The sequence below is a fragment of the Bubalus kerabau genome, chromosome 13 (genome assembly GCF_029407905.1).
Source record: "Bubalus kerabau isolate K-KA32 ecotype Philippines breed swamp buffalo chromosome 13, PCC_UOA_SB_1v2, whole genome shotgun sequence".
Taxonomy (NCBI): domain Eukaryota; kingdom Metazoa; phylum Chordata; class Mammalia; order Artiodactyla; family Bovidae; genus Bubalus; species Bubalus kerabau.
The window spans coordinates 41,693,450-41,837,628 of NC_073636.1; the positions used below are offsets into that span (position 1 = coordinate 41,693,450).

Here is a 144,179-nt window from a genome sequence, read left to right on the forward strand (position 1 = left end):
CCATCGTTGAAAAATTATAATTCAGGACTAAAATCCTATAGCAACAATGTCCAATAGAAATCTAGTGGAAAAATAAAATGGGCCACATCTGTAATTTTGAGTTTTCTAGTAGTCACATTCAGAAAGGGCAAAATGTGGAATGGATTTGACAATATATTTATGTATCTAAAGCCGTATATCTAAAATATTGCCATTTCAAGATGTAATTAATATTAAGATATTGTTGATGAATTCTTTTGGCCTACATCTTTGAAATGTGCTGTGTATCTGACACCTACAACACTTGTCCATCCAGGTGAGGCTTGTTTCCAGGGCTCAGTAGCCCCCAGTGGCCCGTGGTGACTGCCCCGGTCAGAAATTCTAGATGACTTCGACATGGTGAGAGGAATAAGGGAGGAAAATAAAGTCTTATTTATTTTAGTGAAACTAATCCTAGATGTTGATAAAGATCAAATTGTAGTACATTTAATCACAGGGTAAGTGATCATACAAAGAATCTCTAAAGAACAGAAATAAAAGTATAATTTCTAAAACATTGCAAAAAAATAAAACGTTGATAAATCCAGTCAAAGCCTGTATGCACAAGTGAATAAGCGTTAAAAAGGAAATTTAAAAGTTGAAAATTTGACATAAACATGTCCAAACAAATCAGTGATCACAACTAATATGAAGGGTGGGATTCACATGTTTAGAGACAAGAGATACTCAGATTGAATTTGAAAAAAGAAAAAGGATCTGGTTAAGTCCTAAGACACATACACGTGAAACAAAAAGAAAGGATGTTGGAAATAAAGAGAGAAAATATGTAAAACAGATACTGACCAAAATATAGGTAGAGCTAAATCCCAGACAAGCAGAATGCAAGCAAAAGCCTTATAAAGCAACTAATATTTCATACGGATGAAAAGAACAATAAATCAAGAAGGTGTATTTACTACTCATGAAAACTTATAGGTTCAAATAATATAAAATGAAAACTATGAAGAATAAAAAGAAATTTATACTTCTAAAAATATAGGTAAGAAATGTTAACACAATTTTCTTGGAATTCAGCATATCAAATATGCAGAAATAAGTAAAAATAAAGGAAATTTGAATAATGCAGTTAATACATTCTAAAAATTGTATATTAATCTTTCTTGCACCAAAGCAGAAAATGCACACCTCTTTCTTAATCAAATGATTAATTATAAAAGTCTCCGAACGTACACAAAAGAGCGATTTACCAGGTCTACTAGGTCCCCCTCCCCCAGATGTCTGTTCTTTTAGAATGAATCTCCACTCTCTGAGGGGGGCCTTCAGGGCTCCCCACCTTCTGGATTGACCTGCTTATGAAAGAGATATGGAGGGACAGGAGAGAGAGAGACCCAACTCCAAACCAAAGGCTGGGGTCTTATGTTCATCCCTGGGTGGTTGGGCTGCCTCTTCACAGAGCTCTCCACCTCTTCTCTCCCCTTCAAGTCATCTCTCTTGAGCAAATATCATCAGCATGCTTCTCTTCTTAATTTATCTGTTCCCAACCCCAACACGTATGTTCTTTTATTTGGGGAGAAGGGCTATTTTAAAGAAAATCTCAGACATTTTCACTCCTAAATACCTAATACACATCTCAAAAAAAAGATTCTTCCAACATAATTGCCTTGGCATATGACCTTAGCAAAATAAGAAAGAGAACTATTTAAATTATTAAAATGAAATATTTCCTTGATAACATATCTAGACCACTTTCAAGTTTCCTTAGTTATCCAAATACTCCATCTTACAGTCTACTGAATCATGATTTTTTAAAAGCTTATTAATTATATGTATTTGCTATGTATCTCAAGTTTCTTTTTATCTGAAACAATCCCCTTTTCTCCCACAAGGCTGTTGTTGAAGTCACTGTGGCTGTGGAATGCTGTGTGCTATATTTACCTGGCTGTCCCCTCCTGATGTTCTGTAACCTGCAACTCCACCCTCCATAGGGACCTAGATTGGAGATTGAATGCAAAGACCTCAATAAACATGTGTTACTTTTCTTCTGTAAGAATACTTCACAGACTGTGCTGTGTGCTTCACATTGCATCATGCCAGAACTTATATAATATCCACTTTCTATGAAATAGAAATGAATGAACTATCTATGAAACTTTCATAGATCCTAATATTGACCAGTGTGGTCCAGTGAGAGTTCATATTTGGAGCTGCCTTTGTTGTTTTTTAATTATGTATTGTTAAGAAAAAAAATTCTTAAATTTTAAGAAAGATGTATTTTACTACATCAACATTTAACTATGTAACGACATGTATCTCCCTAAATAAAATGAAGACAAATGACGTAATAGGAGAAAATATTTTTAAAATATAGAGCAAACTAATTATCTAAGACATTCAGTTCAGTTCAGTTGCTCAGTTGTGTTCAACTCTTTGCGACCCCGTGAACTGCAACACGCTGGTCTTCCTTGTCCTTCACCAACTCCAAGAACTCAGCCAAACTCATGTGCATAGAGTCAGTGAAGCCATCTGACCATCTCATCCTCTATTGTCCCATATATTAGACGTAAATAACTGCAAACAAATAAAGAACCACAACAATGAGTGACAATGAAAAAGAAGAAAAAACCAATAGAAAAATAAGGAAAGGATGCCAACAAGATATTCATAGAAAAATAAAAAATGATTTTCAGTAGAAATATGAAAAGGACTCAATTTCAGTAATAATCAGGGTCAAATTAAAATATTAGGATACTATTTTTACCCTACTGTATTGGTAAATGTTAATAGTTTGATAATAATCATTCATTCATTTATTCAATAGTTATTCCCACTTTCTGAACCTATGGCAGGCCTAACTGTTGTCATTACTGGGAACAAAATAGGTGTCCTATCCTTCAGAAGCTTGCATTGCAGAGCAGGTACATAGTTAATAAAACAGATGAAAAAGTATAAGAACTTAATTTTAGATGATGATGTCTCTGCCAATAAATAATAGCATGATTTAGGCAAGGGAGTTAGATGAACTACAAGGAAGACCTCAGAGGACAAAAGAAGGACAACCAAGATGTTGCTGGTTGGCTGAGTATCTGGAGTTGGAGTTGATGCTGGGGTGGGGTGGACAGAGCTTTCCTGACTGAAGAGCCAGACAAAGATCCAAGGGCTGGATGAGTCTGCCATTTTGGAGGAGTAAGAGGCCAGTGTGTCCAGTGCATAGTGGATGGTGGGGTGTGTGCCCCATGATGAATGGAGTAGGATTTAAACAACACACCCATTCATCAGCAGCAGGGAATAAGGGACATTCTGAAGGTAGGGCAGTACAAGATCAGGTCAAGATCAAGAGGACCACTTTGAGAAGATTGGATTCAATTAAAAACACTATGAGAATCCTGAGATCTTTGAGAAAAGAGTGATGCAATTTGGTTTTTTGAAGTGTATTCTGGAATTGTTTGCTGAAGGTACTGAAGAAGAAGAAAGAAAGCAATGAGACCAGTCAGGATCTGGAGAGGAGCCCCATGGCACAGGTAGAGCTTCAGGACTGGACAAATAAGAGGAAAAAGGAGGAGATGGAAATAATGCCCAGTTTTGGCTAGTCTCCAGGTGGATCTTTGGTGCCATTGACTATGATAAGGGAAAGACGGGCAGGGAGAGAAGGCAGAGTTCCTGGGAGGAATCAGACAAGGGATGCAGGCTGATAGGAGCCTGTGAGGATGTGAGAGGGGAAGAAGCAATCCGCCTGGCCTTTTCAAAGAATGATGTGGAGAAGGGTAATCCAAAGGTGGGCTTGGTGTGAATGTAGGGGTTTCTGCAACATTTAAGAGACTCAAAAGTGAGACTCAAAACCAAGGTAAAGTGCAAGATGAAGGATAGAAATTTCCAGAGAAAAGACTAAGGTAGAACACAGATGGTTGGGAGGCTTGAGAAGAGGAGAAGGAGCAGATAGTGTTCATGAGGACTCCCAGATTTTAGAACTGAGAGAAGGTGTGAAAAGAAAGCCCTCTCATGAGTAGAAGCATTAAAGACAACAGAGAACAGATGTCTTTCTCTCATTGAATCTGTTTCTCACCCAGGTCTCCACAACATCCAGGATGTGACCCAGGGCTAGTCCCATGGATGGTGAGTTGAAATAACAGATTATATCAGTGGTGGTGATCATGATGAGAATATTACAACCACCAGACAACTTCCTGATAATAAACTTTATGAACTTGGGACAATATTCCTCCTTCTCCTTGAGAAACCTGAAAAAAGAAATACAGTTTATTGAGGGTGAAGTGCAGACTGAGAGGATGAGCAAGGTAGACAAGTTGTCTTATTTCTGTTTTAAGCAAAGGATATTAAAAAAAAGAACAGATTTGCATAGAACTGTTTGGGGGTGTGCAGGCTGCTGAATATGGAGTTAGGCAAGCTGCTGGGTGGGAAAGTAGCAGAAGGTCTCTCCAAAACAGTCCACCCTTGGTGCTGGCTAAACCACACAGGTGTCTCAGCAAATCAGTCCTGTCACTTGTTGTTGCTGAGTCGCTAAGTCGTGTCCGGCTGATTGCAACCCTATGGACTGCAGAGTGACAGACTCCTCTGTCCTCCACTGTTTCCTGGAGTTTGTCAAATTCATGTCTATTGAGTTGATGATTCTATCCAACTATCTCATCCTCTGCAACTCCCTTTTTTTGCCTTCAATCTTTCCCAGCATCAAGGTCTTATCCAATGGGTTGGCTCTTCACGTCAGGTGTCCAAAGTATTGGAGCTTCAGCTTCAGCATCAGTCCTTCCAATGAATATTCAGGGTTGATTTCCTTTAGGATTGACTGGTTTGATCTCCTTGCAGTCCAAAGGACTCTCAAGAGTCTTCTCCAACACCACAATTCAAAAGCATCAATTCTTAGGCCCCCAGACTTCTTTCTGGTCCAACTCTCACATCCATACATGACTACAGGAAAAACCATAATTTTGACTATGTGGACCTTTGCCAGCAAAGTGATGTCTCTGCTTTTTAATATGCTATCTAGGTTTGTCATAGCTTTCCTTGCAAGGAGTAAGCATCATTTAATTTCATAGCTGCAGTCACTGTCTGCAGTGAGCCCAAGAATATCTGTCACTACTTCCACCTTTCCCCCTTCTATTTGCTATTAAATTCCACCCTTTACAAAGAATACACATTGGGGATGTTCCTGCATAGAGGTATTCAGTTCATTATTTAATATAAGTTTATATTAATTTCCATTCTTCTATTAGCATTACTAAAATAATATTTTTAATGGACAGCTGTATTCTGTTTTTACAATTCTCATCCAAAACTTCTATCTGGAGAACTTACTTAATTTTCTTTTACTCTAATACGTGGATGAATGAAACTCAGATCAACTGTCATTTCCCTCTAGTAATTACTCATTACAGATGGCTGAGAACTACTTTTAAAAGTCATGCTTACACAATGTTGAATACCAACTTTAGAAATTATTAATTCAACAAATCCAAACAAGCTTCCAATCAAGAAAAACTGAAGTGATTTCATAATGTGTCTAAATATTGACCTTTGTTCTTCAACTTTTGGGTGTTTCAACAGCAAGATAAGGAAATACCAACCAGGGATTAAAATCCCAACCTTTCGAACATTATACATGCTGACTTGTGTAATGGTACAGACAGACATGGAAATAATGGGCACTAGGTAATCTGTCCTGTAATTTCCTCTTCTCTCTTGCATCTGAGCTGGAGGAATTTATTGTACTATGCATCATTAATGAGCATTCTTACCTTCTTTGTACACAAGAAACATTAATTGCAAGATACTCTGTTTTCACTCTCATTTGTACTCTCAGTACACTGAAAATCAGATATTACAATTTTTAGTAACAGACTGCATAACTCAGAGGGTCATCTGGTCCCAGAAAGGAAGTCAACCAGATGCCCAAACCCTGCTAGCATTGCTTTTTTTTCTGTCCAGGGATGCTTAAAGATGCTATATTCCAAGGGCAGGTATATCATTTATGCAGACTTACAAATAGGTTCCTCATTTATTTTTTTTTAATTTTTATTAATTTTTTTGATCTCACCACACAGTATATGGGAACTTAGTTTCCCAACCAAGGATCAAACCCATGCCCCTTGCATGGGAAGCATAGGGTCTTAGCCACTGGCTCGCCAGGGAAGTCATGTTCCTCATTTACTGATGTGGGAAGAGTTGGGAAATGCACATTCCTGGCTATACACAACTTTAGTTGTAGCTTTAGATCTGCTTCAGTGCCAGGGGAGGGAATCAAAAGGATTTGAGGATGAATATGATGGTTAAGTCAAAGAAAGTTCTTTGATGGCATGTAATGAGGAGTATGATAGCAGGTACCTCCAGGTAACATGTATGAACCATGTAAAAGCTGAAAAGAGAAGTCACAGAAGAACCAGAGATCTAACAGAGCTTGATTTGGACCAGATTAAGACAGCATGCTGCCCATCTGCCTAGATCCTTATCCCCCCAGTGAAGGCCTGTCCACTCCCACCTGGCCATCCCTGCATCCCTCTGCTTAAGCACTTCGGTTGCTGGAGTCTTTTCTCCTAAAGGTGCTTCTGGCTAGAATTTCTGGGGGCACTAATAGCCCTGAAGAAGCCCTTGACTAGTCACTGGGAGAGTTAGTGGGCCCCAGCCCTCCAGCCCTTGGTTGGGATGACCCCGAGGTGGGCTTTCTACACTGGTGCCTAGTGCAGTCCCAGCAGGAGTAAGTGAATTGTTCCCACCAGGGACTGTCTTGATGACAAGCCCTTCACTCCCTGCCTTCCTGCTCATTTCCCCCACTCCTTGATCTGTGTTTCCTGGGACCACCTCCTAAGTAAACTACTTGCACCTTGATTTTGGTCTGCTTCTAGGGGAGCACAAATCAGAAAGCGTGACTTGACCCCCAGGTCTCCGGGGATTAGTTCTGAGTGGGGTTGGTAGCCAGGGCTGTGGTGCACCCTGAGGGTCTGAGTTCTCGCCCGGGGCTCTCTCACTAATGAGTTTTCTGAGCTGCAGTTGGGTGAAGGCGACCCACTTCTGCATGCCTTCCAACTCGGTGTAGCCGCTGCCAGGAGCCGGGAGCATTGGGGTAAACATGACATTTCCCTCATGCTCAGCAAGACAGGAAGTTCATTAAATTTGGTATAAATCTTTGCCTTTAAAGTGCCAGTTGGTGATTTATTTTCTCCTTCTGTTTAGATTTTTTAGAGCGTAGGTGCCAACCTCTGGAATCCAATCCAAAACCCCAAGCGAAGTCCTGTTGATAAATCAACAAAAGCCATGTTTGCACAACGCAAGCCAAATGCAAATCCCTCATCCTTGTGAAGAAGCCTAATGATCACTTTTCAGTGTTGTAAAAGGTGCCGTGTCGAAGCATCTTGCTAGTTCTCACCTTGGCCTCTAAAGAACATCCTCTGACTGCCTTTCTTCAGAGAAAATCCACAGATAAATAAAACTTCTCAGGGAACACCAGGGCCACAAACACATCTGAGGGGAAAGAAAATTGCATCAGGATGTAGTTGGCTGGCCCAGTCCCGCTTATCTCTCCATCATGTTGGGTAGCACAGTTCTTAAGTGTGCGCTTCTCCATCTACTAAGGGGTCTCAATGTGGCCCCCACACGAGACCTTAGAGAAACCTGCATAGCATTGCTGAAACGTGGCTCACTTCTACACGTTATCAGCTGAGGCTCAGGCATGGATCTGAAACCATCTGACACTCTATTTCCTCATCTTGGGAGGATGGTTGAAAGGATTAAATGCATTCACTTGTTTGTTCTTCCAGCCAAGAATATTTCTCGAGCACCTATTCTGTGCCAAAAGTGGGCGAGGCTTTGGGATATATAAGTGAACCAAACAATTATGGCCAACGGAAAGAAGGTCAGGTACAACTGAAGAACCAAAAACAAAGAGATGAAGAAAAAAGCAGGCCGACCCCATCGGCAAGAGCCAAACCATGCCAGGTCTCAAAGCCAGTGATCAGGAATTAGGTCTTTGTGCAAAGAGTGACTGGAAACCATTAAAGTGTATTGAGCAAGGCAATGGGTGGCAAGAGAATAAATTAGGGACAAGAAGAGAATGGATGAGATGAGAGTAATCTCATAAAGCATCCATACCAGTGTCTGGCCCAGTACAGGACTCAGTAAATGCTGGTCCTTCCCCCTCCTCTTTGTGTCTTTCCCCTCAGACACAGGAGTTACTACCCAGCCCTTAAACACCTCCCCCAAAGCAATCTCCCCTGGTAACGGTTAAGCTCTCACCTACCTTCATGATCCAATTATCCACAGGAGGGCAAAGATCATTTATTCTTTGGGAAGAGGAAATGGGGAATTAACTTTTATGAGCTAACGTAGAAAAGGCTTCTGTTTAACAAGAATCATCGTAAAATTGTTACACGTTTCATATTGATGCATGTAGTGAAGCACTAAAGAGGTTATAGGATTCTAGAAGTCGTATCCTAGGATCAAAGACAGCTCGAATGGTTGGGCAAAGTCGAAGGGATCTGGCTTCATGATATAAGCACACACGTGTCCTTGAAAAATTCTTGGCACGTTGGTTAAGTACATTTTTCATAAATAGAATAAGTATATGAAAGAACAAGGGCAGTTCATTAGGAACAGCTATTGTTCATGAAATTTTGCTATTAGGTAAGATGTGAGTTGTAGATTATAGGTCTTAGCTTAGAAAGTGTTGGCCTACATAGATTTTTAAAGAAAGATAAAGGCATGTAAGCCATTGAATGTGGCTGAACAAAGAGATTTTTGTTGAGCTTTTATCTTTAAGGGCTTCCCTTGTGGCTCAGCCGATAAAGAATCCACTTGCGATGCGGGAGACCTGGGTTTGATCCCTGGGTTGGGAAGATCCCCTGGAGAGGGGAAAGGATACCCACTCCAGTATTCTGGCCTGGAGAATTCCATGGATTGCATAGTCCATGGGGTTGCAAAGAGTTGGATGCAACTTGCACTTCACTTCACTTGGGCTTCCCTTGTGGCCCAGCTGGTAAAGAATCCGCCTGCAATGTGGGAGACCTGGGTTTGATCCCTGGGTTGCGAAGACACCCTGGAGAAAGGAAAGGCTTCTCACTCCAGTATTCTGGCCTGGTGAATTCCATGGACTGTATAGTTCATAGGTTTACAAAGACTTGGACACGACTGAGTGACTTTCACTTTGTCTTTAAAACAAGCACAAGATGGACAGAGACAAACACAGAATGATGTCAGCATCAGCAAGGTTCAGGAAAGCCAGAAAATTAAATGTTGATGATGCTTTCTAAAACAAAATTCCTGGAAATTCCAGAAAGCTTTATTTTGCTACATTTAGATCAAGAAGGACAGGGAAGTGAGGACTCATTACTGGTGGTAGGTTTTAATAATCTATTAAAAAGAAGGATTTGCAATTGGAAACTTGAAAGAGAATGAAGATCCGGAATTGGTGAATTGCTATGAAAAATAATCTGAAATTTAGAACAGGAACTGAATGAATTGGTAGATGAAATTACAGAGCTATCCTGGTAACTAAAAAATTCATGGGATAAAAATGACTGATATCATCTTCATGTATGTTATTTCTAAGATTCTATTCTCAAATTCTTCCCCAAGATATGAAGCTATACGGGCTTCCCCCCACCTCCCCCAACCCAGGGAAATACAATAACTAATAGTAAATCTCTAAGTTTCTAGAAGAATTAGAATAACAAAACATTTTTTTAAAAATCATGAGAATTATCAGAAGGCTAGAGAGAAAGAATAGTTGCTTTCTTTTTTCAATGACTTGCTAGACTGCATTCTGGAAATAATAAATGAGGGAATTTCTGGTTAATTCCTAGAAAAATTCTCAAGTGAAAATTTAAACAGGATTTCTGAGCTCTTAAAAAGGAGTGTACATAGGAACCGCAGTAAGGTCACTACACATAAGTCCTTTCACAAGCCTGCTGATTTCATTTCCCGCTGTGTTTCTGAAGAGGAAGCTCAAGACCAGAGTAGGTGGCTGCTGGGTTTATTTCTGACAGACACCACAGTCACCTACTGGAAGGACATTGTGTTCCTTGCTGCTTGTTATACAATGAAGGTGAACTCCTCATCCCATCCCATCGCAGTCAGGTACTCCATCTGCTTGGGACTCAGGTTTTCATCCTGGACTTTCTCTAAGTGTGAGTGGACAAATCCACGTATCAAGTCTTACCCATAAATTTGATAAAGCACAGGAAGGGGTTGCTTACCTATGAATTGCTGGGCAAATGCCATTTCATATCACCGCATTCAATACAGGATATTTAATGCTGTTCTTCCTAGCAGAAGGACAATATGGTACTATCATGCTTTCGATAAAGGTAAAGCTTTAGTGACTTGTAGAAAAGCGATTGTGTTTGGAATTACCTGGGTGATAACCACGCTGCTGGGGCAACAAAGTGAGCTACATGATGAGCATTGAGGAAAGCGCCCATCTCTTTTGGAAGCGTTTTAGCTTGGTGGGGAGACGGGCAAGGCTTGCTGTAACACGGATGGGGTGCCTGCATTCTTCCCAGGGAGCTCCATTCCAACATGGCCCCGGAGAAGCTCTGCACGGCACAGCCCTTACATCATCTGTACTATATGTACACTTGGTCAGGCTGTGTAAACTTTGACATGTGGGTGTCAATCTTTCTCATATTTGCAGATGGCTTTATCAGAGCGTGATTAGTTTCCAGAACAAATTTGAGCAAAAGAAAACATTACCTACAGTATGTAAGCCAACAGACCAGCTAGTTTTCAGATTTGTCTATTTACATGGGCACTGGATGTTTTGCTAAGGCTCTTTAAAACTGATGGTAATTGAACAGTGCCAGTGTGTTAGTGGAAGCTGATGAGTTGTAAAGGTTTTATAAACAACCAGGGTGGATTTGGCCACAGCCTTGCTGGTAATGTTTGTTAATCTCCCTGTGCAAGTGTGCACCTAACACAATGTAAATACTCTAGAATTTGGAGGTGTCAATAGTCTAACTTTTACTGTTTGTAAAATCATTCTTTGATATCATCAGTAAGTTGACTGAATGTCCCATGGCCAAATATAATAAAACCTTAAGTAAGCGCTTGCAGAGAAATAAGGGGAAACATGTGTTTTATTTTTACCCCACTGCATGTTTGTTAAAGGATCACCACAGACTGATAAATACAGCCATGACTGTCTGTGTGTAGATTTCTGCCTGGCTTCCAGTGAAGGCTCGTTTTATTCAGTTCTGAGAAGGAAGAGAATCTGTTTAAAATTATTCGATGGCTTAGTTTACATGTTTTGCTGAGAAAGACTACATAATTAGAACTTCCAGGGAAAATCTTGGCCCCATGTTAGTCAGCAAATAAGACAGTTTCTTCAAGATTTATGCCCAGCAGAACTGTCGGGGTGGTTGTAGCCCATAATCGCTAGGTTCAGACAGGTATTGAAATTCCTGTGTATACACCTGTTTGTGGGTGTGGCTGGACTTTCAAATGATGTCAAATGATGTCCTCTGAGTCCTCCCCATATTTCTGAGCAGGACTGTGAACCACTAGAGGGCCTATCCATTTGCTAGGCTTCTCTGGACAAGGAGGAAAAATCCTTCTGGATGTCAGAAAAAAATTTTTGTAAGGTTATTTGGGTTTTTTTTTTTTGTTTAGCATCTTACTGACCTCTCCTCTAACCCACTTCCTCCCACTGCTGATGTCTGTGGCAATCCAGGGGTGTGCAGTGCCCCAGGGTCCACAGACCAGATGACAGCCCTTGGGGTTCACGACCAGCCCCTCCAGCCACAGTATTGATGGATCCAGGAGGAAATGAAGCAGTGGTGACATTTTAAAGGGGAATTTGTGAACGGCAGATATGAGCATGACTGGCTCAGCGTGGCAGCACATAAAATCAATACAAATAACCCAAACCTTAATACCTTGATCCGGGGAGGAGGCTGGCTTTATCAGAGGCTCGGAAGGGAGCGGCCTGAGGCCACCTGCGGTGGGCCTGCTATTGACCTACTCTGAGAAGCGTTAAGCCAACCACAATTAGAGGCTTTTTTTTTTTTTTTTTTTCAGTCATTTCTTTCCTCAGAAATAATTTTCCAGGGAAATGTGTACTGGAATAAGGAAAAAACAAAAAACAAAAAACACCTTTGAAACCAGCACCCTTGATCCTGCCATGTTGTCATTGCTGGAAACAAAGATGCAATGTGTATCTCTCCTCGTTTTACAAGTTGTCTAAGTTTTTAAATCTGTGAAAATAATCTGAGGATGCCCACTGCCTTCCTCCTGGGTGGTTTCTAAAGGCTGGGGATGAGCCTTCCATTTTGTGAGCTCACGATGGTTTATCTCACTGCTCATTGCAGGAAGCAAATCATGTTCACGTCTTCGTGGCATCAATCCTCAGGTGTATCAGTAAAGTTTGTGCAGCCAGCCCCAAAATCAATGGGCGCTAAGACCTGGTATTAGAAAAGGACAGGACTCTATCGATTGCAATATTAAATGTTCCCTCTTTGCATAATTGCATTTAAAGGAACAGGCTAAAAGGAACCTTGTGGCCAATTTACTTTGGAGATGCTTTTCAGGACTATCCTTGCTATTACTCATTGTACTTCTTGAAATGTTCTGGCAGAGTGACTTCAAAATGTAAAACTCAGAGTTAACACTCCCTTAGATTTTATAAGATGTGTTGGATGAGTACATGGGTTGGGGGAGGCACACTTGTTTTCACTCACCTCTTTTTAGCTTTTTTTCTTCTGTGTAGCCCTTGTTCAGGTCTACTGGGAGGAATCAAGAGTCTCAGAAAGCAATAGACTCTGCAGTGTGCAGACAGCTCCTAACTGTGGGGTGAAAACAAGACCCCCCCACCAGGAATCATTCAACCTCTTGTTTCTAGTTAGATGTCTGAATGACCGAGGAGCCTCATCTATCACCAGCAGAAACTAAAAGAGGGCAGTCTTTAGATAGCAGAGCACAAAATCTCTCACAAAAATAGAAAAAAAGAAAAGAAAATGGGAGAATTTATTTCCTATTTCAATCATATTATTCAATGCTTGGAAGGAAAGCAAATAACCGACATGTCTAGGCCCGTGTGAGTAGAAGCCTAAGATGCTAGATTCCCCTCCTGTTATTAATTATTTACTTTTTTAAAGGGTAACCCTCTGCCTTTTAATTATGTGGGATGTGGGATGTCTGGGCACCAGAGGCATCTGTCTGTAATGCTGTCTGCTGAGTTGAGAGGAGATGGAACAGAGATGGTCCATATACTCGGTACGGCTTGATCTTCAGGTCAAGGGCATGTCAGTTCCAGCCTGTATCACATTTTCTCTCTGTCCCTCTCCAACCCCCAGACAAGCCAGAAGTGAAAGTCCTATGACTGCAAGCTCTGGGGATTCAAAGACCCGGACCCCCAAACCTGCAGTCCTGCGCCTGCACGTGTGGGAGCCGGGCCCTGTGAGGTCAAAGTCACGGCGGCAGGGCACTGCATCGCTTAATGTGTGTACAGAGTAACTCTGTTTGTTTGTAGGTCCTTAGTAGAAGGGTGTCTGATGTTGACTTTTTGAGGCTAAAATTGTTTGAATTTTCTCTCCCGACTCTAAGCCACCTTCCAGAGGCCTCTTTTTTTTCATGCTGTTTGTACATTCATTACCTTTTTAAATGTCGTGAAGCAGTAAACAGTCCAACACTTCTCTCTTCGTCCACCCATTGTCAAGAAGAATGGGGCCAGACAGCCACGGGCCACGTCAGTCGCTGGCTTCCCCGCTGGCCTGGGTGATAAATATTTGCAGCTTTGGGCAATTATTCCCACACATTGTGCAGCCCTGCAAACCCTTAGTTAAAGCCAAATCAGATATTTGGAGAAAAACACGTGGCCCAAGACATGTTTATAGGAGTGCATTTCTAGTAATACAATTAGCACTGGGCTCTGACTGGGGGCTGGCCAATGGTTAGGAAAGAAAGGGATAAACCTAAGAAACAGAGCCTCTCTAGCTGCATGAGTGTGTGTACACACGTGTGTTTATTGTAACTTGAACAAAACCCCCAAAGCTAAACTGCACTTTTCTTTAGTTTAAGCTACAATGAGGGAACTTGAAATTGTCTTCTCAGGGGAAAAAAGAAAAATCATTTCATTCCCAGTCTTTGCACCTGAAGGAATGGACCCCCAGCTAGACTCCTCTGAGTCTGGGGGCAGGGAAAGCACAGGGACCAGGCTATGTCTACCTGGCTCCTGGACCTCCTGGAGGGGAGTGTTCACCTTTGTCCTGCAGGCAAACAGGTCAGAGGAGGCGGGCAATGTGCACCCGGCCAGCTTCAAGGAAACCAGCACTGCCCTCCTGGTGGCCTGTCGGCTTCAGGGCACGCCCATCTTTCATGGCAGTCTCTGGTTGTGTCAGTTACAAGGCCCCTTGAGTTTCAGCCTTCCCATGTGGAGATGCTCTGAACAAGGTCCATAGTGCTCTTCGGTCCTGGTTCTGGGCATCCCATGTGTGTCCCTGGAGGGTATCAGTTTGAACGTAGTCTGGTTTGATTTTCATCGTCTCTAGACCAGGACAGTGTCAGCTGAGGCCAGCTGCTCTGAGGAAGCCACACCCCTCACTGTGAGCAGAGCAGGGCCCCCAGGGTGAGAAACATGGGTCAGGAATAGGGCAGTGAGGTCACCTGGGAAGCGACCAGCGCCGGCTGCAGGAAGAGGGTGGACTCGCAGCATCCTTGGTGCCTTTTCCTTCATGAGAATAGCCTCCCTTCAGGCCCCAAGTGCATCTTGCCAGGGGGAGGGGGTGTGTGTGAGCCACACCCTCTAACCAGGGGCCACATGGGGTCACTCCTGTCAGGCCTTGACTGGAGTGGACAGAGGTTACAGCAGGATCCACTCTACCCACCCAGATGAGGACTTGGGGTTGGAAGAATGAGGTTCATGTCCCTGCCTTCTGATGATCTGACCAAGGGCTTGGACCAGGCAGTGGTGACGGGCTCTCCTTTGGAGCCCTGGGGGCTGGTTTCCTACCTCGTCAGGCTGCAGGGACTGTCAGGGAGCTAGTGAGGTGACAGCAGATAACCCAGGGCCAGGGCCAGGGAGAAACCCCAAGACTTGAGACTCAGGAAAGAAGACAGGCTAAGACATGCCTTCCCTGTGGCTGGAATGGGTTAACAGGAAATGACGGGTTCTAGGAAGGAACGGGGTGAAAGGCCAAGACATCTTCCTGGGAGTTTTATGGAGTCTCATTAGGGAGCCTATAACTTAGAAGGGGTCCCTCTGACCAGAGGATACAGCTGCCACTTACTGAGTTTATAAATAGGTGAGTCTCTAAAACCTCTTTAGCGTCACGTTCCTCGTGATGACGTTAGAAATTAGTGGCACTCTTGCGGGGGAGGAAATGGCAATCCACTCCAGTACTATTGCCTAGAAAATCTCATGGACAGAGGAGCCTGGCAGGCTACAGTCCACAGGATCGCAAGAGTCTAACACGACTAAGTGACTAAACCACCACCACCATCCCCATCCCATTAAGCTGACCTAGTCTATGAAGTTGAGTTCAATTCCCAGATGTACCAACACACACAGAAACCAAAGCCCTTCTTGGCACATTTCACCTGCAGTGTCTCTGTGTCTTGGGCTTCGTTGCTAAGACAGACGTGCTCATTTCAGTCCCACCGCATGCTAGCCGGCCCGCGGGGTAGTCACTGAATGTCGATTTCTCATCTGTGAACCGTGATGGAGAACGCCTTCCATTCGGTATGGTTCTAAGAATGAAATAGGATGTGCTTGATACCCAAGATGCTTCCTTTCCCATCTTGGGAGCTCCCAGTGATTGTGGCCACGTTACAATAGAAAGCATTGGACCACAGTCTTCCTGGGTGTTCCGAATGTGATCGGGCATGCAAGTGGATGTTGTTTCCTTCTGATGGGCTCCTTGAATGATGGGGTATATTTTTATTTTCACCTTTCTTACATGCCCCTCAGTACCTGGCAGTGCTTAAGAGCATCACACTTTATCGATTATAGGATGACTAAACCCCATAAAGAAAACCGAGCGCCGAAGAATTGATGCTTTTGAACTGTGGTGTTGGAGAAGACTCTTGAAAGTCCCTTGGACTGCAAGGACATCCAACCAGTCCATCCTAAAGGAGATCAGTCCTGGGTGTTCATTGGAAGGACTGATGTTGAAGCTGAAATTCCAATATTTTGGCCACCTGATGCAAAGAGCTGACTCATTTGAAAAGACCCTGACACTGGGAAAGATTAAGGGCTGGAGGAGAAGGGGACAACAGAGGATAAGACGGTTGGATGGCATCACCAACTCAATGGAAATGGGTTTGGGTGCCCTCTGGGAGTTGGTGATGGACAGGGAGGCCTGGCGTGCTGCAGTTCATGGGGTCGCAAAGAGTCGGACACAACTGAGCAACTGAACTGAACTGAAACCCCATACGGGCTGTCATTTCATTCAAGCCTTTGATTAAGCAGGAGGGGTAGCACACTGCTCTTAGCCCTCATGAGTCCACCCAGAAAGATGTTTTAGGGAAACAAGAATAACAGTTACCAATATTACCTCTTACCTTCCTGGAAGCAAAGGTAAAGTCAATATAGCCCACGCTGTGGGGGAGCTTCCTTTTGTAAACATTTGGGCAGTGTACAGTGGGGCCACATCATGGCACCTGGAGCTGGGTGGCTGGAAGCATTCCAAACTCCTTTACTAACAGAAGAGGATGGAGGATGGTATCCTGGCTCCCTACCCACCAGAGAAGGAGTCACCCATCTCTATCTCTAGCCTGGTGAAATAGCAAAGACTCAACCAGAAAACTCACTTCTTGAGAAAAAATACCCCACACTTACAGCACAATAGATACACATGCCTCAAGATGCTTTATGGAAACATTAAAAGACAGCATGTGGATGGCACCAGAGAGAAATCCCCAACTCCCTGGCGCTCACCTATCCCTCAAAACTCTGCCTCCTTCTGGCTCAGCCCTAATATCCCCTGCCAAAGACAGACCCTGAGGGCCTTAGATTAGAGATTCGTTTTGATGTTTGGCAAAACTAATACAGTGTTTCAGGTTTAAAAATAAAATAAAATAAAAAATATTTATTTAAAAAATAAAAAATAAAAAAATAAAAATCCGAAAAAAAAAAAAAAAGAGAGAGAATCCATGTGATGCGTCAACTCCAGGCAGCACAAAAGCAGATACATCGGGGTGTGGGAAGAAAATGTTAAAACATATACTCTTGGCAGTCTAGTGGCTAGGATTCTGGGCATTGTACCAGGTAAATATATTCATTTTACACATGTTAGGTTACATGTTCTTCTGGTAGTTTGTGGGATACTTGGCCAAAAACCATTCGAACATCTCCACACAGGAGACCTCCTCCCAGACACAAATATCCATCACTTGCTCATGCATAAATTCAGTGGTTTTTAAATTTGAACTCTGGAAAGAGGCAAATAGTGCTGCTGCTTTGCAAAGTGTAAGGCTAATCTTAACTTGCCTGCCTGATATAATCAGAGCTGACTTTCACTTGACTCTGTGTGCATTCAGGTTTCTCTCCATCTCCGCTCTGCCTGCACAAATAGCATCCATCTGGATGAGCCATGGGTTTGGTGTTGAGGTTGAGAAGGACCGCATTTTGCTTTTAGCCAATGTCCTGGTTCTAGAGTGTATGTCAGGCTCTGAGCTTCAGCAACTGCACAGCCGAAGGTCAGGTGGTATCTTCCAGACTCGCAAACACAAGTCAAATCACATCCAGTCTCCATCTCACACTCTGGGGAAGTCTAAGCCCTCCTGCTATTTCCTCCTCACATTCCTGATGGCTCATGTCCTCAGGGGGACTCTGCCTCCAGTCACCAGTTCTGATTCCTGGTGTCAGGAATCTCATCCAAGTTTCATCCAAATAAGATGATATTTATGTCCCCTTTGTCCATGTCCACTTTCTAAAACCCGTTGATGCAAAGCACCTGATGATGAATCAGATTTCAGTGAAGGTTTGGGCACCTGAAGGGGAGAGGGCCGCCAGAGTACACTGGTATTTTAGCCATCCCCCTTCCAATGTCACCGACCTCTCAAGGTCCTGTGTTACGTGTGGTGGCCAGCTTTTTGACACCTTGTTTGTTCCTTCTGCTTTTGTCTGTTGGCCTGCAAGTTCGTATTCTCCTCATCTATTGTAGAAAGAAATTCAATATTCTCCAGCCTGAACTTGCACGCATTATCACAGTTGGCAGAACAGAACCAGTAGAATCTCTGTTTAGTCCAAAGAATTTATCAGACAGTGGTTGTGGGATAAAAGGCAATTTTTCCTATTATGTGGGGATGTGATGTAGACAGTCACAGCACCTGACTAAAAGGCCCTTCCTGCCCAGAACTCTACCCTTTCCTACCTCAGCCCCAAGCTGAGTTAGCTAGCACGCAAATTCCGTGTATGCTTAGGCCCTAGCAATGAATGAAACTGACATTTTAAAAGCAATTTGATATTGCTAGTTTAAAAGTGCCTGTGGTCACTCTCTGGCCCCAGGGTTGCAGTTGGTCACTTCTGTGCTGTTACACAAGGGGCCCTTTGGATCTGCAAACACTCCCTGCTGTGTGCTCAGGGCCAAAGGAAGCCCAGTGGTGTCCACAGTGACAGAACGCCCGTGAGCAGGCCAGGCAGGCTAGCCTCCAGCTGCCCCCTTCTGCCCAATGACACCTGCCTGTCCATGCCCTGTCCCAGCCCCATCCACACATGGGGCTCCCTCACCTGCTCTCTCTCTTTACTTCTCTATTTAAAAATAATTTTATTTATTTTTATTCTTTTTGGCTATGCTGTGTCTTCGTTGCTGTGCAGTCTTTCCCTAAGTTTCAGAGAGTGGGGGCTACTCTCTAGTTGCAATGCACGGGATTCTCATTGCCGTGGCTTCTTTAGTTGCAGAGCATGGGATCTAGGACACGTAGGCTTCAGTAGCTGCAGCATGTGGGCTCAGTAGTTGTGGTTCCCGGGCTCTAGAGCACAAACTCAGTAGCTGTGGTGCCTGGGCTTAGCTGATCTGTGGCATGTGGGATCTTCCTGGCCCAGGGATTGAATGCACGTCATCTGCTTTGGCAGGTGGACTCTTTGCTTACCAGTGAGCTCCCTTCTGAAGGCTGCCTCCTTCTGTTCCCCCTCAACTCTTCCATCCCCTCTCCACATAGCCTCTTCTGAGATGCATGAAAGGAAATTGTGCCTCTGTGCCCAGTAGATGCTTTCTATGGGCGCCTAGCAAGGATACTCAAAGGGAGGGCATCTCGACACGTCAGTGTAAGATGGCATCCTGTGACCATGAGATGTCTACAGTGGCTCTCCCCTAAGGGGAGTAGTTTAAATTCTATTTTTGTCTCTTTGTATTCTCTATGAGACCAGTTTTCTATAGGAACACATCCTTTTCTTGGTGAAAAAGAGAGTGAAACAATCTGTTATATTTAACGCAAGATGAACCTGACAGGTCACAGGCAGGCTTTCCATGGTCAGAGCTGGAAAGAGCTCTATGAGACCAGTTTTCTACAGGAACACATCCTTTTCTTGGTGAAAAAGAGAGTGAAACAATCCGTTATATTTAACGCGAGGTGAACCTGACAGGTCACAGGCAGGCTTTCCGTGGTCAGAGCTGGAGGCCTGCTGCCCCGTCTTTCAGACTGTGGGTGATTTTTAGAAACTGAATTGGTTGTCAGTGCTGAGCCATCAAGATGTTTTGCACATGCAGCTGACATGCCTGCTTCTTTAGAAAACTCCTGCAAGGTCTGTCTACACAGACCAGCGATCTAAACCTCTCGTCACTGTCCGAGGTCATTTAATAAAGGTGGTAGGTGTCAATTTGGTCATATAACTCCTTAGAAGAGGGGAGTGTGTCTCCCCTGCAGCCTGCCCCCGACGGTGGGAAGCAGTTGGTGGCCCTGGCAGGAGGCTGTTTGCAGGAGGAGGTCGCTAGGCCATCGGGAGGTGAACAGATGCTAAAGGAGTTTCACCAGATTGCCTAAAAGAGAAAGCGGCCGCCAGGTGGGTGGGCCCAGCCGCTTCAGTAAGAATCCAAGATCTCAGTACCTATCCAAAGCAAATCAAGCCTCAGGGCTGGGCGGGGGGCTCCAGCCTGCATCCAGGACCTTCCCTTGGGATTAAATGAAATTTAAACCTGCTAACTAAACACCAGCACAAAAACATCAGCAGGAGCCATTCACCTGGCATCAATCATGACTGACAGTCCACTGCAGGGAGGGAGCTCCCAGCACTGGGGAACAAAGGCCAGGAGAGAATGAAGGGAAAATTGTGAAAGGAAAGAAAATCTTCACCTCACAGGCTCAGGGAAGACCCAAAATGAAGGGAAACAGTTCCCGACAGGAAGGTGAACCCCAAATTAGGCTGAGGTTTTGTGGCGGACCTTGCGCAGACCACCTTTGAATCTAATGCCAAGAAAGGCTTGACCCATGGGGCCCTCCTGGCAGCAGGTTCTGGGCTCAATATCCCATTCATTCACTCGTTCCTTCCCGACTTAATCCATTCATTCATTCCACAGTGCATCCCAAGTGGAGCATACAGTGTGGCCAAGGCCACACCCCTGCTAAGAGAGGAGGCACAAGATGAGTGGGTGAGCAAGTGCATGGATACAGCGTTGACCATGGAGAGATGCTGTAGGAGAAACAGAACCCAGCAAGGGGCTGAAGGCATGTCCAGCTCAGCAGATCAGAGGAGCCTCCCAAACAGCAGGTCCTGCAGCTAAGACCAGGAAGCAGGAGCATTGTCAAATAACCAGGAACAACAGGGACTTGACTGTGTTTGGTTTGAAGCAAAACAGCACTCTGGTTCCAGGTAAGGGCTGGCATCCTGACCACTAGGTGCCCCCACCCACTGAGTTTCCATGGGGAGAATCCCTGTGCAGGTTGGCCCACTGGCCCCTACCTGCCCCTCAAATGCACCAGGTGGAGGTCTACCACAGGGCCTTTGCACCTGTTATTCCTGGTTCAGTATCTGCCTTCAGGAAAACTGATCCCAGTCACCGAGTATAGAGCTAACCAACTTTCACTTTCTGGGACTCAACCTAGAGGTTCCATCTTTCCAGAATCTTTCCTTGGTTTCCTGGGTCCTCATCCCTTCCTTCAGGATGCAGGTTTGGGTCAGGAATCTTAAATAGTCTCTCTTAACACATAGAAGATGCTCAATGGGGCTCCTTAAATTAAAATGCTACATCTCTAGATAACCAGTAAATGCAAGAAGTGAAACCCAAGACCAACCCACATGCTCCCAAGGGCTCCTGCAGATACCCTTCTCCAGCCCCCATCTGTCCCAGCCTCACCTCCTGTGGGGGACTGTCCCCTACCTTTGGAGGACGTATTGATCAGTGCCCTCTGAGGGCAGTCCTATTGACAATTTGGCTCTTCTCAGAAAAGCACAGCAAAAACAGTTTTTCGAATTTAGACTAGCCTCTGTTGCTCAATAATAGCTGTTTTTCCTGGAAATATCTTTTGGGGAGGGATGTTAATTATCAATAGGGATCTTTTCCCAAACACAGGGGTACATAGGCCTGAGCACACACTGACCCATGAACTCCAACCTTTAAGGCTCGGGCCTTGAGTTTCAGTGTCTGGTCCTTTCCCTTGGGAATATCTGCTGGCAAAATGGCCTCCTCAAGTTCAAAAAGTACCCAAGCAAAGAACATTAAGTCACATCTCTACATTTCAAAGACAAAAGGACTTAAAATAGACCTTTATTGGTCTGAACTTGAAGTTATTTTACCTGCAAATAAGTCAGATTAATTTCTTGGCCTGAACCCAAAGTAAACGGACTTGTGTTCACTGCGTTTTAAGGTAAACGTGTCTCTCACAAATCTGCACAAGTTCAGGGGTAGCAAAGAGCTGATAAGCCATTCAGGGCTGCATTAGTCATTTTCAGAAGGCATCTCTACCAGGAGGGTCATCTACCGAGCTGTGCAAGCACATCCCCCAGGAACTAAAACCATACAAACGGAGAGATCTACTTCCTGGAAACAAATCAGGGCGAGGTAAAAATATTCTGGATGAAAAAAAGATTCTGCAATATTTGGAGAAAGAAAGATGGCATGATTGGTATATTGTTCAAGACTGCTGGAAAGAGGGCTTTGCTGAATGTTGAAGGAAATTCTGACCTCCAGGTGGGGAAGACAGCTGGAAAAGCCATTTGCCAAATCCTCTCAATGAGCAGTGACTTTATACAGGCTTTGCTTGTTGATGAAGAAGCGAGGCCAAGTCACCAGGAGCCTGAGAGTGACCAGGTTTGCTATCTCCTGTGGCACAAGGCAGGAGACAAAAGAGATCCAGGTTCAATCCCTGGATCAGGAAGATACCCTGGAGGAGGGCACAGCAACCCACTCCAAGATTCTTGCCTGGAGAATCTGCATGGACAGAGGAACCTAGTGGGCCACAGTCCATGGGGTCACCAACAGTCAGACACGACTGAAGCAACTTAGCATGCACACACGCACATGGCACAAGCAGGCATGAAATGTTCTGAGACGGGATGGATGGCCGCTCATAAATTTCTTTCCCTTGGGCTTCATGATGCTGCTTTGACACGTCTCAAAGGGAGGGTTGGAAATGGACCTCACAGCCCCATTATCACACGCATCTGCATGCAGTCACCAAGGTAGTCTAAAGATAGGAGTGGGAGGGGATGGGGAGGAGGGGAACGGAGCACAGTCTGCACCTCCATCGTGTGCAGCCAGGTCCAGGCAGAGGCTGGAGGATGTAGTATATGCAAGTCCCAGGCAGGTGCTCAAGAACAGCTGTCTCCCACACAAAGAGCACATGTGAAGGCCATGGCTCGTTGTACAATTATATTTACCTTCATTGTCCTCTGGGCATCACTCACATGCTCCATTACTGCCCAGAGAACATTTCAGTTCATGTAAAAAAAAAAGGGGGAGGTTGGTTTTTCATGTTCTCCTCATGGAGCAGCAATAAGCTCTTTCAGAATTAAGGAAACCAGCAGTTTCCAGGTAAAGTTCTGAAAGGCTCTGCCCCTAAAGTAGTTGCAATTTATAAACTATTGGGGAAATGAAATGAGAGGCTGATGAAACGGACTCTTCCCAACTGATTTCACATCTCAATTCGATCAATAAAGCATTTAACAAAATTTGAATTTGGCATGGCAAAGGGAGATACTGAGCAAAGCAGCAACAGAGAGGATCTTCATGATACATACCTCCAGACCCCCAGCCTCACATCTTTAACATAATCAAAATGGAATGGTTCCCACTTTTATTTAATAGGGAAATTTCATGAACATAAAAATATGCTAAGTTTCCTGGAAGTCACATTGCAACTTACCTCTGCTGCTGCTGCTACTAAGTTGCTTCAGCCATGTCCGACTCTGTGCGACCCCATAGATGGCAGCCCACCCGGCTCCCCCATCCCTGGGATTCTCCAGGCAAGAACACTGGAGTGAGTTGCCATTTCCTTCTCTAATGCATGAAAGTGAAAAGTGAAAGTGAAGTCACTCAGTCATGTCTGACTCTCAGAAACCCCATGGACTGCAGCCTACCAGTCTCCTCTGCCCATGGGACTTTTCAGGCAAGAGTACTGGAGTGGGGTACCATTGCCTTCTCCAAACTTACCTCTAAGAAACTACATTTTATTGGGCTTTGTCATGGCGTCAAAAAAGAATATCCATAAAGATCTGTAAATGCTCTTAAAACACTCCTTCCTTTCCCAACAATGATCTGTATAAGAACAGCTTTTCTTCACATACTGCCACAGAAATAACATAACACAACAGAATGAATGCTGAAACAGAAGTTAGAAACTGTGTGTCTTCGTTAAGCCAGATGTTAAGGGGATATGCAAAAATGCAAAAAAAAAAAAAAAAGCCACTCTTATCCTTAAATGTTTCTGTTTAGGAAAATATAGTCATTTTTGGTTAAAAAAATAGGTTTTTGTGTTAACATTTCATGGGTTTATCATTATTTTGAGATGATTAATACACATTTTTATAGCTTGTGTTTCAAGCTCTAATAAAGTTCTAATATGCTAAATATCACTATCAATAAATGTTGCCCATATAAACAAAAGTGCTTTGGGGTGTTCAGGAATTTTTAAGAATGTAAAGCGGCTCCAAGAGCAAAGTTTGAGGACAGTCGATGTCTAAGTTCTTGTCCAACTTTTTATAATGAGAGTTGGCAATGCTGGTCTACAAAGATCTTTTTGTCAGTTCTAATTACAGAAAAGTCAAGATCTTTAAGGAATCTTTGAGGAGTCCTGGAAGAGTTTCCACACCAGCCTGTTAGTCAAGTTCCAAGTTTAGTCCCTTGACTGAAAGCTCTTCCATGGTCTCAGTCAAGTCTGTCCAATGGGGCAAAGGCTTAGTCTTACTAACCCTTCTCCCAAGCAGCCCCTTTTCCTTTAAGGAAGGAATCTCTATGCCTAGGTGATTGCATCAGGGAGGGGCACACACACTTCAGGTCCCAAGGACACACTTCCCGTGAGGTCCATCTTTTCACACAGGTTTTCTCTAACACCACCTTCAGATAAGGGCTATTCCAAGAGCAGACACAAAGCAAGTCCCAGCCCCGAGCCCTATTCTGCAGGAACTAGTGAAGAAATGAAACTATGGAAGGACTTCCCTCTGAGAAACACTCTACATCTCTGTGGATTCCTTGAGGTGATGAGCTAGAGCTGGAGGACGTGCTAGCAGGAGGCCCTATGCACCCTATCGTCAGATCCTGCAGAGTCCACCCCATCTGTTTGCTCATATATACCTATATATGATACATATATGCCTATATTTGAAAATATGTTCCCAAGAGGGATGTTTAATGAATATTAGTTTCTTTTCAGATCCTGATCATCTTCCATGTAGACTTGAAGACCCATTGGCTGACGTGGTCACAGAGAAAAAAAGACAATGAAGGTTCCTGCCTCTGAGTGAGGGCAGGTGACAGATGAATGGAGCTCCTGGGGATTGTGTGTAAAGGGATACACCTGCCGAAGGTGGTTAACAAGAGATGTATTTCTATACAGGGAACTGCCATAAATCAGAAAGAGATAAAAGCATTTAAAAACAACAAAGCAGGCCATATTTTTTGAGTAATTGAGCCCAGTTTTAGAAAACAAGAAATGTCTGTGTCTGTCCTTGTCTTTCAACCATTACTCTCTGTTTGGTTAAGCTATACAAACATCAGGACTCTGATGTAAAAGACTTTTCTTTTGTGCATTGCACATAAATGTCTTTAATCTTTTGAATTAGGAATTTATTGGTTGGGTTTTCTAGGGTAAATTCAGTGAAGTTCTGAAATGTTTTCCTCCGAAAAGAAAGAAAGGGAGGAGGCAGAGCAGGGTCAGGGAGGCTCAAACCTTAACCCTCACCCCCAAGAAAAATGTTTTACTGGCACAAGAGAGTAGGGGAGAATCCAGCTGGTCTTTAGCCAGCTGAAATCTGGGACCCAGAGGCATGTGCCTTGGGTCAGGTCGGGGTAAAGGGACCGCAGTGCAGGTGACCAGTTGCAAATGAAGGTCTTTCCTTGGGATTTCAACAGCAATAAGCAAACAAGCTCATGAAACAAGGGTTAAGCCTCACGGCTATGCTCTGCCCATGGGCTTTGGTCCTTCTTTCTTCTGACCCTTTCTGCGATGTCTCGGTCAAGGCCACATCACAGTCTGGCAGTTCCCCATGGTTGGCCCATGACTTGGGGTTCAGCCAACTCCCCTCCCTTCCATGGGCTCCTGAGGACAGATAGGAGGAGCTCCATGAGCAGCTGGGAGACAGAGTGAGCAGAGGCTGCTGTTTCTGTGTTCTTTTCTGTCCCCCTCCTGCCATGCCCACTCTCTGCCCCATCCCAACATCAGCCTTTCTAGCCCCATGAAAAGATTTCCTGTGGAATGAAGGTCTCTAGAAGGCAGTTGAACCCATTACAGGTTTGCTTGGCTGTTTTCACATGAGGGGTAAAGTTATAATGAAATTTAACTGAATTAAATTGAATGAAATTTTAATACCTGAAAAGGTCTTTATCGTAATACTCAAGACTCTCAGAACTTGCATTTTTTTTTCCCCCTGGCAGTTTTCAAAACATAACTCTCTGTGAGATGTCACCTAAAGGACTGCTGGGAACTGGGTGTATGGGTTTGCCAGAGCTGCTGTAACAAACACCACAGACTTGGCAGATTAAACAATAGAAATGTGAGGTCTCTCATTTTTGGTGGGCAAAACTGAGAAGTCTGAGATCAAGGTGTGGGCACAATTACTTCTTTCCAAGTCTGTGAATCTGTTTATCCTCCCTCCCAGCACCTGGTGGTTTGCTGGCCTTGTTTGGGGCTCCTTGGCTTGTCGACACATCACCCCCATCTCTGCCTTTGTGTTCACATGGCATTTCCCCTCCTGCTGTGATGGATTGGGGGCCCATCTGCTCCAATGTGACCTCATCTTAAACTCAGTGTACCTGCTGCTGCTGCTGCTGCTAAGTCGCTTCAGTCGTGTCCAACTCTGTGTGACCCCATAGATGGCAGCCCACCAGGCTCCCCCATCCCTGGGATTCTCCAGGCAAGAACACTAGAGTGGGTTGCCATTTCCTTCTCCAATGCATGAAAATGAAGAGTGAAAATGAAGTCGCTCAGTCATGTCTGACTCTTCGTGACCCCATGGACTGCAGCCCACCAGGCTCCTCCGTCCATGGGATTTTCCAGACAAGAGTACTGGAGTGGGGTGCCATTGCCTTCTCCGAATGTACCTGCAATTACCCTATTTCCATCAAAAAATCATATTCTGAGGTTCTGCTGCTGCTGCTAAGTCGCTTCAGTCATGTCTGACTCTGTGCAACCCCATAGACGACAGCCCACAAGGCTACCCTGTCCCTGGGATTCTCCAGGCAAGAACACTCAGCGTGTTGGAAATTCAAAGCATAAATGAGGTGGGAACCCTGTTCAATCTTTCAGCCCACGACATGTGGTGGGGAGTCAATGTGTGTGTGCTCAAACTCCCTCCCCACACAACTGCAGACACAGGTTGATCATCTAGTATGTTGTGATGGTGGACAGCGTATTGGTGGGAAGTGGGGTGACCAGCTATCCTGGTTTGCCAAGACTGAGAGGGTTCCTGGGAGGTGAAACTTTTGGTCCTAAAAACCACAAAAGTCCAGGACAAACAAGGACAAGTTGACCACCCAAGGGAAATTGTAACAAAAACACCCACAGAAAAGCATCAATTCATGCCAACTTCACAAATTCTACTATCAAACTGAGACTTTCGACTGAAGAAAGATTCATAGGTTGTTAGGATTTGGAGTCATCTTAGGGATCTGTCTGAGGGGCTTGGAGGGGTGGAATGCCTGTCTGTGACCCCACCCCACATACACAGAACACTGCCCAGGCCTGACATTCAGCAGCTTCTTAAGGAAACCAGTGGATGGAAATATTCTTTATAGAGAAGTTGAAGAAAGAGTGACAAACAGCTTTTTTCAAACACAAGATTCATAATTTAGAAAAAAATGGATTATATTGAAAGACAGTTAAAGATATAAATATAAATATAGATATAGATATAAAGAGGGATAAAGTGAAAGCAAAGTTTCTCAGTCGTGTCCAACTCTTTGCGACCCCATGGACTGTAGCCTACCAGGCTCCTTCACCCATGGAATTTTCCAGGCAAGAATACTGGAATGGATTGCTATTTCCTTCTCCAGGGGATCTTCCCAACCCAGGGATTGAACCTGGGCCTCCCGCATTGCCAGTAGACACATTACCATCTGAGCCACCTGGGAAGCCTTATAAAGCTATAAAAAATATTGTGGGGAGCACATATCGATACTGTTGTTGTTTAGTCACTAAGTCATGTCCAATTCTTTGTGACCCCATAGACTGTAGCCCACTAGACTCCTCTGTCCATGGGATTTCTGAGGCAAACATACTGGAGCAGGTTTCTGTTTCCTTCTTCAGGGGGTCTTCCTGAACCAGGGATCGAACCCTTGTCTTCTGTGTCTCCTGGATTGGCAGGCAGATTCTTTACCACTGAGCCACCTGGGAAGCCCTCATATAGACAGAGACTCATTTAAAGTTATTTCAGGTTATATATCAAGTTAGAGAATCATATAGGACTTGAAAGAGTTGTATGAAAAGAAACAGGCTTCCCAGGTGGTGCTAGTGGTAAAGAACCCGCCTGCCAACACAGGAGACCTAAGAGATGAGGGCTTGATTCCTGGAACAGGAAGATCCCGTGGAGGAGAGCGGTAACCCACTCCAGTATTCTTGCCTGGAGAATCCCATGGACAGAGGAGCCTGGTGGGCTACAGTCCATAGGGTTGCAAAGAGTCGGACACGACTAAAGTGACTTAGCATGCGTGTACATGCATGTAAAGAAAACCTTTTTTAGTTATATGGAGAGGGACATAAAAATCTATATAGCAACATTTAGAAAATTGTATCGAAAATGTTACAAATTGAATGTAGACAGTTATGGAAAGAGCTGTGTAGGGACCAGCATGCCTCAAAGCTAAAGGGATTCCCAGGGGAAACTATAGAAGATGGTATAAATGTTGCATCAGAGAAGAAAAGGAAAGAGTGAGTTTATTCCAAGCTTGTTCAGAACACTGGATCTCATTTACCCTAGCTTGAACCCTACAGCCAGAAAATCTGGGTTTGAACCATCTGCAGTGACCTCCCTCCCCTGAGGCTCAGACCCCAGGGCCCCGCCAGTACTGAGGATGGATGAGTGTGGACTCCCCCACACTGGCCTTGAACCATTCCCCACCCAGGTGTAATTGTCACCTCCCACTTCCATCCAGGCTGTGCCTTCAGGGGTGACCAGAAGTTTCCCAAAAGCTGAGCCTGTAACTCTAAGTCTTACAGCTTCGAATTATTTGGCAGGTGCTCCCTGGAAGCTGGAGTGCGGGGTGAGGACAGTTCAGTTCAGTTGCTCAGTCATGTCTGACTTTTTATGACCCCATGGGCTGCAGCAGACCAGGCTTCCCTGTCCATCACCAACTATCGGAGCTTGCTCTAACTCATGTCCATCATGTCGGTAATGCCACCCAACATCTCATTCTCTGTCGTCCCCTTCTCCTGCCTTCCACATTTCCCAGAAAAAGGGTCTTTTCTAAGGAGTCAGTTCTTGGCATCAGGTGGCCAAAGTATTGGAGTTTCAGCTTCAGCATCAGTCCTTCCAATGAATATTCAGGACTGATTTCCTTTAGGATGGACTGGTTTGATCTCCTTGCTGTCCAATGGACTCTCAAGAGTCTTCTCCAACACCACAGTTCAAAAGCACCAGTTCTTCGGCACTCAGCTTTCTTTATGGTCCAACTCTCACATCCATACATGACTACTGGAAAAACCATAGCTTTGACTAGATGGACCTTTGTTGGCTCAGTAATGTGTCTGCTTTTTAATATGCTGTCTAGGTTGGTCATAGCTTTCCTTCCAAGGAGCAAGCATCTTTTAATTTCATGGCTACAGTTACCACCTGCAGTGATTTTGGAAACCAAGAAAATAAAGTCTGTCACTGTTTCCATTGTTTCTCCATCTATTTGTCATGAAGTGATGGGACCGTATACCATGATTTTAGTGTTGGAAAAGGAGACGGAGGAGTAGGTGTCACTAGGCAGTGGCTGCTGGGGGCCACCAGGACCCTGGAGAGGAACCTGGGGTCTGTGCCTCACATCTCCCCTCCCAAAGCCTCACCCCCAGACCCTCTTCACTGTCAGGGGGCAGTCTCGGGGGCTTCCCAGCCAACAGATGAGGGAGAAAAGCCCAGGGTGGAGGCATGGGGAACAGCAAACTACATAGCCCTGGGGAGACGAGGCCATTCTGGGTGCCCCTCCCCATGCCTGCAGCCCCCAGACTTAAGGATCTGGGGCCACCTTCTCATCCTTTCAGCTCCCCTCACCCCCTCCTCCCCTATACCCAGCATCACCCTCGCCCCCACCACCCACAGCCTGAGCCCTCAACTCCTGCCTGTCAGCTGGAGTTCTCCCCATGTGGGGCCCCTCACCTCCTGGCTCCCCTCTTACCCCGGCCTCCTGGGTGCTGCATGTGGTATCCACCCTTCTCTGAGAAATCCTAGTGCTTCTCAGATACCACCTCATCCACGAAGCCTTCTGTGATCCCCGTCCTACCTCACGAACACACACACACTGCCCCACCATCACCACCACAAACAACTCGTGCATGCATGTACCAGGCCACACACCTCACACATCGCATACACACACACCTCATACCACCCTCTATCACACAGACACATATACCCATTACATACTCTCACATACATATCCCACACATACAGTACACATACTACCCACCACACACACCCCACCAGCCACCTCCTGTTTCTTGTGGTATTTTGCTTAGAGGTCTGTTGTTGGGCACTACATGTGACTTTGTGACAGTTACTTCTCTGCCCTCCCAACTTTGCCTTACTCGGGCCTTGAGCAAGCTCTTTGCCACATTAAATTTTCTTCCCCCCAAACGAATCAGGGTTACATGCATGGTGGCCTCAGTGAACCCGAGGTAAATTCAACCTGATACAATAACACTGGAGTTAATCTAACAGGTTGGAGAAATGCAGGGTGGTGGGAACCCCAGGCCGCAGGGAAGGCAAGCTGGGCATGAGCTCCACCTGAAGGACAGGGCACCCATGGGCCCACACCCTAACTTCAGGACCGCCACACAGGAAGTCGTGTGGGTCTGTGGACACTAAGGCCCCTCTGATGGCTGCCCCCCTGGATCTGAGGATGCGGGGCCCAGACATCAGACCAGGGCTGGGCCTGGAGTTGAGGGGCTTTGTGCTTCAGCCTGCAAGTTAATAACGGATGATCAGGTGTGTTTATGTGGAAAAACCGTCACATTCAGCAAATGAGCCAGGTACGTGGTGTCTCCCTCATTGGGAATTCCGCACACAGCTAGATGCACTCGCAAATTCACAATTCAGAATTAATTGGTTTTTAGGCCATGCATTTAGGTCAGATCAACCAGACACTCCATTTCCTGTGGTGAAAAGAAATTAAGTCAATTCCCACCCCCACCCCCCTCTCCCCCCGCCACCAGACCCCTGGCACTCATCTCGCAGGCCTGGCGAGCCGGCCCTCTGAAAGCAGGGAGGAAGCCAACCTTTAAAGGCATTCTCATTATCTCTCCGGGAGATGTCATTAAGTACTGTAAACATGTCCTGAATGAGTCCATGTCACAAAGACTGCAAAGTGTTTAGAGAATAAAAACCTATAAGCGCCCAAGTGAGATAAAACAAGGAGGGGGAGAAAAGGGGAGAGGAGATACTAAAAAAAAAAAAAAAAAAAAAGGAAAGAAAGAAAAGTAAAAGAAAAGGACTTCTTGACCAACAAGTTGAGGGAAATATGGGGATGAAAAGGTAAATTTGTTCTGAGGAGCTTTTACCTGGGAGTTGAGCCGGAGAAGCAGGGACAGAACCCACCTGGTCTAAGGGCTTCCTGTCCCTGGTCCCAGGTTGCTTGCAGACATCACCAATCTATCACATCGATGTTGCCCACTGAATCCACACCTGGCAGACATTGCTAATCAATCACATCCATCTTCCATTCAAAATCCACCCTGGCAGACATTGCTACTCAATCACACCTATTTGCCCTCTGAATCCAGACCTGGTCAGATCAGATCAGATCAGATCAGTCGCTCAGTCATGTCTGACTCTTCGTGACCCCATGAATCGCAGCACACCAGGCCTCCCTGTCCATCACCAACTCCTGGAGTTCACTCAGACTCACCTCCATCAAGTCAGTGATGCCATCCAGCCATCTCATCCTCTGTCATCCCCTTCTCCTCCTGCCCCCAATCCCTCCCAGCATCAGAGTCTTTTCCAATGAGTCAACTCTTTGCATGAGGTGGCCAAAGTACTGGAGTTTCAGCTTTAGCATCATTCCTTCCAAAGAAATCCCAGGGCTGATCTCCTTCAGAATGGACTGGTTGGATCTCCTTGCAGTCCAAGGGACTCTCAAGAGTCTTCTCCAACACCACAGTTCAAAAGCATCAATTCTTCGGCACTCAGCCTTCTTCACAGTCTCACTAAATGACCACACCCATCTTTTTTTTTTTTTTTTCTTTTCTCCCCCTCAGCTTTCATGAGCTATATTTGATGGATGACCTAGTATAAGCTTAAGGTATACAAAGTGTACAATTTGATTCATTTACAAATTGCAAAACGAGTTCTACTATAGGATTAGTTACCACCTCTATCCCATCACACAGTTACCACTTCTTTATTGTGATAAGAACATTTCAGGGGGAACTTCCCTGGCAGTCCAGTGGTTAAGAATCTGCCTTGCAATGCAGGGAAGGTGGGTTTGATCCCTAGAAGGGTAACTAAGATCCCTCATGCTGCAAACCAACTAAGCCCACCTCCCACAACTACTGAGCCCTCATGCTCCCCGGAGCTCTAGCCACATCTAGAGAGTCCAGAGTCCATGTGCCATGACACAAGATCCCGCATAATGCAACGAAGAGTGACACAATCAAATAAAATAAATAATTTTAAAAAATTTCAGATCTACTCTCTTGGCAACAGTCAAGTGATCACACCCATCTTGCCCTCTGAATTCCCATCTGGCCTCAGCATTCTTGAAAAAAAAGGATTCTAATCAAACAGTCTGACCTTTCTGATATTTCTGTCTTTGAGGATCTGGGCTGTCTGTCTTTCCAGTCTATGAGTCTGCACTGTAAGGAGGAGCATGATTAACTGAGATGAAATGAGCACATCTCTTTATTTGCTACTTCACTTAGCCTGTAGTTTACAATCAAGTTAGGGAAATAAGACACTTGAAGGTCTGCACTGATTTTCATCCCTGGGAGGGAATACTATGGGCTCACACAGGCCTGAAAACAGGGTTCAGAGTACATACTGCGTGGAATCAGAGGGTCAGGGTTTCCAGGGAGAAATGACAAAACCAAGTTTCTCCTTTGGACTCTGCCCTCTGCCACCAGAAATGCTTCCCCACCCTACAGACAGCAGGAAGTCCTGGAAGTGTACCACCACCACCCCCCACCAAGCAGGCCTCAGCCACCGGCAGGCTGTGTTAAAGCACAGCCACCTAGCTTGGGTTGGGGAACTTCTGGGGTACACATTATTCCCAGAGTCCTGGAAGGGAGGTGGGGGGCTCAGGCTGAAGCCACCTTCTGCGCAGCTTTGAGGTCACAGCCCTGCTTGGCTTCCTCCCTTCTTGCCTCACTTCTTCCCTTCCTCAGCATCCTTGGGGATATATTCTTAACACTTCATCACTTGACATGAATTCTCATCTTGGGCATAGAAAACACAGCAGATGATGAGCTCAACATTCAGAAAACGAAGATCATGGTATCTGGTCCCATCACTTCATGGGAAATAGATGGGGAAACTGTGGAAACAATGTCAGACTTTATTTTTTGGGGGCTCCAGAATCACTGCAGATGGTGACTGCAGCCATGAAATTAAAAAGATGCTTACTCCTTGGAAGGAAAGCTATGACCAACCTAGATAGCATATTGAAAAGCAGAGACATTACTTTGCCAACAAAGGTCCGTCTAGTCAAGGCTTTGGTTTTTCCAGTGGTCATGTGTGGATGTGAGAGTTGGACTGTGAAGAAAGCTGAGCACCAAAGAATTGATGCTTTTGAACTGTGGTGTTGGAGAAGACTCTTGAGAGTCCCTTGGACTGCAAGGAGATCCAACCAGTCCATTCTGAAGGAGATCAGCCCTGGGATTTCTTTGGAAGGAATGATGCTAAAGCTGAAACTCCAGTACTTTGGCCACCTCATGCGAAGAGTTGACTCATTGGAAAAGACTCTGATGCTGGGAGGGATTGGGGGCAGGAGGAGAAGGGGATGACAGAGGATGAGATGGCTGGATGGCATCACTGACTCGATGGACATGAGTTTGAGTGAACTCCGGGAGTTGGTAATGGACAGGGAGGCCTTGTGTGCTGCGATTCATGGGGTTGCGAAGAGTCGGACATGACTGAGCGACAGAACTGAACTGAACTGAACTGATCTGAACTGAACTGATGAGCTCTTAGAGGACACAGCGCAGACCTCACCTGTGCTCTGTCACCCTCAGGTGGACCACACCGCTCCTACTCAGGTGGGCTTGACCTCTGCTCCCAGGGCATGTCTGGCCAGGTCTATACTGTGCAGAGTCAGGGGCTGAAATGGCTGGAACAGACCTGACAGGCTGCACACGTAACCTCCCTTGGTGAGGATGGACATGGTCTGCCCCACAGGCAGAGTTTGAGTGAACTCCAGGAGTTGGTGACAGACAGGGAGGCCTGGCATGCTGCAGTCCATGGGGTCACAGAGTCAGACATGACTGAGTGGCTGAACTGAACTGAACTGCCTGGTCTGGTCATACCACAGTGCTCCTGCCCTTCGGTCACCATCACAGCCAATGGAGCATTGCAAGAAAACCCTGTCTTTTCCATCTTTGCCAGTCATCTGGTGCCCCGTGTGGTGTTTTTCTCAGAGTTGAAATCTGAATTCTGAATTGAAAGGTCCTGCGTATGAAGGAAAGAGGAGCTTGTCACTTGTCCACTGGCCAGTCCTCAGATGTTGGACCACGGCATCTCAGTACCGCAAGATGGCCATGACCATTATCCCATCTCTGCTTTGTAACACTGCAGGTTACGTGCAGTGATAGCGTATTCTAAGGCCAGAGAGGTGAATCTTGTTTTCCATCTGAAACAGAGCTGTCAGATTCTGAGCTGGCATCTTCCACCTGTACTCCGTTGTCTGGAACTCCAAAAACTGATTGTTCTTTTTTTTTTTTTTCTTCCTTTGCAGAAAGTGTGTGTGACTCTGGCCAGATTCTGAAAAGAGTATAGATTCATTTTCCACAGCTGCTGTGACAAATGACCATCCACTAAGTGACTTAAAGGACAAACTTCTTTTTTGATGTGTCTGTAGGTGAATGGTCCAACCAACATTGGTCACACCGGGCCAAAGTCAAGAAGTGGACAGAGTTGTCCTCCCTTCTGGAGGCTAGGCAGGGGTGGGGGTGGGGTGGGGGCTGTTTCCTCAGCAGACTCACTCTCCTCAACTGTTCCACTGTGGCTGGCGGCCTCTTTGTCCATCATCAAAGCCATAGCGGAGGGGTGGGGGTCTTGAGGCCTTCCTCTGTGCCCATCTTCTTGTTTCACATCCACATCTGAGCACTCCTTGTCTGTCTCCTGCTTCCACTTTTAAGACTCTGGTGATTATATTGGAGCGGGGGGGGGGGGGGGGGGTCCAACAATACTGTGTTCCAGAAAACTGTCCAAAAAGCATGTCATGAGATGTCATGGGTGTTCACTGGTCAATACTTCATCAGTACTCACTCATTATGTGTTAGTGAGCATCTCTGCTCTGCTGGTCAATGTGCTGAGATGGTAAGTACGTGCTAAGTCACTTTAGACATGTCAGACTGTTTGGGACCCCATGGACTGTAGCCCACCAGGCTCCTCTGTCCATGGGATTCTCCAGGCAGGAATGCTGGAGTGGGTTGCCATTTGAGACCCAATCATAGAAAAGAAGTGAGAGTGACAACCATCCTGATTTGCTCAAGACAGGGGTTTCCCAAGACACAGGACTTCCATTGTTGAGGCTGGAACAGTCCCAGGCAAACTGGGATCCTTGGTCACTCCAGGCAAGATCTCTGCCATGAAGACTTTATAATCCGAGAGGGCCATGAACAAAGGGCAGCAAAGCTGACTTTGCTAGTTGCTGTACGTACTTTGAGACAAAGAGGAAAGGAACTGAGACAGAGATGGACAAAAAAGTAGTCCCCCTTCTCTTGGGAGAACCCCTTTTGGGTAACACTGACCACACTCAAATTCAGGCTCAGCCCTACACATGCTGCTTTTTTAAATTTATTTTTAATTGAAGGATAATTGCTTTATAATATTGTATTGGTTTCTGCCATACATCAGCATGAATCAGCCATAAGTATACATATGTCCCCTCCCTCTTAAACCTCCCTCCCACCTCCCATCCCTTCCTATCCCTCTAGGTTGTTACAGAGCCCTGGTTTGAGATCCCTGAATCATAGAGCAAATTCCCATTGGCAATCTATTTTACATATGGTAGTGTGTATGTTTCCATGCTACTGTTTACACCTCACAACAGCCACATGAAATGAGGACAGTTATTGCCTACAGTTTACAGGGGAGGAGACAGAAAAAGAACTCACTGGCTTAACATCATACAACCACTGTTTTAGGTCAAGTTCCCCAGAAACTGGTGTCTACTTCAGCCTTTAAGTGGTAAAGAGGAAGGTGGACCCAACCTCGCAAGTCCAAAGCAGGGTTACTAAATCTCTCTTCCATTCTGTCTGCTTTCATATTCTTACAAATTTTCCTAAAACATAAGATTTATCTTTTATTTTAAAAAATTTTTCTTCTGCAAGAATACTGTTTATTCACCGGGACTAGGGTCACACAAATATTTAAGCTCAAAGTGTGCTTCCATTAGAATGGACAGACAAGTGCGCATTGAGGCATGTTGGTCATTTGCTCTTTTTTCCTTCTGACACTCGCTAATAACAGAGACCTACTTAGTATGTCACTGATAAGATGATGAAGATTCAGGAAAACTCTCTGGATCTCAGCAGTTTTTCTAATGGCTTTTAGGTGTCATAACCCATCATGGAATTTACACATACATGCACACACACGCACACACAAGTGGTAATTACACTAGTGCCTTTGTGTGAATGGGAAATAGGAGGCAGTGTTGTGTCTTTTCAGAATTATCCCAGGAGTGGTAACTCCTAATTTCAAACATCAGAAGGCCTCCTTATTCACTGCAAATGTGGTGTTTTAGTGTGACCTTGGCTCCTTACTATCTCAGAGAACAGATTCTTTATGGGCTCCAGATGGAAAGTGGAAAGTTAATAACCCCTTGTAGACAAAACCCATATGTTTTCCACGCACTACAGGGATGCACTTTGTTCAAAGTGTCATTTATGTAGAGTGAAATTAACACATAAATGATGATAGATTGCTGTTTTCAAACTGTATTCTGGATGTAGCAAAAAAAAAAAAATATTTAGTAATGCAGAAAACCCATCCTTGGATTGGGAAGATCCCTTGGAGAAGAGAAAGGCTACCCACTCCAGTATTCTTGCCCAGAGAATTCCATGGACAGAGGAGGCTGGTAGGCTACAGTCTGTGGAGTCACAAAGAATCAGACACGACTGAGCAGCTAACACTTTTACTTTCATAGACATTTAAAAGTCTGAAAGAAGAAATAAGTCTTCTAAACGATAAATAGGAATCTCCAATCTCTCTTGTAATTGTGTGTGTGTGTGTACATGTGGCCTATGTATGTTTGAGGGGAAGCCGTTCTCATGCCCCCAAATAAACACAAAGAATCTTTATTCAAAAATTATTTATGTATTTGTATTACTTAGATAACGTTTGACTACAAGTAACAGGGATAGAAACAAGAAACATTCATTTCTCTCAGATGTAAAATCTAGATTCTACTCCATAAATTCCTTGGAGCCCTTTGCAGCATAAGTTTACTGTGTCTAAGCTTCAGCTTTGGTCTTCAGAGCAACACTACATCCATTTTCAGGCAGGAGGAGTCCACACAACAAGGCTGTTTTATCTTATTGGTCTGACCTTGGTCACATGGCAACACCCAGCCCCAGGGGAAACTGGGAAATGTAGTCTTTTACTTGAGTAGCCAAGCACCTTGCTAAAAACTGGAGTATGTGACTGTGAACAACAGGTGAATGGACATCAAGGAATCAGAACAACCCTGACAAAAGCATCTAGGATAATGTCTAAAGATGTCAATATGGCTAATTTCAATAAAGATTACTCATGTTTCTTCTTAAGTTAGAGGGAAATTCTTCTAACCCTTGGCTTGCCAATCCCTGGGCAAACTAAAACCTGAGGTCAACTCTAATTGTAATGTTTCATGAAGATTTTTTTGGAACATGAAAAATCAGTCTGGCAGCACCAGCTCCCTTTATCAGGACCAGATTCTATAATGCATCTTTCTTTAATTAAAAAATTCTTTATCAGAATGTATCCTTACTTTCTCTTCTTCAGCATCCCACATCCAGTGACTTATCCATGTGGGGACATAAAGACCTTGTCTCCTTACCTACTCAAGGTCAGCACTGAAGGGTCATCCACCTTCAGAGTCCCCAGGGGTCAGATGAGGCTTTCTGGAGCCTTCATTTCAGCTCAGGACTATGCTGACCACGCCTCATCCTCTTCCTCCTCCAAGAGCACTTTGCAATAAACCTGCACATAGACCTCTATCTCTGAGGCCACTTCCCAGGGAGAAGAACCAGCCAAGTGGCCATACTGGGTCACTCTCTTGTCACACCCCTTACACTAGTCAACTGTCTCCATATGTGTCTCCACACACCATGCCAGTCAGTGAGCATCTCTGCTTTCTGCTGAAGGCTGGCTCCACTCAACTCTCCTCTCTCATGCTAAGGATCCCTCCAGATCCTTCATTATTTGTGAGAGTAGACACCTTTTGGAGGATCATAATATTTAGGGACATTATGCCATCACAAAGTATGGAGGAGAGGGGGAATCTGGCTACCTGAGTTCCCTCTCTGCTCTGCCATATCCATGCAGGGTGAAGCTGGCTGAGTAGATTTCCTCCTCTCTAATTTGAGGACAACAACCTTGCCTTAGAGGGCTATGGATTAAATAAGCTAATATGGTTTCAACAAAAAGTTCTTTTTTAAAATTTTGGTCACATTGCGCAGCTTGAGGGATCTTAGTTCCCTGACCAGGGACTGAACCTGTGGCCAAGGCAGTGGAAACGCCAAGTCCTAACCATTGGACTGCCAGGGAATTTCCTGACTTTTCAATGCTGTCCTACTCACTTCTTGTATACCCTAGGCCAAGGTAGAATTTACTTGCTGGAATGGCCAAGGGCATGCATTGGCTTTCTTATTGAACCTTGCAAAGTCCAAAAGCTCCTCAAAAGGGATATTCATTTTTCTGGTGGTGCCAGCCTTCCCCTGTGTCGATAGTCAATCTACTTCCAGTTTCTGTCTGTGCTCATTTTGTTTCCAACCTTGTGTGGCTGCCATGTGCTGGATCTTCCCCCCTCCCACCTGCCTAATCTTTCCCTCTGGTCATAGAAATTCTCAGCTCAGTAAAACACAGAAATTTCATGTGCTCACTCTCAGAATATGGGACCCAACCGTTGAGACAAAGTCTGCTCTTCCTGATAACCTGAAAACTGGGTCGAAGCAGTGGTTCTCAAAGTATGGGTCCCTTAACCAGCAGCATCATCAGCCACAAACTTGTCCAAAATGTGAATTCTTGGCCCCAAAACAGATTTACTGAATCAGATTCTCTGAGGGCGGAACTAAGCAATCTGTACTATAACCAGCTGTCTAGAGGGGTCCTATAAAGTTTGAGAGTTGTGGTTAAGAGGGGCCCCAAAAGATATAGACAGGTGAGCTTTCCTGGAGAAACCTACACTAGCCTTCAATCCTTCCCCTCAAATGCATATGAGTGTTGGGTACTTACCTTAACCCAAACAGGTTTTGCAATATTAGTCTTAACAACCTTTGGGAAAACAAATTCATTCATGAAATTTTTGAGCAAATGAATACTAGGTCTGGCAAATCTTTTCCTACCTGTCCTCAGCACTCCAGCAGCAAAAAAAAAAAAAAAAAAAAAAAAGAAAGAAAGAAAGAAAGAAAATGGTTGTTAAACTTTTAAGCCACCTGACCTGGAAAAGACTCCAGCTGCTGACGGTGGATCTGACCACACTGCAGGCAATAAACGGCTGGCTAACCTGTCTTTATTTGCTTTCTGCTCAAGATAAACATTTATCACTGGGCGTATTGACTAACACCATATCAGTTTCCACCTTACACTTTCACAAAGGGAGCAGGCTCCCCTTGGGAACTCAAACCTTTGTGGGGCTCAAGAGACCCCCAAGTGCTGCTGTGGTTATGAGGCACCATGGGATTCAGTGGGGTGTGGGGTCCCCTCTGCCGAGGAGAGGTTACAGTCACTGTGCTCCACAGCAGGGTTGATGAGGAGCAGATGCTCTGCCCATGGGAACCGATCAGGGAGCAAGACAATTGCTACCCAGTGAGATGTGGGGGCCACAGAAGGCCGGCTGAGGTTATAGGAAGTGGCATTGCCCAAGTGCAGGTCTCTACTCCAAATGCCTGCATTATTCTTGCCCTGGGAAACAAGTTGCAAATAAACCTTCCGTTAATTGAAATTTTGCCTTTTTTTTTTTTTTTTTTCAATTTTTGCCAATGATGGGAAGTCAGGGCTAGAGAAAAACCAGCCATATTGGCTTCATTTGGAAGTTACACAAAGCATATTAAAGATTCATTATGGTCTGTGAAAGTTTTCGTCTTTGAAGCTGCCTCTTTTCTGATCTAGACGTCGAGGAAGGGTATAAATGAAAAATAGATGGGTAAATAGGTATTTATTCACAACCAGCTCCTTCTCTGATTTTTTGTTTGATTGGTAACCATTCCTGTAGCTATGAATGTGATTTTTGAGTCTATACAATTGGGGGATTATATTTTTAAACCATGCATCTTGAGAGAAGTAGTTTTTAAATTAAACATAGTTTAAAGGGGTCCATACATAAGGACTAACCCAACCTACTATTTTCCAAACAAACTGTTGTGACGTTAAATTTAACGTTTTCCTATTTGCCATGTATTTTCATTCTGGAGAGAACCTTGATTGTCTGTGCTTCAGGGAAACTGATGTGGAATGATGGCTTTGAGGCTACGCCTCTGAGTCCAGGGACAGCCCATGGTGACGCTGAGATCACTGGCTGCAGTTGTTTCTTCATGTTTTTCTGTATATATTTTCTGGCTTAAAAAATTTAAAGTCATCCTTTAAAAAAAAACTGATCAAAAGCAATTTTTCCAGTCTTTGATTTTGAGATATTATAAATTCATGTACAGTTGTAAGAAATAATACAAAGAGAGTCCATGTATATTTTAGCCAAAGGTAATGCTGAAGGCAAATTTTTGGGGTATCTCCCAAAGAAGAGAGGGCTCTCCTGGTGGCTCAATGGTAAAAGAATGCAAGAGAGGCAAGTTGCAGCCCTGGGTCAGAAAGATCCCCTGGGAGAAGGAAATGACAACCCACTCCAATATTCTTGCCTGGAAAATTCCATGGACAGAGGACCCTGGGGCTACAGTCCATGGATTCACAGGAGTTGGACACAACTTAGTGACTAAACCATTACCAATACCCTGTAAAATTATAAACTATTGCAACAGGATATTGACATGATGGAGTTAGGATGTAAAACATTTTCATCACCATGAGGATTCCTCAAGTTGTACTTTTTCAAACCCTCATCTTTCCCATCCTAGCCTCTCCACCCCTGGGAACCACAAATCTACTCTTCACCTCTATAATTTTTTCATGTCAAGAATGTTATGTAGGGCTTCCTTGGTGGCATAGTGGTAAAGAATCTGCCTGCCAATGCAGGGGACACAGGTTTGATCCCTGATCCAGGAAGATCCCATGTGCCACAAGAGAACTAAGCCCATGCACCGCAAGTACTGAGCCGGTGCTCTACAGCCTGGGAGCCGCAGCTACTAAAGCCTGCAAGCTCTAGAGCCCATGATCCACAACAAGAGAAGCCGCTGCAGTGAGAAGGCTGTGCACTACAACTGAAGAGTAGCCCCTGCTTTCTGCGACTAGAAAAAAGCCCGAGCAGGAGCGAAGACCCAGCACAGCCAAAAATAAATACATAAACTTAAAAAAGAAGAATATTATATAATTGGTATCACACAGTATGCAATCATTGGAGACTGAATTTTTCCCCTTCAGCATAATTCTCTAAAATGTATGCAGAGCATTGCATGTATCCATATTTTCCTCCTTTTTATTGCTGTGTAGTCTGTCATGGTACAAATGTACCTTCTTTTATTTAACACTTCACTTATTGAAGGACATCTGGGTTGGTTTTAGGCTGTTGTAAATAAAACTGCCATAGAAATTTGTGCAGATTTTTGTGAGAACATGTCTTCATTCCTCTGAGATAGATGTATAGGAATACTATTTCTGAGTCACATGACAATAGCATACTCAGCTTTCAGAGAAACTGCTGAATGGTTTTCCAGAGTGACTGTAGCTTACTATCTTTGCACCAGAAATCTAAAAGTGATTCAGGTTCTCTATCCTTGTCATTACTTGGTATCATCACTATTTCACATTGTGGTTTTAATTTGCATTTCTCTAATGACTGCTGATTTCCCTAATCCCTAATTGATTTCCATGTGCTTATTTGCAATCTATGTAACTTCTTCTGTCTTCTGTGAAATGTCTCTTCATGCCCATTTTTAATGGGATTGCTTGTTTTTTTACTGTTGAGAGTTGAGAGTGCTTTACATACTCTATAATACTAGTCCTCTTTGGGCAAGTGGCTTGCAAGTGTTTTCTCCAGGCTATAGTCTTGTATCATCCTCTTAAAGGAAACTTCCACACAATTTTGAATTCTGCCAAAGTCCTATTTATAAATTTTTTTCTTTTATGGATCATACTTTTGATGTCAAGTCTAAGAAGTCATTGCCTCATGCTAAATCCCTAAGATTTTATCTTATGTTTTCTTCTAAAAGTTTTATGTTTTACATGTACATTTAAGCCCATAATCCATTTTGAGTTAATTTTTCTCTAAGGTTTGAGACTCAGGTCAAGGTTCATATGTTGCCTATGGATGTTCAGTTACTTTAGTATCATTTGTTGAAATGGTTCTCTTTCCTCTATTGGATGACTTTGTAGCTTTGTCCAAACTGTTTGGGGGCATATTTCTGTGGGTTTATGTCACATTCTTTCTTCTGTTCTATTGATCTTTGTATCTATCCTTCTGCTAATTCCTCAGTGTCTGGGTTATTGTAGCTACAAATAAATCTTGACATATGATAAACTGATGTCTCTGTCCTTTTTCAAAGTCATTTAAACTATTTCAATTGCTTTGCCTTTTCATATACATTTTAAAATAATCTTGCTTATAGATACAAAAATCCTTACTGAAATTTTGGTAAGAATTTCATTAAACCTCTAAGTGAATTTGGGGAGAATTAATATTTTCACCATTTTTGGTCTTCTAATTCATGAACACAATATGTATTCTCCATTTATTTATATCTTATTGGCTTTTCAAATCAGTATTATGCAGCTGCCAACATAGGAGTCCTGTATATATTTTGTTAGATTACTGTCTAAGAATTTCTCTATTTTTGGATAATTACAAGTGGTATTATATTTTAATTTTGGTATTCAGATGTTCATTGCTGTTATATAGAAATACAATTAACTTTTCTGCATTTATCTTCATCCTGCAACTTGCTGAATTGACTTGTAAGTTCTAGGAGAATTTCTGTAAATTCCTTGGGATTTCCTATGTACCAATAGATATATCATGTTGGCTGCGAATAGAGACAGTTTTATTTCTTCCTTTCTGATCCATATGCCTTTTGTTTACTTTTCTTGACTTATTGCACATGCTAGACGTTTCAGCACTAGGTTGAATAAGAGCAGTTAAAGTGAGCATTCTTATCTTATTCTCAATCTTAGGGGAAGGTTTTCAGTTTTAATATTAAGTATAATGATTGGAGAAGGCAATGGCATCCCACTCCAGTACTTTTACCTAGAAAATCCCATGGATGGAGGAGCCTGGTAGGCTGCAGTCCGTGGGGTCGCTAAGAGTCGGACATGACTGAGCGACTTCTCTTTCGCTTTTCACTTTCATGCATTGGAGAAGGAAATGGCAACCCACTCCAGTGTTCTTGCCTGGAGAGTCCCAGGGATGGGGGAGCCTGGCAGGCTGCCGTCTCTGGGGTCATACAGTGTCGGACACGACTGAAGTGACTTAGCAGTATAATGATAGGTATAGATTTCTGTAAATGGTCTTTATCAAGTTGAAGACATGCTATCTATGCCTATTTTTACATGAATGAGTACTAAATTTTGTTAAGAACATTTTCTGTGTATATTTATATGATCATGTGATTTTTCTTCAATGACCTGCTATTGTGGTAAATTACATTGATTTTCAAACCTTGAACCAGCCTTGCATTTCTAGAATAAATCTCATTTGGTTATGGTGTACAATTCTTTCTGTGTTTCACTATATCCTATTTGCTAATATTTTGTTAAGAATTTTTGGTCTATATTCATTAAGGATACTGGCTTGTAGTTTTCTTTCTGAAATGTCTTTGTCTGGTTTTGGTCTCATAAAATGAATAAGGGAATATGTTTCTTCTCTTCTGTTTTCCAGATGAGATTAAGTAGAATTGATATTAATTTTTCTTTATATATTTGGTAGCATTCTCCAGTGAAACTATCTTGGACTGGAGACTTTTTTGAATGGGAGAGTTATTAAATTACAAATTCAATTTCCTTTATAGTTATAGGGCTTTTCAAATTATTTTACATTGAATGAATTGTGGTAGTTTGTGTTTTTCAAGAAATTTGTTCATTTTGTTTAATCTGTCAAATTCATGTATTGTTTTTAGCATTTCCTTATTGTTCTTTTGTTGCCTGCATGATCTATAGTGATATTGTCTGTTTCATTCCTGATATTAGTGATTTATGTTCTTTTTCCTTTATCAGTATTGCTAGAATTTATCCGTTTTATTAATCTTTTCAAAGAACACACTTTTTTCATTGGTTTTCTCTATTTTCTGCTTTCAATTTCATTGATTTATCTTCATTATGTCTTTCTTTTGTTTGCACTGAATTTATTTTCTCTAAGTCCTTGAGGTAAAAGCTTATTTTATTGATTTGAGACTAACTCTTTTCTAATATGCACACTAGTGCTATAAATTTCCCTCTCAGAACTGCATTAGCTGTGTACCATGCATATTGATATGTTGTATTTCCTTTTTTATTCAATTCACTCTTTATGACTTGAGAATTCTTCTTTCAATAAATTTCTGTTTGTATGAAAGTGAAAGTGAAGTAGCTCAGTTGTGTCTGACTCTTTAGTGACCCCATGGACTGTAGCCTGCCAGGCTCCTCTGGCCATGGGACTATCCAGGCAAGAACACTGGAGTGGGTTGCCATTTCCTTCTCCATGGGATCGTCCCAACCCAGGGGTTGAATCTAGGTCTCTTGCATTGCAGGCAGACTCTTTACCACCTGAACTACCAGGAAATCCCTCTGTTTGTATAAGATATCAATTTTTATACAATTTTTGAGATTTGTTTTGTGGCACAGAATATTGTTAAAATTAGCATATGTCTCATGAGCAGTTGAAAATAATGTGTATCCTGCTGTTACTTGGTAGAGGGTTCTCTAAAGTTTGAAAATGTCCCATGGATTGATAGTGCTGTTCAGTCTCTCTTTTCTTCTTGATCAGTCTAGCTGAAGGTTTGTTGATCATTACATAGCACCAACTTTGGATTTTGTTTCTTTCCTCTACTGTTTCTCTATTTCATTTATCTCCACTGTAACAATAATTGCTGTCTTCTTTCTGATTGCTTTTGACCTAGTTTCCTACCCTGTAAGTTATTGATTTGAGATCTCCCTGCTTTTATAATATAGAAAAACACTGACAATTTTCAATTTTTGCAAATATTTTAAGGGGGGAAAAAAGGATTATGTACAGATAGATTTCAGCCTTTGACCAGAGATTTCATATCTCCCTTATAGCCTGATTTCTCTAAATATGCTGGTCAAGAGTTCATTTTAACTGCTGAAGTAAGAAATAAATCATGTCCCTGCTTTTTAAAATGAATTAAAAGTTTGAATAAAATTAAAGCAGTGAGAAGGGAAAGTTCCATTTTTGTTGAACACTCCTGAATTTGGCCTCTGAACGTGGCCTCCCTCAAGGAGGGAAATTTCCTGAATGTAGGTGCCACCCCACCCAGTCTAGGATTTCTGTTCTGTTCCACATCACCCATGTTTCTCTTGTCCTTTTCTTCCCTTACTGGTCCTCCATCATGTACTTGTTCACAGGAACATTCATTCACTCCTAAATTCACTCACTTATTCACTGAACCAAACTTACAAAGTGCCTCTGCTAGCAGATCCTGGGGATTGAGGACACAGGAAACAACCTGAATCTTGACCTTTAGAAGCTCACGGTCCATGAAGGTCCCCATGTTCCCTTGTCAGGAACCACCCCAGGAGCAGAAACATCCCACTCTTGACAGTCTACTTATTCCTCAGCCACAGGTTCATATGCTTAGAGGTTGCTGGACTACAGGACATAACAATAAAGGTCTTTTATTTATTTTATATATATATATATATAAAATTTATTTTTCTTGCCACACCATGCAGCATGGGGAACTTCTGCAACCAGGGGTTGAATCCTCACCCTCCACAGTGGAAGCATGGAATCTTAGTCACTGAACTACGAGGGAAGTCCTAAGAGTCATTTATTTAAAAAAAAAAAGAACCAAAGGATATCTATTGAAGTGAATATAGAATTCTTCAGAACAGTCACTTGGAAAGGCTAAACTCTGTCGGTGTTTACAATGGTTTAGGAATTTGCAGCACACCCATCAGTACCTTGGCTCTCTCCCATGGGTCACCTGCCAAAGGATCTAAGCATGCAGGAGACTTCACCCTTCCTCTACCTGAAGGAATTCTCTGGTGCACTTGGGGCAGGGTGGACACGTGGAGGTGCCAACACCATAGAAGCTGCCACGAGTTGAACAGAGCAGGGCAGGGTGGGTCTACACCCAGCTTCTCCCCCTTGGAAGGAGAAGGGGGAAACATGTTCTACACAATCTCAGGAACTCTCCAGTTGATCTGAACCCTAAATTTGCAAATATTTGAAAACACAACTGCTTTGTATTTTAGAATATTTATATATTTATCCATGCCTATATTATGAACTAGAGGGATATCCTGGTGAGCCCTCAGGGAATGGGTCACTGAGGTGGCAGGAAGAATAACTTTATCTTTCGGGGGCAACTTGATTGTCTGGATTTCACTCTCAGTTCTGCAACTAGCTGTGTGATCTTGGACAAATTATTTAGTTTCTCTGTAAAGTGGGGATAATGACAGAACATACTGTAGGGTTTATTGGGAGCAAACACATGACAAGTGCTTAAAATAGTGTTTGAGACACGGTAGCGAATTCTAGAGGTGTTATCATTATTAGCATTGTTCCTATGCCTTTTTTTTTGTCATTTTGAAATTTGTGCCATATTTACATATGAAATTTTTCAAAAAGTTATGTAACTCGAAAACTTCAGTAGACATCAAAGTAGTTTTCTGACAAAAATCAATCCGAAATTTTTATTTGCATTTGATCTGTGCATGCTAGAGGAAACCTTATCTGTATCTTTAACTCCGTAAAGAATTTAAAAATGCAATGATCATTAAATAACATAAAGAGAGGAAAAGCCTTTGGGAATAGGCCAATAGCTGGTTTTTCCATTCGGCTCCCATAAAAATCTGCCTCTGTGCCAGTTTTACAAAGTGCTCCTTATAGTCATTTATTTCTGGTTTGACAACTGGAGGGTTTTTGTTTGACTATAATTCCTGGGTCCTGAGTAATTCAGGCAACGGTGATATCAACTGCGTGCAAGCCTTTGCGAGGGAAAACCAATTATTTATCAGCTGAAAAAAAGGTGAATCATTTCCTAAAATTGTTTGCTGACTTTGAAACCCACACTGGGTGCTTGCACCGAGTGGGGACCTGCAACCCTATCGTTCTCTGAAAAAAAAAAAAAAAATCAAGTTTAGGAACAATGGGGAAGTATACAAAATAAACACCACCCTGCCTCCCAACAAACACCACCAACAAATGGCAGTAGCCTGGTGGGGCCATGCGGGGACTATAGGCTGCTCCCATTCATTCCGTGGAAAGTAGCGCCCCACACCCCACCCCACCCCACCCCACACCCTAGCTCGGCAGCTGTGTTTGAGCTGGCATTCACCAACTCCGAACAGCATTCAAGTAGAAAAACCTCACATGGCTTTTTTTTTTCCTCCCCTGAACTGGGAATCCGGCAGAGTGCTATATTGAAATATCAAACACTGGTAATCATTTTAGCGGTACTGTTAGTTTGGATAAAATGTCTTTCCTATGGTAGCTAATTGCTTAAATATCTGCAAACTGATATCCTCTTTGTAGACATTTATGCTGTCCTCTTTTTATAACTTTATTTCATTTTCTGTTCATTTCTGATGTTGACTCAAAGGGCCTTTATCACCTCGCGCTGATAATCTGTGCTTTATGGCCGCTAGTGTGATTGCGAGCAGTTGAAGCCGCGTGCAAAAATACACACATATAAATATTTGAACAGGAAAAAGGAAGTCTGATGTAGGCCAAGGAAGAAATGCATGCATTTCAACAAATAATGCCACTAGAGGGAACTTGACTCTAAACCAGGACCAGGCAAGGTCACCCTGTCCTTGTACCACCTGTCCAGTGGTTGTAAGTGCCAGGGTCGAGTCCAAACAGCCGGGTCACTCCAGGTCCCACGACCCAGGGTGCCCAGCCAGGGGCCACGCTGGCAGCCCTAGGACATCACTGTGGTGCCCTCTCTTGGGTCAGGATCACTCACATCATTCCCTCTGCGCAGAGCAAGTTCACTCTTACAGGGAGTTAAAGACCTGGGAGGTTGGAACGAGTTTCTCGGGCCATGCATCTGGCGCCAAACCTTACGGGGGTTCAAAGGACAAGTTGCAGTGTGGCTGCCTTGCCCATTTTTGCGAGGGGAACTTCCCTGGTTTTTCATGCTTCTGAGCTGAAAATGAGTGCAAAGTGGCATTCGACTTGGAGAGGAAGAGCACCCAGGAAGCAAACGTGCAAGCAAACAGAGCAGCTCGCTGGGCAGCATAGCTGCCGCTGGCCGCCGTTGTCCCTGACAGCCGGGCGACACGCCACCACCTGTGTTTGCACACCAGCTTTCCCCGATCTGCGAGAAAATGGCCCGGCCGGTCACATGGCAGCCAGATCGGCCGGCACCATGGGAATACAAAAGCGGAGCTTTTAGCAGAGTTAATCATTAATGCGCCTCTCTTTGTCCAGCCCGGAGTGCTGACAGCGCTTTGATAGCCGTGTTTGCCATGGGGGGTGCTGGGTCGCAGCCAGGTACTAAAGAGCCCGGCTCCCCTTGCTGTGCTCGCAGGCTTGAGACCAACCTGCACGCTGCCCTCCACCCCAAGCCCCCAGTGCACCCCTTGGGCTGATTCCTGGACACCCACCTCGAGGCCCATGGGAGCCCCAGGGTTGGGAGAGGCATGATTAGAAAAGACCATGATCCTCCCCACCCCACAAGTCATCTCTCCCTGCAACCAGAAAAACACACACGCACAAAACTAAACTGAGGATGTTTTTCGTTTGCTTTAATGTGGGCCAGGGGTGGCCTATTTTGGTATAACAGCAAGGGGCATAATAGTCCCAAAACTTAGCTTAGAGACTCACCTGTATAAGTATATTCTGGTATTTCCGTCACAGCAACTAAAATACAAGTGTCCTTGACAATTTTTTTTAAATGGAAAATCCCATCTTAACAACTGTGAAAGTAAGTAGCTTGTATGCCGAAGGACTGGACTGGAGTTAGGGTAAATGCAAACCAGGTTAAGACCCCCTGGCTACCTGCTTTTTTCTGACTCTGTGAGGCTGCCCCTTCCCAGGTATAGAAATATTCAAACCTCCCCAGATTCCTGCTTTTGCCTTCAGCTTGCCGAGAATGTCCTTTGGATTCATGCAGTCAAGTCACTTTGCCAACCCCCTTGAAAACATGATATAAACCATGAATGTCCCATTGTCCTTTAGGAACAATTGAAAACAAGCAAATCAAAAGTCCATCTTTGAAGTCTGGCTTACAAATGAGCAGAGATTTTTAAGGTTGGGGCCATTGAAAAGCAGAACTTTTTTCAAGGAATTTGAGCACCTGAAAATCTTGCTGATGGCAGTTGATCGCACATGAAGACATGCTCAGTAAAGAAATTAACCTCAAAAAGTGGTCCTCCTGTGTGTGCCTGTGTCTCCTTTGGGAAGAGTCAAAATACCTTTAAAGATTTTATCCAATTGATCTTTATAACATCTAGGGCATACTGGAGAATGACAAATTTTATTGCCATCTTTTTTTTTTTTAATAGATGAGGAAGTGAAAGTTGACTGGCTTTTACTTCGTCACCTTGGAACTGTAACTACAGATGAATGATTGGGATGATTCAAATCCCAGAAGGATTAGATTGTGCAACCCATGTCTTAGGATAGACTAAGTCCTTGTTTTTGTTGTTTATTTGTTTGTTTGTTTTGCTTTTGCACTTTGCACTCTGCATTTTCAACCTGGCTTTACTCAAGGAAATTGTTTAACCCTGCTCAAGCTTCTTGGTCACCTACTATGTACTACAAAGTTCTTGGCTCTGGAGGTAATACAAGTGGAGACAATGTGGTTCCAGCTGTGAAGAACCAACTCAGGAGGAGAGTCACACAGCACAAATAAATCCAGCACCAGAGAAAAAAGTGGGCAGCACTTAACTGCCACAGGATGAAACGCCCAAGTCCTGACATCTTAGTGGAGTTTTGCCCCAGATCTGAGAACCCTCTACAGTGTGGAAAAGCAGGTGATTTCAGAACATGTGGATGTTAGAATGTGGAGGGCATCCAATTCAAATAGTGTTATCAGTTTTAACGTAATGAGCAGGGACTGTGGTATTATTTAATCAGCCTTCCCTTTTTAAAATGCTCTTTGTCCAGCGAACACAGCCAAGCTTCACATCCTACTTTGTTCATTTCATCCCAGGCTCATCAGCCACCGTTTTGTGGGTAAAGTTAGAGTTGACGTTATTATAAAAATCCATCTTTTTTCCTCTACTATATACATGTGTGCATGCTAAGTTGTTTCAGTTGTGTCTGACTCTTTGTGACCCCATGGACTGGAACCTGCCAGGCTCCTCTGTCCATTGAATTCTCCAAGCAAAAATACTGGTGTGGGTTGCTGTGCTCTGTTCCAGAGATCTCCCCGACCCAGGGATTGAACCCACGTCTCCTGCATTGCAGGCAGATTCTTTACCGCTGAGGCACAGGAGAAGCCCCTACTATATACAGTTGGTCTAGAATATAATCTTTGGTTTTGCAAGAGGCAAAGCTGTTATCTAGGCATGCATTCATTCAAATATATTTCAATGCATGCAAGGGGCATAAGAGAAAAATATGCTGTTATTTTAGAGGCAAAATTATCTGAATTAAGATGCTATCAGAAATTAAATGGTCATTTGGGGAAGATGGTGGAGGTCAAATGATGCCTTGGTGTTGATATATTGATATTAACTGACAGTGACATTTTCCTGTCATTGCTGAAGTGGATTCAATCCAGAGAGAAAGATGGATCTGTAGTGTGTGTTGTTTTATCTCCTGTGGGGGTGGAGACAGAAATCTTAGTTCACCCTAAATGCGATGCAAGAGTACAGATAGTGTATTTGGAATGTGATTCCAGGAAACAGGGTGAGAAGAGAAGTAAAAGATAAGGGAGCATGTGTTAGTGGTCAGGCTACCACCATGAAGCCTGCATCTTAACCCAAGAGGGTACCGGGTTATCTGCCCACCAACTCCTGCCTTTCATTGAATCCTCGGGGTACAAACAACCTCTGAGAGGCCAAGGGATGAGAGGCAGGAGTCTACAGCCAGGACAGACTTCGCTGAAGCTAAAGTAGAGAGAAGAGAAGGGAGGCTGACACTTGGAGCCGACTGAGGTCAACGCAGCTTATCAGCAGAACCCTAGGCATGAACACCATTAAACATGGGGTAGACAGATGCCACTTCTTAGAGCAGCTACAGTTCTCTCTGGTGCCTTTTGTTTGCTATGCAAGCATACTTGAGTAGGGAGAGATAGTCTTCCAAAGACCCAGATGTCCAATCTCATAAGTCTTATAACTGAAATTCACTCAGTTGTGTCCAAGCTTTTGTGATCCCGTGGTCTGTAGCCTGCCAGGCTCCTCTGTCCATGGCATTCTCTAGACAAGAACACTGGAGTGGGCAGCCATTCCTGACCCAGGGATTGAACCCATGTCTCCTGCGACTCCTGCATCGTAGGCAGATTCTTTACCACTTGAGCCCCCAGGAAAGCCATGGTCAGCTCTGGGAGGGTCCACTGCCAAGGGTTTGCATGTGTCCATGTGGATGGTGAGCTTCTCCAGTAGAGTGATTTGCCCAGAATTTGGGGAGCTCTCCTGGCTTGGCTGCGCTTGTTTTGGAATGAAGATTCAAGAAGTGGAGTAAACGCATTTATTTATTTGTGTTTGTAGCACGTTTAGAGTCCTGATGCTTCTCTTTGCAAGGTCACTTTTCTATGCTCTGCTCAATGAATCCAAGCCCCTTGCAGCAACTCAAGCCTGCTCCCTGTCCTGCCCAACAGAGTTGGGGGATTTTGGGGTCATCAAGGGGAGAGGTTGGTGCAGCCAGGAGGGCTGAGTGTGTGAGGTAGAGTCTCAGAGCGTGGTCCCTGCACAGGCAGCAGCAGCAGCATCGCCTAAAACTTCTCAGGAATACAGGTTGCCAAAGTCTACCCAAGACCTACTCAATCAGAAACTCTTGCAGGGGCCCAGGCATCTGCGTCTCAGCCCACCCACTAGGAGACGCTGAGTGTAAGAGAAGAACCATAGGTGGGGCTGCTCTGGGGGCTCCACTTTGATGACTTCTGTTCCTCCTCCCACCCCCACTATTCTCAGTTTTATATACTCTTCCCTGTGTATTCCTGTTTTCAGTAATATTCAAAGTTACAATTGTTCAATCACTCAGTCGTATCTGACTCTTTATGATCCCCATGGACTGCAGCACGTCAGGTTTCCTCGTCCTTCACTGTCTCCTGGCATTTGCTCAAACTCATATCCATTGAGTTGGTGATGCCACCCAACCATCTCACCTTCTATTGTCCCCTTTTCCTCCTGCCTTCAATCTGTCCCAGAATCAGAGTCTTTGCCAATAAGTTGGCTCTTATCATCAGGTGGCCAAAGGATTGGAGTTTCTGCATCAATATCACATTACCAACAGCTTTGCAGAAAGAAAAATTATCCTAGTCCTATACACATTCCCATTAAAAACTGAGTGAATTAAAACCCACGGGAAACATGAAATCTAGGAAACATGAAATCCTAGGAAACAGGTGTTTGGGTTGCCCCACATTGGAATCTAACAGCCTGAAGGTGTTTGAAAGGCTGGCAGTCTGTTCCAGGAGAATATTTTCTTCCCTGTGTCCTCTCTGGACTGATCTTGAGCACAAGAGAAGGAGAGTAAAAAAAAGTCCTTCTGCTCCTGGAGCAGCGTGGAATTAAGCAGATTCGGGTGTGTATTTAGGGCAGTGAGGAGGGAGACGAGGTCAAGACTGCAGCACTGCCCCCCCTTCTACCCCCAAGATCGCACTCTCGGCAAGTTGGGGGGAACCTGCATTTTCCTGCCCCCACCCCCAAGTCTGTGTACCTCTTGGGATGTACTTATCTTACGTTGGGTTTTGGAAAGCCATTCTGAATACACAGTGGCCTCGTAAGGCAAACCGCCGTATCTCCCTATGCTCCAGGTCAGCTGAAGACCCTTTATCTGTCCCAAAGCCTGGCCCCTTGCAACCACCGAAAGGAACAATGTCAGTCTGCAGGGAGACCTCTTCTGATGGGATTGTCAGGGATAAATCTGGCTACAAAGACATCACAGGTTGGGTTCTTTGGGAAGCAGACACTGAGCTGGAAACTAGCAGGATGTTTATTAGGGAGCAAGCTCCACACTTGGGCAAAAAGATCACCTCAAAACCTTAGCTGTCCCCAAGGGTAGGCCTTCCAGATAGTTCCTACTGGGTACAAGGAGTGGCCTGCCCCTCCGTGCTGGGACACTGAGTGGGAGATGCTTGGGCAGGGACACAAGCTGCAGATAAGGTCTGCCCTGGAAGGACTCCCTGTGATGCCTCCCCTGATCTAGCACAGTGGAGTCTGCCTTGTCTGTGGACTTAAGTATGGACCCCCAAAGCAGAGGGACCTGACAGCGTTCAGATCTCCACTCATGATTTTGGAAAATCATCTGATATTTTATTCTCATTGCCCAAAAAAAAAAAAAAATCAGCTAAGTCTTCCCTGATGGCTCAATGATAAAGAATCTAACCTGCCTGCCAATGCAGGAAACACGAGTTCAATCCCTGGTCTAGGAAGATCCCACATGCAGTGGAGCAACTAAGCCAGTGGACTGCAAATATTAAGCCCATGCTCTAGAACCCATGCTCTGAAGAGAAGTCACTGCATGAGAAGCCCACACACTGCAAGTGGAGTAGCCTCTGCTCTCCCCAACTAGCGAAAAGCCCACGCAGAAATGAAGAGTCAGTATAGCGAAAAATAAATTAATAAAATTATTTAAGAAATCAGGTAACAAGTAAGACTTCATTTCCCCTAGTTATTAAAAAAAAAGCACAAAGAAAGCATACTTTTGTGCCTTTTTTTGCAGGACTTCTTAGGGGCACTCATTTTCTCCCTCAATAGTCAAGTGGAGGATAATTTCTTATTCCCGATCTCACTTCGTCCCCAGAGCAGTGTTTCAAACACAAAACATACATTTTGAATCATTTCATGCCACAACAAGATTTGAAAGTGTAAACTGTGGTGGGGTTTGGTGGGTGTTTATTAACCATTAGGATGCTTATGTTGTTGTTCAGTCACTAAGTTGTGTCTGACTGTTTGCAACCCCAAGGACTACAGCATGCCAAGCCCCTCTGTCCTTCACCATCTCCCAGAGTTTGCTCAAGTTCCTGTCCATTGAATCAGTGATCCCATTCAGCCACCTCATCTTCTGTCATCTCCTTCTCCTCCTGCCTTCAATTTTCCCCATAATCAGGGTCTTTTCCAATGAGCTGGCTCTTCACATCAGGTGGCCAAAATATTGGAACTTCATCTTCAGTATCAGTCCTTCAGATGAATATTCAGTGTTGATTTCCTTTAGGATTGGTTTGATCTCCTTGCTATCCAAGGGACTCTCAAGTCTTCTCCAGAGTCTTCTCTTAGGAACCTTAAGATAAACCTAAAACCACTAACCTGTTCATAACAGCAGACTGGGATAGCCTATGTTGTCCACCAGCAAATGAAGCAATAAACATGGTAAATCTAAGCCATGGGATACTATACAGCAATGAGGAAGAAGGGACCGTTGACACATGTAGGAACATGAATGACCCACAGACATTAAACTGCATGAAAGAAATCTGGCTTGAAAGACTACATATTGTGTGATTCCAACTACATAAAGTTCTAAAGCAGAAAAAAACTAAGCTCTGGTCAAAACTTAATAGTGATGGCCTTGGGAAATGAGGCACAACAAGGTAGACTGGGATGAGGCAGGAGAGAACTCTCTGGGTTGCTAGAACTGTTCCATCTTGTCAGGGACTTGGCTCACACAGATGTCTGCATTTAGCCAAATTCAGCATATGGTAAATACAAGGTCAGTGCCTCTCACCACAGGTTAAACTTTTATCTTAAAAAACTTCAAAAGAATAGTGAACTCTAGTCACAATAAAATGCATGCTAATGTGTTTAGGGGTGAAATGTATGGATGTGTACAACTTACTTTGAAATGCATCAAGAACAATGGTGGGTAGATAGAGGGCATGTAGGAAGAGAAAAGGGAAAGTCAATGGTTGTGGGATCTGGGTGGTGGGCATGTGGGTATTCACAGAAAAGCTCATCCCAACTCTTTGCATTTGAATTTTTTTTTTTTCTTGGCTACATAGGGTGGCACATGGGATCTTAGTTCCCTGACCAGGGATCAAACCCATGCTCCCTGCAGTGGAAGCACAGAGCCTTAACCCTTCTTTGCATTTGAAAACATTCATTATATAATCCTAGGGTGGGGGGAAAATCATTAAAAATAAGTCTACCCCTCTGCTATACAGATGGTGATTGCAGCCATGAAATTAAAAGATGCTTATTCCTTAGAAAGGAAGTTATGACCAACCTAGACAGCATATTAAAAAGCAGAGACATTACTTTGTCAACAAAGGTCTGTCTAGTCAAAGCTATGGTTTTTCCAGTGGTCATGTATGGATGTGAGAGTTGGACTATAAAGAAAGCTGAGGGCTGAAGAATTGATGGTTTTGAACTATGGTGTTGGATAAGACTCTTGAGAGTCCCTTGGACTGCAAGGAGATCCAACCAGTCCATCCTAAAGGAGATCAGTCCTGGGTGTTTATTGGAAGGACTGATGTTGAAGCTGAAACTCCAATACTTTGGCCACCTGATGTGAAGAGTTGACTCATTTGAAAAGACTCTGATGTTGGGAAAGATTGAGGGCAGGAGGAGAAGAGGATGACAGAGGATGAGATGGTTGAATGGCATCACCAACTCAAAGGACATGGGTTTGGGTGGACTCCAGGAGTTGGTGATGGACAGGGAGGCCTGGCATGCTGCGGTTTATGGGGCTGCAAAGAATCGGACATGACTGAGCGACTGAACTGAACTGATTACTGAACCTACCCACCTGCTTAGTCATCACAGTCCCCAAGCCATGATGGAAAAACCCTTTGCTTCTGCATGAGACTCTTGAAGGCTTTTACACGAGTGAGGGGAGAATGTCATGAACACTTCAGAAGTATGTGATTACAGTCACTGCTTGGTGTGGACCAGAACCAAATGATGCATCTGTTTAGAAGATATTGATCACTCCCTCCAGCTAGGTCATTGAGAGCCCGGCATGGACAAGGAGGGTCTTCTGTCATCTCTACACTCAGCCAGAGTGTGTATTTCCATCTCCAGTGATAAGAACACCTCATGGAGCAAATGCATGGGCTATGTTCTGTGTTTTAGATGAAGATAATTCTTACTTATGAACTGAGTATTCATGCTCTCCTAAAACTCACCAGTTGGTGCCCTAATCCCCAAGATTATGGTATTTAGAAGGAGGGTTTTCCTGGTGGTTCAGACAGTAAAGAATCTGCCTGCAATGCGGAAGACCTGGGTTTGATCCCTGGGTTGGGAAGATCCTCTGGCGAAGGGAATGGCTACCCACTCCAGTATTCTGGCCTGGATAATTTCATGGAAGGAGAAGCCTGGTGGGCTACAGTCCATAGGGTCACAAGGAGTCAGGCAAACGGAGCGACTTTCACTTGGGGAAATAATTAGGTTTAAATGAGGTCATGAGGATGGGGTCCCCATGATGGGATTAGTGTCCCTGTAAGAAGAGATTGGAAACCTTGCTTTCTCTCTCTCCTTCTCTCTCTGCTTCTCTCCTACATGAGAATACTGAAAGCCAGGAAGATAGCATTCAGACACAGAATCTGCCAACACTTTGATCTTGCACTTTCGAGCCTCCAGAACTGTGAGAAATACCTGTCTGATGTCCAAACTACCAAGTCTCTGGCATTTTGTTATGGCAGCTCAAGCAAAGACATCATTGCTCTGAACCTATTGCAAGATTCAGGCTCATTCTATAGACTAGGCTTTAGTAAATGGCCTCAAGATGTCTCGTTGTTTTACCCACAAGGCGTTGGTGGGAACACATGTCCCTAAGTACGTTCACTATGGACAAGGGAGGATTCAGGAGAACAGGGGTGGGAGGGACAAAGGATCTAGGTCTAGTGTCATGAAGGAGACACTGTTGGTTGTGGAAACCTCCAAACGCTGCAGCACATGAAGCAGAGCTGCTATTGCCTTAGACATAGGTTTACAAAGGTGAGTAGGGTTGGTGGGCTCACAGTGGAGACCTTTGGAAAGCTTGACAGAGAAGGGTGAAAGGGACATGGACAGTAAAAACTGTTAATATTTACTGGGCTCTTACTGGTGCTAAGAACAACTCTACAAGCTTTACAATTAATTCTTAGAGCTCACAAAAATTCTATGAAGTAGGTGATTATCACCTCCACCAGACAGCCCAGGAGATGGAGACTCACAGAGCTGAATAGGGCTCAGAGTCCTGTAGACAGCACACTGGAGGATGGGAGTCTGCCAGGGGCCAGACCTCCTGGGCTCTCTCATGAGTTCACTGTACAGCTCTGACCCTCGACTTCTCCCATGGTCAGTGGGGCTCATGACAGCTGCCCAAGAAGGGGGCATGAACATGTTTTGGAAAATGAAAATCTCCCCAAACATCAGAAACTGTGATAGTTGTCCTTCCCATCTCTTCTACAGAAGAGAGGTCCCTCTTTGATCGGTTGAGGGAGCATCCCAGACACCAAGAGATGGAAGCTTCTCTATTCAAAGGGGACAAGCAGCCGCCAGGCACACGAGTGGAGCTGAAGCCTCAGATCCTTGCTGGCATGAGTCATGGTTTTGCAGGCAGGTGGCCTTGGCAGTGAAATGCTGGGAGTTTCTAGAGAACACCTGCCCGCCGGGGAGGCCCCAGCCACTCATCTTCCACAGGGGCCCTCAGTGGCTGGAAGGCCCAGGGGATGCTTGGCAGCCTCATTCGTCTTCAGCGAGAGGGCCTGGTGCTGCACTGGCTCATTGATGGGCCTCTCACCCTCTTGACGGTGGCAGCTGCCTTTCCCATGTGGCCTCTGTCCTCACTTGGAACGTGGGTGGTGAGGAGACCCCAAGTTTCCAGGCTGCCTGGCGCCACCTGCTCCATCCTTGTTTGCAGACCTACTTGTTCCCCACCCTGCGGGCCCTCTGCATGCCCAACAGATGTTTTGCTCATGCTGTTTTCACAGGCAAAGCTTTTTTCTTTCCCTTTTTTAGTATCAAGGGCCCAGAAACAGCTGTCCAGTTGACCACGTGTTACTATGGACATAAATTATGAACTATGAACACCTTTCCTCTGCAAATAACTGCTTCATTTAGAGCTGTCCTCAGACACCATCATCCCCTCCTGGGCACTCCATCCCTGGCCTCTTCATTTGCCAAAAGTTTCCCCAGGAGGATGCCAGAGAAAGTCAAGCTGAAGATGCATCTTTGGACCAAGTTCTGCAGCCTTCTGTAGCTCAACAGGGACTTGGTGAAGCTCCAGCTCACCCAGCTTGGGGTGGCCTCTGCTTTCCCCACCTCACTGTAGCCCTGGTGCCTGGAAGAGTCATTCTTGCCATTGAAGAAACCAGAGGGAAATTTGAGGAAACTTGAATCACCTGAATGTAACCTCTCTGTCCTATATAACAGATATATGTCCTATAACCTCTATACCTACAGCTATCTTTTCTAAGCACCCAAATTCTGCCTGTCTCTATGACCTTGGTGTGAAAGTGTTTCCTCTGTGATCAGAGACGTCAGTAAAGCAAGAGGGCCCAGGATACCCAGACAGGGAAAATTTCAGGGAAGGAGGAGTGTAAAGAGGCCAGGGAGGTGTGTGAAGATGATGTTGAGAAGCCCAAAGCCATAGTTTTTATGTCAACTTTGAAATGGCCACCATTTTCACCTGCACTGTGGAGAGCTCTGGAGTAGTGACCTGGGCCTTGACCCTCTCTTCTTAGGGTCAGTCAGCCCTGGAGGCTGAGCCATAGGCTTGGACTTGACATCTCATTCAGCCCAAGGAAGCTTTCTTTTTCTCACTGGGATACTGTCATTGGCCTATTTGCAAAGTGCATGAAAAGAAAAATATGGATAAAATCAGAGTAATACATTCTCAACACCAGAAAACCAGTTTTAAACCCTGCTGGAAAACTGGAGTGACTCTTCTGTTGCTTAGGGAAGCAACAGACAGAACATGACAATTTCTGTCACACTTGGACCTGGTGAAATGGACAGAGCCTTGGACTTTGAATAAGGACCTGTGGGTTTGAGTTCCAGCTTTGTCAGTGGACAGTGCCTTGGGAAAGTTATAGATCTGTCTCTTTAAGTGCCTCCAAAATAAGAGGTATAATTATGACAGCCACCACTAAAGCCACCTCTGCATCTTGATTAATCTTCCCAAGTTGGGAGGCAGGTGCCTAGGGTTCGGGTGTGAAAACCAAGGGCACAGAGTGGGGCAAGTGGGGATGGGATACTTAGGGGGTCTGACATTCCCAGGGGTCCTCCTTGAGTCACCCCCCCCCCCAAGGATCTATTTCTATTGATCTGTCTCACAGTAGAAACCACTAGCAGTCAACATGCGACACTTGCCTTCCAGCTGTCAGCCTGAACCGTAGCCCTCCATGAGCTCCACTCACCAAAGGGGGAGACATGTCATGTCAAGACCCATGGCCTTGGCTTTGCTCCACTGCCTCAGACCAGCGAACCCCCATCTCCATACTAACTTGCTGGTGCCCTTCTCCACGCTCTTGTCTTCTCCACTGGCTCCTGTCAGCAAAGGCCCTCTTCTCTGCCTGGGCTCCGCTATTTCATGCTGTGTCAGCTCAGTTTACCTGATAATTATCTCCAGAATGCCTTCTCCTACATTGTTCTGGGTTAGAGTTGGCCCAAATGGACATGCACACAAGGTTAGAGCTGCAGAAGCAAAGCAATGGCCATCACCAAAGTGTTGGATAAAACAGGCATGACAACAGACAGAACTACCTGGTGAGGCTCAGCTTGTCTTGGTTCTGTGCCTTTGTCCAGTGCATCTTCCAGATGCTCAGCCCTGCTGACCAAGAACCAGATTGGATGTCCAGAGCGGAGGTGACACAGAAACAGCTTCCCCTAGATCTCTTCTGGAACTCCTCCATCACAATCACTCTTCAGTGATAGGTTGTGCTTGTCTTTTCAGATTGACTGGTTAAAGCATCTCTGATTATCCAAGCCCCCTTCCAAATCTTCACTTCTCCAGCTGCTCCCAGAAGCATGAGAAGTCCAATCTTCTCCTTTAACATCCACTGTAGCCTTGCTTTCTGTCCACACAACATCCCCAAGGCTTCCCAGGACCACAAGACAGGACGAGTAAATAAAATCGTGAGATACCCTGGGTGAAAAAGAAAATTTATTCCACGGCACCATTTTTATAACAGAAAGCTCTGTCATGAGTGATTCATCACTGCATTTTACAAAATACAGGAATCCCCTCACAAGACCAGCAGACACATTTTTCAGCACCTTACTTTCTGAAACCTTTGGGGTGATCCATCAGCACAAAATAGAACTGAGGGCTAAAGCCTAAATCAGGAACATTCCCAGAAGAGAGTAATGATTCCTGACACCTGTGGGGCTCCATAAATATCCAACGATGTGGCAAAATTCTAAAATGAGAATTACCGAAATTCACTCCTAACATAAAGGGCTGGGAAAAGAGAAGGCCGATGGAAAATGAAGAAAGAGAAATTACAAAATCAAATGAGCCAGAGGACACCTCCCTATAAGACAAGGAGGCGGGTCATGAGACGAGACAGTGGACCCTCTTGAAGTGTTCCAGAAGTAATGCCCATGGTCTAGTGGCTGATGCCCAGCCTGTAGTGGCTATAAAGAGAGTGTGTCAGGTGATAGATGGACTCCAACACTCCTGGGTGACCTTACCTGGGGCACGGGGTGGGGCCTGAGCTGAGGGGCCTTGAGGAGAAAGATCAGCAAACAGGAAGGAATTAAAATGTCTCCTACCAGCCCTGGAGATAAGCCTTTTATAGGGGCAGGCTGAGCAAGATTTTTTTAAAAAAAAGTTTGTCCCAGAAGAACAAAGAAGTCATTCTATTCCTTTGTTACATGGTGGATGGGGGTGGGGCTGAGTGAGGAAATCTACTCAGAGCTTTCAGGAAACTAAGGCAGCCTTTGAAATTTCCATTTTGAATTTAACCATTGACATTTTTATCTGCTAGGTGTGATGCAGGGGACACAAAGAAACCCAAAAAGTGGCTGATGGGACCAGGCTGCAAGCCACCCCACATGACACGTGTGAGTGATGCTGAGGCCAGGTGGGCTCAAACAGGGCTCTGAACCAGGGAAGGGGGCCCTGGCCTGGGGGGTGACACCAGAGGAGGCACAGAAGTGAAGAGGGATATTTTGAGGCAACAAGAGTTTGCCTTCCCCTTCGCATTCAGAAGAGTGAAAGGAGATGAGATGGATTTAGAAGATGGGGGTCACTTGGTGAGAGGCTCACAGGTCCAATGAGGATGGCAGGCTTGGTCCTGGGAACGCGAGGCTCTGGACACCAACCATGGGCATCTTTTATGTGATTAGGCCTGCTTTGGGAGGCCAAATTTGCTCAAATGTAATACCACCACTACTTCATCCTTGAGTTTTTAAAGCATTAAATTGAGATACCGAAAATCTTGAGGCTCCAAGTGTCATTCCTCTTTGGAACTAGCTAGTTGGTAGAGGTCCAGTCCTCACAAATTGATGGAGCTTCTCTCCCTGTGCGGGTCTGGCAGAGCAGAGGGGCTAGGTGCCCCGGCTACAGAGAGAGGTTGCAGAGGTGAGGCAACACAGGAATGTTGGCCTGAGTCAGGGTCCTGGGGGGCCAGGGATGGTCCAGAACTCAGCTTGGATGAAGAGGGAAGAAATCTGAGTAATCGACAATATAAAAGCCCACTGCCAGGTCTCCGGAAGTCCAGCTCCCTTGGCTGCTCAGGACAAATGCAAATCATCTTTGCCAAGACAGGAGGGCCTACGGGACAAAATGGCCCTTTTTGCTAACCTCTCACAGAATCACAAATGATAGGAAACAAGTGTTTGATATCACCTCCCCACACCCCACATAGCCTGTTGTTTTTAATTAAATAGGGAATTCTAGAAACATCCTGGTGCCTGGGGAGCCTCTTCTGATTGGCTGGTCTGATGTCTAGGAGTCCAGTGTCCTTTTCTTACCTTGTTCATATCAGTGTGTTCGTGGTCTATACATGTCTTCTGTGTGCATGTCTACGTGTGTATGCTCACCCAGTAAAGCAGGGGTCACTTGCATGCTACATTCTAGGCAGAACTAAACCACATCCTTTAAACAGGCTTAAAAGTTTCTCATAATTTCCAGTGAGGAGGTTGAACTTGCTCACTGCCCAGGCAACACTTAGTGTTGAATACCCTGGCAATTCTTCTGGGGCCTCTGGTGAGGACACTGACTCCCACTTGCTGGCCAAGATTCCTGATCTGTGGGCTCTGAGCCTGCAGGATGCCTGACCCCACAGTGGCTCATGGGTACTGTAGAGGCCTGGCCACTTATCTACAAGCCATTTGAAAGATTGGTATCTCAGTTAGCCACCAGTCAGAATCCAGACCTTGTCTCATTTCTGTTCTGAACACAGTAGAGCTGCAGCTTGGGAATTCTTAAAGCAGGGGTTTGCAGGTCACAGGTAGGGCTCAAAGTAACCCCTGGAAAATCTCTGAAATGACCCCAGAAGATAATGCTACATCAAGTCTGGCTATGTATACCCTCTCCTGTCCCTCTGCCAGTGCCAGAAAATGGTCAGCTCTTCACAAAGCAACTGGGAAAGGATGGGCTAAAGTCCAGGATCCATTTGTCCAAAGCTCCTTGATGGTTGGTGAAGCAGCTCCTGCCTGGAGAAACAGGTGGGGATCAGAACCAAGGGAGCAGTAGGCCTGCAGGCCAGCAGCCAAGGCCGGGGGAGAGCTCAGCCTAGAAGCGCTGGACTCAGGGAGGCTGAGGACACACAAGGTGGTGCGTCACCTGTTGCTGCCCTATCAGCTGCCCAAGCAGAGCACAGTCACCCCCGCGTCACACCCCCCACCTCTCAAAGCCAAACTCTGGCCAGGCCATTGGACTGGATCTCCAGAGTCTGGGTCGCCCCGTGTCTACATGGGTATCTTTGGCCCCACAGAGGTAACAAGCAGGCTAAGTCACTGCAGTCGTGTCCAACCCTTTACAACCCCATAGACTGTAGCCCACCAGGCTCCTCTCTCTATGGGGATTCTCCAGGCAAGAATACTGGAGTCAGTTGCCATTTCCTCCTCCAGGGAATCTTCCCGACCGAGGGACTGAATCCAGGTCTCTTGCATCTCCTGCACTGGCAGGCAGATTCTTTACTACTTGCACCACCTGGGAAACCCAATAAGACTTTTGCTTGAACCGACTGCTTCTCACCCCTAAGAAGCTCAGAAATAAGCTGGGTTTTCAAATTCACTTCTGAAATAAAAGTACACGGGGTACTTTTCTGTAGCAGGCTAACCAAAAATACATAATATCTTAACACAAAAGAAAATAATTTTTTCAAGTGGTAAAGGCTAACTGAGATACCAACCTTTCAAATGGCTTGCAGATAAGTGGCCAGGCAGTACACATACAGTACCCATGAGCCATTGTGGGCTCAGGCACCCTGCAGGCTCAGAGCACATAGATCAGGAATCTTGGCCAGCAGGTGGGAGTCAGTGTCCTCACCTGCTTGTCACCTACCTAAGGTCACCCAAACACATTTTGACCTGGATAAAAAAAGTAAAAGAAAAGAAAGGAAAGGAAGACAAGAAAGGAGGAAGGAGGGAAAGCAGAAGAAAGAAAAGAAAAAGAAATGAAGGAAATTTGGAGGGAAGGAGTAAGGAAGGAGAGAGAGTTGGAGGAAGGGCGGAAAGGAGGGAAGGAGAAAAAGGATTTTCTCTTTGAACAGGAGGGGAGGTTGCCTGGGACTGACAGAGGGAAATAAGAGGAGGAATTAAAATGGCACAGTGACTAACAAAGCTGCAGGTGTAAATGGCTGTCTGAGATCCTTGTACATGTCTAGTACCTACAGTCTACTGGCAGCTGCCTGCTTCCCACAGCTTGTGAGAGACAGCAGAGGATTGGGACCACAGCCCAGACAAGGTCAGTACACCTGGCCTGTGGGCTGCTCTGTGACTGAGGGTCCTTCGGCCTCCCAGCCCTTTACGTGATGGAAGCGGAAAACACCTAAGGATGAAAAGGTGCCTTTAGGTCAGTAATTCAATGCTCCTGAATTTTGTCCAACCACCAGGCAAGAGAAGCAGGACAGAAACTGCTGTCTGTGTTGCAGGTCAAAGATATGGAACATTACTAAAGTTGCACAGGGTGTTGACAACCAAACGAGACAAGCCCCCAGCTCTCCCCTGTCCTGTTCTCTCCATCCTGATGACCAGAAGAAGAAGCTCTAAGTGACAAGGAGCTTGTGGCTGATCAACTTAATGTATGTGGAGGCTGGAGAGCTTGGGAAACTTATGTCAAACAAGCAAAGACTCAAGCCATCATCAGAATAACTCCATATCTAAGAGGCAGGGTTTTCTCCACTCTCTTTGGCCTTTCTGTGACCACCCAGGTGGGCTCTGGGTATCATTGGCAACCTGTCTCCTCAGTTTTTGCTCTGCTCCTGTTTACCTGTTTTATCAAGAAGGGGGCAGTGTGTCTGTTTGTGCTTTGCCGGGCATTAATAAAGATAAGAGAGGCCGTAGCTACCAAACAGAGTTTTCAAAAACCCTCCCTGGTTTCCCTGGCTGCCAGGCTGTGTGCACAGACATACAGAGCCACTGATGCAGGAACTATTATCACCATCCGATTATTGTCATTGTAATGCCTATTCAACGGCCCCTTTGTAAGTTCCTAGAGGGCAGGGACCGTGTCTTGGGCTGCTTTTCATGAATTCATGCCTTCCTGCTCCCATTCACCGATTCTACAAACGTTTATTGAGTGCAGACCTCACCATGCCTGCCACAGTGCTGGGGACACAGAGAATATATCATATGCTGGGTATCGTCAGTGGCACAGCCCTGCCCTGGAAGCCAGCCCTCCTTCTGTCCACCCTTCCAGGAAAGAAGCCCCCCATTGGGCATGGGTTGGGCTGTCTACAGCTGCCTTCAGGCCACAAGACCTCTCCATATCTTTATTCCATCTGAACTTCTACAGTGTGACCGTATTTCTTTTATAATAAAAACAAAAAAGTCGAATGAAGTCTAGTTTTTAAACCTATCATTTTAAAACTAAACTTCTACTTCTCTCATCCTTGACCGCCCACTTGAATCTCCTTGGGTATGTTCAAAGACGGATGCTGGGTCCCACGTACAGCATGTGCGATCTCATTGGCCAGTGCCCCAGGGATCTTCAGAACTCCTAGATGATTTGAACACGTGGCCAAGTTGAAAAATACCCTTCAAAGAAGGGACAGAGGAAAGAAAGCCTCAGGCTCGCAGGTGGGGGCTGCTCTCTCTCAGATTTGTTTTTTGTGCCGCTGCCTGTGTATTGAGGTGAGGAGAGGATTCTGACTCTCCCTGTCCTGAGCCACTTGCTCCCCATACCCGAGATGTCCATGCCTTTCTAGCTGCCCTTGCCTCAGGATACCCTCCTCTGCCTGGTACATGCTGCTGTCACCTCTGGGCCAGGTAAGGCTCTGGACTCTGGCCCAACAGGGAGTCGTCCATCTCTCAATTCTGGCTTTCATACCCTGGACTCCAGGATCTCACCCTCCTGTTTTCTATGACTCACACTGTCGGATACAAGCCGCTCCCTTTTCTGGTGGCAATGATGTCCTTTAGGAAGGGGTACCTCTTAGAGGCATCAATCCTTACACCAATATGGGGGCTTTGGGAGATGCTAGGAGGGAAGGGCCCCAGAGCCTTCCTGACACATGGTGGAGGAGCTCACCCACACCTGTGTCCTTGAAGTTCATCCCCAAGGAAGTGCAGACCAAGAAGACTCCTGGAATTGCGAATGGGCAGTCCCACTTCCTTCCCACTCAGAGGGTGAGCTTTGTTTAGAAAAAGGAAACTGAGTTTTGGCAAGGATGTGGAGGAACGGGAACTCTGGTACCTGTGTGGCTAGTGGGAAAGTAAAATTGTGTAGTTTCTGTGGGGGTGAGTTCCTCAAAAGTTTTCTATAGAATTGTCCTGTAGCTCTGAAATTTCACTGCAAGGTATGTGCCCAAGGAACTGAAAGCAGGGATGCAGACACATGTACACACGTGTCCATAGCAGCATCATTCACCATGAGCAAAAGGTGGGAATAGCCTGGATGTCAGATAAATGGATGCATTTATGATTAAGTTATATATATATATATATATATACACACACACACACACATATGTATGTGCATGTATCAATGATTATCTAATGAGTAAATATATATTTATTCAATGAACAATACACATATTAGGAGACAACATGTTTATACAATAGGCATTAAATATTAGATGATGTTACAAAACACATAATGTAATCAAAATTGAAACTGAAGGATGAAATTAAGAATGCAAAGAAGAGGACTTCTCTTATAGTTCTGAGAATCTGCCTGCAATGCAGGAGAGCCCAGTTTGATTCCTGGATCAGAAAGATTCCCAGGAGAAGGGATAGGCTACCCACTCCAATATTCTTGGGCTTCCCTCGTGACTAGCTGGTAAAGAATCTGCCTGCAGTGTGGGAGACCTGGATTCAGTCTCTGGATTGGGAAGATCCCCTGGAGAAGGGAAAGGCTACCCACTCCAGTACTCTGGCCTGGAGAATTCCATGGACTGTATAGTCCGTGGGGTTGCAAAGAGTTGGACATGACTGAGTGAATTCCACTTCACTGGTAGTCCAGTGGTTAAGAATCCACCTTCCAGTGCAAGGGGCGTGGGTTTGATCCCTGGTCAGGAAACTAAGATCCTGCATGCCACAAGGCACAGTCTAAAAAAAAAAAAACGAAGGAATTCTTACTCAAGCTCCCAGTGGTGACCACCCATCTCTGAAAATTGCCCCCTATTGTTTCCCTTTGCCTTGAAATTCTGAGAGGTCAAGTCTGAAGAGGTTCCTCACCCTCTATCCTGCTCTTCTTCTTGGCTCCCATGAAAATTTAGATTTAAGGATAAAGTTCTTTGTGCAGCCATTTTTAAGGTGTCTGTTTTGTTGCTCTGGAAAGACACTGTGGGTATCTAAATTCCTTCCAGTTGGTCTGTCTGCCCTGAAGACAGGATTTGTTTGGGGTGACCCCATGAGGATGACATGAGGCTGGACCATCACCCAGAGGCTCTGGTGCCTGGGCACCAGTGTGGACACATATATGTGAGAGTCTCCAAACACAGAGTGTTTTCCACTTTATACTTGATGCTCTTGGGAGCCCTCACATGCATCTAACTTCCTGTTTGCCTCTAATCAAATCCAGTCCCTTGGATAGATAAGAGTCTAAGTGAGACCCAAAGATAACACAGCTGGGTGGTGACCGGGTCAAAGCCTCAGGTCTCTGAGGTTGCCAACATGAAGACATGCCCAAGACAACTGTCATTCCAGCAACATCATGATGCCTATAAGACAAAGATGAAGACATGTTACTTCTGAGCAAAGAAGGCAGAGCAGGAGAAATCAATGTGAATTTTGAATTCACATTGAAATTTTGAAATCAGAGAATTTTGATAAAGCACATTTTTTTTTAACAAAACGAAATCTGTGAATTGATTTCATTATTGTCTCACATTTCTACCCCAACATGGGCAGTTGTGCAAGGAAATCGATCTACTGAGTCACGTGACAATGCCTAGATGTGACTGTTACAGACCTCAGAAAACATGAAGTTCAAGTGGTTGAACCCAAGTCTTCAGTAACATAACCTGCAAACTCCTGAAACTGTGATATTTAAGCAGAAGATCTTTTCCAGACATATAAAAAAATATATCTGAGGGGAGGGGGCTTCTAATTTCAAGGACAAGAATGAAAAGAAAATCAGCAGTTAGTGACATTGGAGTGAATATTGGAATTCCCCTAAAAGAAGAAAAATTGGGGGAAAAAATCAAATAAATGAGTAAAGTATTTATACACATGGAGCCATGCAAAATGATCGATGGACAAATACAAAATCCATATGCCCCTTTCAAATGTCTTAGGGCAGCAACCACAGTACATCACGGAGCGAGGTGTGAAATTCACCTGAGACAGGAAAGAGCCGAGGGTCCCCATCCAGTGAGCAGCCAGTGGACGTGCTGGACGGGGCCAGGGTTCCAACAAAGGCTGCTGCTCTGTGGAACAGGTACAAGACAGATGGCTCGTTAAACATTGCCAGCATACTTGAGTGGTGCCATTCGGCGGTCAGAGCCTGGATAATGGTCACAAGGACATTGTGTAGCAGCAAGTTGGCTAATTTCAACCGGGCTAAAGCTCTTGCTTATCTTTGTTGGTTTTGCAAAGATTAAGGCCCTTTCTCTGCTTTGAATGCACCACAGCTGCCCAGCAAAGCATTCCTGAAGTTTTGTCTAAATTCCCGCTGTTAAGAGGGGGCCCTGCAGAACTTGGCACATGCAAAGACTTGTTTGGTTCATCCTTGGAGTTGCTTCTCCCCAGAAGATCTGGGCCACTCTTTCCCCTGACTTCTGAGCGAACGATCTGGAGTCATGGGGGTCTTTTCAGGAAAATCTCCCCCGTGGGGCTTCAAAATGCATCTCCTGTGGGTTTTTATTTCAGATTAAGACTGATCCATTCACTACTTTTGTGGAAAAGGGTAAACACTGTTGTAAATTCCATCCGGTGAATCATGGGAGGTGGTGGTTCAAATTCAACGTGTTTGCTTTCGAAAGGGGGCCCTTGGCTTCTTATCTTTATGTACAAAAGAAAATCGGACTCAGCCTGGTCCTGCAGCCAATGGACGCACACCTGGCCTGCTCAGCTGCTGCGGGGCCTCCAACCTGAAGCTCCTCTCCCCTGTTTGCAGACAAAGGCAGAGGGCGAGAGGCTGATGCAGAGGGAGCTGGGCCAGGGTCTGTGCTCACAGGCTCAGAGCAGAGCCAGTTGTGGGCATTATCTGGGTACGTTATGAAAAGTGATGCCTTGACTGATTAGGTGTTTCTGGCAGCTCAGATGGCGTCTTCTCTTATAGGTGGTGTGTGGCTATCCTACCTTGCTAAGTGCTATATTTACCTGAGGCAGCCTCCTCGGCCCAAACTGATCATTTCCAGCTATATACAATTGAGAATTTGTGCCCAGTAAATAAGCTTTAAAATTAATCTTTTTGACTACATCTATAGAAGCAAAGAAGGAGCCAAGAAAGTTGATTTTATCCTCCTTCCCTCTCTCTCCCTCTCTCTCTCTCTGTCTTCACACACACACACACACACGCACGCACCCTAGATCCCAGTGTCTCTCTGTAGTGTCAGGTGTTGTCAGGATTAAGCAGTAGCTTCTGGTGAGCAACCAAGTTCTGAGGATGCACTTGAGGAAATGAAAGACATTTCATTCTAAAGAACTTTCCATTTAGAAACTTCAAATGGTAGAAACCAGTGAGAAGTGGGGTGTTACATTTTGTGTTATTGTATGTTTGGAATTCAAGAAAAGAGAAAAGCATCAGCTTGGGAGGTCACCCCAAATTTTTTATAACATTTAAAATAACCTTCTATATCTCTTTAAATGCAAAAAATTAGAATTTTCTTCGGCTCAAAAATCACTGCAGATGGTGACTGCAGCCACGAAATTAAGGGACACTTGCTCCTTGGAAGGAAAGCTATGACATACCTAAACAGCGTATTAAAAAGCAGAGACATCATTTTGCTGACAAAGGTCTGTATAGTCAAAACTATTGTTTTTTCAATAGTTATGTATAGATGTGAGAGTTGGACCATAAAGAAGGCTGAGCACCAAAGAATTGATGCTTTCCTACTGTGGTGCCAGAGGAGACTCTTGAGAGTCCCTTGAACTTAAGGAGATCAATCCACTCAATCCTAAAGGAAATCAGTCCTGAATATTCATTGGTAGGACTGATGCTGAAGCTAAAGCTCCAATACTTTGGCCACCTGATGTGAAGAGCCAACCCATTGGAAAAGACCCTGATGCTAGGAAACATTGAAAGCAGGAAGGGAAAGGAGTGACAGAGGATGAGATGGTTGGATGGCATCATTGACTCAATGGAAGTGAATTTGAGCAAGCCTGGGGAGATGGTGAAGGACAGGGAAGCCTGGGGTGCTGCAGTTCATGGGGTCCCAGAGTCGAACACGACTTAGTAACCAAACAACAACAACATGGCGTGGCATGTCCACCCAGGGCTCTTCTCTTGATTTATTCTGTTATTTTCCCACCATCTCTCATCCGTGTTCTGGCTCCACAGCACACACTGGTGATCCCCCTGCACCGTGGGGTGTGGGCAGGTCCCCCAGATGGGAGGGGCTACCTGTGCTGTAGTTATCTACTTAGAAAGGGGTCCCTTCTTTGATTCTAGGTCAGCCTTCTTTGATTCCTCTAGTCAAGAATCACTAATTTCCCTTACGACATGGTCCATTTACCCTGGTTCAAATATGTATTTATATATAGAATGTCATTCCCACCTTTGTTCACTCACTTTTCAAAGAATCAGATTGTAGTGGAGATTTGGGCTGTTTCATTGATTTCTCTTCTTATCTTTTTTATATTCTTCTTTATTACTACTCTGGTTTTATTCTAATTCTCTTTTTTCCCCTAGTATGTTTCATTTTGCCTTTGGATCTTTGGTTTTCAATGTGTCTTGCTTATGATAATGTACTCAAAATGACACAAAACACAAAATGTCACTTAGGTATTGGCCATAGAGTTTGACATTTTCATTCTTGTTCATTTATAAAAATTTTGCAACATCTTTTAATTTTGTCCCTTGAATACTATTGCCTATGTGTTATATAATTTATGAGCCCAAGAGATATTTGACACTTTCTTCTTCTTATTTCATTATGATCAGAGAGCGTAATCTGTATATACTGATAATTTGGCAATTGTTCTTTTGTTCTGGGAGAACTTATAAATGAATATTCTGTTTGCAGGTATATGTTTATGTATACCTATTAGATCAGCAGTATCTAATAGAAATGATGCAAGTCATATATGTGTGTGTGTGTATATAATTTTGTATATTTTTTAGCAGCCATAGTAGCAAAGTAAAAATACACCTGAGTGTCAGTGACTCAATCATGTCCAGCTCTTTGTGACCCCCATAGACTATAGTCCCCAGGCGCCTCAGTCCACAGGATTTCCCAGACACAGTTACTGAAATGGGATGACATTTCCTTCTCCAGGGGATCTTCCTGACCCAGGGATCAAACCCAAGTCTCGTGTATTGTAGGCAGATTCTTTACTGCTGAGCCTCCAGGCAAGCCAGAGAATACAAATACCAAATTCCAATGAAAAGTCCAACAGAAGACAGTGGTTTGGAGACTCCAACATATTTGGCTAATATTAGCATATGACTTTTCAAAGTGGTTTCTTTTCCAGATACCCCATGCCCTGAAGACACCTCCACTTGTAAATGTTATGGGCATATGCACAGCTGGCCTGTCCCCAGCAGCAGTGACCTGGGTGAGGTTGGATTGATCTTGCGCACCAGCTCTCCTTCCTCAATAAAAATCTATTAGACCAGAAGCCAGGGGATTTTATTCCTACATCCTCTGAGAGGGATGTTTTTCTAGGATTTTCTTCTTAAAGGCAAGTTCACTTTCTTGGACACGTGGGTGTCCCAGTGATAGAGCCCAGCTTTCCATGAGTGGACAACAAACTGCATCCTAGACCTGTGTTACCAGCATTCCTGAATTTGAGTTGGAATTTTAGTGTTAGAAGCAAAGCTACAGAATTGATTATAGAGAGAAAGAATAAAGGAACTTGGGAAATTCCCATGTCTTTCCTGCTGAGGATCAGCAGGACAGGAGGTTGAGAAGAGGACTGAGTGGAAGTGAACTCTCCTGCAGGCATCTCCATCCAGCCCCCACCTGTCAGCTGCTGCCCTGGAACTGGAAGCTTTCAAAGTATCTTAAGCAACCACATTAAATCCCCAGTCTGTCTTCTGTATCCATACCATCCCTTTTGTCTGAGAAAGTGAAAGTGAAGTCACTCAGTCGTGTCCGACTCTTTGCGACCCCGTGGACTGTAGCCCACCAGGCTCCTCCATCCATGGGATTCTCCAGGCAAGAATACTGGAGTGGGTTGCCATTTCCTTCTCCAGGGGAATCTTCCCGACCCAGGGATCGAACCCAGGTCTCCCGCATTGCGGGCAGACGCTTTAACCTCTGAGCCACCAGGGAAGCCCGCTGAGAACTATCTTCTAAAGATTACGAACAGAGCCTCAGAACTATCTTAGATTCTGGGGTGACTGAAGCCATGAAATTAAAAGACGTTTGCTCCTTGGAAGAAAAGCTATGACAAACCTAGGCAGTGTATTAAAAAACAGAGACATCACTTTGCCAACAAAAGTCCATCTAGTCAAAGCTATGGTTTTTCCAGTAGTCATATATGGATGTGAGAGTTGGACTATAAAGAAAGCTGAGCGCCAAAGGGTTGATGCTTTTGAACTGTGGTGCTGGAGGAGACTCTTGAGAGTCCCTTGGACTGCAAGGAGATCCAACCAGTCAATCCTAGAGGAAATCAGTCCTGAATATTCACTGAAAGGACTGGTGCTGAAGCTGAAACTCCAAAACTTTGGCCACCTCATGCAAAGAGCTGACTCATTGGAAAAGACCCTGATGCTGGGAAAGATTGAAGTCAGGAGGAGAAGGGGACAACAGAGGATGAGATGGTTGGATGGCATCACTGACTCAGAGGACATGAGTTTGAGCAAACTCCAAGAGATAGTGAAGGACAGGGAAACCTGGCATGCTGCAGTCCAAGGGGTCACAAAGAATCTGATAAGACTTAGCAACTGAGCAAGAACAACAACAATGTTCAAACTCCATCCTTGTCCAGTTAACAATGGGCTTTTGGATGGTTCATTTGGCCTTTCAAAGTTTCAACTTCTTCCTCTGTGTAGCAGTGATAAGACCCACCTCACAAATTTTTCAGAACTGGAAGATATAGGGACTGAAAAACTGCCATGGACAGCTCTTGATAGCATTAAAGATTTGCTAGAGCAAATTGCCACCATTATTGCTGCTCTGGATCACTCTTAACCTTCCTGTGAGTCCAGTTGTTAAGTAAAAACTATGGCCCAAAGGCCTGCAGTGTGAAAGGCAGACATCTACCACTGGGGTCCCAGGGCAGGGGCTCAGAGTGACTCAAATGTCAGAGGCTCCACTGGCTTCTTTCAAGAAAAGCGCTGGACCATCAAGAGACTTCTAGATCCAGGTAACCCTCTCCCAACCCTGTGACCCTAGATTGGTGTGCAGGAAAAAAATGAATTAGACGGGTCCATCCAGCCCCTCCAGCTCAGTACTCTTGTGGTCCTAAACCTAAGAATCGTCTTGATCGACTAATCCTCCCAGTGTTCTGGTTGACTAAGAGAAGAGTAATGGAAGGTTCATGCACCATTATCTTCCTAAAGAATGCTAAGCATGCCACCCCAGAAGAAATCCAGTTTTCTCAAACCCTGAGCAGCCCACTCTAAGACTTCTACCTCCAACATTGCCCTTTTGGCTCGCCTGCTTAGGAGGCTCTGAAGAGGTCAGAGGAAACAGGATGCAGCCTCCCCATCTCAAGAGGACATCTTTTGGGGAATTTCCCTGGTGGTCCAGTGGTTAACAATCTTCCTAGCAATACAGGGGATGCAGGTTTAATCCCTGGTTGGGGAAATGAAGAATCCTGCATGCTGGGGACCAGCTAAGTCCAAGAGCTACAACTACTGAAGCCCAGACACTCTGGAGCCCATGAGCCACAACTCTGGAGCCCATACACCACAAAGAAGATGTCACATGATGTAACGAAGATCCTGCATGCCACATCTAAGACCCAACACAGCCAAATAAATAAATATTTTTTTAAAAAAGAGAGGATATCTTTCAACTGAACTAGGGTCAGCTTCATTTTCAACTTGGGGTAACATTCCAGACTGATATAAAGAAAATGGATCAGGCTGGCAAGTCCTTGATTCCATTCACAGACCCTGAGAGCCTGTGGTGGTAAGTGCTGTGCTGGCCCCTGGTTGAAGCTGAACGCTGTCTAGAAAAACAAAGCAGGTTTTAAAGAATAATAAACGTCATTTAGGATGTGACTAACCGATGCCCACTCCCTATGTGTGTCTTTATGTCTATAATCTTTCTGCCTGTAACTTTCAGGCAGCTTTCCTCTGACCCACCTTCCACCTGGGCCCAAGAAGGCATATGCTGGGAGAACGACGGTGATTCCGGCCAACACGGTGAGTCAGGGACATATGGTGTCCCGAGCTCTCTGTTTACTCTTGTTCCTGGGAGATTAGTCAGCCAGAGGTGCAGAATCAGCCTGAATGCCATCTGCTGTTCTTCAGTGCAGGCTGAAGGGGACAGGTCAGCCCTACATACCTTGATAGCTAGGGGAGGGCCTGGACCATCCAGAATGCAAAAGCTGCAGCCTGATGAAAGCAAGGCTTCTGTTCTTCCTACTGTCAGGACATCCTTTCTCATCAAACAAGGGAAGAGCTGCATCTGGGGGAGGAAGATGGACCTTGAGCTACTGTGGTTCTGGTTTGTTCCAAGCTCCTTGGTGGACTCTTCACAGCTCCAAGACACCAGGCAGCTGCCCTCACTCCACTCGGACTGGTCTGCAGCCTTAGGAGTTGGTCTAAGAGCTCAAGGTATTCTGCACAGAAAGCTGCTGATTTGTCAGTGGAAAGATTCTAGTCTTTGGCCCCTGCTTCCGCCTGCTTTTAAGGTCAGGTCTTGAGGTCTTGGGTAACTTTTTCAACCTCCCTAAGTCTCCCTTTCTTTGTCTATTGAATGGCGATCTTCACAAGGCTGTTGCCTAGGATGAACTGATCTGAGATAATCTATGTAAAGCACCTGGATTTAGGAGGACTGCAATAAAAGTGAGTGCCCTTCCCCCTCCCCTGGATTATGTGCCTTTTACCCCCGCTTCATGGAGATTCCTTAGTGAACAGAAAGCTGTTACATCATTTGCTTGTAATCCTCATGATAAAATAAAATTCCCATCAAAATAATATTAACAGCCCATTGGCATGTCTGGGTCACAGAAATAACGATGTGGTGAAAATAAAATTGAGGCTATTGGCTCAAGGAAAGAGGTTAGCAAGTCACAGTGTGCAGAGAAAGAGAGAGAGACAGAGAAACTGGCCCTGGGGGAGCCTGAATCATTCTCCATCAAGAGCAAAATTGCACACACAGCGCAGGACTCCTGTGAGCTCTCAAGACACATGCTTTGGACAAAATGCTCCCTAGTCTCCAGCGTTCTAACTTCACTTCTTAGGGATCTTCTATTCCATCAACACTGACTCCAGTTCCCAGCCCCAGGAGGAGGCTGATGTGGCTATGGGTTTCGTAACCTCCTTGTGGGAGATTTTCTATCATTTGGGTGACAAGGTATAAAGTTGCAAGTCACAAAACTCCAAATTATGAAGGCATCTTCATCAGATTTCTGGGCTTCCCAGTGGCTCAGTGGTAAAGAGTCTGCCTGCAATGCAAGAGATGCAGGAGATGAAGTTTGAGTTCCTGGGTCAGAAAGATCCCCTCTAGGAGGAAACGACAACCCACTCCAGTATTCTTGCCTGGAGAATCTCATGGACAGAGGAGCCTGGTGGGCTACAGGGTTGCAAGAGTTGGATAGAACTGAGTACACACCACCAGATTTCTACTAGTGCCATGAGTTTTGTTATAAGAACTGTCCCATTTGCAGCCATCAGCTCCCAGGTGCAATTTTCAGCACAGAAATTCCCTGGAGCCAGTTATAGGGAAACTGTGACAACATCCGGCCAACTTCAGAGAAATTGATTTGGGCTGGGAGGGTGGACTTTGTTCACCCACGGTGTTCCAATGAATATTTTCAGGCTTAAGGAACAGACCGTCCAAAAATAAAATTCATTGATTTTTCCAAAGGGCAAGGACAAGCAGATGGCCCTAGTAAAGGAGGTCTCCGCCATGGCTTTCCTGAACTCACACTGTATTCATGTTGAACAGATGCTCTTCTGGAGGATGAAGAGAAATCAAGACAATCAAACAAGACAAAATTACAGTTGGCTACCATGAAATATGCAGTGGGCATTTTTCTGTAGAAAAACTGAAGAATCCCCACACTCTATGCCCTAAGCACATTCATCTCCAGCTCCAGGGACTGTTGGACCTCTGGTTCTGACTTCTGGTCCCCACACCAGCAAAAGATGTCTGGGACCAGGACAGCTCTGTTCATGCAAAATAAGACGGTCAGCAGAGTCCAGACAGCACAGGCAGGAGGGGAGCCAACTGCACAAGCTTCTCCTTGTTGATACAAAATGGTCCCCATGGCCCGGGTGAAAAATAATGGCCTTCGGGATCCATGGGAATGGGCTCTGGCTCCAGCAAGGTCACTTCTGAGATGATCTGGTCTCTTCCAAGATGGTCATGCTCTCGATTCTTCCCGGGCTCTCATAAAAGGAATAACAACTCCTGTGTTGAAATGGGTTCTCAGTGCACATTAAATATGTTTTTAGAACAAATGTGGAGACAGTTGACTTGTGCTAATGGAGGAATTTAAAAAAGGAAGCTGGAGAAAGGTAGGCTGAAGAGCCAGTGAGGATCCCTCCTGCCCCAGATCCCATGGGCACTTTGGCTGGTGGTGAGGCCCAGGTCCCACCTTGGTGTCTTCTTTGAGCATTGAAGGCTGCTTTCCAGGTGGGACATGGACACCAGAGTATGGGCCATTCTGGAGTAGCCACTGTTTCTGGTGATAATCCACATTTGAGCCGTGAACAGGGCCTGCCTTTGCTAGTGTCAGACGGGAGACGTGGAGAGGGTGGTGTTAGTGGTTACTTTTCAGAATCATCCAGAATCTTTCTGAATTCTTCTCCAGTGGAGACAACCTAGCTCGTGTACACAATTGCTTTTGGGGTCTAACTGTTGTCTAAATTAGCCTTGCTTCCACAGACAAAGATAAATGGTATCTTGAGAAAAGTGTAGGGATTCGATGGAGTTTTTGAAATCACTTACCAGCTGGTCTTTAATCCTCACATTGACATTTATGGTGGCTAGACTCCAGTGACACATGCCCCTGTCTTCCATTCCTGAAAAGATCCAAAGTCACAGACAAGCAAAATCAGGGAGCTGAAAGCATTATAGAAAACCTGTCATTAGTTACTACGTTGATAAATTAAGGGGAGACATTTCTGTAGGAGCATGGCTCAGCTGAGAGCTCAGCACTGGTATTGCAATGGCACCTGTCTTGCTCTGTGGCCCTAGGCAGTCTCCTTAACCTCTCTGATCATGCATTTCCTCATCTGTAAATGGACAGAGGACACCTGATAACACCTGCCTCAACTATACCTTATGGATGTCCAGGATCCAGTAAGAAAATAGGCCTGAAGGCCTTTTGAAAAATCGGAAAGGCTATAAAATCTTATAACAGTACACTATCATGGTTATTATGTCCAAGGAACACCAGCTGGAAGACGACAGATCGTCCTCTATCTACTGGTTATTGCTGCTCAGCATCTTCAAAGATGTATGTTTGTGCTCAAAGGTCACCCTGACTCAGTCTGTGGGTGTCAATTATAAAATTCTTCCATCTTTTTTGTGCATTTGAAAAATGTTCTAATAAAAATGTTGGGATATGAAAAGGATCACCTTATCTGAACACAGTAGTCTTGCACAGGTCTAGAGGCAATGAGTTTGGAGTCTCCATTTTGACAAAAAGAAAAAAAAAATGGCAGCATTATCAAAATGGGAAATAAAACAAGTCATAAATTCTGGCACAATGAAATGTGTCATAGTCTATGATATTCACCGGTCTTATGTATAGTAGCACATCATTCTCTGAAAAAGAAAAATGTTGAGTTTGCCATGGCACATGACTTTGAGCAAATGCCCTTTACCTGTTAAAACAATGTGTAAAAAGATGGTACAGCAACTCTGTACCTGTAATGATGTTCAGTAAAAGAAGCAGCAGAGAGGCAGATTTTTATATACTTATGGCAATTGTGTTCAATAAAAAAGAAAACAGAACGACTAGAGGTAGAGGTACCCAAAAGATCACAGTGGTTTAGAGTGAGAGGGTTCGAATCACAGGAGGAGTTCTTCTTTGATGTAGTTATACTCCATTTATTATAGAAAAGAAGAAATATGATTTTCATTTAGTGTAATTCTTTGATATTGAAAAAATAAGTAAATGGCAATTTGTGTACACAGGTCCTCTGCCTGCCACAGCTGGCAAGAGCAACTTTGCTTTGAAAGAGGACCTCATGGGCTGCCAGGAGCATTGTTCATCTGTGGCTGCCCTGTGACTTTGGACACAATAGTTGCCAGGTTAAGGAGCGCCCGCTGGGAGCCCGACCTGGTTCAAGTCCATTGTTGCTTTAAACGCTCCTTGGAGGAGCCCACATCACCAAGCTTTGAAGTTGTGTTCCCAGAGCCTGCTTATATAGAAAAGGCACAGACTTGGTGTAAGAGGTGGGGAGATGTTCAAGATGATCCCAAAGATCATGATGGTCCCCACATATGGCCAGGGAGCACTGAAGACCCCCTGCAAAAGTCCAGGATGTTACCAGTTAGAAAGCTGGACACAGGGCATTTCTTTCAAAAATCTAGCCAGTAATCTGCCCAGCCTTTAGGGAAACAGCTCTCAGGTAACACTAAGCTGCCTCTCACAAAGGAACCCAAATTGTTCCTTGTTCTCAGGTGGCAAGAGGCAAGGTCACTTCTCAGAAGATCACATGGAAAGATCTTGGTTTCCCCACCAGGCCGGCCAAGGCCAAGAGGCTGCGGGGCACCAGGTTAAGACTGTCAGAGTCCTACCTCTGCCCTGCTCCCAGTCTCCAGTGACCTCTATCTCCAGAGTCTCTGCTCCAGCCCCCACTTCCCTGGGGAGAGGTCCTCAGGGCCTTCTTTTGCTTTGGAAAACCTAAGATTCTTCCCAAGGCACTAAGCTCAACAAATTAGCCGCAGTATTTTCTGAAGACCATCTAAGTGTAAAGAGCTAAAGTGACAAATATAAAAGCACCGTGACCTTCACAGAAGCATCCACTGTGCAGTATTAACCACTAATAGTTCTTCCCTGATGGTCCAGTAGTTAAGATGCAGAGGACACAGGTTTGACCCCTGGTCCTGGAAGATCCCACGTGTCTCCAGGCAACTAAGCCCGTGCACCACAGCTACTAAAGCCTGAGCACCCTGGAGCCTGTGCTACGCAACTAGAGGAGCCACTGATGCGAGAAGCCTAAGAACCATTACTAGGAGTAGCCCCGATCGCTGCAACTACAGGAAGTCTGCATGCAGCAATGAAAATCCCGCCCTGCCCAAAATAAATAAATCAATAAGATTTAAAAACAGGTATCAAGGAAGATAAGGTTCTATAAGTAACAGAAAAATGCTACAAGTCGAATGCATTCAATTGCTTTAGTCGTGTCCAGCTCTTTGCAACCCCATGGATTATAGCCCACCAGGCTCCTCTGTCCATGGGATTCTCCAGGCAAGAATACTGGAGTGGGTTGCCACGCCCTTCTCCAGGGGCTCCTCCTGACCCAGCTATTGAATCTGTGTCTCCCATGGAAAGAATCACTGTTATCTTCCAACCTCACCACTTGCAAAGCTTTTTTCTATGGACTTTCCCTGAATAAGCTCATTTAAGCCCCACCACAGCTCTTTGACATGGATATTATTTTTATATGCATTTTACAGAGAAGGAAACTGAGGCACGGAGAAACAAAGGCACTCTGGCTCCAGCGCCTGGGGCCTGATCACCCGCCGTAGCGTGCCCCCGCCACCTCCATGCAGCGACAGCTGTCGTGAGGTCTTAGCCGGGCACTGGGGCAGGGAGGCAAGAGCACTTGTCCAGGTGTTATGGAAGCTTTCTACTCCAATTTGGGCTTTTTGACACTGTCAGAGAATAAAATTCTTTATTCATTTATTTCAAACTCTCAGAGTGACACTAAATAAAAATATTTGGTGTCCATGATAAAAACAATATAAACAAACTACAAAGAACTTGTCTTAATTGAAGACAGGACCAGAACATATTCCTATAACCTCGGTGCCTGCCCTACCCCAATCGCAGTAACGGTCGGGTGCTTTTTCTTCACCGTTTCCCCACGTTTTCGCCACCATAAGGCTGGATGCTTTGTCAATGCTTGATCCCTGGCACACAAAACTTAGAGAATGGGTTAAGGATGTGAGGACAAGCATATAGGAGAATCCAAGCAGAAGAGAGTTTTATTTTTATTATTAAAGATTTTTTTGATGTGGACCATTTTTAAAGTCTTTATTGAATTTGTTCCAATATCACCTCTCTTTTATGTTTCAATTTTCTGGCCCCAGGGCATGTGAGACTTTAGTTCCCTGACCCAAGTTCGAACCCATGCCCCCTACATTGGAAGGCAAAGTCTTAACCAATGGATCACCAGAGAAGTCCCTGAAGGAAGGGAGATTTGAAGCAAAGTCCCTGGAGCCCTGAGAGATGGGGCGCTGAGAGGAGGTAGGGGAGGAAGTAGGAGTGGAAGCACATTTCGGACTCAGCACTGCAGGACTAGAACTCAGCTGTGGAGGCAGTGGGGCCCAGTAGGGTTGCTGCAGAGCCTGGGGGGTCTGACTTTCTCGTATGAAGGGTCCCCATGGAGGAAGCATAGGAGAGGAAGGACCAGAGGTGGTGACTAGAAGGCAGCACTCCCAGGAAGCAGACAGAAGAGTAGGGGGGTGATCTCCTGAGGACAAGGCCTAGGTGATGGGGTGGAGATGGTCTGGTTGCGAGGGAGGAGTTCACGTGCCTCCCAGGTTCCTTGTATGATGTCACTCAGCGTACAAAAGGCACATGAAAGAAGGGCATGGAAGGGATCCTCGCTGTGACTCTTCTGGACTTTACTGGACTCACATGCATAGTGAACTACTGAGAGAGGGCCAAGGTACTGCCCAAATATTCTGGCCATTGGACACTTTCCACAGAGCACTTTGAAGGGTTAGTGCTTGCAAAGCCCACTTTGGGGAAGCCCACATTAGGTACCACAGCATCTGCACTGGATACAACAGCGTCCATGTAACCAAGCTGGGGGTACCAGGTAAGACCATGTGTGCAGAGTCCCTAGCAGAGCTGGGAGTCAGTGAGCATTGGTTCTTTCCTCACATCAGATGATAAAAATGGAAGTCATTCTAAAAACCGAAGAAGCTCAAATGCATACAGAAGATCTCAGGAGGCAACCTGGGACCCTACATCTTGCAACCTCTTCTGAGAAATAGCTGGGATGTGGGCTCAAGTGCCAGATTTACAACGTCCTGGCTGTGTGATCTGGCAGGGGTTACTTAACCTTTCTGAGAAACGATACAGGGCACAGAGTCAGGTAATCTAGTGTGTACTACTAGTTACCTCCTGCTCAGTAATGAGCTACCCAAACTCAGTGGCTTAATCAACTCATTCCTTAGCAACTCATTTATTGTCTCTCACTTATTATCTCCTACCTGTTGGTAGGAAACCAGGCAGGTTTAGCTGGAACCTTGGCTTCAGTCACAGTGTTGGCCAGGATGGGGTCTCATGTGAAAGCTTGACTGGAAGAAGATGGCTTCTCAGCTCAGCGTGGTTGTTTGTAGAATCGGGTTTCCTGAGGCTCAGTTCTTTACTGGCTATTGACTCACCCTTGTTCCTTCCCCTGGGGACCTCCCCAACACAACTGGCGGCTTGCTCTGTCAGAGCAGCGAGACACAGAGATTGCCAGGGAGATGAAGGTCACAGTCTTTTGTAATCTAATCATGGAAGAGATGCCCCCTCACTGTGTTCATGTATTTATCTATTTGTCAGAAGCAAGTTACTCAAGGGGAGGAGATGACATGAGGCCGTGGATCTAAGAGGTGGGAGTGCTGGGGATGGTCTTGGAGACTGCATGCCACATAGATGCATTGTCGTATGGGACCCACTTGTTTATACTTATGTTGTTCCTGTACAGCGATTGGTTATTCTCAGTCTGTTTAAAAACTTCCTGTGAAAATTGATCAGTCAGTCATATTAGCTGATCATCACCTTAGAGACAGCCAAAACATCTCAAATAATGCCGGTGGGAGAAGGAAAAAAGAAACTCAAAATCAGAACAGTGGCTATGGTACTTAGCACCTTGAAATGATCTTAGACCAGGAAGGATCCAGAAAGCCACTGTCCATATTTTTCACTCTCAGAGACCAACAGTCTTAGAATTATGCCATTAGCTATCTCTTTTTCAGAAAGCAAAAATAATGATAATTCATTGTTTTTAGGACTTTATACGTAGGAACTTATTTAATCCTCAGAACAACCTTGTGAATTAGGTTCTATTATCCCCATTTACAGCAGAAGATATTAAGAAGAGATGGCAAGAATACACAGAAGAACTGTACAAAAAAGATCTTCACAACCCAGATAATCACGATGGTATGATCACTGACCTAAAGACAGACATCCTGGAATGTGAAGTCAAGTGGGCCTTAGAAAGCATCACTACGAACAAAGCTAGTGGAGGTGATGGAATTCCAGTTGAGCTATTCCAAATCCTGAAAGATGATGCTGTGAAAGTGCTGCACTCAATATACCAGAAAATTTGGAAAACTCAGCAGTGGCCACAGGACTGGAAAAGGTCAGTTTTCATTCCAATCCCAAAGAAAGGCAATGCCAAAGAATGCTCAAACTACCGCACAATTGCACTCATCTCACATGCTAGTAAAGCAATGCTGAAAATTCTCCAAGCCAGGCTTCAGCAATATGTGAACCATGAACTTCCTGATGTTCAAGCTGGTTTTAGAAAAGGAAAAGGAACCAGAGATCAAATTGCCAACATCCGCTGGATCATGGAAAAAGCAAGCGAGTTCCAGAAAAATATCTATTTTTGCTTTATTGACTATGCCAAAGCCTTTGACTGTGTGGATCACAATAAACTGTGGAAAATTCTGAAAGAGATGGGAATATCAGACCACCTGATCTGCCTCTTGAGAAATTTGTATGCAGGTCAGGAGCAACAGTTAGAACTGGACATGGAACAACAGACTGGTTCCAAATAGGAAAAGGAGTACGTCAAGGCTGTATATTGTCACACTGTTTATTTAACTTATATGCAGAGTACATCATGAGAAACGCTAGACTGGAAGGAGCACAAACTGGAATCAATACTGCCGGGAGAAATATTAATAACCTCAGATATGCGGATGACACCACCCTTATGGCAGAAAGTGAAGAGGAACTCAAAAGCCTCTTGATGAAAGTGAAAGTGGAGAGTGAAAAAGCTGGCTTAAAGCTCAACATTCAGAAAACAAAGATCATGGCATCGGGTCCCATCACTTCATGGGAAATAGATGGGGAAACAGTGTCAGACTTTATTTCTGGGGGCTCCAAAATCACTGCAGATGGTGACTGCAGCCATGAAATTAAAAGATGCTTACTCCTTGGAAGGAAAGTTATGACCAACCTAGATAGCATATTCAAAAGCAGAGACATTGCTTTGCCAACAAAGGTTCGTCTAGTCAAGGCTATGGTCTTTCCTGTGGTCATGTATGGATGTGAGAGTTGGACTGTGAAGAAGGCTGAGTGCCGAACAATTGATGCTTTTGAACTGTGGTGTTGGAGAAGACTCTTGAGAGTCCCTTGGACTGCAAGGAGATCCAACCAGTCCATTCTGAAGGAGATCAGCCCTGGGATTTCTTTGGAAGGAATGATGCTAAAGCTGAAACTCCAGGACTTTGGCCACCTCATGCGAAGAGTTGACTCATTAGAAAAGACTCTGATGCTGGGAGGGATTGGGGGCAAGAGGAGAAGGGGACGACAGAGGATGAGATGGCTGGATGGAATCACTGACTCGATGGACGTGAGTTTGAGTGAACTCCGGGAGTTGGTGATGGACAGGGAGGCCTGGCATGCTGCGATTCATGGGGTCGCAAAGAGTCGGACATGACTGAGTGACTGATCTGATCTGATCTGATCCCCATTTACAGGTGAGAAAATGAGTAATAGAAAAATCACAAGACAGAGCTGATTCCCTTGTCCCTAGTGAGTGGCAAGCAGGATCCTGAGCCTTTTTGTGACTCCACTCTTTCATCTCAACCACTTCTCAGTGTAACCTGTTAAGAGTCGGGGTACATGATCTCTGGTCACTGTTAATAAAGAGAAACCAGAGACCAGGCTCCAGAAAAACTCTAGAGATGTGAGGCAGGGAGAATGGGGTTGGGGGTGGGGACATCAGGAAGATTCACTCCCATGTCAATTTGCCAAGGTCCTTACCCCCATTCTGCATCTCTCTGGATGCCTGTTGGTCAAGGCTAGTTGAGTTCCTGCTAAAAGTTCTAAAGGATCAGGGTCCTAGCTACTCTCCTGGGAGCTTAGATGAATTTCTTGGACTTTCTAAACTCTGAGGTAAAGAAGATATTTTAAAAGAACAACAACAACAAAAAATAAAACTCTAAAAATTGCCTTTCCTATGATCAAGAGCCCACAAACAAGCAGGCCTAGGTGACCTTCAGAGGCAAATTTGGGCCCCAACCTATAAAGACCACAATGGCCCTCTTCACAGATGGATGGTCTATGTAAGTGCAAAACAAAGCTTGGAAGTCTGACAGCACGTGTGCAGGTCCTGAGCTTGGGCAAGCCAGGGTCATGGCATGCCACCTTCAGGGGATGGTCTGGGGGGAAAAAATGTTACCATGGGGTGTTGGAGTGGTCCCCTTGTCTTCTTCTCCCTTACAGAGCAGAGCAGCAGTTTACCTCCAAGGAGAAAAGAAAAAGCTCCAACTTTCTCACAATTGGGTCCTGGTGGTGACAGGGATAACCATGGACTTTCTAAAGATGCCACAGAGTTAACAGTTGAGTTTAGAAAGAGACAGAACTCACCATATCATGTGACCATGGGAACAGATTGGAAGTGGAGCTGAGAAAGCAGGATTGTCTACCTCCCTTCCTCACCTCCTAAATAACTGAGAAGCCAGTTGAGAAGTCCAGGATTTTTGCCATTGTTCTGCTCACCTCTGGGGCTAATTAGCACCCTTCCTCCCCCAGGGCTAAATTAGCTCCCCTCCTCCCCCACGGTTAAATTAGCTCCGCCAGAAATAAAGACGGTGGGGGGAGAGGGTGGAGAACAAAGGGCTTCCCGGGGACTGGAGGTTATGCTCTGGGCCTGAGTCTGGGAAAGTGGACCAGGGGGCCATTCGACCTGCAGAACTGGGGTCCAGCTCTGGGAATCCTGCACTGGGGAGCCTCGATGGGAGGCTCCTCACAGCATCCTCTGAGAAGAGCACTACGAACCCACACCCGCATGCACACAAGCACCCTGCCTTCACACCGCGCTGTGGGGGTGGACCACGTTCCCCTCGAGGACTCCACACACCCAGAGCCAGCTGGGGGGAGCCCTCATCCAGAAACGAGGAACATGATCTGACAGATCAAATCTTTCATCACCTCCACAAGTCCCCCAGCTCTAAAAAGCCTGTCTTGATTCTAAATCAACGTCTTATTATATCTGGCCTTGATACCTTTGAGGAGAAAAGAACGCTTTTGAGAAGTCTGGGGACCTGAGAAGCTCTCTCCTCTTTTCCTAACCATGGGAATCTGGGCTTCCCTCCAAGTTCCCCATTTCCTAGCTGTGTGACCTAATCCAGGTGCTCACCCTCTCTGGGCTTCAGCAGCATCCCATGAAGGTCTGAAGCATCACAAACAAGGTAGCTTAGCTTTGAGTGCTGAGTCATAAAAAGTCCATGATGACATGCCTCGTGGTTGGCCCCTCACTTCTGAAGCATCTCTACAAAGATTCTCAAAGGCACTCATGTCTCAACTCACACAGTCAGACATGGACAGGCTCAGGCCTCCCAAGGCTGCCCTTTTCACGTCCTTCTTAGCATCCCCTTATGACTGACACTCAGGCTCACTCCAGACTCATGGGGGAACTGCCTACATGGTCCAGCTTCTTGGAGTGCAAGCTACCGGCCAACTCAGCCCACGGAGCAGGGCCTTAGGATTTGACTGGCAACACAAGAGAAGACAGGGTGGATGGGTTTAGAGGGAGAGGAAGTGAGTTCACATTGCACCCTAGGTGGCCGTGGGCTGGGGAGGGCAGGGGTCCTGTGCACAGGTCACATTTATACCTAGAGTTTCAATGAAGGGTCGTCTTTGGAGATGCTGACTGGGCAGATGTCCGCAAGTAGCTTGAGGAATGTCCCCACCTTCAGTGGGGACATTAGGAGTCACCAGACAGCTCATGTATATAGGCCTTTCCTGCTGCCTGACGTTGGTCACGTTGCTCAACCACTTGAGCCCCACTCAGTTTGCTCATCTGTTGAGGGAGACTCAGGGCCCTTGTGACCTTATTCAGGAATGAAATGAGTACAAACAGGCCTAAAGGCTCATAGTAGGCAGGACAAGCACTCCAGAACCTTCCCTGCCACTAGGAAAGGAGGGGGGGGGGGGGGGGAGTGGTACTGAGGGGAGGGGCCAGGAACAGCCCCTGGTGAGGGAAGGGCTGAGGAAGGGTCTTCAGAAAGGAGGGAATCTCTGGAACACAGTGGGGAGCCAAGTGAGGGGCCTCTGAAGCATGACCCTGGACCATTTCACAAGATCCAGGGAGGAATCAAGAAGGGATCCACAGGTGAGACAACCCAGAGGCCATTGGCATCACTGGTAGGTGGGTGGCTGCAATGGGGAGAGAGAGACCAGAGGGGCCAAGGGAGATGATGGCTCAGCTGGAAAAGAGAGGAAGCAGGCCGTCCTGAGAACAGTTAAAGCAGCTGTGCCAGTGAAACCCGTCAGCTCGTGTGATACAATGCATCCAGGGGAGTCTTGTGCTTGTGGTACAGCTGGGCAAACCAAGGCTCGGAGAGGCTGGGAGACTCGCTCAAGATCTGCCCCCTCCTCTCTGTCCCCTGCAACATCGCTCAGTTCTGCAGCCCTCACTTCCTGCCTGGATTTGCCACGTCTCCTAACCACTCTCCCTGCCCCATTGGACCTCCTGTGATTTGTCTTCCGGCCAGATGTCCAGGTGCTTTTTCTAAAATTCTGCACTCCTTGCTTAAGCCCCATGCCCTGGTTAACCATTACCTTTGAGATAACATCCACATTCCTCACCACCCAATCCTGGCCCCTTTCTCATCCATCCCCCCTGCCTCTCAAGTCTCCTCCTCCACCCTCTGCCCCAGACTAACTGGATTGCTCGAGTTGTCAGAGTAATTACAAAAATAGCATAGACTCTTGGGCTCTCACCAGGGACTGCACAAGCATCTCTCTCCTTCCTTGAATCCACCTGAGATAGACAAATTATTCATCCCTCATAAGTGAGGCGGCTGATGTTAAAGAGGCTGAGTCACTTGCCCAGAAACTGGTTTGTTCAAACTCAGGTCTCAGTAGCTCTAAGACCCATGCTCTTCACCATCAGGCTCCAGGAAACCAGCTGACTGCCCTGTGTGGACCACCTTCCGTGTCTTTCCCCAGCCCCACCCAGGCAGATGCCTCTGGTCTGAATGCAAGGCTCAGCCCTCTGGAAAGCCAGGTGGAGCTCTGGCTCCCAGGCTGGCTCCAGTGTCTCAGAAGGCTTCCCTTTATCATACTCCTTTCAAGTGATGATCCCATCTTCTGTAGGATGCATCCTGGGCTTAATATTATCTCTTCAGGAAGAGAGAACTCCCACCATGGGAAACAGACACATCCTCAAGCCTGTCTCACACTACACACACACACACCAACTCCCATGCAAACAGCTAAGTCATTTTCTGGGAGCCTGTCTGCTTTGGTCCAATTCCTGATGCTACTAGGCTGGGCCTATGGAGGGATTTTTATCCCATTTTGATACCCTTGATACATGGTAGAAGCTCCATGGATGAAACTTGAGGGAGTAAATGATGAAGAGCAAGAAAAATAGCTAGTCTTTTTTTTTTTTCTTTTGAGAACTTACAAAACACCAGGCATCAAGCTAGGCATTTGGCATGGATTATCTTATTTTGATTGCTGACAATAAAAACTATGAGATAGGGAGTTTTCTTATCTACAGTTTATTGACGTGGAAACAAAAAATCAGAGAGGTTAAGCATGTCACTTAAAGTCCCACAGCTACAGTGATAAAGGATTGAGATTTTTAAACCAGTTTGGCTGATGTCAGAATTTGAGGTCTTAACCTTTGGGCTGCCTTTCCAGAGAATGAAGACTTTTTACTGCTCCTAGGAAATGCCATTCAGTCCCCCACCTCCCTCCTTCCTGCCCCCACTCCTAGGTCAAACCCACCAAGATCATGTCATACTGCTTTCTTTTCTCAGTGTTTCTCTTAAAAAAAAAAAAATCACATACAACTATGACAGTAATTTAAGCATGGGGCTTCCCTGGTGGCTCAGCAGTAAAGAATCTGCCTGCAACACAGGAGATGTGGGTTCGATCCCCAGGTTGGGAAGATCCCCTGAAGAAGGATATAGCAATCCAACTCCAATATTCTTGCCTGGAGAGCCCCATGGACAGAGGAGCCTGGAGGGCCACAGTCCATGGGGTAGCAAAAGAGTCGGACACAACTGAGCAACCAAACAATAGCAACACATACATAACTTGTCCAGTTTGAAAAGCAGTAAAATGAGTACGTCCTTTGACCTGGATGCCATGATTTCAACCTATTCAACAACTGAGACACGCTATTATGTCTTATGCTTCTTTCAACTGAAGATTCTATTATATGTGAAATGTAACCTTGACTTAATAGTGTCTTTGCAGGAAGACAAAAACCTCACATGGTAAATGCACACAACATTAATCCCTCCCTCATGACATATATATAAATAAACTCAAAGTGGATGACAGAACTAAACATAAGATTATAACACTTTCAGAAAAAAAGCAAGTCAGAAAGCATTTGGGATCTTGAATTAGACAAATATTTCTTAAACATGACATCAAAAATACACAGGAAAAAACACATGAAAAAAATTATAAATTGGACTTCACCAAAATTAAAAAGCAAAACCATTCTTAAAAAAACACTGTTCAGAATTCCTGGGCAGTCCAGTGGTTAGGACTCAGGTCTTTCACTGCTGTGACCTGGTTCAATCCCTACTCAGGGAACTAAGATTTCACAAGCTGTGAGGCTCAGCTAAAAAAAGGGCACTGATAGGAAAATGGAAAGACAAGACCCAGACTTGGAGACAGTGTTGGCAAAACATGTATCAGATAAAGGACTTGTCCAGAATATGTTAAAAAAAAAAAAAAAAAAAAAAAACACTTTAAATTCAAGAAAAAGAAAATAATCCAATAAAAAAAATTTTGACCAGACACTTCACCAAAGAAGCTGTATGGACAAATCATCATATGAAGAAATGTTCATCATCATTTGTCACTAGGGAAATGCAAATTTAAACCACCATGAGATACTAATATACCCATATTAGAATTTCTATAGAATACTGACCTTCATGTATTGCTGGTGGGAGTGAAAACTGGTATAACAACTTTGGAAAACAGTTGGGGAGCTCCCTAAAAAGTTAAACATATACTTACCATATGACCCAGAAATCTTCCTCCTATTTACCAAGGAGAAATGAACACCTATGTCCACACAGAAACCTGGACATGAATGTTATAATGGCTTTATTCATAATAGTCTTAAACTGAAAACAACACAAATGTCCTTTAAATGAAGACTAGGTAAACATCCTGTGGAGCATCCCTGCCATGGGTACCACTCAGCAGGAGAAGGAACTGATGACTAATACATGTGACAAAGGGGATTCATTTCAAAGGCATGCACAGAGCAGAAGCCAGGCACAGAAAGGCTACACAGATCTAATTCCATGTCTGTGACATTCTGAAAAAGGATAGAGGATTCTGAAAAACTCTAAGGATAGAAAACAGATCATTTATTGCCAGTGACCAGGACGGATGGTTTGACTACAGAGAAGCACAAGGGCACTTTTTGTGGAACGTTCTGTATCTTGATTTTGAGGTTGGTTATATGACAGTATGTGTGTGTGTGGTCAGTTGCTTAGTCATGTCCGACTCTTTGCAACTCTATGGACTGTAGCCCACCAGGCTCCTCTGTCCATGAGATTTTCCAGGCAGCAATACTGGAGTGGGTTGCCATTTCCTCCTCCAGGGTATCTTCCTGATTCAGGGATCAAACCTGCGTCTCCTGCCTTGGCAGGCAGATTCTTTACCACTGAGCCATCTGGGAAGCCCACATGACAGTATGCATTTGTCAAAACTCTGGGAACTGTACAATAAGAAGGATGCACTTAAGTGTATGTGAATACCTCAATAAAAAAGGAATTCCTGTTCAGAGAAATCAGTGGTGGAGGAAAAACCAGGTGACAATGAGTTGAATATCTGGAGCTACTCTACCTGTGAAACAATTAGTTGCCTTTGACACAGACTTTAGGAGGCATCTGAAGTTCAGAAGCAATAGAAGGTAGAGGGTAGCCTCTTAAAATGAAGGAGATACAGTATGTCATCTTGTGATTATTTAATGGAGAAGTAAATGGCAACCCACTTCAGTATACCTGCCTGGGAAATCCCATGGACAGAGGAGTCAAGTGGGCTATAGTCAATGGGGTAACAAAAGAGTTGGACATAACTTAGCAACTAAACAATAACAACAACAATGTATAATTTATGTTTAACCTCGTGAAGGCCAGTTTATCCAGACCTTTTCTGACCCTGAGGCCATGTGTTAGCCACCCACCTCCAGGGTCCTTGAAAGTGCGGTGAGCATCCCTCCTATTTCTCTCCCCGGGGTGAATGTGGAAACAGGACAGTAGCCATGGTGAAAGCAGGGACGTCCATCTATGTGGACAGCTTCCAGCCAGCCTCCTCTTTCAGGCATTTCTTAATTGACGGAGAATAGATGCAGGGTCTGTGTTTCCATTTCCCAAAGCTTAGTGCTGGATGGAGGGTCCACCTTGAGATTTGAGACCTCAACTTCAGCAGACATGGCCTGTGCAGGTGTCCTGGCCCCGTCTCTGTCCCTGCCATAGGCGTGGAGACCCAGCCACGCCTGCTAATCCAGCTGCACAAAAGCACAGTAGCTGCTAGGATATATCTGCCTGGCTTTCTTCCACTAAGAAAACATTCACACCCCACGCTTCTTTCTTAGAAAGTCCACAGAGTTTTTTACTGCGAAAATAGATTCCAGGAAATTATACCTTCAAAAGCCTTTTCCTTTAGAAGAATAAGTCACTTGCCCTTTGTGATCAAAATCAATACCAGCAATGGGGGGAGATGGACCACTGTGTTCCTGAAGAGATGCTCTAGGCAGGATTTGATATCACCTGTGGGTACCCGGCAGCTGAGCGCAACCTGAATCTCATTATGAGGGAACAGGGGAAAATGAAAATAAGGATCTGTATTCTTCGAAACTGTCAATATCATGAAGCATAGAAAAGGTTCTAAAACTATTTCAGAGAAAGGAAATCACAGACGCACAGTATCATGTGCTGGGGGTGGAGAATGCCAAACAGTACGTTCTTGAGTCAAAATTACTGATTAAATCAGAACACTAATGGTAAATTGGGAAAAAACACTGTCAACGTTAAATTTATGGAGATGGTCAACTGTGCTATGGTTATGCAAAAAATACTCCATTTCATAGAAAATAACACACGGAAATACTTAGGAGTAAACAGGAGACATTTGGTAGGGGAAAGTCATGCTGTGTGCAACTTACTCCCAAATGGTTTGGAAAAAAATAGTTCTTGAAATTATTTGCATTATTATTGCTACTACCATTGGGATGATTATTATTGTCAAAATTATTAATAAAAAACTTTTAGGGACAGGGTCAGCCAGGCCAAAAAAAATAAAAGCTTTTGAAAACATTAACACAATGACTTGTCCTTAACGCAAGTCATTTTGAATATACATTAAACACCGTGAGCTTGGTTAATTGCAGAAGGTGGGAGGAGGAAGGATGAGAAATGTGGTTTTTCTGGGCCCTACAAAAACCCCCCGTAGACCAGATCCTTATGAAAATGTCAATTCTAAATATCACTTGACAGATGCTTTTCCCAGGCTTTTTATTGGGACAGGCGTCAGGCGCACTATTTCCTTCAGACAATGTCTTGGACCGTGTGGGGAGGCCCCTGCAGACACCCGCCTGCCAATCATTTCCAGCACCACCATTTCCATTTTCCCCCTAAATCCTCCAAAGAAGGACTGAATATTTACAGCCGTCATGTTAACATTTTCCCTTTTCCACTGTTTGGCTTGGCCGAGACATTTTTGGCTGCATCGATGACTGTGCTGGTCAGTGACCCAGGCAGTCCCACGAGGTCCTTCTGCTTCTCGTGGTCATCGTATTGCTCCTTCTTAGGGTGGGGGCGGGGTGCATAGATTATAAGGAGGAAAAAGAAATGAACACCAGTCCCTTACTTTCATCATACATTGTGGTCTTGACAACATGTGTTATTAACAGAAGAGGGAGGAGACCTTGGCTTCTAGTTTGGGGGTATACATAAAAAGCCTTATAGCAATCGCCAACTCTCAGAAGATTAACACACTAAAAGTGCAATTATTACACCCACAAAATCATTAGGGACTGGATGGATCTCCTCCATGTGGTGACTCAAGGACCCAGGCTCCCTGATGCTGAGGTCATCAGCATTTCTACATATCCTGCATCAGTGCCCTGCTGGGGAAGAAGGGAGGTGCAAGGGGAGATTTATGAAGAAGTCCAGTGGCTCACATCACTTTAGTCCACTTCACACGATCAATAATCTATCATCGATATCTGCACTCCTCTCCTGAGACACAGGATCTCCTTCCCTCCCCTAGAACCTGGGTGGGCCTTTATAACTAACACGGCAGACATGATGGTAACAAGTGACTGTGCATGACTTCCAAGACTAGACGATAAAGGCAACACGCCTTTGGCTTGCCTCACTCTCTGTGTCTCTTGGGCTCACCTCAGACACCAGCAGCCATGCTGGGAGGAAGTCCCAGCCACATGGAGATGCTCTGTGTGTGCATTGCAGCCGAACAGTTCCCCAGCCACCAGCTGGGATCAGCTGCTAGACCAGTCAGCAAATGAGCCATCCATTGTCCTTTGCAGAATTTTGACCTGTGAAAAAAAATGAGACATAAAATCTTTTTGTTATTGCTTAAAGCCACTAATTTCGGGTGTTACTTGTCACTCAACTGTAGATAACTAACACAATGAGCATGTTGCCAGTCTCGGCCATGATTCTCAAGCCTCTCTGCATGGTTATTCATCAGGACTCCCTGACTACCAGCGGAGGGAAAAATTACTGCAACCACGGTAACCTCCACCACCATCACTATTGTGTCCATAGGGCCTTAGTAAGAAGTGTAGATGTCAGACCAGAAAGAGGGAATTGTGGAGAATTTTGCCAAGGCCATTCAGGCAAGATTGAGAGAACTTACTGGTGACACACCCTGGGACTGGCAACCACAGAATGGAGGTGGTATTACCATCCTAGTCCTGAAGGGACAATGTGGGGACTTGTTAGTGGAATCTGGTATAACCTCTAAATATAGAGGACAGATCAGCTGAGAGGGATTGAGACTTTCAGAATGCAACCACCGTCAAATGGAGGCCCAGCGAAGACAGAGAGAGCTGGGGGAACAAACACCCAAATTCTCTCTCCTCTCATGCTCTGATTTTTCATTGATATTTCCTATTGGGTGAACTCAACAGAAAAACAAAGAACAAGCAACCTGGCTGAACAGTCAATAGGGTCAGCCTCCCAGGGGATGGAGCAGGATGAGAAGGTTAGGGAGTAGATCGGAGGGGGGGGGGGGGCGGAAATGCAAATGTCATGTACATGAACCATCAGCCCCACCGTCTTCCTCCTATCAGCCCCACCATTATCACCCCCAACATCACTACCATTACCACCATCACCCCCATCATCACCACCACCATCTTCATCATCATCTTTCAGTTCAGTTCAGTTCGGTCACTCAGTCGTGTCCGACTCTTTGCAACCCCATGAATCAAAGCACACCAGGCCTCCCTGTCCATCACCAACTCCCGGAGTTCACTCAGACTCACATCCATCGAGTCAGTGATGCCATCCAGCCATCTCATCCTCTGTCCTCCCCTTCTCCTCCTACCCCCAATCCCTCCCAGCATCAGAGTCTTTTCTAATGAGTCAACTCTTCGCATGAGGTGGCCAAAGTCCTGGAGTTTCAGCTTTAGCATCATTCCTTCCAAAGAAATCCCAGGGCTGACCTCCTTCAGAATGGTCTGGTTGGATCTCCTTGCAGTCCAAGGGACTCTCAAGAGTCTTCTCCAACACCACAGTTCAAAAGCATCAATTGTTCGGCACTCAGCCTTCTTCACAGTCCAACTCTCACATCCATACATGACCACAGGAAAGACCATAGCCTTGACTGGACGGACCTTTGTTGGCAAAGTAATGTCTCTGCTTTTGAATATGCTATCTAGGTTGGTCATAACTTTCCTTCCAAGGAGTAAGTGTCTTTTAATTTCATGGCTGCAGTCACCATCTGCAGTGATTTTGGAACCCAGAAAAATAAAGTCTGACACTGTTTCCCCATCTATTTCCCATGAAGTGATGGGACCCGATGCCATGATCTTTGTTTTCTGAATGTTGAGCTTTAAGCCAGCTTTTTCACTCTCCACTTTCACTTTCATCAAGAGGCTTTTTAGTTCCTCTTCACTTTCTGCCATAAGGATGGTGTCATCTGCATATCTGAGGTGATTGATATTTTTCCCGGCAATCTTGATTCCAGCTTGTGTTTCTTCCAGTCCAGCGTTTCTCATGATGTACTCTGCATAGAAGTTAAATAAGCAGGGTGATAATATACAGCCTTGACATACTCCTTTTCCTATTTGGAACCAGTCTATTGTTCCATGTCCAGTTCTAACTGTTGCTTCCTGACCTGCATACAGATTTCTCAAGAGGCACGTCAGGTGGTCTGGTATTCCCATCTCTTTCAGAATTTTCCACGGTTTATTGTGATCCACACAGTCAAAGGCTTTGGCATAGTCAATAAAGCAGAAATAGATGTTTTTCTGAAACTCTCTTGCTTTTTCCATGATCCAGTGGATGTTGGCAATTTGATCTCTGGTTCCTCCTTTTCTAAAACCAGCTTGAACATCAGGAAGTTCATGGTTCACATATTGCTGAAGCCTGGCTTGGAGAATTTTCAGCATTACTTTACTAGCGTGTGAGATGAGTGCAATTGTGCGGTACTTTGAGCATTCTTTGGCATTAGTACTTCAAATGTGCATACTACTTCCGGATTTACAAAATAATTCCTCATACTTTCTCTTGTTCATTCCCAGAAGGTCACCCTTGTGGGATCTCCTGCATCTAGCAGAGGGTTTGGTCCATAACTGGTGTTTAGTTCAATCCCGCAAATACCAGCACATCCGGTCTACTGAAGGATTTCAGAATCACAGGCACAGAGAGTAACATCCCAAGACAAATATGTCAAGTATCACAAGAAAGACACAAAGTGTTAGGAAGGTTTGATTAAGAAAGACTCATGGGGGTGGTAATGCCTGAGACTGGTCCTCGGTGTGAAGCAGATCTCATCAGGAAGGGAGAGAGCTTCCATGTCCTGACAGCCACATGAAGGAAAGATTTAAAGGTGAGGAAATAGAAATCATGTTCTGGGAAGAGGAAATACTTCCATTTTGCTGGATCATGGAATCTACAGAGGTAAGACCTAAGTTACAAAATTGAAAAAAAGTGAAGTGATCATATTGGGATAAGTCACAAAAGCCAAGAAACACTTACACTGAGTACATCAGGTGCTGGGGAATCAGGGATGGTTTTTGAGCAGAGAAAGAAGCAATGTAACTGCCCTTTTGGAGAACTCGGTTTACGGTGGTGGGAGGATAAGTGGAGCGAGTGCATAAATGAGGTGGGGAGATGACCCACGGGGCTGCCCAAGCCTCTTGCTAAGGGAACAAGAGCAGAAACAGAAGAAAGGGTGCGGCCACACACTGACAGGCTGAGAAGGAGAGGGTGAACAGTGCTCTTCTACATCAGGCACAAGGGACTCCATAGTTCAACATCATGCTTTTTAATTGAGTGACTGCTGTGTGCCAGGCACTGCCCTTGACTCTGTGGACACAGCAGGAAGCCAGATACATAAGGCATCTCCCTTCTCCCCTGGATTCAGTAAGAGAAAAATAATGCCCTCAGATCAAGCAGGAAATTCAGGACTAAGAGACGGCATATGTACTCTCCTTTACCTGGAATAGCCTTCATCTCTTCTCCTTTGCCTAGAAAACTCCTATACATCCTTCAAAACCACCTGGAACTCCCCCACAATTGAAACACTTGTCTCTGATTCTTTCCACTATACTTTTCTCAGTCTTTTGACATCTTCCTTCTCAGATAACTAGGATTTCAAGGGTTTCAGAAAAGCTTTTATAATTACAATAGATTGTGAAAGGTCTCTTGGAAGTTGTGTTAAAACTCTAGTAAGTTTTAATGTGTAAGACATATAAAAAGCGAGTTTGGGATTATCTTTCAGAGCATATTTGCAAAGGGAAAAGGCAGCTTCAGTGAACTGTGTTGGGGAAGGAGGGGTAATGTGATAACTCACTCATCTTCCTATACCACCTACCCAGTTCTCTCTACAACCCCTCACACTCCATCCCAAGGTACTTAAGCCAGCAAGAGGCACCATCGGCAGAGTTCTAGTCTAGGTAAACCACAAATGTGCTGTAGTCAGTGGTATTTTTAAAACCAAGAAATACAAGTGCATTTATTGGGGAGGGGGGGAAAGGCAGAGCATTTGAAAGTGGGCATCTCCCAGGAATCGGCCAATGGGCACACAGCTACTCGGGCATCTCTACCCATACATGACAGGACAGGATGGGCTGGACTTAGGGTTGGGTGGGGGAGGTGGTCACAGGTGTTTACTTCGCAATTGCTATTGGACACTTTCTGTCCTCAACTCTAGGCTGAGGGCTGCAAGGCATAAGGTGAGGGAGACAGCCCCACTTCTAAAATGCTCATGTTTTCATGCAAGAGAGAAAACTCCTGTAAATGAAGTTAACTCACAGTTGTTACATGCCAACTGCCCAGTACAGCAGGAGAGGTGAGCCCTCACACCTGGTGGACTCAGAGTCGTGTTTCCACCAGGTGCCAAGTAAAGGGTGGGTAAACCATGTTGATGATGCCAGGTGAAGCAGTCTGCGTCTGTGGCTGCGAGTAAGCTGGGTCCTGGCTTGCAACAGGAAGGACCAGCCTCATCCCCCAGGAGAAAGGACCAGGAAGATATAGAACTCAAAGGAAGGATGATGTCAATAAGCAGGTTAGTGTAGAGTCTTCATGCTGGGAAATGAGGCTGAAAGAGTCATTTGAGATCAGATGGAGGCTGGTGGAGAAATAGTTTAGAATTTTGTCCTGTAAGAAGCAGGATGGCTGAGCTCAGGAGTGGGGAGGCTCAGTGATACTTTCTGGATGCCAGTCCACAAAGTGAAAGATGCCGGGGATGCCACCCCAGAGGTGAGACAGGAGGACCTGGATGTATGTGTGGTGAGAATGGAGAAGCATATCAATGAGAGATGAGGCTTCATGAAAGGAGAGCAGGCAAGAAATACTGTGCCTCAGGAAACATGGAAACAGTGCATGTGAGGTGATGATGGAGCCTCCAGGTAAGGCTGTCTGGTAGCTGAAGAGGTGAGACTACAGAGGTCAGGAGGGAGGCAAGCTGGATCCTGAGAGGAGGGTCCTCTATGGGGAGGTGATGGTTGGGATGAAGAGGAGAATGAGTGGATAGTTACGGATGTGGCTTCAAAACCAGAAGAAAGTCAGTAGCTGCATCACCATGGGAGCCAGAGGGAGAGAGAGTGTCAAAAAGTGAATGGTGTCCACTGCTGTCACAGACAGCATCCCAAGGGGGACAACCATCAGACTGGTGTTCGGGGGTCATCCCCTGAGGGTACTCTGTTAGTAAACAGAAAGGCAGGGAATGAGGAAAAGCATGAGAAGCAAGGCCATTACTGCATCACCTGCTGAGGACTTGAGCCAGATCAGCAGTCACCCCAAGGAGGGAAGAGGACGAGAATCCAGGAGAGTGTGGGGCCCAAATGGACAGGAAGATGACCAACCTAGAACCAGTCTACCTCTGACATTGAACTTCCAGGAGATTTGGGGCCCCAATGTGAGCCCCAATTTTTCCATTTTTTATTAATATTTTGGAAATGTTCAAACACCTTAAAAAGAATAGTATATTCCATCACTCTGTTCCTACAATCACTGACCCACAACCAATCCCGATTTACCTTTACTTCATCCACCTTCTTTCCCAATTGGTTCATCTGGAAGTTAGGTCTAGATCTAACTCCTTCTAAATCACTCCCTTCCTTGATTAATTCTTTGAATGCCACTTGAAAAGATAAAGGCTGTTGTTCAGTTGTGTTTGACTCTTTGCGACCCTATGGAAACCATTGCTACATCTAAACAGTTAGCAGTAATTCCTGAACAGCCCAGACGTGTTTGAATTTCCCCACTTATCTCATAGGATTGGAGGAGGAAGAGGTGCTTTATCCCAGTGAAAATCCAAACAAGGTCCACCCATGGCATTTTGCTAACGTATGTTTTCAGTTTCTTTTAAATGATAAATTCACCCTTTTACTTTTTTTCTTTTTGATGGTTATTTTTTGCAGAAACAGGTAATATGTCCTCTTTCCTGACACAGGGCTTCACTGACTGCACCCACATGGTGCCATGTTAGGGGCTTCTCTGACCCCTGCTGTGTCTCCTGCCAGCTAGAAGTTAGACCCAGAGGCTCCATGTGGCTCACGTTAGACTTGTTCCTCTCGCATCACATCGATGTGGATCCAACGTCCTGTGACCTCTCTCTCCGTCCTGCTCTGATTGGTGTGTGGATTAAGGCAGTCCACCCCATCCGTCCATTGTAAACCCCTGGTACTTTTCGCCACATTAGCAGAAAAACACAAGTTCTTTCTTTCCTACAGAACATCTAATTCTATTTTGATCAGCAGAAAAAATTAAAGACTCCAGATACAGTAGATCAGCACATATAAAACATCAATATTTCCTAAGTATAAAAATTGTGTTCATGACAAATTCGATTTTTCCAAAATGAAAGCAATATTTAGAATGGGGCCTGTCACCGACATTGATGCACTAGGTGTGAAATGCCTCATGAAAAGTATGATGTGGTACTTCCCTGGGGGTCCAGTGTTAAGACTATGTGCTTCCAAGCCAGGGGGTGCAGGTTCCATCCCTGGCCAGGAAACTGAGGTCCTGTATTCTGCAGGAGGCAACCAAAAAAACACGAAAAAGTACAATGGTAACGAGGCGGAAAGCATCTGGTGCAAAACACCCCCCGCCGCTATGCACTGACACAAATTCTAGGAACCGACTGCTGGTAACAACATAGGTGGTGCTGGAAGCTGGTTTTATTCTCCATCAAGATTTTCCTTGTCATACAGGACCTAGACTACGGTGCTGGCAGAGAGAATGGAAAAGTCATGAAAAATGTGACCTTAGGAAAGAAGAGCTAACAAGATTTGGTAAATAATTAAAAAGGGGGGAGAGATGAGATACTGCTCATACCTTGACCAGTGAAATCTTAAGTAACAAAAGAATGTAAATTGGAAATTTCACAAGGATGTGGAAACTGCTCCCTGGTTTAAGCCAATGGATGTCCCCAGCTGGTGAGACTCTGACTTTGCAGATAACAGATCCTCAGATTGCCCCCAGAAATGTCCCTGGGCTATCAGAATTCACCTTTTCATCCCTGGATTCATCTTAGAAAACTGCTAATACATAACAAGGTGTTCCATCAGCTAGGGGATATTCTAAAGCACTGAGCCATGTGCCAGACAGCATTTTAGGGGAGTTAAGTATTTACCTATTTATCTGAAAAGTACCCAAATGCTTCAGATCCTGAATAATGAATGGTTAAGGAAATATATGGGGGTTGGAAGAGCTGCTGACACCCTTGCACATATAAAGAGTTCTGTAGAATAAGTAAAAAGTGTAGGTCCTTCTATGTAATCAATGCTATCAGTGGTTTAACAATGGCAGAGCCTGCAGGGCAGAAGCCTGAGGACAGACAGTGTGGAGGGCACACCCAGGAGCCCACATTTGGGTCCCTGAAATGAGGAAGAAATAACAGAGAAGAGATGTTGAAATGTAGAAAATAAAGGTGTGAGGGACTGCCCTGGCAGCCCAGTGGCTAAGACTCTGTGCTTCCACTGCAGGGGGTGTGGGATCGATCCCTGGATGGGGAGCTATTAATAAGATCCCACAATCCTACATGCCTCACAGTGCAGCCAAAAAAGTGAAATGAAATAAAACGCCAGAGAGAAACCACTCAGCCCTGCATCTGGCCCCAGGACTTATTAGAAGCAACACGTCAAAATAAAGCATGTAGAAGTCAGCAGATTAGTGACAGTCCCCGCTCCCCCCGTCAACCCTGTCACTAAACCTATTTATCAGTGGACATTCCCAGACCACAAAACACCGATCAGCCAACCATTTCTCACCTATCAAGGTGCAAAATGACCCTTGATCCAGGACAAGGGTCTCACCCCTCCCAGCCATCTCCCTAAGATGAGACCTAACCACAGATGCTGGCATCAACAAGGGACAGCCCTTGTGGGCACACAGAAGCAAGTGTCCACCACAACAGCAGTGCAGGCAGGAGGCTGATGCCTGCGAAGAGCCAGCCCCAGATGACCTGGCCCTCTCAGGGGCCAGCCTGCTGTTGGGAGGCCCGAGCTCAGTCAAGAGGGTTCCTGGGCTCTGGCCCAGAAGGAGACAGTAGTTTCTGTGAACATTCTGCAGAGGTGATGAGGAAAACCTAGACACCTCTTCTCCGTTTAGGAGGAAGCAGTGGAGGCCTCTGGGCCCAGAGCTGGTGGCTGAAGATCACGGTCACTGTGGGAAAAGCAACTGTGTAGGGTGTGGTGGGGTGATGGTGATCCTGGGAGACTTGTTGGCCAACGGGACTTGAGCACTTGCCCCTCCTGGTCCTTGAACCTCACTTGAGACAAATTCTTAAGATAATCATAAAAACCATAGCAACCTGACGCTGGGAGAGATTGAGGGCAGAGGAGAAGGGGGAGATGGAGGATGAGATGGTTGGATGGCATCACCGACTCGATGGACATGAGTTTGAGCAAGCTCCGGGAGACAGTGAAGGCCAGGGAAGCCTGGCGTGCTGTAGTCCATGGGGTCTCAGAGAGTCGGACATGAATGAGTGACTGAACAGCAACAAAAAACAACCTTGTTGATGTTGGGATTTGCACGAGGGGTAGGGCAGGAAAAACAGCTTCAGTGTCTTTCCCAGAGCAGGCGAGAGGACAGAAGGGCTGCCCAGTGACTCTCCAGTGCTAACTGCTCCATCCTCTCCTGCCCCGTGTTTCTAGAACAAGAAAGAGACCTGAAATATCAACATCACACATTTCAAGGAAATTTGTCGTTTAAACATCTGACTGTAAAATCGTTTTTGTTTTATTCTCTGACAGAGAGAAGCCGAGGCCAAAAGAGAGGAGTTGGCATTTCCAATCTTTTCAGGGCAGCGAGGCTGGATCTGGGAGCTGCTGGAGTCAGTCCTGCGTCACGCAGCAGTGCAGAGATCGCTGTTTGGAGAGCACGTGACAGGCCACCTCCAAGGCAGGAAGACTCTGGGCTTGTGATGGAAGGGTGAAATGAAGGGAATGGTGAACGGTCTCCTGTGTTGTCCCTTGAACCCAAATCAACTGGAGGGCACGAGTGAGCCCGGGGAGGGGCGTGAGGATCACGCTCTCTGCTGGAAGCAGGAGGCATATGTATGTGTGTATCTGTGTGTGTGTGTGTGTGTGTGTGTGTGTGTGTAGATCCCAAGAAGTGGGCAGAGTGAGGACCAGGAAGATGAGGCAGGGAGAAGGAACGGCCCTGGGCTGGTCATGGCCTCAGGCTGCAGGGGCTCTGTCTGCTGGAACCCTGCTCAGAGCAGAGTGGGGGCCTAAAGGGTTGTGCCCGGAGTAGCAGCAGGAGTCTCTGTCCCTCAGGGGCTGGGAAACAGCCGTGGACAGAGATGGGGCCACCCTATGACTTGCCGCTGGCCGGGCTAGGTCAGGTGGGCTTCCCAAGGGCAGAAATGCTGTATCAATGGCAGCTGTAGAGTGACCCTTGGGGACTGACCTCACCGGTCACAGTGGGGGTCAGTGGGGTGGTAAAGAGACTGTGAAACAGGCCCCAGAGAAGCCCCATGCCTCCCAGACCTGACAAAAAGTTTCCCTTTCTCACTAGACATGGAAGCCACTGATGGCCCACATTGGCCTGTGCCCCTGTCTCCTGCTACCCTGCCCTTGTCCACCAGGAAGGAGAGCCTGGGAGCCGTGCCCAGGGCAGAGCCTCTGCCCAGGAAGCCTGTGGCACCTCCCCGCCTGCCTGCCCCGATGTGAGGAGCCCAAGAGTCTATCCTTCTTAGATACAGAGCGTAGTGTGGACCCAGGGTTTTCAGAATTGATTCCCACAGGCACATTTTCAAGTTGTTCTCTCTGACTCTGAGGGGTAAGGGTCATTGCTTCTCCCTTCCCCTCTCAGACAGATTCCTTGGAAGGGAGTTTGAGCCTTCAGTTTCCCTCCAGAAATACTCCCAAAGGAGAGTCCCCACCCGCCCTGCCCCAGATCAGTGCCCAGGGCCCCTGAGCCTCAAAAAGGAAGGGTGTGGGGCGGGGAGAGGGCATTCCTCTAGGCAGAGCGAGAGGGATTCGGGTCCTGCCCTCACTGTCCACCGCGCCTGGGGGATGTAATGGGGCCGCCGAGTTTCCATTTCTTTGTTTGTGGGCCTGTGACCACGAAGGTGGGAGCCAGGACCCAAAAAGTATATAAGTCTCCAATTTTCTTCTCAGCTCCCCAGGTGTGGCGAGTGAGAACGTCACCGCCTGGCTCATCTTTACTGCCTTGGACATTTCTTTTTCAAATAACTGTTGGCCCTTTCTTCGGGATCTGTATGATAACACATCATTGTACAAAGTTCTTTCCCCAGAAGACACATCATTGACGTGATCCGGAACGGTCAGACCACAATTCAGAGATTTTAGTGTTCCCCCACCTCTGGCTCCCTTGCAGAGAGTCGAGTCAGGAGACCCTAAAGGACGTGGCCAGATCTTCCCCTGTTTTTCCTTCCCAAAGCAATTACAGAATGAGTTGTTTTATTTTGTTCTGTTTCTCATATACAGGCTTGCCAAGCCTCGGACCTTGGGCTGCTGGCATTTTAATTAACCTGACCGCCTGCCTGACCCCCCCAACCCCACCCTTCCCCAGTGATTTCAAGAAGGGAAATAAAACAGCAACACTGCCTCCCCCGAACACGAGGCTGGGGTGATTGTCTTACCTGTTACAAAGGGAACACCAGCCCTCAGGATGGCGCTCCCAGCTCCCTAACTGGCCTACCCCCTCCCAGCACCTCCAGTCAATTTTGAAGTTTCCACTTCAGATAGAAATCTATTGAGTTGAGGGAGGAATATTTCTCCTTTTAATAAGTAAAATAAAAATTTCCTCTGGATCAGCTTAGAGTCTCTCTTTTCTCATTCCAAGGTCACTTTTATTCTGAGGTCAATACTACCCGTAAACCATCATTTCCCAACAAGAATGCAAGATAAATACCTTCAGATTCCCAGAATCTGGCCTTGAAACCAGCCTGACGTTTAAATCAGCATGGATATCCCTCTGTTGTGTCAAATCATAGTTTCCCCAGAGATATTGTGTTTCTTGTTTCTTTTCTAGTAAATTTTTATTTTTCACCCCAATATTCACAGCTTAAGCATTTTTATCCAGTTTAAACGATGGGGATTTAAATTGCTATTTTAGTGGAAGAGGCTTGATTAAAACCTGTGCCCTCATCAAATTATTGGACAGTGGTTCTTGGGCTCTGTTTACATTAGTGTCAACCTTAATTTAAATTCTGCATAACTATATTTGCTTCGCTAAATGCATTCACCAGGAACACACCACAAATTACTTTGCATTATGAGCAGACTGTCTTTGTCTATTGCAAAGTGTTTTGAAATTAGCACCATAAGTAACTAGCTGTAAGTGTCACTCGATCTCCTTAATGCCTCATTAATCAAACCCCGTGGCAGCTGGTGTGATGTCCAAGCCCATCTCATAGAAGATTGGTATCACTTACTTCTTGCTCCTGACCACAGTCTTTTAAACCTGATTCATGACTTGTGCATCCGCCCACCCTCTCTGTGGCATTCTCCACCCTCAGAGGTCCTCCAGCGAGGGCGGCTTTGCAAGGCAGACCAGTTTCTGAGTATTCTTTGCAGAAATCGGCAATAAAAACCCACTTCTCCTCTCGTGGAAACCCATGATCTCAAAAGGAAGAAGGTCATTTCCCTGTCTTGAATCTTTGTGGAACAAAGATTTAACATAATTTTCAGATCACTCTTAACATGCCATTCTGGAAAAAAATTCCCTGGACTAGTTTTTCTTTATTGCAAGAGTTAGAGAAACAAAACATATTCTCCCAGGAGACTGCAGTTTCCACCCTGGCCTCAGTTTTCAGAAAGATGGTATACATTTAGTCTAAGCACTTAACCAGGAGAGAACAATATATTTGTTCCTTTAAACATGGGGTGTGATTTCTGTCCTAAATACAAAATTTTAAAATTTGTACTTGCAAAGGAAATAAAAAACAACTCAGATTTGATATTTTTATTATAGTCCTTAAACAAAAAAGACTGTCATTCACACATACATGTTTATACAAAGTCATACCAAATATGACATGTGTTACAAGATTCTTTTTTTCCGTCTATTGCTGGGGCCATCAAACATGCAAATACCTAAAAGAACACATCCCTGTTGTCCATCCCCTTTCCCTGCATTGCACACAGGCTGGAACACACACACACACATATACACACAAACCCTTTTCACTAAATTTGATCTCCTTGGTGTTAAAACTACTTCGAAGCTCTACTGGACAATGGCCTCCCACAACATATCCTGAGCAAAGTGGGCAGTCGCTGAGCATGTGGGTGGGCAGGGTCACCCTGTCCCGCGTGGCCCTGGCCATGGCCGTGGGGCTGAAGCGAGGGACCCCGGCTAGACACAGGTGCTCTGTTTCCTGCGGGGCCACCTGTGAGGTCGGTCTTTGGGAGCTGTGTCTCGATGGACAGCCTTTGGTTTCATGGCCTTCCCTTCTGACAATCCAGGAGGAAAAATCCACAGCAGGGTTTTTTCCTACCGGTTTTGTCAGTGTGAAACACACACACACACACACACACACAGGATTGAAACTTCGTATTTCCGGCAAGTGGCTTTCTGGTCTGGCATTTTGTGCAATTTTAGTAAACTATTAATTTTCTTTGGGGTTACACTTTTTGCCTTTTCACCTTACAAAGCCTTTCAAGCTAAATAAACCTTATTAGAATAGAATGCAGCCTTGTCGCCCAGTTCCCAAACCAGCGTTCGTGGCAAAACCCACTGAGTTTGAACACACGGATGGTGCAGATCTTAACTTTAAAACCAACCTAATGTAAGCCATACTTTATGCTTATTTTTATATTATTATCACGTCTACTTTCTCTTATGGCATTTAAAATAGGCTCTGACTTTAAAAGAGCAAATGGGAAAGAACATTTCAATCATATGTTAGGAGACATTTACTTCGATTAATTTAAAGGAGTAATTTACAGAAATTACAAACATGTTTTATGTCCCATCACCAGCTCATCCTGTTCTCTCTCTGCTTATGGCAACCTCTATTCACTAGGACTCTGAAAAGATTAAGTGTGGAAAGGAGGAGTCCAAAATGATTTTCAGAAGTGACGAAATCATCATTGAACAATTTCAAAATGGCTAATTCAAAACTTCCCCTTCTTTTCAGCAGCTGTAAGAATGTGAGTGTTTAAATAAAAAATTTTACCCCCCTCCCCTTCCTTGTTTTACACACTCACCTCCTCCCCTTTCGTTCCCCCAAAGGCAACATTTTGGCTTGGCAACCAATACAAGTCACTGAACCCTTCCATTGAAATACTCCACAAAGATCCTGCCTGATCACAGCTTGGATTTCAGAAAGAAAGAAAAAACTCAGGAATTCGGACACTGGGCATGTCACAGTCCCCCGCTCCATTCTGCCCTTCCCTCCCTCACTGTCCCCTGTGAAAGAAAAGACAGCCACGCCTCACCCGTTACAGTAAAGACACCCCGAGATTTAGGGGGATGAGTGCAGCCTTACTTAGCTGCAAGGCTGCAGCTGTGCTCTTATCTGGCCAAAGGAGCCAAGAGACAACAAAAGACTGCAAAGAAGGGATGGTGGCTGCATGGGAAAGCCACCAGCCCCGCATTGTGGTGCCCTTCTGCTGAGCAAATAGTTCAAACTGTTCATTCCCATCTCCTATTCTCTCCCTGGTACATTGTTTGTGCCCTTGCATTTCATTCGGCAAGGAAGGTTGCTCTCTGGGCCTATAAGCAAACAGTCCAGAAAAGAGCTAGCCATCCCCTTCTCTTCCCCGGAGAACTAGCATTTTTATTTCGGCTCCAAGCTGTCAAAGACCTGGAGAGTTTATGTCAGTGTCCTGAATTAATTGCTTTAAGCTGGAGCAGGCTCCACGGGCTACCAAATGTCCAAGAGATGTTTATTAATAACGCTTCCTTCAGGATTCTGGCTCCAAGCTGTCCCTTGGTGGTGGCCTTTATCCAGCTGCCACCTTCTCCCCTCTGGCCTCTTGGTGCTGGGGGTGGTGGCATGGCCAGTGGTAGAGTGGCTTGCCTCTTTTCCTGTCATTGTGACAAAATTTAGAAATGCCTGGAGTGAAAAAATATCCACCTGTGTATCAGGATATGTGTGATGGTTATCTTTGTCCTGGCCCCAGGAAGCTTCCAGAGTTACAGAAACTGCATATGCGGCTTCGAAGTGGCCCAGTACAAGCTCATTTAGCCCATACAATTAACAGAAGCAGCCAGAGAAATTATCTCCCCCTGCCCCCTCTTCTCTTCCTCCCCCAAAAGAAAATTCAGTGAGGCTGACAACTTGATGTATTTTGAAGTTTTCCTGGTACCAAATAAATAAAAAAAAAGCCTCTTTAATAGAATGAAATAATAAACCAATTTATATACCGATATAAGACCAGGATCGCGAGTGCCATTGTGTAATTTTCCACTTGACTTTTCATTATCTACCTGAACAAAATCAATCTATATGTATGGGATCAGCATACAATTCCGGAGATAAAAGCTGAAAATAAATGTGCTTTGCATATCCCAGAGATAAAAGACACAGTCCTTCGGACAGCCTTTTCTTCTTCAGCAGATGTATTTATAAAATAAATCGTCTGTCAAGGAAAAAAAAAAAAAAAGAGACATAGTGGTGTATCTGCAGTGTGGACTCTTTTGCTGGAAATATTGATCCTGCAAATGAGCGCTGGTTAATAAGTGCCCTGCCAATGATAGCGGGTCTACCCGAGTGCTGGCTGGGTCAGCACTGCTCCCAGCCAAACTGCCCCACCACCAAAAAAAAAAAAAAGAGAGAGAGGAGAGACTTCCCCTATTAACACGGATTTAAGGCTAAGGACTTCAAGGGCTTTCTGAAACCTCTCCACAGAGACAAAGCACATTGAAAAAATAACACTGTTAGAACCCCCCACTGAAGCTTGTGAGGGACACTCAGTCTTCAAAAAAGAAGTTGAGTTCCATCCTTTTTTTGTGGGGTGGACTTTCTTTACCCTAAAACCTAGAAATGGAGCTAAGGGCAATACAGCCCTGTCCACACTGGCCTCCCTTGGGTCATGGCCAGTCCCTCCCTCTGGGGATGCGTCCTCATCAGCACTGCAAGTGTGTGCCATGCTGGGCAGATGGCAGAGGCATCCAGGCATGTGCCCATCAGGTTCTGGGCTCCTTGGGGCACAAGCACCCCCCTGGGGGAAGTTCACAGGGCTTGTTTCCAGGCTGGCCACTCTTGTTCCTTCTGTGAGGCAGTGGCCAATTGCCCATGCTTTATTGGCCAGCAAAGAAAACCACGAGGCATGGTCCCTGAACCACTTTTGCCCCCAAACAATCACTCTGAGCTCGTGGACTTTATCTGGTTATTGAGAAGTAATGATGCCTTCAGCCAAGGACTTAGACAACTTGCTGCTCATCGTTCTTCATTCATCAGAAGCTTTAGTAACTTTGGGGAGGTTAAGCGTATACTTGGGCAACTTTAATGTTTTGTGTTTTCGTATCTTGGTGCTGACTAGTTCTGGCAGTTGTTGGTCTGGTAGTTTGGCCCAAGTCTGCAAATTGTGATTTTCATGCATCGCTTCCCTCATGCCGAGAGCTCATATTCATGTCCAGAACCCACCTCACTCCCCAGACCCTCATGGGGAACTGTGGGGTAAGGTCCCCAGGAGCAGGCTGACGGCAGGGTTATGCACTTTTAGGGGCTCTCCTGTGAAGGTCGGAGTTCAGCACCGGGAGAAGCTTGTGTGCTTTCAGGCATGTGGGCCTCTCAGGAGCACAAGCATCCTCCCTCCAGCTCATCTTTTTGTCCCAGTATCTGCGAATAAGCAAATCTACAGAAAACAGAAGAATACAGTCAAAGAGGGTTAGGCTGTCGTTACAATCTCGTTTGAAAAGTAAACCGCATCCTGACGGCCTATTTTGAAAAGTCCCTATATTTTCATTACAAAGTTGGTGGCTTTTATGTCCAGAGTATTCAGCCTCCATGAACTCAAGGCATGTTTTGTCCACTGTTTAATTACTCCATGATCCACACATTTAATCTGCATCCTGGAGAAGCTATACTGGTAACATGTGAGCTTCATCCACCAGGTGCAAAGTCCTGTAGGAGTTTTGTGGCCCCCAGCCCCCACAACCTCCCAGAAGAAAGAGGACATAAACAGCAGGGTGTTTCTACACCAAAAGGCACATTTACCCATTGTGCATAGCTGTCTCCCAGCATAAGCAGGGTCCTGACCCAGATCCAAGCTGCAGTCCCTGTTTATTAAACAAGTATTGGCTAGAGAGAAGAAACTGAGTTTTTCTAAAGGAATTTGTAGTCATCGTGTCAGTGGTATCCTGGTTTGATGTCATTCCCCAAGAAATAAAAATGGACAGTCAGAAGTCCAGTAAATGTATTTGGGTGGACACATTCAGATAAACGGAACCAGATGTTAGCGTCAAATGTCAATGTCAAATGTTTGACGCCAGATGTTAGTGTCAAATGTCTCTAGTGCTGACGTTAAAAAAAGAAAAAACCCATATATCAAGCAGTCAAAATATGTAAAGGAGATGAAGGATGTAACTAAATTCAGGCAGAGGGTGAACACATGCCCCTCTTGGTCTTCTTGGGGGTCAGTTAACAGAGGAGGATGAGCCCCCAGCCCCCAGCTGCTGCTCAACCCCTCTGGAACCTAGGAAACTGAAGACATTATATGTGAAAAAGTGCAAGCTGGCCTGATTGTATTTATCTGCCTAGGAATCCTAAGTTAAATCATTTGCCCCTCAATAGTTGTCTCATTCTTCCCTTTCAGTGAGCGTACAGCATCTTGACAAAGAACCAAAGTGATCTCTTGGTTATCTCTTGAACTCCACCCAAACCAACAGACACAAAGGCAAAGGCCCGGTGCAGCCCTTCCCACCAGGCTTGATGGAGAAATAAAGAGCCCATTTCCAGATGAAACACTACAATGGCATCCTGCCCTGTGGATGAGGTACTTACCTTTTCAAGAATGGCCAAATGGGAATATGTTTCAACGTTGTGTTTTGTTTTCTTTCTTCTTTCTTCCTGCCTTCTGTTTTAGAGGCAGGGGAAAACTGATGATGGGAACTGGATAAAGCATGGCCCTAAATCAGAATCTCTTGCATACCCCTGTAGCACCTTCCACTTGAGTGCAATCAAGATAGAACCCCTCCTCCAGGCTCTATGAATTGTCAACACAGAAATCCATTCAGAAGGCGTGAGACCCAAAAATGAAGCCAGGAGAGAGGGCTCTGCCATGCTCTAAAGATGCCGCAAACTTTTCCACAGCACTTAAAATGCACTTCAAGTGGTCCCAGAGCAAGAGGGTTGCTTTTTGAAATGAGAAGAAAAATAACTATAAGTTATCCATGGTGACAGTTTGAAAAATGAATGAAATTTTCATTTCTAGTGCCTACTGTCATTGTGAAAAAAATTACTGGATTATGACACTACACAATGCTAAAGAGACATGTATAATTTCTTGTGTGTCTCATAGTCTACAGCAAGTTGTTGGAAACATTTTTAAATGTGAAGAACCAGATGAAAAATCTCTATAATTAAATTAACATCTGACCCAGAAAGTGTTGCCTTAATCACAGGAAATATTCAAGAAGATGGATTGACACTCTATATGTGTGCCAACTTTTCTTGACTTGAAATGTTTTCTTTTCTTAAATTTATTTTTAATTGGAAGATAATTATAATATTGTGATGGTTTCAAACATATTTCTTAAGTATGTCCTTATTATCTGACAATAAGAACTATGTATCCTTATTCAATTTTTTTCTGCTATGTTGTACACAAAGAAAGCATGATACCAAGGAAAGGAGGGAAACAGGTTTCTTTTAAAGAAATACAAAAACAGTTGCCCTATTATATGATTTGGGCAACAACAGCCTTATAACAAACTCCTTTAAAACAACACTTACCACTCCTGTACAGAGGAGGGCACGACAACCCACTCCAGTGTTCTTGTCTGGAGAATCTCACGGACAGAGGAGTCTGTCAGGCTACAGTCCATGATGTCTCAAGGAGGCGGATACTACTCAGAGCCTAAGCACACACACCCCTGTACAGATGAAGGGCTGGGCATTCTATCCTGACTTCTGGCTGGCCCCAGCAGCGATTCCGTCCAGGTCCAGCTTGTTGACGTAACATGGGCTTCATTAGAACCAAGTTAAATGTTCAAATGCACCTCATATTCTTTTCCAGTGATGTTACAAGAGAAAGATGTGGATTTGCAGCCTCACGCAGAGGATATTTAGTCTCCGTGAAACCAGAGTTGTGTCTATTCAGTGTCATTTTAAAAAGAACTGCCCACTCGATGCAGAAATGACAGTTCCTTGTCTCAGGCATCACTTTAAAAAGTTCAAAAGAAATATCTGCAGCCCAACCTGGGAAAGTATTTTACTTCCCAATCCACTCAGACTTTATCACAGTTAATGCTGGCAGTGGACTTAGATGAATCAGGAAAACCATCAGATCATCTTCATACTCTCATCTGTGAATTTTTGAAGCCAGACAATATTGGTAGAAGTTTTCTCTCATTTTCTCTCACTTTTCTTTCCTCTGGGCGCTGCGGAAAGAGTGAAAGACCAATAGGGAATACACCGGAACTCTTTTTACTTTGAGGAAAGATGAACCTCCATTTTCAAGTAATTTGAAAAGTGAGAATTCTGATACTGAAGAATTTCAGCGCTGGCTTTCCTAGAAACTCAAGACTGATTTTCAAATAGCAAATACCAAGGTTCAATTTCTTTACAGTTGCGAGTTTCATTGCGAAAAGAAAGAAAGGAAGCAGGGCAGTAGATGATTATATATTTTGCTCGCTATCACACAAAGTAATTTAACATTAATGAAGGACTAGTGGATTTTACAATTTTTACTGTTCCTGTTGTAGCTAAAAAGTCATGTCGTGCCCCCAAACCAGGCCTGAGTTGATAGGCTTTTTTAATACAAATTTTAGGTTAGATGAGAGGATTTTGGGGTGAAACTGAACAATATGTTTGAATCCAGTGTCCATCTGAAGCTCATTTCTGTTCACATCTTTCTTCTATTTTGCCAGCATCCTGCAGTTTCCCAGCTCTGGGGTCCTAATACAGATGGCTACATTCTCATACTGGGCACCCAGAGAAGGTCACATGCTTTACATCAATGGCAATTAGTTCCCCTTTTTAAAATGGAAAATGTCATTAAGTTCTTGAATAATTCAAGAGTAGAGGTCACAATACAGTGTCCCTTTTGGGGGTCTTTATGGTGCAAATGGCAAAACAAGGCGATCCTATCAGTAAGAGTAGATCTAAGGTTTACAATGTAGCTCTATTTAGTGTGACAGAAAATTAAATTACACGAGGCACTCATTCATCGTCACCCGTTAACAGGCTTGGGAAAATTGTGGATCCCCGGGGACAAATCACTGACAACGTGCGAGGCAAATAAAAATATGTCATTTTAATTGGCCGCCGTTTCCTCCGCTTGGTTTTGAAAATGACAAACACAAACTGGTCCCCCACAACTCTCCTTGGATATACGGTCCCGAGTAGCCAGGGCACGACCACAACTTAAGGACGGGTTAAAAATTCTGGGGGACACGGGTCTGTTTTCATAGCCGTAGTTGAGATGGTCTGGATCCAGGGGTCCCTGGAAAGGAAATACAGGGGAAGGTTTCACATATAAACCGGCGTCCGCGGCTCCCCAGCCCGCGCCTGGGGGTGATCTGTACGGCAGCCACTGCGTTTCTGGAACCGGGGCTGCCCCTCAGCCTGCAGGGTGTCAGGAAGAGGCCAGGAGTGGGGACCGAAGGACGCCGGGGCCACCAACCTCCCTCCCTCCCCAAGGGAGAGAAAACCCGCACGGGCCTCTTGAGGCCTGGCACCTGGCTGGGGTCCGATGGATGGGGTCGAACCAGAGGCAGCGCGTCCTCTGAGGTCACCGACCGAGAGGAAAGCTGTTCCCGGGCCGCGCCAGCACTCCTCTCCACAAAACGTTCCCTGCGACCCCCACGATCCCAGTTCGGGCCGGTGGGCCTGGCCGCCGGGGACCAGCTCGCACCCTTGAGCACCCCCGGGGCTCGCAGAGCTCTGGGCCGCTCCACCCGCGCCTCCCGCCGCGCGCCCTGCGGTCTCCCGCCCATCGCTGCGCCCTGCGCACCTGCGGGGCCCCTGCCCTGCTTCCCGCTTCTCCCGTAGCAGAGCGTGGTGGGGGCGGATCCCTCCCCGGGGGCGCCGGAGCGCCTGGGCGCCTGAGGGTGAGGTTGACCCTTCCAGTGCGTGGGGTAAAGGACCTGGTAAAGGCAAGAAGGACCACCCGTCTGCCTGTTGCTTTTTTTTTTTATCCAAGAAATAATATCTCTCTGGCGCTTCCCTTTTTCGGGCTCCCAGACCAAGACGCGGCGAAGTCCTGTGCTGGCCAAGTGAGCGCCGAGCGGGGCTAGACGGACCCCCCCTGCCCCGCACCTGGCGGTACAGCGCTCATCTCCGCCGCGGGCTCTTGGCCGCGCGGGGAGGCCCGGCTCGGATGCGCGCCCCAGGACGCGAGGACCCTGGAAGGGGGCGGCTGCCTGGCCTTGGCAGAGGGTCCAGGCTGCTGACGGGGAGCAGGAGGCCGTTTCAGAGACTGCGGTTCCCAGAGGAATGAGGACCGCGGGGCCGCTGGGTTTCTGAAGCGGTCCGACGTTAGTAACGCTTAGGTAAAGCAAGACACTTCATTTCAAAGAAAAAATTCTTGATTTCAGCGTGACTGCTGCCTCGGGAGAATAATGGGTGTCGGAGCCTCCGTATCTTTGTAGTTGAATTAAAAGTCGAATTAAGGAATACATTTCCTTCCTGGGGTGGGGGGAGCAGAGGGGTCAATTTAGAGGTTTTTCATTTTCTAAACGCTTCAATTTAAGCAAACACTTGGGGGCTCCGGGCCGCTGTAATTCCAAAGACAATTTTCCCTGGTTTTAATTTGATTTGCATTTTTTCAACTTCGATAATATTCAATTTCATGGCTGAATACACAGGTAAACACTGTTAGGTCGTGTTTTTTCGCCCCCCTGCACCAAACACAATGTTGCTTGTCTCAGAATGCCAGGGGAGGTGACACCCAGTCCCAATAATATCTGCGGGTTTTTCCTGAATTATTTTCCGAAATATCTCGGCTTCCTCTGGGCACCAGAAGCGTGACCTACAGCTGAAGAGCTCTGCAGGTGTAGGGAGAGCAACACAAACATGGCCCAAAGGAAGGAGGCAAAGCAAACAGGTTCTTATTCTGCATAGAATCTACTCTAATTTTACCCAGAAACATTTAAAAATATTTTATTAGTAGTTTTAACTAATCAAAAAATGATCAATATATTCACTTCCCCCAGAAATACTTTCAGTGTAAATTTTGTCGCTAGAAAGACGAACACTGAGAAATACAAAGAGATAGTCTTTGCAAGAAGTTTAATTAGCAGCTTTGAGCTATTTTATCAAACATAAAATTTAGAGAAAATATGTCATGAAATTGGTTAATTAGCTTTAGTTATATCAAAGCTGATATTTAACAAAATGCCACTGTTAGTAACCTTGGGGCCAGATGCTCGGAGCTGTGTGCAAACAGCACCAAAGGCTAACACAGGTGGACAGTAATCCTCGGACACACCGTCCACCGTGCATCTTGTACAAGATAGTTGAGCATCATCAAATATACAGCTAGATTGGCACATAGTAAATCTATCGCAAGTCCAGTGCATTTTATATTCCTTCACGAAACTGTGGCACAAGAGGTAAGTAGCAAAGAAACGACATACTTAATTGGTCAGTCCAGGGGTATTTATATAACAAAATAGCACTCTCAGGAACAATTCCTCATTTAAGGAATATATATTATATATATGTGTGTGTGTGTGTGTGTGTGTGTGTAGGTAATTTGGTTAATGGTCATTACTCTGAATCACTATTTCTATTTTAAATCCTAAAATTTTACAGATTTGAATGTCTGTCTTATTTTGTAAGATTTTTTTTTTAACTGAAGAGCTCATGGACTATGTTAGTGACTGTAAACAATTATAAGATATTAGAGTTTGGGCATCTTGGAAAGAATAGATTCACTGGTTACAGTGGTGAGATGTTCAGAAATTTCTTTGCTTGAGGCTGGCTGATTTTGGCAAACAGTATCGTGCCGATCTCCTTGGCAAAATACTCCTTTTATCGTACGAAAGGGGTTTAAGCAAACGAGAAAGGAATGTCTTTTGAGATAGTATTGACTTTGTAAAAGAAAGTTCCTTAATTTTTTAAAAACATCATCATCATAGAAGGCTTACTGCACCTAAATCCTTCAGGAAAACTGACCTTTATCATTTGACTTTTAATTTTTTTCAACAATTATTGAATTTTAAATGATCATTGTTTAGGATTCATCCTAATCCTCCGTATTGTGGGTGACTGGCAATTATGTCTTTCTGTTTATCTTACACAAATAGATGGTGGAGTTCGATGTCCACAGATGACAGCCGTGCAAACCTCCTCCTAGAAAAGAGCTCATGACAGGGACTGGGCTAAAACACATGGTCCGCTCAGAGGATGACAAACTACGGGCAATAGGAACCTCTTTTTCTTTCTCTAGTCCTAATGCAGGAGGAAACGGGGATCTTGCTAAGAACCTAAAAGCATTGATCATCAGAGTAAGTTTGCCAATTTCATTTGCTTTTACCCCCAAAGAGTAAGGCAGGCAGGCGATCTAGAAGCAGCTGTCAGGCATAGTGGACAGCAATTGCCCCCTCACCCCCAAATGTTCAGCTGTGTCTGAGCAGCCAAAGATGGAGGAGGCTCGGCTGTCCTGGGGTGGGAGGGGGAAAGGAGGAAGGCCTAGGGAGGTTCTGAGAAGTAGATCTTGACGGTGGGGGGGGGGGCCCAGGTGGGGGGAGGCTGGGAGGAGAGAGAGCCCAAGTCTCAGTAGGGAGCTTTCACTACAGACGTAGGAACATGGGAGGCTGTGTCCTTTGGGGGAGACGTTAGTTCTCAGAGGAAGGAGTAGCACCCCCTGAAAGACCCAACTGCTTTAGGGAGGATAACTGAGGGTGCTCCAGTGGTAAAGAAATTGCCTGCCAATGCAGGAGACACAGGGGACTTGGGAGATGCAGGTTCAATCCCTGAGTTAGGAAGACCCCTAGAGAAGGGAGTGGCAACCCACTCCAGTATTCTTGCCTGGAGAATCCCATGGACAGAGGGGCCTGGCGAGCTACAGTCCATGGGGGTCACAAAGAGTTGGACACGACTAAACAACTGAGCATGCACAGATAAAAACTGTGGTCTCTCTGTCCCTTCATGATTAATAAGAGCAGGAGCCTAACGCAGGGCGGGGTGGGGGTGGTGGACTGTGTGTGTGTGTGTGTGTGAGAGAGAGAGAGAGAGAGAGAGAGAGAGAGAGAGAGAGATTCTGTTAAATGCAAGGGAGAAATCCTGCAGTTACTTTTAGTTGTTTACTGAGCAAGGGCAAAATCTAAACAGCGATTTCCAGGATCAATGAAGGGATCGTCTCAGGTTCCAGAGCTGAGCCCCCTAAATGAGTCTGGCATCCTGATAACTGCAGGTTAGCACCTGAGATCAACTCCTTCCTGTGGCTCGATGCTGGCAAGAGATACGGAGGCATCTTGTTCTGAGCTCTGGGAAGGGCAAGGCGAGAAGGGGATTTAATTGTCTGCCTGGGTGAATCGAAATGTCCTTCTAAAGCAAAGAAATCAAGAGAGATTGGCCTTTAATTGGCAAACTCGGCTGGTTGGAGGGGAGTGGTGATTAAAGTGGAGGAGGATAAAATGCAGATCAGACCCCCCCGCCCCTAGCTCGCCCCCACAGATTCCAAGTTTCCATTCTCCTCCTCCTGTCTAGAAGGCTAGGTGCCTGGGCTGGCCTGCGCCTGGTCTGACCGTGGTGACTCTGCCCTTCTCCCCATCTCAGTCTAATGCCTCCATTATCAGTTTGCAGTGGGGAGACTGGTTTAATCCTGGACTCTAATTATTTCCAAGGGCTGGTCATCCCCACATTCAAGACATCATTGGGTGCAGAGCGGGTCTTAAGACTCAGTTGTCCAGAACCTCCCCTGGAATCCCCAAAGGGGAGGGGCCCCATCTGCAGGAAGTCCCACCCGACTTAAAACAGTCTGGGAACTTATCTTCCAGTAAGTAGAAAAGAAAAGGAGACCTCCAGGCCAGGAGGACCTGGGGCAAGCAGGCAGCAGCCATCCTTGGCTTGCACACCCGTTTGCTTGTGTGCAGCTCCGCTGGGGTGGCACTCTGCCCCCAGACTGCAGGCTTACTGAGGTGGGGTCCCAGTCTCCTTCTGGGATGGAAGCAGGCCAGTACCCTTTCCACCTCCCCCCCCCACCCCAGCATCCCATTCTGGGCCAAACCTAGCGGCAGGTGTTTACCAGATCTGCATTTGTATGCCACTGGGGGAGGCGGCTGTGGGGGCAGGGCCTTGCTGCCTGCACAGCTGCATTGGAGTAAGGGTGTGCAGGGGCCCAGCTGTGGTCAGATTGTACATTCCAGCTGTGCTGTCACCTGGGATGTTGGGCCACCAGGTACAGGTCAGAGGGAGGTCAGAGGCCCCTGATCAAGATCCCTGGTAAGGAGTAGAACTGACAGGTGATGCCTTGTCTGTGGATGATTTTAAGTCTATATGCAAGCCATTGTTTCTGCCCCTGACATTTTCCTCTTCTCTGGCATTTTTCTCTCCTACTCCCACTGGAAGAGTCATCTAGCTGCCGATTCTCTGCCCTTCTTCTCCCTTCCAGCCTTAGCCTGTGGCCCCCAAAGCTTGAATGGGGAGGAGTCATGGTCCAGGCCTGACTGATCCTCTGGTCAGCTTTGGGTCCATGGTGCATGGGAATTCTAACTCCAAGAAAGAAAAGGAGACCCTTTCTAGGACAGCGCTGGGAGGGTCTCTGCCATCCTTCCAAGAAGTGCCCAAGCCTGTTCTTCTTGAGATCTTCTTGTGTCTTTCCAGCCTTCTTCTAACACTGGGGGCTCCTCCCCCAACCCCCTCCTTGCTTACCATCAGCAACTCACTTTGAAAACCTGGGGGTCCTAGTGAAAGCAGACCTCCTATTGCATTAGAATCAGAGAGTTTTGTGCCAGATCACATGAAACCATGAAAAGTTGAAAGAACACAGAGGTAAAAGACTTGGATTCAATGCTGAACTATGAAATTGGAGCCCTTTCTCTAGTTTCTTTCTGCCTGGGCCCATCACCCATAAATTCTGACAGCTGCTGGTCTTAAATGTTGTGATCAAGAAAAGAGGGAGAGGGGCTGGGGCAGGAATGAGAGAAACACTAAGATGGTAGAAGATTTTGCCCCAAAATGCACTCATCTGTTTTGGGTAGATGGTAAATTTTCTCTGCTAGCAAGTTGTTGAAGTTGCAACCTCTTTCTGTGTGTAAACAGCTCAGTTTCATGTAGCTCAGAATTGCAGACTGAATAGAAGATACATAGTGAAATTGGTGTCCTTTATTTTAAATTTCTTAGACTGGGCTTTAGAAGGTAAGGTGAGCAGAAAGCTCAAGTGGAGGGTCATCTCTTTTCTAGCAGAGTGCACAGGTTGGCATTTTGATCTCTCTGCTAAAGAAGCCTCTGGCTTCTACACACAACTGCCTGTGACCCAGGTCCTGTCCTGGCCAACAATCTACCCTGGTCCTCCCCAGAAAATGTCATTCCTTCGTCATCTGCCCTCCCCAGCCCCTAGCTCCCACTTCACACCTTAGCTCCTCCCAAGTCCTCTCCATCAAACACTTCCCAAGGTTGTTTTCTATTTTCCAGGAAGGCACTCTGAACACTCAAGTTTTCAGATTAAGAGTCGCCTGCTTTTCTTTATGTGAGCCAACATTTCAAGAAAATCCATTATATAACTACATCTGCTTTGTGAAAAGAAATGGTGTGATGAATTGAGGCCATATTTCTAATGAAATAAGTTGAAAATCCCATGGACAGAAGAGCCTGGTAGGCTGCAGTCCATGGGGTCGCTAAGAGTCAGACACAACTGAGCGACTTCACTTTCACTTTCCACTTTCATGCATTGGAGAAGGAAATGGCAACCCATTCCAGTGTTCTTGCCTGAAGAATCCCATGGACAGAGAAGCCTGGTAGGCTGCAGTCCATGGGGTCGCACAGAGTCACACACGACTGAAGCGACTTAGCAGCAAGTTGAAATTCACCCACATGCCCCTTATTTTGATTTGCTGAGGTCATGAGCAACCTCGGTCCAAAAACGTTCCTGCTTGTTCTTGAAACCTGTGTTTTACCTTTTTTCCCCAAGAAGTGAAACCATGGAAAAGCTGTTTCGCCTAGGAAGAAAATCTAGTCCTCAACCATATACGTGAGCAGAAGTGGAACCACTTAAGCAAGTAGAACTAAAAACCAGCAAACAGTTCTGATTCCAAAGTTTTCATCTACATCATACCCAGTATTTCCCCCTCACGCATCTATCTTTATGATGCACAAGTTTTCCCTCTCAGTTCATTTGACATATTTAAGTTCAATCAATATGGCCTTGCTGGCACGGCATCCTGGCATCGCAGGGACTATCAGCGCCTCCGAGTAGCTTAAAGAGTGTTTCAACACAGGCACTTGCCCTACTGAGATGTGAGAACCTCTAGTTTTACATAAATGAATGCAGCTTAATTTGTGTCACTTTTTTTCCAGCACCAAAACTATTGGTTGTGTTATCTGGCAGTGACATTGCCCACATTTTTTGAGAAAGAGGTGTGTGTGAAGAGTGAGTTGATGCCTTCTCATGGGAACCTGGCGGGGATGGGGGGACATGTGTAACAGGGACATCTGACCAGTGTTTTGTTAGCAGTGAGCACGGAGCTCTGAGGATCAGCCACTAAGGTAAAAAACTGAGGACACATCCTGTGTCCTCAGCACCTTCTGCAGAGGATGAACAAAGACTCTGGAACAAACCCCAAGGGTGCAGGGGCTGGGGGAAGGGAGAATAGGAATCACTTCCAGTCTGGCAATAGGGACCAGGGAGGAATGACAGCTTGTAAAATAAGCCTCCATCAGTCTCCCAGGAGACAGCCGGCCTCAACTTGGGTGTTCCCCGCTTGTTAGCCTCACTCATAATTGGTCTCCCCTCCCATCCCACGTTGTTGGTTTTCTGTGTGTGGCTTTTGGTGTGAGCGTGTTAGGTCATCAACAAATACAATGGCGGGAGGGGGCGAGGGGGGGACACACACGATTGTTTTAAAGAAGAAAGGAGAGAAAGGATGAGAGAGGGAGTAGGAAGGCTGTGAACAGAATGCGGAAGATGCCCTAGGATTTAGGCTTCCAAGGCAGCCCCTGGAGTGCCGGGGCAGCACGCTCCCTGGGAGTTTTGTGTAAGGGAGGAGCAGCCCGCCAGGAGCTGGGGACCCCACTGAGCTGGGGACCCCACTGAGCACCACTGGGGGCACCATCGACTCCAAGCAGTTTTTGTTTGCTTGTCTCCGGAGGTGCCTGTAACACACTGCCCATATCCAGTGCATCTCATTGAAAAGGAATTTCTCAAAAAAAAAGAAAAAAAAAATCCCAATTCTTGTGCCTGCCCAGAGAAAAGATGTGGTCTCAGGAGCAGCCAAGGACCCACGGAGATGGGTGGGTTGGGTGGCCGGACACACAGGCCCGTGCCAACTGGCCTTTTCCCCCATCCATGTTAAAATAGTTTCTCCCACCCTCCTCAGGATCTTTCCCTCCAGCCCACATTCTCTTTTCTCCTCTTCTCAGAGGAAACCAAGTCCTGGGAGTAGTGGCCATAAGAAAGCTGTGGGCTGACCTCTGTAAAGTGGAGAGCCAGCTGGCTTTCCAGTCAAGGGGTGGTGGGCCCGGGGGGGTAGGGGTTGCTGTGGACTCACTGTATTGTTTTCACTCCAAAAGGGCCTGAGATCCTCAGATATCTGTTTACTGCAAAAAGAACATTTGATGGGGAAAGGAAGCAACTGATAAGTAATTAAACGGAGTAGCAAACTTTTGGAGAGTTTTTTCTTGTGTTTTTGTTTGTGTAATTTCACTCCACCAACCATTGGGCGGCCTGGGTTGCCATGGTGCTATAGCCTAGGCTGGTGTCCACTGGGTCTCTGGCCGGACAGAGGCTACTAGAGTCTGAAATCTTGCTCTTCTGTGGGGTTGGTGGCTCTCAGAGGGGTTGGTATGAGGGAGTCTCTTCTATTGGGTGGGATTCAGTGACTGTAAGTCTGCAGACACTGGCCACAGTTAGGTTAGGTCCATGGCGGGGGTGGTTTGCATGCTCAGATTTTTCCTCCTCCCTCCTAGCACAAAAGGGACATTCCCACCCTCAGAGGCTCTGCCACGTTCTCTGGAGAGTTCTGGACAACACAGTTCAGAAGATAACGGCTCCAAGTGGAGAGGATCTGCAGCGCCCCGATCTCAGAAGGGTGTGCTGTCCCAGAGAAAACCAGTTACCCCGAGGTACCTCCAGGTGCCTTGTTGAGCAAACACACCCTCTCCCTACTCACCGCCCCCCCTCCACCACCACTGAGCTTTCTCTCTAGCCTCTCCCTGCCCCACGCCTCCCCACATTAAAAGGCCTCCAAAGCACTGACGACGGGCTTCTCTGTATAAAGCCGGGAGAAGGCAGGCGATAAACATCAGGCGTTTAAATTGGCCATTTGGAAGATTACATCTCTTCAGCGAGGGTCTTTCTTTCAAAACACTGAATTAAGGGCCGCAGCTACTCCGCACCGGCTTTCAGAGGCTAGGCACCTTTTTTCTTCGGCCGTGGAGTGGGCCGGGCGCGGTGACCCGGCGCCATCAGAGGCCCGGGGAAAGACGTGGGGCGACAGCGTCTAATGACAAGTAATTGACGGATTCGAGGCCGCGCATTACCAGCAGAACGGGGAGGCATTAATTATTTAAAAACGATTAGCCGCGCGTGTGTCCCGCAGGCGAGCCGTCTCGTTCAGGGAAGATAACCAGCCACGCGAACCGAAGCTGGGCTGGGAGCGCGGCAGGGCAGGCGCGCACCCCAGCCGGCCTTGGGCGCGGTGGACAAAGGCGCACGCCGCCCCGCGGGGACGGGGGAAGGAGGTGGCGGGCGCACAGGCTCCCTACACAGGGAGGTGTCCACAGAACTGACCCTGACAATTATCAAGACCGATTTCTGGCCTTTTGGGTTTGAGATGTGTGTGACTGAGGTGGAAAGGGAAGAAACTTTCCAGCTACGGTGGCGGGTAATTTCGGTGGTCCGAGACCTAGCGAGATCTGCGTCCTGGCGAAATACCAAACTGATCGAGCCGGCGCGAGCCTCCAAAGAGCCAGACACCCAGCCCTAGAAAGCAAACCCCCAGGCGGAATGCAGATTTGGAGTGGGGAGGAGCACCTGGTAGACCCCAGGGGAGAGACACCTTTTCTACCCTGCTCTCCAAAGTCGAGGGTCCTGCGGTGTCAACTGGCAGCCTCAGAGCCGCTAGTTTTCCGAGCGGGCGCTTTCCCGTAGGCGGGACAGATGCCGGGCGCGGTGACCCGGCGCCATCAGAGGCCCGGGGAAGGGACATGGGGCGACACCGTCTGTCTGATCCCTCCAAACCCGGTGTCCAGGGCCAGCGCGGGGGGGAGGGCAGTGGTCGAGGAACCGCCCCGCGGCCGGGTTCAGCATTTCCCTCCTGGAACCGGCTAGTGGCCCCGAGGCTCCCGGACCTTTCTGCGGCTCTGAGCGCTCACGGCGAGAACCCGGGCTTCCCGGGCCGCTGGGAAAGGCGCTGCCCCTCCTCGGCTCCCGGACAGCGGGGCCCCCATCGCCGCTGGGCCTCCGCGTCCCTGGAACCCACGTTCGGGCCTCGCTCTGCAGCTTCCCAGAACCAGCGCGCCATCTCCCGCCGCCCCCACTCCAGCTTCTGAGACCCAGGCCGGCTCCCACCCCCGCCTCCCCCACTGTCCCAGGGCGACAGGAGGCCCTCGGATCGAATCCCCGGCCCAGAGAGGCTGCGGGAGCCTGCGGTGGCTTCCCGGCGCTTCGGGCCCCAGCCAAACTTTCCAGCTGTGCTCAGGACCCAGGTTCACTCTGGGTCCCCCAACACCTAGCATCTTCAGAATTCCCCGCGAAAAGGCCATGTCCCCAACCCCGGATTCTCTCCGGCTTGGCTTCTCCCTCCTTCCCCGCCCCTCAGGCCTCGGAGCCCCGGGTAGGGCTAGGGTCTGGCTGGGGGCGGGGAGGAGCGCGGACGGGAGTGGGGGGCGCACTCCCTACCTGCGGTGTGGCGGGCAGGCGGGCGGGCGGGCGGGTGGACGGACGGGCGGCGGCAGCAGAGCGTCCAGAGCGCGGAGGGAGGCGGCCGACTGCTCCGAGCCGAGGCATCCCTGCATTTATTTGAGCTCAAACCGAGCGACTGTTGACTTTAGCACACAAAGCAAAGATTTCACTGCCCGCTAGTTTAAAAATGAATATTTTACCAAGATATCGATCAGCGTTATAAAATTCAGTTAAGTACAATGGGATCCTGCAAAAAAAAAAAAAAAAAAAAGAAGAAGAAGAAGAAGAAGAAGAAAGAATAATAAAGGAGGGGGCAATATAATATCTGTGCAAATTTGCTGAAGTGTGACGTGGCCTGGAAAGTTTACCCTCCTGGAATTCGGATCTAGAATGTTTTTTTTCGGTTGTTTACTGACTGTTTATTCACAGATCACGGTTGCTTAAACCCGCGCGCAGAAAAGGAAGAAAAAGAGAGGGAGAGGGAGGGAAAAAGAGACGCTGCACCCTACTACGCAGAGTTGGGGGACGCGGGCGGAGGGCAGTGTGAGCGCCAGTTAAGCTGGGGGCCTTGGCGTGAGTAGGGGCTAGGGCGAGAGGGTAGGGGGCCGAAAGACTCAGGATGCGCCGAAAAGCCTCCGGAGCGGCCGGCTCCCCGACATCCTTTTTAAGTATTCCTACAGAACTATATCTTATCGGCCGGGATCAGTGGAGGGGGGCGCGCTAAGTAGTTTAAAACGACCCTCGCACAATGGGCGTGCGATAGGAAACATAGCAGGTTAGGGCAGCGCTTTCAGCCCTCATTGTCCCGCACTCGGCCCCCGGCCCTGCCTCTCGGCTCCTTCGCCGCAGGAGCCTTTTATGTGATAATGAAACACATTTCAGGCTGGGCTCACGACGTGTGTGTCCCTGCCAGGGGGAGAGACGGCCCTGATTGCTGGCTGCGGCCTCCGGGTCGCCTACCCTTCCACCATCCCCTCTCCTCCCCCTCTCCCTCCCCAATTTCTCTTCCTTGTGTTCTTCGGGACAATGTGGCATGTTAAAAAGGGATTTGGAGGCGGGAGGCGGAGGCGAGTACAAACCCCCCTAAAGCGCATGGGAAGGCCAGGGTTTTAGGGGCAGAGAGATCCCGCGAGGTGGCAGAGGGCGATCTGACAGGTGGTGTCCAGGCTTCAGGCAACTGCCAGGGACACTTCAAGTTTGGGTGGTCAAGAAGCCCAAAGATCTAGTCCGGACACGGGAGCCTGGGCTTAGAAACCCAAGGCCTAAAGTTTTGGCCTCTCATTCCAGAAATTTTCACCCTATGCAAGCTAGCTGTGCCCTGGATGACCCCAAGTCTCCGGGGGCCCCTAGAGCCCACTGGCTTCTGCCTTAGCCTGGCCAGCTGGCAAGCCAGCAGATGCCTCCGGCAAAACCAAAGCGGAGCCCACTCTGCCCACACAACCCCCATTTGGCCTCTGAGGTTTCCGCTCTTATTGGCCCTGATTTTACTCCTGCTAGGCTATTTTTGAAAGGAGGCAGTGTGATTTGTAAGAATTTATTCTGGGTCTTCCTTTATGCTTTGGGGTTTTCCTTTAAGGATCACAGCATACCCACTCATCTCTTTGGCCCTGTAATCCTGGCTTGCTAACCTGGCCTAACAGGTCACTTGGCAAGGTCCCAGGAGTTTGGAGGGTAGGGCGCAAACCTGCAGACCCCTGGAATCCAACCCCTGGCAGGGGGCACCTGGCCAGACATGCCGGACACCTTCTTACCTCTGCCTCATTCCCCAATATACCTATTTTAAAGATTTCCATCAGAACTCCAAGCTCCCTTTAAAATCACTTCCAGGAGAAAGTCCTTTGTTTCTCCAGACCAAATGCTCAAATGCATGATTCCAGAAGCCTCACTACCTCTAGGCTGCAGCAAGTTCTACCAAGGTTGTGCAGAACATCTAAGTGAAGGTAGAGGGTGGGATGGGGTGGTGGTGGATCCTAAACAGAGGCCTGTTGTTGTCAAATGCAGGTAGAGTCCCAATTCCAGGAAAAGGTGAAGAGAGAGGCAATGACGAAAAGGAAAAGGGCTGCACCAGGAGTTTGCAAGTCCAATCTGGACTCACTGTGAAGGTAGGCCCAGGATTGGAAATACAGCAAAAACAAACAAACAAAAAAAAACAACCCAAGAAATCCAGGATTTTTTTTTTTTTTTCCTCCAAGAGAAACCAGCCCCAGTGTGCAAGAGATGTCAGCAACATTTCACCTTCACATGGCCCAGCTGGAAAATATGGATATGGAGTGTGTTTTTTGCCAGGCTTTGGAGATGAACCTGCATCAACCCCATAACCCCCAGAATGGCTCACCTGGGATCTTTGAGTTTCATTTTGTGTAAAGTTAAACTCAAAATTCAAAAAGTCACCTTGAACAATGTTGAGTTCCATTAATGATGTTCTTGCTGGAGTGTTTAGGGTGAAGTGTACTGAAGTCTGAAATTTACTCTGAAATGCATCTAGGAACATAAGTAGACTGATGGAGGTGTGGATAGATGGGTCAGACATCCAGTATAACAAGTATACTGAGCTGAGAACTATAGGATCTGAGCAATGGGTATGTGTCTGTTTACTGTAAAATTCATTCAACTCTAAGTTTGTCTGAAAATGTTAACAATAAAATGTTGATAAAGCAGCAACCATCACCCTCCAAATAAAATAAAACCTGCAACCAGTCAGGGTCTCCCTCCCTCAATTTTAAAATATATCCCGGATATGTTTATTTTTTTAAATCAGGCAAAGGAAAAAAAAATCTTGAAGATTCAAAGCAAAAAACTGGCAATAACACTTTAATATAGATTTGTGGAACTCTGGTCCTTGCAGTCAGAACACACATTTATAAGCCATAAATAAAGCACGCAGAAACCATAAATTAATCAGACTTGAGACCTGGATTTCACCGTATCAAGAATGCAAATGCTTTTTTCTTTTCTTTTCTTGGGCATTTACAACAGTCCCTTACATTATTTTTTTTTCTCTTTTTAAAACAATAGTACAACTCTTGTTTTCTGTTAAAACTACATAGTTTTACACTGAGTCACTCACAAAAGTTTGTGTTTTTTTCTTTTTCTTTTTTTAATAAAGTAAGACTTCCCTGCAACGACAGCAATGAAGAGGAACCACAACAACAAAAAGTCAAGAATTGGCAGGTTTTTAGAGAAGCAGGCGTCTACACAGTAGTGGAAACTGAGGCTTTTCTTCTTTTTTAAAAACTGTTTAGCTTTTTCTTTTTCCCTCCTTAAATAGGATGGTAGACATCAGTGTGGCCCACGTGAGGGAGGGAAGGACTGCAGAGGGTAAGGGGAGACCTCTGTGGGGGGGGCGGGGCAGGCTGTGAAGGGTCCTTCTCCCTTGCACCTTTCCAGCAGCCCTTCCTCAGAGTCTCCACCCCACTTCCTGTCTCTCCCATCTGGGTCCCGGGCTAGCCGGGTCGCCGCTGTCTTCTTACGAGGAGTTCATAATGGGCCGGGAGTACACCCCCTGGTAGTAGGAGGTGTCTGCGGCCAGGGGCGAGGCATCCAGGCCCGCTTTGTTCGTGACCGGGCCCATGGCCAGGCTTCCCGGCATGGGGGACCCGTAGCCGGGGTAGTGCATCACCTGTTCGTAGGCCTTGAGGTCCATTTTGTGGGGCTGGTGGTGGTGATGGCTGTGATGGTGCTGCTGCTCTGACGACATGAGGTTGTTGATGGAGAAGGGGTGGTTGAAGGCGTAGTGGTGCTCCGGCTTCAGGTGGGCCTCGGGCGGCAGGCCCGGGTGATGCGGGGGGCCCAGCAGGTGGGCCGCGGCCTGCTGCTGCTGCTGCCCGGGCGAGGGCGCCGGCTCCGGGGGGCTCAGCGCCGAGGCCGGCGTCCCCTTCAGCTCCCCAAGGCCCCCTCGCTTGTGCTCCTGGCACGGGGAGGCGCTTGAGTGGGGTGACTCGGTGCCCGCCGGAGTCTCGGGAGCCGGCCCGGCGGCCGCCTCTCCGAGCGGACCCTGCGAGGCCTGGGCCCCGGCGGCGGCGGCCGCCTTCTTGCCGCCGCCCGCGGCGCCCGCGGCCTCCTTCAAGGCCAGCTGCTTCTCGCACTTGAAGCGCTTTTGGCGGCGCAGGTAGCAGCCGTTCTCGAACATGTTGCCGGAGTCGGGGTGCAGGGTCCAGAAGGAGCCCTTGCCGGGCTTGTCGGGCGAGCGGGGCACCTTGAGGAAGCAGTCGTTGAAGGACAGCGAGTGGCGGATGGAGTTCTGCCAGCGCTGCTGGTTCTGCCGGTAGAAGGGGAAGAGGTCCATGATCCACTGGTAGATCTCGCTCAGCGTCAGCATCTTGTTGGGGCTCTGCTGGATGGCCATGGTGATGAGCGAGATGTATGAATAGGGCGGCTTGGCGTGCGTGTAGCTGCGCCGGTACGTCTTGGGGTCGCGCGCGCGGCTCAGGCCCGCCTGCCCGTACATGGGGCTCATGGAGTTCATGTTCGCGTAGGGCGCCAGGCCGCCCATGGCCCCGGCCGCCTGCCCCCCTAGCGGGCTCAGGCTCGGGCTCAGGTGAGGCCCCATGCCCCCCACGCCGGCCGCCCCGGCCGAGCCGCTCATGCCTGCCATGGCGCCCGCCCCGGGGGACATGCCGGCCAGGGACGGGCTCATGCCCGCGCCCACGTACGACGACATGTTCATGGAGCCGGCGCTCATGTTGCCCGAGCCGCTGCCCATGGCGGCCGCCGACATGCTCATGTACGTGTTCATGCCGTTCATCCCCAGGCCGGCGTTCATGTTGCTCACCGAGGAGTAGCCCTGAGAACAGAGCCCGAAGGGAGGCGCACAGCGTTAGCACCGCAGCTGGAGAGCTCCCAGCCGCCTGGCCGGACCTCCGCCCCACACCCCACATCCCACGCCCCACACCCGGCCATCGGGCCAGCCCAGGCCCCCGCCTCCAGGGAGGCCTCCAGGGAGTCCTGCCTTCGCGCGGCCCCGTCCCGGGCCCCGACCCAGCGTCCGTGTCACCCGGAGCGCGCCGCGATCGCCCTCGGAGAGCGGGCGCGGGGGCTGCGGCTCTGCGCTCGTGGCCACCCCTTAGCCCTCCTGCGCCCGGTTTAGATTCTACAGCAGGGGTCTCCAGGAGCGCGCTGAGCCAGGCACCCCAAATGCATCTCCCCTCTGCAGAATCTCCCCGACTCTCAAGCCAGTACACCGAGCAGGCGCCGCTGCCTCGGAAGCCACCTCCAACCCTGGCCAGCGACCTGTGGGACACGGCGCCGGGCGGTCTCCCGCGGAGACGATCCCAGGGTCCTCTCCGTTCAGCCTTCCTCCCGGACCCCATCCTGGTCCCCAGGGGAACCTAGACGCGGTTCCCGCGCGGAGCCTTTGGCCACCCTGAGACATTGAGTGGCGGGACGGGAAGGGGACCGCGAACTGAACTGCTCGCGGCTGGGCTCTGCAGCCACAAACTTTCTTCCTCTTTGTCGTCTCGTCCTCGAACCTTTTTTTCTCTACCCCAGCCCCCGACTCCTGCCCACCTTCTCCTCTCCAGCTCCCCACCCCCTCGCCGGCCGACCTCCCACCCCTCCCCAGCCGCGCGCTGCCAAACACAACTCTGTTAGGATAGTGCGTGGCTCGGCCACGGAGAGGATTTGGAGGCGCCGCAAGTCAATATTTGATCACAAAGTTAATATTATCTCAAGGCTAACAGTGTGTCGTATAAAAAAAAAGAGAGACCCATTTGAGTCGAAGGAGGGTGGGAAAGGCGGCTGCCCCGAGCGGCTGGGGTGGTGTTGGGGTGGGGGTGGGGGGCCGGGAGCCGGCCAGTGAAGCGGTCCCGAGGTTGGGACCGAGGGCAGACGCCGCCACCCAGCTTTCCCCGGCAAAGCCGAATGCCTACCTCGGGCTCGGTGTAGTAGCTGCTCCAGTCGGACGGCTCGTGCCCTTCCATCTTCACCGCTCCCAGCATACTGGAAGCCGAGTGCATGGCAGTTTAAAATTTAACAGCCACAACAAACGACCGGCAATCACCCCCCCACCCCCACCCTCCTTAAAAAAAAAAAAAAAGTCGGCCGAGGCACGGTCCCCTCCCTCCCTCTCGCTCTCCCTGTCTCTCGGCCCCGCTCCCTCGGCCGGCCGGAGGCGGTGGTGGGAAGTGGGCGGGAGGTCTGGGTCGCGGGAGGAGGGGGCCGGGGGTAGGAGGAGGCCCGGAGCTGAGCCCCGCCGCCGGAGCGCCAGCCGCCGCCGCGCTCACGGGCTGCCCGGTGGAGGCCGAGGCTGGCAGTGCCGAGCTGCCCGGAGGCGGCGGGAAGCGCGCGGCGCGGGGGCGGGTGGGGGGGGGGGGCGGAGAGGAGGAGGAGGAGGAGGAAGGGGTGGAGGAGGGAGGGGGAGGAGGTGTGGACCGCGCAGCGGACAAGTGCCGCAGTGACGTGGGCGGCTGGTGATATAGCGCGGCGCGCCGGCGCGGGCCTCCAATCCCCAGACCCGGGGCAGCCCATTTGAATAATCAGCTCACACCTGGGTGAGAGGGAGCCCCGGCCTGCGCCCCGCACCTGCCCGGCCCCCCCACCCACTCAGCCGCCCTGCACCCCCGCACGCGGAACCGCGACGGGACAGCCAAGAGGGTGGACGCGGGCCTCTGGGGGGTCCAGCCCCCACTTTCGTCTGCGGGGCGTCCCCGCGGGAGGAGGGACCCCGGAGGAGGCCACCCGGTGGAGCGGCCCAGGGCTCTGACCCCCACCACCAACCCTCCCCCCGCCCGCCGAGTCTCATTGCGCTGAGCGCCTGGTACGTCGGTCCGAGGGCGCGTCCGGCCTCCGCTCAGGCTCCGCAGAGCCTTATCAAAGCCGCATTTATTTAACCCGGTTTCTGCGCTCGCAGGGTTCATTCCCTGTCAAAACAGCCAGCCGGTGACAGAGCCAGTTTGCAAAGCGCTGTCCTATGTAGCAAAACTGTGTACACACCTTGAATTCCCCGGCCGCTGCTGCTGGGAGGCCACTCCCGTTACAGTTAAGACCCAGAGCGGCTACGGAAGGCCTGCGGTCCCGCCGCCCCGGCTTTTTGCCTCCTCCGAGCCCGGCTTCCAGGGCCCGACCGGGCGGCTGGCGGGGACAAGCCCCGTCCCACTGTCCCGGCGCCGGGTGCAGGGCGCAAGCGGCCCCGCCAGCAGCTGCGACGGTTGGGAGACTATTTGTCTCTGACAGGACAGTGTTTCAAGGTTACTTTTCAGCCACAACCGAAGTAGCCACAGCGTTTCGTAACTAAAACAAACAAGGCCTGAGGTGAGGGGTGAGGCGAGAGGAGAGAGGGGAATTAAGGAATCAATACAGGGGCAAAAAGAGTCCGCCCGAGGAGGGGCTCTGTGGTCTCCGCTTTCCCGAGGAACTGTTTTATGAGAATTTGCAACCCTAGCACCATATTCGTCCTTTTATTTTCGATCCAACTTCCAGTTCAAATGATCATCTGTTCTGGGTTAGCTACGGAGATCTCAGTGAGCCAGATTTGGGGTGGGGGTGGTAGGGAATACTACTACAGGTGTTTGGAGGTGGACACACTTTCTTGATTCTCAAAACTCAGCTGGGCCGTGAGGATGCAGCCTTGAGCCCTCAACCCCAGAGAGAGAGGAAACAGTGGGTATCTGCCCCACCTGTCCAGAGTTGTGGGGAGTGGTGGCCAAAGACAGAAGCGAGGTGGCAGGCACGGAACTGAGCATCTAGAGCGGAAGGCCGGGTAAGGGTCAGGCCAGAGGGCAGGGGCGGAGCAGTGGGCTGGGGCAACTCCCACCCCTTCCCTCTACTCCAGGGCGCTAGGGCCTGCAACGCTTTGAGCTAAAGGTGCAGGCACTGCTGATCTGACTAATTCGTAAAGAGGGCGTTAACGAACCCGTTGAGCGAGGGCCAGGGAAGGGTTCCCCACAGCCAAGGTCTGCGTCTGCCCGAAAGCGAGAACCGCCAAGAGGGACAGGGTGGTCCTGGGTACTGCCTGGGAGTGCCCTGGGAGTAGGCACACAGTGTCGGTGTGTGCGGGGGAGCCGAAGGGACCAGACCCTGGGCATCTCTCACCGGTCCCCGATCGTGGGTGGAAACGACCTGACCACTCTCCAGAGGGCTGGGGAGAGACGGTGCGCACTGGCCTGTTTTTCAAAGCGTTCTGCGCAGGCCCAGGGCAGAAAGACACAGACACAAACGCGCACGCACGCGCCCTTCCTCCTCCTTGCGGGGCCCTTCTCACACTCAGTAGTGTGTGTGCTTAGTCACTCAGTCGTCTCCGACTCTTTGCGACCCCATGGACTGTAGCCCGCCAGGCTCCACTGTCCATGGGATTTCCCAGGCAAGAATACTGAAGTGGGTTGCCGTTTCCTTCTCCCGGGGATCTTCCTGAACTAGGGATCGAACCCACGTCTCCTGCATTGCAGGCTAATTCTTTACCGTTTGAGCCAGTAGATCAGACAGTAAAACCGGAGAAACGACAGACAGCTTTCCGGGGTGCAGGAGATGGAAAGCTCGAGCGTCCTGGTTAACCTAGTATGTGCGTCTATGTGTGTCCTCTCCTCTCTTTTCGCTCTTGGTTCTGGAAACCTCTCCGCCCGCAGAAGAGAGCACGGCCCGGTTGAGGAGGGCGCGCCCCTGGGTGGCCCGGCCCCGGGTCCCCGGCTTCCGCAGTGATAGGGCTCCCCCTGTCGGTCACGCGGCCCCGGGATAGACCACAGCCCTACGGACTCCCGCGGCCCTAAGCCCGCGACCCCGGCGCTCGCGCCGTCCGACGGCGTCTCCCAGTCTCCCGGAAAAGGCTTCCGGTGGGCAGGGGGGTGCTGGCGCTTCTTCCGGGTCCCCGAAGTTCTGCACAAACCCAGATCGGCCTCCGTCGCCTGTGGCGACGCCGCGGAGCTTGGAAAGACGAGCGCGACCGGCTGATGCTGCGGAGAGCGAGCGCTCACGCCGCGGGCCCGCCGCTGGTCTCCGTGCAGAGGCCCGAGGAGGCGCTCCCACCCCTGAGACTCTGGCTCCTTCCCTTCCCGGCAGCTCGAGTTTCTAAAGGTTGATTCAGACCGTCTGGCACGAGAGCCTCAGGCTGGAATGCTGTAAATTGCTCCGGGAGCTTCTCTCCAGGAAAAAAGTTCGCGGGTAACTCGGGCTGAAAACAGATGTTTCTCCAGATCTCCCTCCACCCCCTTATCTGAAGGAGGACTGAAATCTGCACAACTTTCCTTTACCCTTGTCCCCTGTTACCCGGTCTTGTCCAGCGCTGCCGGGTTTGTGTAAAAGTCGCCTTATAATCGACGACTATGCTAGGGGTTAGCGCGCACTGATTTTATTCCGGGTGCTGCCCCAGTGCATAGACTCAGACTCAAATCTGGGCCTCCTCCGGGCTCCCTGCAATTTCCAGTAACACTCCTTCATCCGCGTGGCTCTCCATCATGTGAAACTACCCAGTGGGGAAGGGACATCAACAAACAGAACTCAACTTCCCACAGCGATGACCCATAAAATGCCAAAGGGTGGTGGTGGGGCTGGCGCTTCTGGCTGATCAAGATTCCGGTTCTGGAAGCCTTTTGGAGAATACATACTGGGACAGGCTTTGCTTTAGGGAAGCTGTCCCCAAACTTTTTGGCACCAAGGACCTGGTTTCATGAAGGACAATTTTTCCAGGGACCAGGGTCGGGGGAGATGGTTTCCAAATTACATTTACTGTGCACTTTATTTCTATTATTGTTATTATTACATCAACTCCCACCTCAGATCACCAGGTATTAGATCTCAGAGGTTGAGGACCCTTGCTTTATTTAGCGCATTACCAGACAGGTCTGCAGGTGAAGTTAAAACAGAAGAGACAGAGAAAGGTAACTTAGCAAAATCTTGTGAAAATACACGTTTTACCTCCAAATAACCTTTGATTTGGGGGAAATCAGACACCCACCCCTCCGTTATTCATTCACGGTGGCATTTTCAGGGTGAGTCCCAAGTCTTAATAAAGAAGAGGCATATAGTTGTGTCAAAGGTTGTAATTAACATTTCATTTTCTGAGGGTTGTTATTTCTGAAATTTCGTTTAGAAAAATCAGACTATCAAAATTAGTGTACTTGGCGTTGAACATTCAGATACTTTTTTTGCTGGCTTTCATAGTTCTTTGATGGCCAAAATCCCAGTTGTTTACAGAGAGGGCAATTGAAAAGATAATTAGCGAAGAATATCTTTCAAAGGAGATTTATGTGAAAACACACACACAGAAGAAAGTGATTTTAAGTGAGAGAAAAGCAAGATATGACACTGTAGGTTTATACACAGTAAATTTATACACATGCACACAATCTACCTCTCTTGGTCAAGATTCACAGGAAAAGATGGGAAATAAGTCCTAATAAATAATAATAAAATAAGATAAATATGTTGCCAGCAACCCTGGTTGTATTTGGTGGTAGGATTGTCTCTTCAATCTATATTTTTCCTGCAGTATAGTTGTATCATTTTATATAATAAACTATTATTTTATGATGACATTATTTTTTACTACTTTAAGTGAAATATATAATAAGAATATTAGATGTGACATCATGGAAACTTTACCAAAATAACTTACACTATATTCACTCAGTTCTCACCTGTGCAAGAAGTCACCGTTCCAAGGGAACAAGGATTTGAGTTCAGAAAACAAACCAGTATTATGTTCTCTGACCTGTGTTGGTGCCATTCTTGAGTTAAGGGAGGAAGAGAAGCTATTTTCATGCCAACCCCAGGCGATGACTTCCTAGCCTGATACCAGGGAGAGGTGAAGCTCTGTCCACAGGTCCCATTGGATGAATTCGGTACTCACATCTCTTTCTCTGATGCATGTAGAATTTGATGGCTGTTTGGGTGGTTGGGTACAGTTATGCATTGTGCATTTTTGTGAGCTTCCTTGGTGGTCAGGTTGAGCAGTTGTCGACCCCATTGCCATCTTTGTAGGCCTGTGGAGAAGATCAATGATTTGCCCATTAGGTTCCAGGGTCTGACGAATATTTCTAGTATCTTCTTGGCATCCTGTCTACCATTGTTGAGGCTTTAGCACATTTCTGTATGTGGGACTCTTAAGCAGGTAATTAATCTAATTGGAAGAGATAAATATAAAGCAATTACAATTTTGAGTAGCAGTAACAACATGTCAGTGTGAATCAGAATAAGTTCCTCTTAAGGGATGCATAAACTAGATGTATCTGTATTGGTGGCCCTGTGAGCTCTTTCATACATTTAGATGTTATTCTTGGAGGTAATCTGTTATTCCTGCCCAAAAGGCCAGCAATAGAGGATGGGGGTCATGGAGAATCCATCATGAACCTGAAGAATCAGACCTGGACATTCCTTCTTAGGAAAGTGCAGATCAGAAGGAGGTTAGCAAGGCCTGGATTTGGTGGCCTTAGGCCGCTTCTGCCTTCCATATCAGAGTGATATAGGGGCTTTGGATTAACAGAAAAAACATTAGAGCCAAGTTGCTTCATATTAAGCAGATGAACTCCTCTCATGATGAAGAGGAGTTTATAGATTTCTGGTCCATTCAGCAACTACTTTAATGAGTAATTCCTATACTACATATGGCGAGACTGTAGCCCTGACCATTGTAGACAAAGCCTTGTGCTTATAGAGGTCATTTTCTTCTACTTGCTTCTGTTCTTTTCCTCTTCTGACATGGGTTCCAGCAGAACTTACCCTGCTTATGTTTTCAAGTTTCCTTTCAGCAATGACCCAGGGATTTTTCCCGAGGGCCAGAACCCCATTCCAAAGGAGAGTCTACCTGTCACCATTCAGAATTAACTGACTTGTTGGCAGGGATGCGTGCAAACCTCGGGTGAAGTACCCTGCCTGTGTAGACCCAGAATCGATGGGGGAACCAAGGGTTGGGTCCTCTGAAGCCAGCCTGATGGCATGATGCCAGCAGAAAGTAGCCAGTCAGGGGCATATGGCAGGCCCCTCCACTGCCGCTACCATTTGTAATCTCTCTCTAGTACCAGGTTTCCATCCTACAGGTACTACGGGGGTTCTGGCTCTGGGAAGAAGGCAGAAGGAGCACCTGCTGTCTTGAGCAGTGCCCTGTGTTTGTGTGTGTGTTCGTGTGTGTATGTGTGAGAGAGAGAGAACATGCAAGTGTGTAATACACGAGTCTGTATTCACTTCTCATCTACTTTATTTCCAAGAGTCCTTCCCGAGGAAGGATTGCAGAGCTTCCTGAAAAGTGAGAGCTTCGTTTGACAGGGAGGGTTAGCATATTGCAGCTACTGTGACCCACTAGGTCCCCGGTAATTAACCAGGGCTGGGACCACCCCTCAAATTTTTATGTGCATAACCTTCCCCTGGGGATCTTGTTAAAATGCAGATTCTGATTCAGCTGGTCAGGGGAGGGGCTTGAGAGTTTGCATTCTAACAGACTTCCAGGTGGTGCGGTGGAGGCTGGTCCTAAGACCACGGCTGGAAGAGCCCCGCTTCCCCAAGTCATCTTGCCGGCGGTCCTGAGCAGGGTGGTGGTTTGGGCCTTGATGAAACGTGAAGTGTTAAGTCCATCGTCACCTTCAGTGGGTTCTCCCCTCCCACTCGCTCCGGCCGCACAGACCATCTCCGCAGCCAGGATGCACCATCCCAGGGTTCGGAACGTGTTCGCAGCTTGGGGCGTGGAGAACGTGCTCTCCCCTGCGCCCCTCCCCGTCCCCACCCGGCATTGTCTGCGGCCCGCACCTCCCGCAGCGCCTCTTCTGGGACCTCCCTGGTTGACAAGGCAGAAGTGGGAACCTACAGCAATGATCAGTTTGTGATTTGGAAGCTGTCATTTTCCGAGCACAGAAAAGTGGTCTAAACAAAGTGTCACCTGTGATCACGCTGCATCACAGATTCCCCCTTCGCTCTTCTCGGAAAGCGAGAGCCCAGAGCACTCTCTGGTCCTGCCTCCCGTCGAATCTGGCGCTGGACTCGCTGACCTTTTCCTAAACATCCCCTGACCTCATCACTGATCCCAGTGTGTATTTTTAAGTAGCAAAATAGATTCAAGGAAAGTGACAAGGAGATTCCTGTTTATCGAGTTTGGAATGGAGTTTTCACGTCCTCCTTTTGGGGAAGACCTGGGTCTCCTGTGGAAGCGACCGGGACTGGGAATTTTCTTCCACAGACGCTGACCCGATGCTGAACTAGCACCGCCTGGCCGATGCTCCAGAAAAAGAACAAGAGCAGGAGTAATGCAGTCTGAACCCGCAGACACACGCCAGAATTAACCCCCCGACCTCCCCCCCCTCCCCTCCCCCGGCCAGGAAATACACTGTTTCTCTTGCTCCCACCCAAATATTTTCCAACATGTATAATAGGAAACGTTTAGAAACTAAAGTGTGAGTCTCTAAGGTGAGAAGAATGTAAAAACTCAAGCTGTTCCTTTAATGCTTATTCTATTTGCAGTGTGCACCCATAATTAGCACTCAGATCATCTTCCCCTTGTGGGAATTTAAATAAGTCATTCCTTCTGAAAAGGACTCCTTCTTTCCAGGTAAGAACTGCTAAAAAGGAGTAAATGTATTTCTTTACTCCTATGGGCAGATTCTTCTTGTTTCTACTATACTTATGAAAGCACATGGAAAGATCAATGTAAACCTAATAAGAATTTTAGACCAAGTCTTTAATATGTTTGATTTTAAATCAGTAAAGGGCTGGGGGTGCAAAAGCTCCGGAGGACATTGTATTCAGCTGCTTTGAGATCCCTGGATGGAGCTGGATACAAAAAGCAAACTTACTACAGTTTCTTTCACCCTTGCTGGCTACATCACCCCATAAGTTGCCTCTGTCATACTAAAGGGATAGAGATTCGAGATGCTGTTTTCGCCGAGTATTGTTTCGCATCATATAACAAATGATCAATGCTGTTTAATATTCTCCAGAAAACTCTACATGAATAGATGTGTACCTTCCCAAATCCTGAGAGTTTAGCTCTCCCCTTTAAGAGGAAACCTGGCAAGGTCATCCCTCTAAGTCTTCAAAATAAAGTGCTAAGTGGATGCTAATGATGAGGACCATCTGGTCCTGGTGGGAGTTCTGTGTTGCTCCCACCTCCCCAGGCTTTGTGGTCACATAGAAATTGGAAGAAGCCTTTTTTTCTTCTTCCCTGTTTCTTTTTATTATTTTCTCCTTTTTATGTTTAATTTAGAACTACAGGTAAAAATTTTTTTCTTTATGTTTATTCCTCAGGTTTACTGGCCCCCAAGTGACCAGGATCTTCATGGTGGGAGGGGTAATATTTGCATCAGTTCCCCAGACTCCAGGGTTCCTTTAACTCCAAGGTTCCCTCTGGAAGGTGGGAGTTCCCTTTGTCGCTGGGGAACTGGAGTGAGATGTTGAGGGCTTGCCTCAGACCACCCAGCCCTTCTGTCCCAACCTGGGACATTTGATCCAAACCTTGAATTGTTTCTGTATCTCCATATTTTCTGAGGGAGAAGTCATCAGAAGCACGGGAAAAAGAAAACACTCACGGGTAGAGTTTTCAGTTATTGGTACTCAGTGTGTGTGTGTGTGCGATTGGTCTACAATATGTCCAAGATTGTAACTCTCAAAGAATAAGGCTAAGTAAACCATTTATTGTTGTTGTTTAGTCCCTAAGACATGTCCAACTCTTTTGCAACCCTATGGACTGTAACCTGCCAGGCTCCTCTGTCCACTGGATTCTCCAGGCAAGAATACTGGAGTGGGTTGCCATTTCCTTCTCCAAAAATCTTCCTGACCCAGGGATCAAACCTGCTTATCCTGCACTGCAGGCAGATTCTTACCCAACTTAATTGTGGAACATTAAGAAACTGTTAAAAGAATGATATAAATCTCTCTAAAATTATATAAAAAGTATATCTACTTTATGATGAAAGGTTAAATACTCATTAGACTGGGGTAATTTTATTTAATTTTTGTAAAGATAATTCTGACTCTATGCACAGAAAAGGTTTGAAAGTTGCACACAAGGCTGTTAACAATTACACCCCCAGAAGTTAGGACTTGGAAGGCTTGTGAGAAGACTTGCCATTTTTACTTTATATTTTCCTCTATTTTTAAACAATTATTTCTTCTCTTTTTGCCATTAGTTAATGTTAAGTAAACAAACATTGAAAAGTGCAGTCTTTGCCACTGGGTAGATGACAGGCTGCACATGGTATTTCTTGCTCCTATGATCGAACATATATTTTTCTGCCTCTTGGTTTGGAGAAAATGAGTGAGTCTGCTGAAGACACAAAGATCATATTTGCAAGAAAAGGATCAAACTGGGAACACCCATGGCCCAGGAGTGTTAGGTAAGAAAAATAAGCTGATAAGACTGAAGAAATCTGTCCTAACTTAAAAAATAAAAAGCGAATGTCCCAGGGCAGATCTTAAAGAACTGGGCAGTGCTTAAACTGCTGTGGGTCTTAATCGCTGATGGTTCTCAGTAAGGGAAAGGATTGGAATGGAGTTCTCTGCGGTTCAGCTTAATTAATATTTATGGCTGCAGAAGAAAATTAAATAAGGCAAATGGTGTAATTTTAAACAGTCTGGTGCTGGTAGCAGGACTCACAATAAATTCAGAAGCAGGAAGAGAGTGCTGAGGAACGGTTCCTGAGTTCAGGCGTCTTCCCCTCCCCCGCCTCCCAGGCAACATTTCTTTTTTTTTTTTTTTTTTTGGTACTGCAGCATACTTCAGTCCTGACATCTCTGAACACTACTGCCTGGTTCACTTCTGTTTTCTGTACGTTTTTGTCTTAGTGACAGACTACGGGCAGGAAGATTTTCTTTCATGGGGCATGCTGATGGGAAGGATTATGTCCTAGGATGTTAGCTCTGGCACCATCTCTAATGGCCCCACTGAGTGTTTCTGGGGTGTGTACCTGCCACTTACTGATTCTTTCCATGGTTTGATGAGTTGAGCTTTTCTATCTTGGGGGCGGAGAGCTGATGAGATAGCACAGTTTCCCTATCATGGGGAATCCTGACCTTAGATCTGCTTCTGCACGCTAACAAACATTTATTGGATGGATGGATGGAAGGATAGTTGGATGAATGGATGGAATGAGGGGTGGATGGAAGAACAGAAGACAGTTGTTATGCAACTCTAATGGAAAAACTCATAGTTTACCCATGAGGACTGGCATTGGAGGGATAAAATCAGATTAGCACAAGTTGTGGGCAAATGCTTTTTTTCCAAACTTCAATTGATGGCTCATCAGTGTGTTGGGGTGGTAATCTACTTCACTGAAATGGTCATTAAAGGAAGGGAGTAGAATAGAATCTCTCTGTGCATCGCACATAGAAAAGGCATGTGTAGTTCTGAAAAACTTATTTTTGTTATAAAGGTGTGTGTATCTGCAGCAGGATGGAAAATTCATTCTCTACTGGGTTAAGTGTTAGTCATGTCCAATGCTTTGCTACCCTATGGGGTGTAGCCTGCCAGGCTCCCCTGTCCTTGGAATTCCCCAGGCAAGAACACTGGAGTGGGTTGCCATTCCCTTCTCCAGAGGATCTTGACCCAAAAATCAAACCTGGGTCTCCCTCACTGCAGACCGACTCTTTACCTTCTGAGCCACCACTTCAAAAAACCTGAAAGACCAGGTCCACTGGGAGCTCAGGGCTTCTTAGCAAAAGAGCTTCAGATTTCCCATCTGGAGTAGAGATAACAGCAAAAGCCACAGAGTGGGTGAGGATGAAATGAATTGAGGATTTGATGGGTACCTGGTATTTTGAGAACATCTGATAACTCTTACTCCCCACCCCTACCCCCCGACCCCCAGCATTGCGCACCAGGGGGAGTTCCAACCCTGCCCAGAGAGACGAGTCATGCCGCATCTTACACTTTGTCCTCTCAAATCTAACCAAATCAGCCTTCTTAAAAGATAGTTAAACCTGCTCAAAATGATGCCACATATTTGATAAGATCATTTTCATTTCTCTGGATGAGGTCAGAGCTGTGCTGAGCCCTGGGTCAAGGGCCACTCCAGAATGAGCAAAAGTGTTCTACCCACTTGCAACTCTTAGCAAGAGCTAGACCTTGGTTTCAATTCCATGGCTTTCTCTTCCTTGGAAGGTTAAATTCAGTGCTGACAATAAGTCCAGCAATAAGTCCTCTCCCTATTTCCAATGCTTTCTAAACCCTCTACCATTTGCTAAACCATTCATCTTCCTCCCCCCAAACCCATCCTCTTCCTGAAGTCATTTCATCCAGAAAACCCCTGCATGCCAATGTTTTTGTAACTCCCCTCTTCACCCTTCCCAGCTTACCACTTCTCTTTCTGATTCCCATTCTATTCTCCTAACATTCTTCACATTCCCCTTCTTCCCCATCCACCAAGCCATCTTCCACCCAGTCATGTTCTCCTGGTGACCCAAAGCTGGCAGAAACCCCATTCATCTTTCTAGAAGGTCCCTCAGCTGCCAGAGCCAACCTGCTGCCCTTTTCCTGCTGGCTGCTTCAGATCAACCTTGGCACCTGTGCTGGGGAGGAATGTTTGCTAACTTTCAACTATTAGATTGAAAAAAAAAAAACAAAAACAACTTCCACTTTGACTTATTTCAGGTAACTTCAATGTTTTCACTCTCTCGAGAGGACCAACATAGCCACCTGTTTTGTAAGAAAATGAAAACTTTGCTCTTAGTGATGGAAAACTCTACCCTTTTCCATGGGACCTGGTGAGTTTGCAAACTTTGCTCTTACAATGAGTACTGCAGTGAATCTTCCGTGAATTTGTATGCACGTGCCCATGTTCCTCTAGTGCCTGGAGGTTCTGGAGAGATCCACGCATTACCCTGTAGAGGTCATTTCTGCAGATGAAAGGGGGTGTGCTGGGGTGAGGGCATAATAAAGGAGACTTTGTCTTTATCTGTCATGTTTTAATCTCTTTGCAACGAGGATGCGTCCACCTGTTATTTTTGTATTTAAGTTATACTGAAATGATTCCAAGAGCACCAACAAATTCCAACACTAGCAGTTCTCATCAAGAGGTTAGTCAAGCACCTCGTTGCTCTGCGCCTCTTTCCTCTGGGTTGCAGCCAGTGGTCACGGTGATGGAACTGATCCTCCCTTGCATGGGTCCTCAAGGATTAGAAATTCTGTTCTGAAGCTTCCTTCTTTTCAGTTCCTGCCACACTTGTGACAGGATGTATAAATCAACCTTGGCCTTAACTCTTATTTAAAGACACTTTTGTCCATATTCTTGGAGCAAGCCGGCCAATGTGCATCTTATAAACGTATGCAAATCCCCAGCCATGCCTCTTGGGTTCAGGGCTCACAGGGCATCATGGATATCTTCAAGGAGTTTCCAGGGTCGGGAGTGGACCAGAAATAAGCACAATGCGGTGTGTTAGTGCATCCCAGGGGGCAGCAATCGGATCTTCCTGGGATGGGAGGAAGTCTTGCCTGGGGGAAGGAGATGAGTTCCCCAGGATGAAAGGAACCCAGAGCTCCCCTAGTGGAGGAAAGCGGAAGCGCAAGGGAGTGCCCCAGACCCAGCTGGAGAAGCCACAGCCTGAAAGAGACCGTGAGCTGCAGGAGGACAGAGGATGGGTGTCACCTAGGGTTTGGAGTGACTGTTTTCCTGACAGTGTGGAGGGAAGTGAGGCTGGACCCAGGACCACCTTTCATCTGGCTCTGGTCCAGCAGGCTGACTGCTGGGAGTGACGACAACAACAACGGGGTTCCTGGGCTGCAGAGGTCATGGCCCTTCCTGGGATGGCCCATATTCCATCCTGATGGAGAAGATCTCAGGCCCACTCCAGACATCTCTATGGGCTGCACTAGCTCCGAGGTACCCCATCAGGTTCTGCAAGGCTGCTTTGGGGCCACATGGAAGCTTAGCTTGCCCCTTTGCCCACAGCTACCTCCACCCCCACCCTCCTGCTCTGCTAGATGTTGAGTCCATCGGTCCCCCATGAATGTGGCACAGGCTAAACCCCACCGAGAAGCTGTCTTGGGGAGTCCAGATGAACAACCACTTTGGAGCTGCAGCATCAATCCGGGTGGGGAGACTTCCCAGTGATGGAGACATCCTAGTTCTACCTCTGGCCTCTGAGTGTCTCCAGAAAACTCCAAGCTGACACAGACAGGATAGTATTGGGTAACATAAAAATACAGAACCAGGGGTCAAAATTCTCTTAGTTCCCGTTTCCCCATGAAGTACAAGCCAAGGAATTAATGGCAAACTGGCACTTGACTCAGCAAACACTGGGAAAGCGCTGGGGATCTGAAAGCAGGAAGGGAAGGCAGCTGATAAGGGGTTGGTGGTGAAGTCAGTTCCTACTGTGGGCATCTGGAGCTTCACCTACAGTGGCTTCTTAAGGCAGAGGAGAAACTGCACTGTGGATGTATCCCTGGGAGTAGGAGGGCGTGGGGGGTGTCTCTTCCCCAGTCCTGCACTGCTGATTGACAGCTGCTGTTGGGGGTCTTGAACCTCCAGACACTTCCAGTCCTGAGCAGGGAGGCTAAAACTCTTTTGCTAGAAAGCTGCCTATGGAATCCGGCCAATGCAAGGAGGCTTTTGGTGGGGAGAGGTGGGGGTGGGGGGGATATTCAGGGCCCTGCCAACATCTCTGTATGTTCCAGGGTCTCTGTTTCTTAATAGCTCAGCCCACCTGAGCCTCAGCCCCTGAATCATCAAACAAGGATAATGCTTATAAGGGCTTCTCAGGGGTGAGAATTTTAAATGTGATTTTGCTTTAGTTCTCAAATAAATATGGTTAAGGATGGGTGACATGGTGGGGAGATGGCCATGTCATAGTATTAACCTTTGTCATCACACACCCTGGCCCAGCACTGCCCTTCCTAAGTGTGGAGAGGCCACGAGTCCCCTCCAAGATCTCCAGGATGGAATCCACCTTCCAAATGTGAATTTCCAGAGTCATGTGCAGTTGGTCCCCTGCATTCACTGAAAGTTATGCTCTGCCAGCTCCCTCTAGCACTGTCAAAGGGGCCACTCAGAAGAGTGTTGCAGAATCCAGGCACCATGTTCTTTCCACAGTTTTTAGGGCTAACATCTGAGGACGGTGAGGTCAGTGTCCACCTGGGTGCTGAACAGGGTTGAAGGTCCTCCTGTCTCCATGGCAGTGCTTACTGCACCACAAGGAAGGCAGATAGAAATGCCCAGTTTGAAGAGAAACCTTCTAAAAGTGTGTATTTTCAACACTCAGTGGCAAAAGAGTCAGCTGAAGTATTGAGTAAAGTTGAACTTTGTTCCTTATTAAATAGAAGGTAAACTGTTGCCTTGCTCCCAGTTTCCTGGTGAGATGATTCACTTGCAGTGAATGGGGACTCACGATAACATTATATTATCATGGAAAATCCTCTCCGTAAAGGCTGGATCTCTAACTGCTCCTTAAGCCCCAGAGGCCAGAGAGTACAATACACTGGGCTCAAACAGAGCAGAGATCACAGAGGAAAGCTCTTATAAATTGACCCTAAACACTTTTGTGCAAAAAAAATCCAAGACTGTTGTAATTCCCACCATGTGTGAGAAGGGATATCCCATTTTCAGGGCTCTTTCTACAAAGTACTGATGGAATTTCTCCCATCCTTGTAAGAACTCTCACTCCCTGAGTCCCAGATTACTTTTAACAGAAAGCCTTTGATTAGATCCCCATGAGGTTAATGAGACCTTAAATCAGTCACAAACCCTTCAAAATTTATCTGGAAATTGCACCCGCTCTTTATTTTTATCACTGTTCCAATGGTCCTTCCTATAATTGAGTTTTATGTCCTAGACATTAATCATTGTAATTTTTAAATCTAGATAACATCTGAAGGACAAGTTCCCATTTCCTAATCTGGTTTTAGGCAGTCCGGAATAATAATCTTTCAATTCAAGATTAAAAAAAAAAATTCACACATGCACATAAACTTGAGATGTTTCAGACTTTATGATCTGAGCATAAAAAAGAGAGGGTTGAGCCTTTGATTCATATTCTATTCAATCACGGGTACACCAGTGCTGGAGGGATTTGCATGTTTAAAGGAGTGCGCAGAAAAGCAGCCCACATAATGAATTCTGCGGGGTCTTGGCGGAGGAATTGGTATTCATCCTTGGCGCTCCTGTCTGCTGCAGGGTCTGTGTGCTCTGCGTGCGCTGATTGGGCCCCAGTGCCCAGCAGCGACCAATCATATGGCGTCGGAGGGAGGACTCCATCTCAGCTGGACTTGGACTT

The 144,179-nt window shown here is 46.5% G+C and overlaps 1 protein-coding gene across 1 annotated transcript; it reads right to left on the reverse strand.

The window, feature by feature from the left end:
- Positions 1–125,850: 125,850 nt before the first annotated feature.
- Positions 125,851–129,019, reverse strand: FOXA2 (forkhead box A2). Its single transcript, XM_055543134.1, has 2 exons — positions 128,933–129,019; positions 125,851–127,848 (listed from the first exon to the last, which is right to left on the reverse strand). Exons 1-2 carry the CDS (start codon positions 129,017–129,019, stop codon positions 126,532–126,534), a joined length of 1,404 nt encoding a protein of 467 aa, XP_055399109.1. The 3' UTR covers positions 125,851–126,531.
- Positions 129,020–144,179: the final 15,160 nt, after the last annotated feature.

Bases quoted from the DNA above. Each gene is read 5' to 3' on its own strand.
- FOXA2 (XM_055543134.1), bottom strand. From the start codon at position 129,019: ATGCACTCGGCTTCCAGTATGCTGGGAGCGGTGAAGATGGAAGGGCAC. The intron at 127,849-128,932 runs GTAGGCATTCGG...CTCTGTTCTCAG, and splicing joins GCTACTACACCGAGCCCGAG to GGCTACTCCTCGGTGAGCAA.